Here is a 123342-nt window from a genome sequence, read left to right as displayed (position 1 = left end):
GAGATTCCAACTAGTATTTTTTTTTTTTTTTTTTTTGCAACTTGGGTATGGTGGTACAGGCCTGTGATCCCAGCTACTCAGGAGGCAGGAGGACCAAAGATTGAAGGTCAGCCTAGGCTATAGAGGGAATTTAAGGCAAGCCTGGGCAACTTAGTGAGACCTTGTTCAAAATTTAAAAAAATTAAAAGTGAGCTGAGTGGTAGTGTTTGCCCATCCTTGGTAAAGCCCTAGGTTCCATTCCTAGGACCATAAAAAAGGGAAAAAAACAAAACTCTTTTATTTTCCCATAGGGCTGGACTGCCAATATAACAACTGAAAAATTTGCACACAATTTCTCTGATACTCTTCCCTTCAAAAGCTAGAAATTAATTCTTCCCTTTTTTGCATCTGTATTGAACTAGCTTTTAGTGGAGAGAATGTGGAAGAAATGAGGCTGTTACTGTGAGTGTCAGAGCTCACTACTGGGCCAACATTACCTGATGTGGCTGGTGAGAAATGAATCTTGACCAGGCACAGGTTGAGGGGGTCACAGCAAGACAAAAGCTGTGAAAAGTTTATTGCAAGCAATCAGACTTTTAAATACCCTTATCAGAAACAGAATATAATAGTAATTTCCAGGATCAGTACAATGGCAATTGCCAGGATACGATGACGTGTACAAGCTATACAGGATATACAAGATTAATGTCTGCGACCAATTGTCCTGTCAAACTTCTATATGTTTCATTGACTTCCAAGGAACACAGAGAAACACAGAGCAGCCGAAATTCGTCACTGAATAAGGGAGTGACTCCAGTTTCTAAGGAACTGAAAGGCACACGGTACCCCAGGAGTCACAGATTCTAACATGGAAAAGAGGTAGCTAGACCAGGCCAACTCCATGATTCTCTGCATGTTACTTCCATGATTTGGATCTTATTTTGTCTTGTTCATTATTTTGTTTCAGATGGGGGTGGCAGGTTGGCCTTGAACTCTTGTGCTCAAGCAGTCCTCCTACCATAGCTTCTCCAGCAGCTGGGACTACAGGCATATGTCCCCACTCCCAGGACATAGTAGGTTTTCCAGGCGGTGAGTTTTGTCTCCATAGTCAGCTATCCTGGTTTATCTAGGACTGATGAGTCTCCTGAGATGTGGGACACAAAATGCAAACACTAGGAGCATTCTGGGCAGATCAGGATGTGACAGTCAGGAAGCCCCAGTAGCGACCAGAAGGCTCTGGCTCTTTTTTTTTTTTTTTTTTTTTTGAGACAGGGTTTCTCTGTGTAGCTTTGCACCTTTCCTGGAACTCACTTGGTAGCCCAGGCTGGCCTCAAACTTACAGAGATCCACCTGCCTCTGCCTCCCGAGTGCTGGGATTAAAGGCGTGCGCCACCACAGACTCTGGCTCTTAAGCAGTTACTTGTTAAAAGCATGGCATGTGCTTTCATCTGCCCTGGCTATGAAGGTTAATCTTCACCGTGGACTTGACTGCATTTAGAATCACCTCTGAGTATGCCTCTCAGGATGTTTCTAGAGAGGCTTAACTCAAAGAAAGTCCCGCTCTGAATGTGAGCAGCACCATCTTATGGATTGGGGTCCTGCACAGAACCAAAGAGGGAACCCAGCTGAGCACCAGGATGCATCTCTCTCTGCTTCCTGGCTGTGATGAACCCTGAGCAGCCACCTGAAGCTTTTGCTGTGATGGACTGTATCTCTCCCAATCATGAACCAAAACAAACCTTACTTTTAAAAATTTTAGCTAGGTGTGGTGGCACATGGCTTTAATCCCAGCACTTGGGAGGCAGAGGCAGGCAGATCTCTGTGAGTTCGAGGCCAGCCTGGTCTACAGAGTGAGTTCCAGGATAGCCAGGGCTGCACAGAGAAACCCTGTCTTGAAGAACCACCGAGAGAGAGAGAGAGAGAGAGAGAGAGAGAGAGAGAGAGAGAGAGAGAGAGAGAGAGAGAAGGCAGATAATCTATGAGTTCAAGGCCAGCCTGATCTACACATAGAGAGTTCCAGGCTAGCCAGAGAAACAGTGAGACCAGTCTCAATACAAAAGCAAAAACAAAACAATCAAAAAATTAAAAATATAGCACTCAATATTCTGATTTAATTTTCATGCAATTTTTTTAAGCTCCTGACCCATTTTTGTGAGTTGATAATACAATGTAACAATGAAATTTCATGTTTAGCATTTAATGTCTATGAAATTATATATCATATTAACTCCATTATTTAAAATTACTGCATTTACTTGGTGTGAGTGTGTGTGTGGTATGGTGCATGTGTGGAGGTCAAAGGGTAGGTTTGAGGACTTAATTCTCTTCTTCCACATGGATCCTGGGTATTCAGGTTGTGAGCCTTGGCAACAGCCCCCCACACCAACTACATTGTCTTTATTGGATAGTTATTGAGAACTACTATAGCACCAATACAATCTGAAGGAAGAAGAAAGATTTGGGCCAGTTTGATGGCCTGTGATCCCAGCATTCAGGAAGCTAAAGTTGGAGGCTTCCTGTGAATTTGAGGCCAGCCTGGCCAACATAGTACATTCCAAGTCAGCCAGGGCTGGAAAAACAAAAATATAAAAAAAACCAGGTGACTTTCAAATTTCCAAGTGCTGGGATTACAGGCATGCACCATCAGGCCTAGCAACAATGTAAATGGTTCATGTGTACGTGCATGCTCTTCTGTGTGCTGGCAGGTGTGCATGTGTGTATGCATGCATGCCTGTGGAGGCCAGAGGACAACCTTAGGTGCTGTTTCTAAGGTGCTGTTCACTTATTTAAAACATTAGAGGTTTATTTTCACTATTTTAAGATGATGTAAAAAACGATGTTTATGTGTGTGGCTCTGTGTATGTGCACATGAGTACAGACACCCAGAGTTCAGAGAGGATGTCAGATCCCTTAGAGCTGGAGTTATCGGTGATAGCGAGCTACTTGAGATGGGTGCTAGAAACTGAACCCAGGTCCTCTGGAAAAGCAGCCAGTCCTCTTAAGCACTGAGCCATCTCTCCAGCCCCTTTCCCTTTTTTGAGATTAAGGTTTCTCTTACTGACTTGGAACTTGTCAATCAGGCTACATTGACTGGCCAGTGAGCTCCAGGCTCTTTTTCTTTTTTCTTTCTTTCTTTCTTTCTTTCTTTCTTTCTTTCTTTCTTTCTTTCTTTCTTTCTTTCTTTTTCTTTCTTTCTTTCTTCCTTTCTCTCTTTTCCTTCCTTCCTTCCTCCCTCCCTCCCTCCCTCCCTCCCTCCCTCCCTCCCTCCCTCCCTCCCTCCCTCCCTCCCTCCCTCCCTCTTTCTTTCTTTCTTTCTTTCTTTCTTTCTTTCTTTCTTTCTTTCTTTCTTTCTTTCTTTCTTTCTTTCTTTCTTTCTTTCTTTCTTTCTCTCTTTCTTTCTTTCAAGATAGCCTCTCTTTATTTTGAAGCCCTGACTGGTCTGGAACTATGTATGAGGTCACTATGTAGGCTGACCACAAACTCAGAGAGATCCACCTTCGCTCTTTCGCCCCACCCCCACTTGTCCAATTCTTTTTTTTTTTTTTTTTTTGGTTTTTTGAGACAGGGTTTCTCTGTGTAGCTTTGCGCCTTTCCTGGAACTCACTTGGTAGCCCAGGCTGGCCTCGAAATCACAGAGATCCGCCGGGCTCTGCCTCCCGCCAATTCATTTTTAAAGCTTCCCAAATAAATAGCTTATTCACCTTTTTGGACCCATAGGATATTCTTGGAGCTCGTCAAGGTACATAAGAAATGGACAAAAGCTCATACCTACTTAATTTGACCTCTAGGTTGAATTTAAAATTGACAAGTTTATGTGAAGGGTTCTACTAGCCAGAATTGAGAGAGAGAGAGAGAGAGAGAGAGAGAGAGAGAGGTGTGTGTGTGTGTGTGTGTGTGTGTGTGTGTGTGTGTGTGTGTGTGTGTGTGTGTGTGTGTGTGTGTACACCATGCTTTAACAGACACACAGCTTTAACAGACACACAGCTTCCCGGAGCGTTCCGCAGCATCTTCAACCAGAGAACAAACAGCTAGCCAACACGTCGCGGGCCACACCCAGGACCCGGCAGTACGCAGGAAGACTGCTGGCCTCGCCCTGGTGCAGACTCGGCTTCCAATTGGCCAGCCGTGCGCAAGGGCCCGCCTTCTGCAGGCTGCGGGCCTATCTAACCTAGGGTCACCGCCTGCACGAGCAGCCGCGGGCTGAGCACGGGAAGCGGGCTTCGGCGGGTTCGGCCGGCGAAGGTCAGCTCGGGAGGTCCTCCTGCGACAAGGCCAGGCCGCGGGCTGTTCCAGCAGGCTCGCGAGTCAGGCTTTGTCCGTCCTTCGGCCCCCAAGGGGCGGGGCCTCTCTTGCTCCCGCCCCGGAAGCGGAAGTACAGACGCCAGGGGGTCCTGTCCACTGTGATCCCGGCCCGTGTGGCAGCGGTTCCTCCCGGCGATTCTATCGCGCCGTCTTGGCTGCTGGTTGTCGCATTCTCCATCTCACCATGCTGTCTCTAGATTTCCTAGATGATGTGCGGCGGATGAACAAGAGGCAGGTGAGCCCGGCCTGTCTCTGCCCGGTGCTTCTGGTCTGCTTGCCGTTGGGGGGCCTTGCGGAGCTCTGGGCCGGGTTGAGGGCCTGCGTGGGTCGGTCGCCTGAATGGATCGTGCCTTTCTTTGCAGTCTGTAGCCAAGGCCCCTTTGCCCCCATTCATAGCTCCAGATTCAGGGGACCGAGAGGGAAGGCGCGCCTTCGCCATCCCTTCCTCCCAAGAAGGCAGGGGACTAACTGGAAACTGTAAATGGGAGTCGGGGCTGCTGACTGTTTGGGATACCGTAAGGCGGTAGACTTCGCGTTTCCGGTGGGGTTCTGGGGAGGGCCACTGCAGGTCCCACAAAAGCCGTCTGACGCTGCCCTCATTTCAGTCACCTCTCCAGCCCCGCTGGCCCTCAGTGGACTTCATCCACTTGATTGGGTCTCTGAGCTCGGAGTTGAAGCAGGTATACATACCACTTGTGTGCCAGCTCCCTTAGCAGAAAGGTGACAGCCCTCCGAGCCTTTGACAGATGGCAGTGGCACAGAAATCTTGAAATTTAGGTCTCCTGATTTTTATCCTGAAACCTTACTCTCTTGGTCTTCTGGCTCATGGGCTAAAAGGCTACCAAGTGAGTCCCAGGAGAGGCGCAAAGCTACACAGAGGAACCCTGTCTCGAAAAACCAAAAAAAAAAAAAAAAGGCTATCATTTCGTTACTACAAAAGTTTTCACCTTTTTGTCTTCTGAACCAGGTGTGTCTGGTGATTACTTTTGCTAGCAATTGACCTTTTCCCTCACCTCTTTTTTAGCATTTAGTGTTAAGAATTGTCTCGACATGATTTTTTCTTTTTGGAATGGGGCATTTGTTTTGCCCTGGTTATAATTATCACATAGGAAAGTAGGTGCATCTTTTCCTAGACATACCTACACAGTTGTGAGACATTCCAGTCAGCTCACCCAGCAGCTGTCACCTAGCTGTATTTTGGGTGAACTCCTATCAGTGCTAGGGATGAACCCCAGGGCCTTGCACATGCTCATCACAGGCTCCCACAGAGCTGCACCCCTAGCCTTGAAAGACCTCATTTTTATTGCTTTATTTTGAGACAGAGTCTTGCTATGTGGCTCAGGCAGACCTCCTGCCTCAGCTTCATGAGAGGAAGATTTATAGATATATGTCACTGCACGGCCTTACTGGCTAGAATGCCTATCTATCCATCTGTCTGTTGTTACGAAGTCTCCATATGTAGCCCCTGCTGCCTGGAACTCACTCTATAGCCTAGGCTGGCCTTGAACTTGGAATCCTGCCTTTGGGTCTTGAGTGCCAAACAACCATGTCAGGACAAATAACTTTTTTTTTCTTCAAATGTAGTGCTGAGAATCATGCCTCGGACTTTTTGCAAATTAGACAAGTGCTCTGTCTAGGGAATTGATCTGTCAGTGAACTATAGCCCCATCTGGAAAGATTTTCTTTTTTTTTTTTTTTTTAAGAGATAGGGCCTCTGTGTAGGCCAAAGTATCTTGAAATTCAGAGATCCACCTGCCTCTGCTTCCCATGTGCTGGGATTGAAAGCGTGAGTCACCATGCCTGGCTGAGTGGTCCCAACTCCCACCCCACCTCCCTTATTCCATTCCTAGAAGAATAATTTTGTGTATGTGTGTTGCTGGGTATCATACTCAGGACCTTTTAGGTTCTTTCTTTTGTTATTTTGTTTGTTTGTTTGTTTCTGTTTTTTTGAGACAGGATTTCTCTGTGTAGCCCTGGCTGTTCTGGAACTCACTCTGCAGACCAGGCTGGCCTTGAACTCAGAGATCCACCTGTCTCTGCCTCCCGAGTACTGAGATTAAAGGCATGGGCCACCATTGCCCTGCTTGGTTTTTCAGGTTCTAAGCATGTGCTTTACTAGTAAACTACATCTGGAACCTTTGTTTTTAAATTTTTATTTAAAAAAAATATTTTATTAAGCTTTATATGTAAGAGTGTTTGTCTGTACATATGTATGTGCACCATGTATGTGCCTTGTGCTAGGGGAGGCCAGAGGAAGGCATTGGATCCTTTGGACTTGTAGTTGTGAGCTGCCATGTGGATGCTAGAAACCAAACCTAGGACTTCTGCAAGAGCAAGTGCTCTCAACTGCTGAGCTATTTCTCTAGCCCCTTACTTACGTCTTTTTATTTATTATGTAGTGTGTGTGTGTGATGTATGTGTGTGTGAATGTGGGCATGCACAAGCTACAGGGCACATGTGAAGATCAGAGGACAACTTTTGGGGGTTGGTTCTCTCCTACTGTGTAACCTTGTTGAGGCAGGGTCCCTCTTGTCCTGCCATACTGTGTATTCCAGGATAGCTGGTCCACTAGCTTACAGGCTGAATTGTCTGGCTGGTGCCCCTCCCTCCTTTTTAAAATTATATTCATTTTGTGTGTGCATATATGTGCATGGGTATGAATGTGTCATGTGACACACGTGGAAGTTAGAGACTGACTTGCCAGAAACAGGTCTTTCTGCCATGTGGGTCCCAGTGATTGAACTCAGATCAACAGGCTTGATAGCAAGCACCTTCACCACATTGATCGATGCTGTTGCTTGTCCCTGGATTTTTGAAAGACAGCCTTACTTTTAACCAAGCATGTTAGCACACATATATAATCCCAGCATTTGGAAGGCTGAGCCAGCCTGGGCAATATAATTGCAGGCTGGGAAAAAAGCACTAAATAAAAATCCTAAAACCAAAACCCATGGTGGTACACACCATAATCCTAGCACTTTGAAGGTGGAGGTGTGTTTGTGTGGGGGTGGGGAGGGTGTCAAGAATTCAAAGGCTAGAGGATGACTTCAGGAAGTTGGTTCTCTCCTTCATCCTATGGGTCCTGGAGATCCAACTTAGGTTATCAGATTTGGTGGCAAGCACCTTAATTCACTGAGCCATCTCTTTACACACCCCCCGCCAATATCACCTTTTAACTAGGGCTTGCTTAATTTACGAAGCCCAGATGTGTAGAGTTTATCTATTTCTGTGATATAAAACCTTCTAAAAAGATTAATGTCATGCCATTAACACTACATCATGGAAGGGGAATTAAGAGTGAGTTCCAGGACAGCCAGGGCTGTTACACAGAGAAACTCAAAAAAAAAAAAAAAAAAGATTTTAATAACTTTATCTGCCAAACTTTTTAAAAAAAAGTAATTATCTGAGCTGCTCCCACTTCAGTTACTATTTCCATATTAAGATATCATGGTAAACTTTATGTAGATCTATAAATGTAACTCTATCACTTGGATAGAAAGACTTTTAAAGTTATGCCCCTTTTTGTTTTGTTTTGTTTTGTTTTTGAGACAGGGTTTCTCTGTGTAGCCCTGACTGTCCTGGAACTCTCTGTAGACCAGGCTGGTCTCAAACTCAGAGATCTACCCGCCTCTGCCTCTTGAGTGCTGGGATTAGAGGTGTGTGCCACCACTGCCTGGCAAATTATGGTCCATTTTTAATTTCTTTTTTATTTATTTTATGTTTTTAATATGTTTTTATCTGATATAGAATCATATTACTTTCCCCTTCCATTTCCTTCCTCCAGCCCCTCCCAACTACCTTTCCTCAAACCCCTCACATCTCCTCCACTTTTAATAGCTTTTTTCTTTATTATCATTACATACCTATGTGTGTGTATGCACAAATAAATACAAACACAACCTGCTGAGTCTGTTTTTGTTGGTGGTGTGTATATGGCTTTAAGGCTGACCACTCTACATTGGACAACCAGTAAGTGGGCTTGTCCCTGGGAGAGGGCACTTCTCCTCCTCCCAGCAGCATTAGTTGCCTGCAGTTCTTTGTCTAAGGGTGGGACCCCTCAAAGCTTTCCCCCTTCCGCCCTAACATGCCCATTGTTCCGGTCTTGTTTATGAAGCTATTTCTAGGAGAGTGTTCCATAGCAGACTGCCTGGTATTCTGGCTCTTACAGTCTTTCCGTCCCCTTTTCTGTGATGTTCTCTGAGCCATAGATACAGGAGCTGTGATGCAGATGCATCCGTCAGTGCTGGGCTCCCCACCATCTGAGCGTCTCTGCAGCGCCCAGTTGGGGTTTTCTGTGATGGTCTCCATTTGCTGTAAGAGGAGCCTCTTTGAGGAGAGGTGGTAGCTACACTTGTGGCTTGTGCACAGAATCACCTTGCTTTTTTTTGTTTTTTCAAGACAGGATTTCTTTGTGTAGTTTTGGTGCCTGTCCTGGAGCTCACTCTGTAGACTAGGCTGGCCTCGAACTCACAGAGATCTTCTGGCTCTGCCTCCGAGTGCTGGGATTAAAGGCGTCCACCACCACCACCACCACCACCACCACCACCACTACCACTACCACCACCACCACCACCGCCCGGCCCATATTACTTTTTGAGACAGTTCTTCTCACTGAATGTGGAGTTTGCCCTTTCATCTAGAAAGGCAGGTCAGTGAGCCCCCAGGATCCATTTGTGTCTTCCTCCCCTACTGGGGTTACAGGCCAGCACCGCCATGTGCTGTGGTTGTTGGAAATCTCAGCTAGGACTCGGGATCCTAGTTTGCCCACTCAGTCATCTCCCCAGTCCCTGTGGGTTTTGTTGTTCCTGTTGTTTGTTTTTATTTGTTTGGAGACACAGGCTCCTCTGCAGCCTGGGTTAGTCTGCAACACACTGTGTAGCCCAGGCTGGCCTCACATTCATGTTCATTCTCTGTCAGAACCTCTCACATTTGGCTTACATTTTTCATTTTTTCTTCACAACGTAGTCTCCTTATGTTGTGTAGGCTAGCCTCAAACACACAGTGTCCTCACACTGGTCTCCCATACGCCATGATTATAAGCATAAGCCATCCTACCCAGCAAATTTAAACGTTTTTGTTATTTGTTGTTGTTATTATTTTGTTGTTGTCGGTCCTGCCCCCAGCTGAGGACCAAATCCAAATTTAAACATTTTTAAAAATATTAAACTTAAGAGCTGGGCATGGTGGTAGCACTTACCTTTAATACCAGGACTCAGGAGGCAGAAGCCGAGGCAGGTGAATGTCTGAGTTCAAGGCCAGCCAGGTTTACAAAGGAAATTCAGGTTAGCCAGGGCTACACAGAGAAGCCCTGTTTTTTTTTGGGGGGGGTGGGGAACCTGTGTGTGTGTGTGTGTGTGTAATGTATATATAATACATATAATATACATAATAATATTATATATACTATATATAAATTAAGCTTGAGTGTAGGGAGATGGCGATCCCTAACACCCATGTGAAAAACTGAGTGTGACAGCATGTGGCTGTAACCTCAGTGATGGGCTAACACAGGCAGGCTGGCCACACAGTCGAGCTGAAATGACAGGCTCTAAGTTGAGAGAGAGGTGCTCTCAAAGATTAAGACTGAGAGCAGTTGAAGACGGAGTGACCACCTCCTCTGTCCCCACGTGTGTGCCCACGTGGGCGAGTGCATCTGCACACCTGCACACACCACACAGAATCACACTTCTGCAGCATAGAGCACCAAGTTAAAACAGTGTTAAACTCAGTTTATAAATACCCCCCCCCCCCCCCCCCCGTTTAAAGTGTTTTTATTTTTGAGATTATATATATTGAGATTGTATGTAATTATATATTCTATAACTCCCTTTTTTCCTCCCTGCAAACCCTCTCATGCATTCCTCTTTGCTTCTTTCAAAGTCATAGCCCTTTTCTTGACCTGCGACATACAATAAGAGTATGTTTTAGGCAGCTCTCTGTGAATACAAGGCCAGCCTGGTCTACAGAGCTAGTTCCAGGACAGCCAGAGCTACACAGAGAAAACCCTGTCATGAAAAAAACAAAAAAATAAAAAGAAAAGAAAAGAGAGAGAGAAAGGAAAGGAAAAGAAGAATGTAGAAGTAGGTAGAGAGTGCAGCTCAAAGCAAAGTTCCACTTGTGATTTCCTTGTGATGGACCAGGGACGACACTAGTGCTTCCATGCTGATGCGTAACAGTTAAAGAATGCTTATACCACCCCTCCCCGCTAATAAAAATTTTATTTTCCCAATCCTATGTAAATATCAAACTTACTTTCTTTTTTATTTCACTTTCAATTTAAAAAAAGTAACAAGTAGCCAGGCGGTGGTGGCGCATGCCTTTGATCCCAGCACTTGGGAGGCAGAGCCAGGTGGATCTCTGTTTGAGACCAGCCTGGTCTACAGAGCGAGTTCCAAGACTGCCAGGGCTACAGAGGGAAACCCTGTCTTGGAAAACTAAAAAAAGTGTGTGCATGTGTGTCCCTAAATACATAAATACAAACTGCTGCTGGGTCCATACATAATGTTCCTTGTATGTGTCTGCTTTCAGGACTGACCATTTGGTACTGGGTGACCAGCTGGTGTGACAGTGGGAACGATTATTTCTCCCACTGTCAGCTTTCCTTAATTGCCAGTAGTTCTTTGTCTGGGGTGAGGCCTCATAGGCTTTACCCCTTTCGCATTAGCATATGTGTTGTTCAGGTCATGCTTAGGTGACCAGGCTGGTGAGACTTCATAGGTGATGCTTCTGACACAGTCTCACAGCAGACTCCCTGGTGTTCAGGCTCTTGTCCTCTTTCCCCTTTCCCAGGGTCCCTGAGCCTTAGGTGAAGAAGTTGTGTTGTCGATGTATCCGCTGGACCTGGTCTCCACACTCTGCATTTGGATAGGCTGTAGTTTTCTGTAAGGGTCCCTGTCTGCTACAGAAGAAGTGAGGGTGAGGACTTCATGTAGCCGTGGGTAGAAGAACAAATCTTTAGACTGCTGCTAGGGATTAGGCTGGTTATAGTTCATGACCCGTGACTTCACCAGCTCGGAGGAGTAGGCCAGGTCTCCAGTAGTCCCAGTTGTGAGTCCCCCTGGTTGAGCAGGTCATAGGTCCAATGAGAGAGCTGTTGGGGACCACTGAGGCGTGTGTGTCACCACTGCCCCCCTGGGGTTAACATGCCATGCTGGTCACTGCTGTGGTTTATGGTATTGGAACTGCTAGAACTGGTGGTAGCTTCCCTCATTTGGAAGCTTGCATGGTACCTTCTGTACCGTGAAAGTTAGTCCTCAGGAGGCGGCTTTCAGGTTAGATCCAGCTGGGGGTCTCTGGGCTCCGTATCCAAAGTGCATGGTGTCTTCACAGTAGGGACTTACCTTCTATCTCTGGGATTACCACCACCACAAACACCTTTTAAAGATAAAATTTCATTAAAAAAAAATACCTCCTGAGAACTTTGTTTATTCAGCACAGTTGATGGAGTTTTTGTAGAATGATTATAAATTTGAAAATTCTCTGTATGTCTCTCTGAGATAGGGTCTCACTCTGTAGCCCAGGCTGGCTTGGGACTCCCTATGTAGAACAGGTTTGGTGATTCTTGATGACTCTCCTGCCTCCATTTCCCAAGTGCTAGGATTATAGGCATGAACTCCCATGCTTGGCCTTGTTTGAGATTTCTTAGTGACTCAGGGATGTTGGCCAGGATGTGACTTGATCCATGCTTGAGCCCTAATAGCATCAATCTGACTCATCAAAGTTGCTTAACTCTCCACTAGTCATCTTTTCTCTTTGAACTTTTTAAAAACTTACTTTGTATTATCTGTGTGAATGTTTTGCCTGAATGAGTATATGAGCATTATGTGGTTTTCTCTTGGGTCCCTTGAAATTGCTTGTTTGTTTGTTTTAAAGATAGGTTCTTGGCCACCAAGGCTGGTTACAAACTGTACAGGGGAGGCTGGTCTCCTGATCCTCCAGCCTCCTCAGCCATCTCCGGCCTCCATCTCTCTTCAGAGTGCTGGATCACTGCCCTGTGCCACTGGGCTGCTCTGTATTTCTACCTAAGACAGGATGTCACTCCTTGGCCTTGGCTGGCATTGAACTCACAGAGATCTGCCTCCTGAACACTGCTATTAAAGTGCCGTGACTGGCAAGTGTAAGACCCTTAAGACTTGATAAAATCTTTTATTGTGTGCTTTTTAGAATTATCCAACTCTTTTTTTTTTTCCCCAAGACAGGGTTTTTCTCTGTTGCCCTGGCTGTCCTGGAACTCACTCTGTAGACCAGGTTGGCCTCGAACTCACAGAGATCCACCTCCCTCTGCCTCCCCAGTGCTGGGATTAAAGGCGTGTGCCACCACCTCTCAGCAGGACTACCCAACTCTTAATGGCTACCAAAATAGATATTTGAACTCAAAGTAACACTTTTCCATTGCCCTTATTAATGAAGTGACCCTTAGAGAGGAACCAGAAGCTCAGTGATTTCTCAGCTCTGGTCTTAACTGAGTACCTGCTGTGGGTGGTGGGTGGGTACATTACAGAATGTCCACGACTTCTGCTTTCTGTGCCACTACTCAGGAGTCAGTAGAGGGCTGTGTGTGTGCTTATTAGCCAAATGCTCTTCCACTGAGCTACACTCTTCGGTCTCTCTAAGTTGCCTAGGCTGCCTCAGACTTAAGATCCTCCTGCCTCAACTTCCTGAGTAGCTGGGATCAGAGGGCTGTGCCACCATGCTTGCTTGTTACGTGTGTGTGTGTGTGTGTGTGTGTGTGTGTGTGTGTGTGTGTGATTTTGAGACAGAATCTTATTGTGTAGTTGTCCTGGAACTAGCTCTGTAAACCAGGCTAGCATTGAACTCACAGAGATCCACCTGCCTTTGCCTCCCAAGTGCTGGGATTAAAGATGTCCACCACCATTGCCCAGCCACAATTATACTTTTTTTTCCTTGTTCTGTTTTCTTTTTTTTTTCTTGTTCTGTTTTCTTTTCTTTTCTTTCTTTCTTTTTTTTTCCTAATGTTGTTTATTGAAGGAGGAAAGAGGTCTTAAATACAGGCTTATAGCACAATGGGAGAACCTCGGAGGGCAGAAGTTCGCTACTGATGTTTTACAATTTTGCATCTAAGCTGTTAACGCCCATTATGCAGGATACACAGACAAGGAACTTCCCTTAAGCATTCAGGAGGGTGGAACCCAGCAGGGAATTAGCATAGGGAGGATATCAAGGTCAAGGTCAGCAAGCAAGGCAACAGTTACCCAAAACGGGGTCGAGGGCCCTACAGGTCCCCCTTTTACTAAAAAATTAGCTTCTGACTTAGGTTGCGTGGGACGACAGCGGGTCACCTTACCTGTCATGGAGACACCTGCCCAGGCCACACAGGTGCTCTGCCTTAAGTTGGTGAGCACCCCCCAGACATTACCCATCTCTGAATACTCATTATCATACAGGCTCAATCATGTGTGAGCTGCAGAGTTAACTGCTGCCAAAGATCTCAAAGTGGCACTGGGCTTGCAATCTGTGTGTTCGACATAGAAAAGACCAACAGAAGTCCTAACCCACCCATAGCCAGTAGGCTAAAGGCATCTGAGCCATTCTTTTCCTTAACGAGCCTTGCTGCAAATTGGAGCCCTTGTAAGATGGTATCCCAAAAGTAAGTGGAACTTGAGTTTATAAATTTATAATTTTCAAAGCCAATTGAAATGTATATAACTATTGAATTAAATTTATCATGCCCAATAGAATGAAAGATTAACTAACTGTGGTAGCTACTTTTGCTGCCAGGGTCTCCACTGTGCTAGCTGTAGTAAACAATTATGAAATGGTAATCCCAGAAACAGCAGTGGTGGCCGCCACTGCTATAACAGCAACAACAGCAGCGGCAATGTCAAATTCTCTTCTGGCTTGTGTGGACATCCACTGGCATGGATACAACTCCAGGAACATGAACCGCTAAGGCCCATTTTTCTTGATCCCAGCACGACTTAGGCTGGCAGCTCTTCTGGAGAATCCAAAAGCATGGCTACAGTTCCTAGGCTTATGTTAATGCTTGCCAAAGCTGGCCATATTGGGCTCTCAGTCCCCATTGGCATCGGAAGTGGAGAGTTTTTCATTAAGGCCCAATAGGTCTCTGTCATGTTGGGTTTCAGCAGCAGCCACAGGGCGCACACAGTGCTCAGGAATCTGAAGAGGAACCTCATTGTCCTGAGGAAAGACATAAACAGAGCCCTGGGCCAACACCAACACCAGATCGGGTCTCCTTCAAGTGCTAGTAGAAAGATCCTCCCATCATTCCAGAGGGTGCTTTGCAACAGGAGCCCTCCAGTGCTTATCTGCAGTGGATACTCCAGCAGAAACCACCGATAAAATATATAAAATATATAAAACAAGGGAAAGAATAGAATGTGGAGAGGAATGATGAGTCCCCAGTTCCCCCTTTTTTTACTCCAGCAAGATATGTTTGTTTGGCTCCTTTTTAAACAGTTCAAATTTTTCTTTTTTTTTGTTTTTGTTGTTTTCATTTTTTACTTTTTCAAATTAATCAATTTATCCACCTTTCTATTATCAGCTTGATACAGTATGTGTTCCCATCTTAATTGTGAAATGTTTCATTGAGGCTTGCTCAGTAATTGAGTAAAACCAAAACTTATTATAAGCCATAGTCGTCCTAGGGTCCCCCATGCTATATATATATAGTCTCCATGGTTCTGTGGGTTGTAGTCTGATTGTTCTTTATTTTATATCTAGAATCCACTTATGAGTGAGTACATACCATGTTTGTCCTTCTTGGTTTGGGTTACCTCACTCAGGATGATTTTTTTCTAGTTCCATCCATTTGCCTGCAAATTTCATGGTGTCATTGTTTTTCTCTGTTGAGTAGTATTCCATTGTGTAGATGTACCACATTTTCTTAATCCATTCTTCAGTTGATGGGCATCTAGGTTGTTTCCAGGTCCTGGCTATTACAAATAGTGCTGCTATGAACATAGTTGCACAATTATACTTTTAAGCATCCAGAAATCATTGTCTGTCATTTGAAACTGGGAAATCTAGAGTATAGCACTTATAAAGCTTAAAAGGCTTCCTCCTCCTCCTCTTCTTTTTTAAAGATAATTTATTATGTATACAACATTCTGCCACTATGTATGCCTACACGTCAGAAGAGGGCACCAGATCTCATTACAGATGGCTGTGAGCCACCACGTGGTTGCTGGGAATTTTGCTACTGTTGCTCAATATTTTGCATCTTTAACCATTTTCTCTGTGGACCTAAAAGCATTATTCATTCCCATCAGCTTATGTGACTATGGGAAGAAGAGCAGTGTAGCTCTTCCTCAGTAGAGTTGTCTTCTGACTCGAGGAGAACAGAGTCCAAACACAGGCATTTACAGGGACAGAAGCTGCCTGGAAAACAGTCGCCTCGTTTCCTTTCTGTTGCTGTGATAAAACACCAACTGGAAGGCGTTGTGGGAAAGGGAAGACTTATTTGCCTTACAGTTCCAGGTTACCAGTTGTCACTGAGGGAGGAACTTCAGCCCCTGACCACACCACGTCCAGAGTCAGGAGCAGAGGGGTCGGGTGTCTCCTGCTGCCTGCTCACTCCCTCTCACCAGCCCCTCCCACTCTTCTGCGGCCAGGGCCCCTGCCCAGGGAATGGTGCTGCCCACGGTGGTTTCTGTCAGCTGGCCATCAAGACAGTCCTCCACAGACACCCCCACCTGACAGTTAGATGGAGATAGTCCTTCAGTTGAGGCTCCCTTTTTGGGTGATTTCGGGTATGGCAAGTTGATGGTTAAAGCTAACCATCAAGTGTATGTTAGCTGGCACAGTGTGGTTGGTGAGAACATTATTAATAACAGATTTATTATAGAAATAACCTTTCATATTGTGGGAGAAGCTACATACATGAGAGTCTAAAAGAAGTTAGAGAATCAGAATTGTCATTACTGGGCTCAGTGGCCACACCCGTAATCTCATTACTCTGCAGCAGGAGGATTACCATGTTTAAGGCCAGCCTGGGCTATATAATGAGACTCTCTCGGGAGAAAATGGTCACCAGCGAGCTCTTGTGAACCTCTGGTATGTACAGGTGGGTAAGTCCACATTTCCCATGGACCTGAGTCTGGATGTGGCTACTGGAGCAGGGCCGCAGAGGAAAGCAGATGAAGCCCATAGAAGGCTGTTGCTTTTGTAATCTGTCAGCCAGAAGTAGACCCAGAGCTGCGGAAAGCAAGGGCGAACTGGACTCTGGCAGTGCCTCCCAGTGCCCTCCCTCACTGTAACCACGTGACCTTCAGACATGAGCCCAGCTTCCCTTCACCTTCCCTGAGCTTTGGCAGGTTGCCCTGTGGGGCAGATTTAATGCCGAACCATACAGCGAAGGGCGCTGGGGAGCTGTGTTGATTTACCCAAATTAACAGAGTACAAAGCTGCTGCAGCCTGCCCTTTGTGCCTTGGCATCTGGTCCACCTGTCTGACCACAGCTGTCATCAAGAGGAAAGCAGGGATGCTGCTCATAGAATGTAACCTTTGTACCATGGTTGATCACGTGGCCAGAGCTGCTTTCGTCTGCTCTGCGCAAAGATCTAAACTGGCCATAGTTCCTTTCCTGATGCGGTGACTCAGACCTTTGCCACTGAAGGACTAGGCTAGTGTCAGAGTCCTGATAGAATTGGGACATTGTCAATAACTTTTATGGGAACCTAAGAGTTCTCAGGATCTACTTTTTCCAGTTAGACTTCTTCCTTCACATGTTGTAGACTTTCAGTTTCTTCCTGATAGTCCAGACCGGTCATCAATCAACTCAGTTTCTTGCATTTTGATTCAGTGGCCTGAGGAGCCCATAGTACTCCTTAGCTTCTAGTTAGTGGAACCATTGTGTTCCCTAAGAGAGTTGTACCTGTCTCTTTTGGGAATTAAAGCCTTCAAATTAGTAGGTGTTAGAGAGTTTTGAGCATAGGAAACACTGTCAGGTCGTATCTTAAGTATTCCTTTAAAAATTTTTAATTACATTTATTTATCCCCCATCTCTATCTTTGTATCTCTGTCTGTTTCTCCCTCTCCTTCTCCCTTTCCCTCTCCCCCCCTCCCTCTCCCTCCCTCCCCTCTCTCCCTCTGTGTGTGTGTGTGTGTTGCATGGTGGTGCACATATGGAGGTCAATACTTCCCTACCATTTGTGTCCCTGATTGAATTCAGATCATCAGGTTTGGCAGCAAGCGCCTTCACATGTTGAGACATCTCATTGGCCACTGGCCTAGTGAATTCTAGCTACAGAATGTGTTGGTTGCTGTTTCAGTACATGTAACTCACTGGAGGATATTAGACATTACTCCAGCTCCACAATACTGAGTGCCATATAGCCGGTGTCTTACCTCCCAAGTACTGAAGACAACGATGACTTCTTAACAACTAAGCTTTTACCGTCAGAAAAGTCCCCGCAGTATATTACTTTTGTAGGTATATCCTATACACTCTGTTGTGTTGTATTTTATTTTCATTCAGTTTTAACTGCTTTCTGTCGGGGGGACGCTGGTTAAAGTGTATGCTAGGCAAACAAGAGGACCACATCTAGTATTCCCAGTACCACAAAAATGCTGAATGCTGGATAAATGTAGCGGTGGGCTTGTAATTCTAGTCTTGGAAGGTAGAGACCCAAGGAGATTCCCTGAGCACCTGGCTAGCAAGAGTAGCCAGGTCTGAGCTTTGTGTTTGAGAGACTGACTCAAAGAATAAGGTAGAAGAGCAACTGAGGCAGATTCCTGTAGTTGGGGATGAATTTGAACTTATGATCCTCCTGCCTCCAACTCCCCAGTGCTAGGTGGACATTGTCATACCCAGCTTATGTGTAGCTGTGGATCTAACCCAGGGCTTTGTGCATGCTAGGCAAGTAAGTACTCTACCACTGAGCCCAGCCTGAGGTAATTTGGGGGATAGGGTCTCACTCTGTATCCAGACTGGCCTGGAATTGGCGTTCTTCCTGCTTTAGCCTCCCAGATGCTAAGGTTACAGACATGCTCTACCTTGCCTAGCTGAACAGAGCTTAAAAATGAATTCTCTTTTCTCTCTCTCTTTTTTTTTAAAATTTGAGATAGTCTCGTGTAGCCCTTCAGCTGGCAGCCTCCCCCCCCCCCCACACACACACCTTGGCTGCCCACTTCAGGGATGACAGGTGTGTGGCATGCTCGATGTTTTCATTGGACTTAATAATCTTCTTTTATAGTTTACCCTTGAACAATGAGGAACATGCTGTTCTGGTCACTTCTTAGAAAGGGTGATTCAGTTCTGTGGTGTTATTGTGCACATGTCACAGTTTCTTACTAATAGCGTGGTGTGGCCAAATGGAATGAGGTTGGGGAACTTCTTCTGCCAATCCCAGGCAGATAACAACACTTTTTTGTTAATAATTTATACCCCTAAGTATTCGCATGTAGGGTGAGGAAGCAGTAAGTAAGAGCGGTGTGTTTGACTTTGGAGTGAGTCTCTTGGCAGGTTAGAATAGAGGGAAAAGGAGTAAGAGCATGGGATGCCCTGATCACATAGGACATAGCTTTCGAATGCTGCACTTCTGTCTAGACCGACTTACTAGTCTTTTTCAGGAACTACACTGTGCGGGACTCTGACCTCTCTGGGTGCTATTAGCTAGTCAGCTGACAGAGTCTAGAATTACCCGAGGGTATGCCTGTGGGCTTACCTTGACTGCATTCATTCACTGATGTGGAAAAGCCCGTTTTAATTATGGGTGGGACTATCCTAGCCAGAGGAGAGGATAAATGGAGAAAACCAGCTGAATGTTGGGCCAGCTTTTTTCCTCTCTGCTTCCTGGCTGTGGATGGAATGTGACCAGCTACTTGAAGCTCCTGTGTCTTGACTTCGCCACAGTGATGGACTGTCCCTTTGAACTGTGAGCACTAATAAACCTTTGCTACTTTAAATTGCTATCTTAGCACAGAATCGGGAAAAGAAACTTAAATACTGAAAATGTAGGCGACGACCTTGATTAGCCGAATCAGAGTAAAGCTCCTCTAGTCAGTGTGGTGTCTGTGGAGAGGGGGGACCAAGGTAAATGGGAAAGTAACTTCTTACAGAAACATAAATCTTCATTGTTTAAAAGTCGTTTCTTTTTTTAAACTTCATTTTGTGTGTATGAGTGTTTTGCCTGCATGTGTGTATAAATGTACATGTACTGTGTGTGTGTGTGTGTGTGTGTGTGTGTGTGTGTGTGTGTGTGTGTGTGTGTGTTGCCCATAGAGGTCAGAAGAGAGCGTCTGATATCCAGGAACTAGAGTTACAGACAGTTGGGAACCACCATGTAGGTGCTGGGAACCGAACCCTGGTCCTCTGGAAGAGCAGCCAGTAACCACAGAGCCATCTCTCCAGCCTCAAACCTTCAATTTCTGTTACTGATTAGTTCTTTAAACAGCAGTTGTAGGCTGAGGCATGTAGTTCACTAGTGCCTGCTTTAGTACACGTCAAGCCCTGGGTTTGATCACTAGCACTGCAAGTGAATTAATAAAAAATTAAAGAGCAATCATCAAGCCAGGTGCAGTGATGCACCTCAGTGGTTCTAGCTGCTCTTGAGGCCAAGGCCAGAGGACCAGGAGTTCGAGGCCAGCCTGGGCAACATAGTCAGACTCTTGCCCCACATACAATAAAAAATTTTAAATGTAATATGAAAAAGTGGGTAAAGGGTGACTAGGTACCAAGACAAATGAAAGGGTAGGGCTAGAAAGTACTAGAAGAAACCTTCCTATTAAGTTTAGATTACAGAGAACCTTAACTATAAGGCAGATAATATGGGCCTCCAAATATTTATGGTATACCTGGACATATAAAAATAAAGGTTTTGCGCAAAGTTACACAGAGAAACCCTGTCTCGAAAAACCAAAATAAAATAAAATAAAAAAGTTTTAAAAGTATGAACAGTAAAAGTTCAGCTTTACTATTTAAAAAAAAATTAGTTCAAGCCATGTATGGTAACACTTACCTGTAATCACAGCACTCAGAGGCAGGAACATTAACCCAAATTTAAGACCAACCTGATCTACTTGACAAGTTCTAGGCCAGCCAGGGCTACATGGCAAGGCCTTGACTCAAAGAAACCAGAACATCAGAAAGCCATTTAGTCCCCAGTACTGCAAAAACAAACAAGTTGTACGTGACAGATGGTCTATGAGACAGCTAACCTAGGTGTTGGGCCAGTGAGATGTCTCTTCCCCTCAAGACTGATGACCTCAATTTGAACCTTAGGACCCACAAAGTGGAAGAAGGGAAGCACATCCCCAAGGTGACCTCTGACCTCCACACGTACTCTGTGGTATAAGTCTCCTTCCCTCAACCTACAGAAAGGAAAATGGCATGGAAAAAAAACAGTTGGGAAAAGTCCATATTAGGAAAGACTAGAGACCTAACAACCAAATGTAATGGGAAGCTTTTTATTGGATCCTAGTTCAAACCCCAAAAAGAAAGGGAGGAAGTCCCAACCATAAAGGATATTTTGCATGGTGGTACCTACCTATAATCCCAGCACTTTGGAAACTGAGGCAGGATCATGAGTTTCAAGGTCAGCATAAAATACATTAAATCCAACATTGAGAGGGCTGGAGAGATGGCCCTGACATTTACTGTAGAGCCATCTACAGTTTACTTGTTTCTCTTACAGAGGACCCAGGTTCAGTTCCCAGCACCCACATGGTACTTTATAACCATCCTTAATTTTGATTCCAGGACATCTGACACCCTCTTTTGAACTCAGAGCATCAGGCACACACAATGTGCTCAGACATGCATGCAGGGGTGAAACATTCATACACATAAAGTTTAAAAAGACTAACTTTGCCAGGCGGTGGTGGCGCACACCTTTAATCCCAGCACTCGGGAGGCAGAGCCAGGAGGATCTCTGTGAGTTCAAGGCCAGCCTGGTCTACAGAGCGAGATCCAGGACAGGCACCAAAACTACACAGAGAAACCCTATCTCGGAAAAAAAAAAAAAGAAAAACCAAAAAAAAAAAAAAATCCTATTGTGGTGCACACCTACGGTAGCAGCACTTGGGAGGTGGAAGCAGATCTGGAGTTCAAGGCTAGTTCCAGCTACTTGGTTTGAGGCCACCTTGGGCTACATGAGACACCGCTCTAAGAAAAAAGTCTCAGGACTTCAGCAGCCATAGTGGTACTACTTTGAAACTTTAGGGGGTTTGTTTGTTTTGTTTTTTGTTTTTGGTCCTAGAACTCACCATGTAGCCCGGGCTGGCCTCAAATTCGTGTAGTACTGCCCAAGTGTAGTACTGCCCAAGTGTAGTACTGCCCAAGTGTAGTACTGCCCAAGTGTAGTACTGCCCAAGTGCTGGAATTGTAGCCTGGATACCGTGCTGGTTACTTGAAACTTAAGAAAGGTTTTCCCTCGCATTTATTTATTTTGATAGTTTAATGGTGTGGTACTTTCTTTTTCTCTTCCTTAGATGTATTTATTTTTGAGGTGGTCTTCTGGCCAAGGTAGGCCTCAAACTCAGTAAGTAGCCTGATAATGATGGACTTTTTACCTTCCTCCTGACTCCACCTCCTGCATGCTAGGATTATAGACATGAGTCACCACGCCCGGTCTTCTGCAGTGCTGGGGATTGAACCCTGGGCTTTGCACATGCTAGACAAGTACTCTACCAACTGCTATATCCCTGTCTTGGCTACTTGAAACTTTTACATTAATAGCTACTATCATTTACTTGCCTGAGGGAGAATAATAGTGGATCTGATTTCTTCTCTTTGTTCCTACAGCTATACTACCAAGTCCTAAATTTTGGAATGATTGTCTCCTCGGCACTAATGATCTGGAAGGGGCTGATGGTGATAACCGGAAGTGAGAGTCCAATTGTAGTGGTGCTCAGGTAACACTGTTCTTCTTCAAAACAGAATTGCTGGGGTTACTTGGGAGAAAAATAGAGGTATTCAATCAATAAATAGTTGTATACCAGTTCCTTAGAAACTATTACCTAGGAGAGAGCCCAGAAGGAAATCGGTTTCTACTCAGTTGTAAGAAATACCATGGGAAGTGTTTCCATTCTGAACCCCAAAGGACCCATATCCTTTTCTTTAAAAACAATTGTTTTTAATTATACGTATATGTGTGTGGCGGCGGCGGGGGGGGGGGGGGGGGATATGCATGCGAATGCAGGGGACCAGAAGACAAACAGGTGGTTATGAGCTGCCCATTGTGAGTTTCAAACTCAGGTCCTCTGTTCGAGGAGTTTCTCCAGGATCCTTTCTACTCATTGGTTGCTATGTGCTGAATGTGGTGGCTCATGCCCATAATCCCAGCATTCAGGAATGAAGCAGGAGGATCAGGAGTTCAAGGCCAGTCTTAGCTATATATGGAGATCATGGGCAACCCGGGCTACATGAGAAGGCTGTCTTAAAAAAAAACAACAACACAAGGTTGCTATGTGGACTTTGTTTTTGGTTCCCCCCCTTAAGAAAGTGTATTTCATTCATTGTACTTTTCCCTCAGATTCTTCTCTCTTTTTGCTCCTTAGTTTGCAGAGTATCCGAGGCCTGGGGCTTAGTTCATTAGGCTGCATAGGCCTCCAGTGAAGAGTGTTCCTGCATCATGTATTCAGTGCTGGCAGCATCACTAATTATTTCCATGTTTTCTCTTGACCTTTAAATGTCATTTCTAAGCTGGACGCCAGGAATTTTGAAGGGAATAATACCATCTCTTGGTGATAATACTGAATTTTTTTCCACCTTGTTTCCATTCCTATCTTTGCACTATAAATCTTACTGACTTTAAAATCTAATTTAGCAACTAATTTTTGGAAATTACTATGTGGTTATTTAATTGAATCATTATGGCTCTGTCTTAGTTGGGGACTTACTTTGTAACTCTCAAGTCCTTTCTGGAGCTAATACAGTACAATTAGGAAGGGGGTGCAGCTGTCCCGTTGTTGAAGTTGACTTAGCTGCCTTCCTCTTTAGGACTTACGTAGGCATGAATGATGTGCAGAAGCAGTAATTTTTAATAGACCCGCGAGACCGCCACAGTCACTACCATAAGTGTGCCTGCCATTTCATAAGGCTCTCCATTCTTGGTTGAGTTTCTATGGTAAGAATGTTAGAACAGCCAGGCGTGCGTTTTAATTCCAGCACTCGGGAGGCAGAGCCAGGTGAATCTCTGTGAGTTCAAGGTCAGCCTCATCTACAGAATGAGTTCCAGGACAGGCTCCAAAGCTACACAGAGAAACTGTCTTGAAAAACCAAAAAAAAGAACAAAACAAAACAAAAGAATGTTAGAATGTTTGCCTTTCTTCCTTTTTAAACAGTTTTGCCTGTGCTGGCATTGAATTCATGATCCTCCTACCTCAGACTTCCAAGTGCCGAGATTATAGGTGTATAGCAACCATATCAGCTACCATCATTTTTTCTTTTTTACCAAGTCCCCTAGTCCAGTTCCCGATTATCCCAGCGGTCTCAGTCAGCTCCTGATGGCTAAAGAAACTCTCATGGGAAATAGCCCCAGCAGGAGTCTCCCAACGGAACTTCCATGATCCAAGCCCTGCACTTCTCCCAGTAGTGTGGTTGGTGTCTTCCCTTAGTGCTGGAGGGCAGCACGGATTGAAGCTCTACTTCAAGATTGGAACATAAGACCACGTTAAAATGGGGCAGTACTCTGGACACATGTTTCCAGTGTTGGGGAAGCCTAGAGACCACCCTGTGTGCTAGGCGAATGCTCTGCTGCTACATGACCCCTAGCAAAATTAAGGTAGTGCTTTTGGTTTGGGTTTTTGAGATAATGTCTCACACTATTTGAGGCAGGGTCTTGCTGTGTAGCCCTGGCTAGCCTGGAACTATGTAGACCAGGCCGGCCTTGAACTTGGAGTGATCTTTGGTCTTCTGCCCATGGACATCATCCCCAGCTAGGTTGTTGTTGTTTTTTAATATTTTTTAAGATTTATTTATTATGTATACAGAAGAGGGTGCCAGATCTCATTACAGATGGTTATGAGCTACCATGTGGGTGCTGGGAATTGAACTCAGGACCTCTGGAAGAGCAGTCGGTGCTTTTAACCTCTGAGTCATCTCTCCAGCCCATGTTGTTGTTGTTGTTTTAACAACTATGTAAAGGCAGAAAAAATAAGCTTTGAGCTTGATGTACAGTCCATGCATTTAATCCAGTACTCAGGAGGTAGAGGAGATTTTCAAGTTTAAAGCCCATCAGCTCTATCTATATATTGATGTCAAGCAGTGTCTTGGGGAAGAAAAAAAAAAAGCTTTGCCTATTACCTGAAATCTCAGTTAATATAATAAATCATGTCAGAGAGTTTTATTCCCAGAATCTAGCAATTTCACCAAAGCCCTAAAGGTAAGCTCAGTTTGCATGAATCCTCCTAGGCATATCTGACCACAGGTAGACATTAAGGTCCTTGAAGTTCAGTACCTCTACTGAAGAGAATGAAATCTGAAGTAACCCAGAAGAAACTCACGGTGTTCCCCTCCCCTTCCGGCTGTGTCATGCTCTCTCATCTCAGTGTTGGGATGTCCTCTCAGTGTTGGGATGTCCTCTCAGTGTTGGGATGTCCTCTCAGTGTTGGGATGTCCTCTCAGTGTTGGGATGTTCTCTCAGTGTTGGGATGTCCCCACAGTGTTGGGATGTCTCCTTAGTGTTGGGATGCCCTCTCAGTGTTGGGATGTCCTCTCAGTGTTGGGATGTTCTCTCAGTGTTGGGATGTCCCCACAGTGTTGGGATGTCTCCTTAGTGTTGGGATGTCCTCTCAGTGTTGGGATGTCCTCTCAGTGTTGGGATGTTCTCTCAGTGTTGGCATGTCCCCTCAGTGTTGGGATGTCCTCTCAGTGTTGGGATGTTCTCTCAGTGTTGGGATGTCCCCACAGTGTTGGGATGTCTCCTTAGTGTTGGGATGTCCTCTCAGTGTTGGGATGTCCTCTCAGTGTTGGGATGTTCTCTCAGTGTTGGCATGTCCTCTCAGTGTTGGGATGTCCTCTCAGTGTTGGGATGTCCTCTCAGTGTTGGGATGTCCTCTCAGTGTTGGCATGTCCTCTCAGTGTTGGGATGTCCTCTCAGTGTTGGGATGTCCTCTCAGTGTTGGGATGTCCCCTCAGTGTTGGCATGTCCCCTCAGTGTTGGGATGTCCTCTCAGTGTTGGGATGTCCTCTCAGTGTTGGGATGTCCCCTCAGTGTTGGGATGTCCTCTCAGTGTTGGGATGTCCCCTCAGTGAAAGCTCTTCCCGGCCACAGAATGGTGAATTGCCTTTTCTCTGAAGATCTCCCCTCCTGTCAGTCGGTTTTTCTTTAGACCAGGTCTTGCTGCTTGACTCAGGCTAGGCACAAACTCAGAGCTTCCCTGCTTCTGCTGCAGCTTTTTTCTTACGTTTCTTCCTTTTTTTGGGGTGGGGAGGGAATTGGTTTTGTTTTCTTCCTTCCTTCCTTCCTTCCTTCCTCCCTCCCTCCCTCCCTCCCTCTCTCCCTCCCTCCCTCCCTCCCTCCCTTCCTTCCTTCTTTTTGTATAGTTCAAGCTGCTTGAATTCTATATGTAGTCAAGCATGGCCTTGAATTTCTCTTCCTTCTGCCTCTCTCCCAAGTGCTAGGCTTCTAGGCATCTGCCAACATGCCCAGTATGTAGTGCTGGGAATTGAACTCAGGGTTTTTGCTTGCCAGGCAGGCACCCTGCCCGATTAGTCTGAGTCCCAGACCCCAATATATAAACTTTTTATTGCCTTTATTTATTTGTGGAAGTGTATAGATGCACATGTGCCAAGATGCACGCGTAGAGGTCAGAGGATAACTTGTGGGCATCAGTTCTTTCCACCATGTGAGAACCAGGGATTGAACTCAGACCATCAGACTTGGTAGCAAGAGCCATTTCTCCAGCACCAATGTATGCATTTTTTAATGTGTCAGTTAAAAAACTAAAAGTGTCGCCGGGTGGTGGTGGTGCACGCCTTTAATCCCAGCACTCGGGAGGCAGAGCCAGGCGGATCTCTGTGAGTTCGAGGCCAGCCTGGGCTACCAAGTGAGTTCCAGGAAAGGCGCAAAGCTACACAGAGAAACCCTGTCTCGAAAACAAAACAAAACAAAAAAACTAAAAGTGTCATTGAATGTGGTAGCTCATACCTGACGTTCAAGCACCTGGGAGGCTGAAGCAAGAGGATCTTGAGTTTGGTGCCGACCCGGGCTACATTATTCCAGCCAGTCTGACTAGTGTGACCATACCTCTTCTGGCCTCTGAGGGCACTAGGTGTGGTATGCACACAGCACACAAACATACATGCATGCTCCCATGTGAAACACCAATACAGCTTTTGCTCATTTTTTTTTTTTTTTTTTTTTTTAATGTGTGGCAGTGCATACCTTTGATCCAAGACTCAGGAAGTAGAGACAGAAAGATCAGATATTCAAGGTCCTTCTCTGCTACATGTCCAGTTCAAGGGCAGCCAGGGATACATGAAACCCTGTCTCATTTTAAAAGGGAAAAGGGAAGCAAGTTTGGCGTATTAAAAGTGTAATTTAGCTAGGTAGTGGTGGCGCACCCCTTTAATCCCAGCACTTGGGAGGTAGAGGCAGGTGGATCTCTGTGAGTTCAAGGCCAGCCTGATCTACAGAATGAATTACAGGACAGCCAGGGTACACAGAGAAACCCTGTCTCAAAAAACAACACAATAAGGGGTGTAATTTAATCAGATATTAGATTTACTATTAATTCATTTAATGTTTAAACAATTTTCCTCAGTTTTATTTTATTTATTTATTTATTTTTATTATTTATTTATTTATTTATTTATTTATTTATTTATTTATTTTTCGAGACAGGGTTTCTCTGTGTAGTTTTGGTGCCTGTCCTGGATCTCGCTCTGTAGACCAGGCTGGCCTTGAACTCACAGAGATCCTCCTGGCTCTGCCACCCGAGTGCTGGGATTAAAGGGGTGTTCCACCACCGCCCGGCTAGTTTTATTTTTTTTAGTGATCCTTGTGAGCTGGGTGTGTAGTTCAGTGGTGAAATGTTTACATAACATGAGGAAGGTCAGGATTTCACTCTCCAACACCACAAATAATAACAGAATAATAGTGGTGATAATAACATTTTAAATGGTCTCACTACGTGTACTCCCCCCCCCCCCCCCCAAGACAGGGTTTCTCTGTGCAGCCCTAGCTTGTCCCGGAACTCATTCAGTAGACCAGGCTGGCCTCGAACTCAGATTTCTGCCTGCCCCAGCCTCCCAAGTGCTGGGATTAAAGGGTGTGCCATCTTTGGGCAGGGCAGCCATACTACATACTTTTTAATATTTAAAATTTCTTTTGCATTAGTCCGTTTTCTTGTTACTATTTTTAACTTTTATTGTTTTATGTGTATAGGTGTTTTGCCTGCATGCATGTCTGTGCACCACTTCTGTACTTGGTGCCTGTGGAGGTCAGAAGAGGCATCAGATCCCCTGGTTAGAGAGGGTGTGAGCTGGCATCTGGGTGTTGGGAATTGAACTCAGGTCCTCTGTAAGAGCAGCTCTTTTTTTTTTTTTTTTTTTTTTTTTGTTTTTTTTTTTTGTTTGTTTTGTTTTGTTTTTCGAGACAGGGTTTCTCTTGTGTAGCTTTGTGCCTTTCCTGGAACTCACTTGGTAGCCCAGGCTGGCCTCGAACTCACAGAGATCCGCCTGGCTCTGCCTCCCGAGTGCTGGGATTAAAGGCGTGCGCCGCCGCCGCCGCCGCCGCCGCCGCCGCCGCCGCCGCCGCCGCCGCCGCCGCCACCGCCGGCCGTAAGAGCAGCTCTTAACTGCTGAGCCATTGTTTGTGGCTAGTTTGGCATAGGGCTGTTCTTTTTTTGTTTGTTTGTTTTCCAGAGCTGAGGACCGAACCCAGGGCCTTGCGCTTGCTAGGCAAGTGCTCTGCCACTGAGCTAACTCCCCACCCCAGGGCTGTTCTTATATGAGGTGTACAAGCGTCGTCACTCCCAGGCCTCCCTCCCCTCTACTACGTACTTGATGTTTGATCTCTTTATTTTGGTTGGGGGCACAGTCTTGGCGTGTGGCTCAGGCTGACACCAAACTCAGTCTTGCTGCCTCCGCCTCCCCGGTGCTGCTGGTATTACGGGGCATTTCTGCAACTCCTGGCTCCTTTCATGTGGTTAAATTGGCATCTACATAGGAATTCCTAAAGCTTTTATGGCTTATTTCACTCCACCGGACAGCTTCACCTGACTGCTGACCAGACACTTGATTTCTGCATGATGAAAATAAAATCCGTCTTCATTTTGACCCTCCCCTCCCTGTATCTGTGACGGTCACCGTATCTGCTCAGTTGCAGTGCCACAAACCCGTGGGTCATTCTTTTTTCCCCTGTGTCTAATTGGCCACCGATTGTTTCCCCTCTCCGCTCCTTTATAGCTGTTCCCCTTGCTGTTCTATTTCAGGCCCTTGTCATTTCCTGCCTGACTGTCATAGTGACCTTTAAGGAGAAATGCTTTTCTAATAAGAAAAAGTCAATATGTTCCCATCGTGTGAAATGTTGGAAACAGAAAAACTCTAGCTGAACCTGTCTTTGTAATTCTAAGATAAAAATCACTGCTAACATTGTAGTCTCTTTTCATGTATATTTTTACATTTAATTGAAATAATTCTGTATGTGCATCCTTTTTTCCTTTTCTCCTTGTCGTGTGTGGTGTGTGTGGTGTGTGTGTGTATGTGTGTGTGTGCACGCGTAGCCCTGTATGTCAAGTTTTTTTTTTTTTTTCTTTCTTTTGGTAGATCCAACTGGAGAGTCAACTCAGGGCCGTGTTCATTCTAGACAAGTTCTCTACCACTGAGTTACAGCCTCAGCCTGACAATTCTAAATAACAATTTTATTTTAGTTATTTATTTAATTTTGAGACAGGATCTCATTATGTAGTCTTGGCTGTCCTGGAGCTTGCTATATAGACTGGGATGGCATTAAACTTACAGAGATCTGCCTGCCTGTACCAAAAGCTTTAAGAATAAACATGTACACCAGTCGGTGGTGGCACATGCTTTTAATCCCTGCACTCAGGAGGAGGTGGAGGCAGGTGGATCTCTCAGTACACAGAGAAGTGAGGGTGTTTAAATGTGCTAGCCTAGCATGGTGGTGCAAGACTGTGATCCCAGCAGAGGATTACTGTGAGTTCAAGTTCAGCAAAACAGTAAACATACAGACAAACATGTGCTGTGTGATGTTCTATATGTCCTGTGGGAGCCCGTTCTTAGGTTCCTCTTGGCTTTACCCAGCAGTTCCGCATAGAGGATGATTAGGACCAGGGGCCTGAGTACAGGTGTCTGAGATGGTCTTCACTTGGCTGTGCTGGGGGATGGTCTGTATGTCAAGTTGCTCTGATGGGTCAATAAATAAAACACTGATTGGCTCTTGGCTAGGCAGGAAGTATAGGCGGGACTAACAGAGAGGAGAAATAAAAGAACAGGAAGGCAGAAGGAGTCACTGCCAGCCACTGCCAGGACAAGCAGCATGTAGAGATGCCGGTAAGCCACGAGCCGCGTGACGGTATAGATTTGTAGAAATGGATTAATTTAAGTTATAAGAACACTTAGCAAGAAGCCTGCCACGGCCATACAGTTTGTAAGCAATATAAGTCTCTGTGTTTACTTGGTTGGGTCTGAGCGGCTGTGGGACTGGCGGGTGACAAAGATTTGTCCTGACTGTGGGCAAGGCAGGAAAACTCTAGCTACAAATATGCCTATAATTCCAGCACTTGGGAGACAAGAAGAGTGCTGTGCGTTGGTGTTTTGCTTTTTCCAGACCGAGTTTCTCTATTTAACCTTGGTTGTCCTGGAACTTGCTCTGTAGACCAGGCTGGCCTCTAACTCACAGAGATCCACCTGCCTCTGCCTCCTGAGTTCTAGGGTTAAAGACATGTGCCACCACCACCTGGGTGAGTGCTGTGAATTTTATGTCAGCGTGGGCTACCTAGCCCAGGCTAGCCTTCAACACAAATAATAACACAAACAAACAACATGTTCCTCATAGTTCCCCACTTTTGCTTTCCAGTGGAATTTCCTGGGATTCAGTGATGCCTGCCTCCTATTCCCAGGTATTCAGATATGAATGGGTTTATGTGTGACCTGAGCATGAGGATTTTATATAAACTGCTCAGGTTATTCCAATGTACAAGAGAGTTTAGGAACCACTGCTGTTCCTGTATATAGTCTTCAAACAACAGTGTCTGCGCCTGGATATTCTGTCTTGAGTTCCATTTCCTGCTGATATGTTTACTTTTTACTAATGTTCTTGTAATTGAAAACTGGAGTTTGAGTTCCTGAAGATGTACATGCAAATCTCTTAGGACCTTCTCAGAACCAGGTATGAGGCAGGACAGGCAGTGGAGAAAGATGCTCTCTGTGAGCTCCTCTCACTTCCTAGTTCCTGAAATTCAGACAGAAATCCCAGTAGTCTTTCAGATTTCTCTTTTCAAAACAAAGAAATGACTTGGTAACACCAGTGTTCTCTCTGTTCTGTTTTGTGACTTGATGAGCTGTTTGCCTCCATAATCAGTTGAACTCATAAGGTCATCGTAGTCTCTATCTTTATAAATGGCAGAGGGTGATCCGGTTCTCATTTGAATATTTGAATATGTTTAGTATATTTTCAGATGAAGCCAGAATAAGGGCAGTGGTTTTTTAAAGTTCATTCTTTTATATTGTTTGTCATTTGAAAATTTAAAAGGTTAAGGAATTAGTAACACTGCCCTTTTCAAGACTTGAGCATCTTTGAATCGTAATGCTTAAAACGGAACTAGTTAGTAAAGACGAACAACTAAAAATTCCTTTACTAGTTGAGGGGAACCGAGGTGGGTGTGATGGTGCACACATGTAATCTCAGGACGTGGGAGGCCGAGGTAAGAAAATTGCCACAAGTTTGCGGGCAGCCTGACCTCTACTGGGAGACTATAACTGTGTCCCCAAAATGAATAAATGAAACGGCATCGATTAAGGCAACTTGTTTTGAAGACAGTGTCATCTACGGTGCCCTGGTTGTTAAAATGCTGAGTACATCATGGGCACACTGGTATATGTTGCTCTGTTGAATATCTGATTTTGAATAGATGTATCTATCTTTCTGTATCTTCTCTCCCTCAGTGGCAGCATGGAACCTGCCTTTCACAGAGGGGACCTCCTTTTCCTCACGAACCGTGTTGAAGATCCCATCCGAGTGGGGGAAATCGTCGTTTTCAGGATAGAAGGAAGAGAGATTCCTATTGTGCATCGAGTCTTGAAGATCCATGAAAAGTACATGCCAGCTCTTTGTTTGTGTCTTTGAAAAGTTTTGTTTCCCAGTTTGAAGTGTTCAATATTGACATGAAAATTATTGAAGAGCGGGGCTGGAGAGACGGCTCAGCAGTTAAGAGCACTTGATGCTCTCACAGAGGACCCAAGTTCGGTTCCCAGCAAGCACATGATAGCATGTAACCATCTGCAACTTCAGTTTCAGGAGATCTGATGCCTTCTTCTGACCCTGGGGGCACCAGGCATTGGTGCACATATAGGCAAAACACTCATATACGTAAAACTTTTTATTTTTATTTTTTCGAGACAAGGTTTCTCTGCACGACAGTCTTGGCTGTCCTGGAATTTACTTTGTAGACCAGGCTGGCCTTGAATTCACAGAGATCCACCTGCTTCTGCCTCCCAAGTGCTATGATTAAGGGCACACACCACCACTATCCAGCTAATAAAACATTTTTTTTAAATTAATAAAGAGGGCTGGAGATGTAGCTTAGTTGGTAGAATGAAGCCCTGGATCCTGGATTAGCTCCCAACACTGCAATACAAAACCCAGGCCTTGGGGTACATGTCTGTAATCCCAGCATTTGGGAAGCAGAGACAGGCCAGTTCAGGGTCATTGACTTGCATAGCAAGTTGAAGGCTAGCCTGGGCTAAATGAGACTCTTCTCTAATAATAAAACACTGTAGAGAGTCAGGAACCCTTGACCTTTACTTCCCATCCCATCTACGAATGTCTGAAAGTTTGGTGAACATTTGGAAAATGCTGAATAGTTACTAACTCATCTATTTCTCTGAAGATTTTTCCAGAGGCTTTTCATGTTCTTTTCTAGTTCCTTATCAGTCTGTGTGTAACTCCCAAAAATCATGTGATAAAGATTAATCCTAAATATAATCCCCTGCTATAATGGAGTATAATAACCTTAATCTCTAAAATGAAAACAAAAGCTATCAGGCAGTATAATGATAATAAATTTGTCAGCTTCTTTTGGAATACTGGATTCAAACCCAGGCCAGACCCAAATTTTTCAGCTTTTCAAAGTTCAGTAAGAGGGCTGGCCAGATGGCTCCGTAGCTAAAGGTGCTTGATGCCCTGGCCTTGGTCCCCGGAACCCACAGCAGGAGGAGAGAACCGGCCTCGAAAGTTTTCCTCTAGTTTCCACCCACGACTGTGGCAATCAGTACACCTTCACAATATCATGATAAATGAATTGAAAGTTTCAGACTCAAGGCACCGGTGAGATGGCCCAGTGGGTAAAGACGTGTGTCACCGAGCCTGATGACCTTAGTTCAGTCCCCAGCACCCACATGGTAGGAGCCCTAACTCTCAGAGGTTGTCCCTGAACTCCACGTGTGCACTCCATGTGTGTACAACACTAAATGAGTACTCTCGACCTTCCTGCTTTTGCCTCATTGGTGCTAGGACTTAGAGTATGTGCCAGTGTGCCAAGCCCACGATAAATTTCTAAAATCTAAGTTATTTTTCTAAATAGAGTCTTACATTTTAGAAGCAGAAAGGACACATAGAAAAAAGCATTCCAACCCCCTCAGAGTAAGAAGAACAAGCAAAACCTTCCACTTCCCTGGGTCTCATTTTTCTGAGGTAATGTAAAGATTGCAGAAAGATGAACTCTCAAGTGGATGGTCCCTGTCCAGCTGTTCACGCCTGTTCATTCCAGTATGTAATTATTTGTAGTTCAAGTAACGTTCACAAGAGGAGAGAAAGAAATGAACAAAAAGGCTTGCATACTGCAGAACCAAAAGGCTCTCTTGCCTTGAGAAGGTCCTAAATGAACACTGGCTCAGCATCTAGTAGCTTTTCTCCATTTCATAGTTACATATTTGGGGTGGCACTTACCTTCATCCCAGTACCAGAGAGGTGGAGTCAAGAGGATGACAGGCGTCAGGCCACCCAGGGTGGCAGAGTGAGGAAAGGTCACCTGTACCCCAACGCTCAGCAGGATCAGAATTTGAGGGAATCTCTTCCTCTGCCTCCTGTGTGTTGGGATTTCTTGCAGGCACTACCACACCTGGCTGGAGCATATCTTAATAGGTGCATTGAGGGGTAGTCACCAGGGAAGAGTGTTTGTTCTGCCACTAAGTAGATGAGGGAAATGTGTGCTTTTTCAGGAAACAACAGGGATCAGAGCCCAGCAGGGGGAAAGCATGTGCATTGTTTTGCTGACCAGCAGGCCCTTGGGAATAGCCCAGTGTGAAGTATTCCTTCCCTTCTGCCGCTTTCTGTTTTAAGGACTCTCTCTCCTGATGCTCTTGACTGTCCTCTTCAACCCCCAGGACCGCTCAGACACTCCTTCACGCACTGAATTGTCAGCTACAGGGTACTTTTCTCTGTATAGATTTGCATTTTTTTCTGACTGGAACCTCGTTTGGAATGTGGCATTTGCACTTAACTGTCTTTGGTGTTTGTAACACCTCCCAGTTTTCACCTGTGCTTCATAGCATCTTGGGAGTCGGTTTCCTGAGTGGATATTAGTCAGTAGGAACCTGAAGCTAATTTTCTTTTTTACAGGCTGTGATTGTTAAAGAAACTTATTAATTTTAGTCTGATCTTTAGTAACTGTAAATTATGCTTTGCTTTCAGTTACATTATAATTACTAGATGTTGGGCCAGAGAGGTGGCTCAGTGGCTAAGAGCACTTGTTGCTCTTGCAGAGGACCCAGTTCCATTCCCATCGCCCATATGGCAGCTCACAAGTCCCTGGAATTTGAGGTCCAGTGATCCAGTGCACTCTTCTGCCTCTTTAGGCACATGTATGGTCCACAGACATGCAGTCAGAACACTAATACATATAAAAGAAATCTAAAGGCAGTTAAAAAAAATTACTGGAAGTCTTAACCATTTTTTAGTAGCATTAAATTCCTTGACATCTCTCTCTTCCTCCTCTCTCCCTTCCTCCCTCCCTCCCTCCCTCCCTCCCTCCCTCCCTCCCTCCCTCCCTCCCTCCCTTCCTTCCTTTTTTTTTTTTGGAGATAGAGCCTCATGTAGCCCACTGTTTTCCTTCATTCTCCTGCCTTTACCCCCAAGCATTGGGATTATAGGAGCTGCTGCTGTGTTCAGTTTATTTGGTGCAGGGATCCAATCAAGGCCTAGTATATCTCGGCAAGCATTCACCAAGGTACATTACCAGCCCCGAAGTCATCGTTTTTGTCATTAGGCTAGATAGTTTGGGGTTTTACTTTTTTTGGTTTTGGTCTTTTTTTTTTTTTTTAATGGACATTTGTGTTCTGGCTGCATATATGTCTGTGTGAGAGTGTCAGATTCCCTGGAACTCAGTTGCAGATGAGCTGTCATCTAGGTGCTGGGAATTGAACCTGGGTCCTTTGGAAGAGCAGCCAGTGTTCTGCTGAGCCATCTCTCCAGTCCCTGGTCTTGTTTTTTGAGTCAGGTTCTCTATACAGGTTTGGCTGTCCTTGAATTTCTTTTGTAGGTCAGGCTGGTCTCGAAATCATGGAGATCCACCTGCCTCAGCTTTCTCAGTGTTGGGATTAACAGCATGTGCCACCATACCTGGCCCAAGATAGTATTATAACTGCTACCAAATCTGAAGTATAGAGGCTTTTTTTTTTTTTTTTTTTTTTTAACTGATTTTTCTGCTGGGCAGTGGTGGTGCTCACCTTTAATCTCAGCACTCAGGAGACAGAGACAGGCAGATCTCTGAGTTCAAGGTCAGCTTGGTCTACATAGTCCCAGCCCAGGTAGGGTTGTGCAGTGAGACCCTGTCTCGAAAAACTAAAGCCAATAAACAAACTTGTTTTTCTAACAACTGCATATTTGTTAGAAAAAAAAATAAGACAATGTGAAACTACAGAATGCTGTAGGTAGGCACTGTTTATCCCTTGATCTATGTTACTTTAGGCCTTGTATTTTGTATTTAGAGGTTTGCTGGCATGCATAGCAGAGTCTCATGAGCCCACGTTTCTGCCCTCTATCAGATGACTAGTGTAAGGCCATTTCTGTGCATCTACATTCTCTTCTCCCTCTCTTTTGTATCATTTTGGGCGAGGGCCTTGGTATCATATCGTATGTATTTCAACAAATGTCTAGCCAGGCAGTGGTGGCGCACGCCTTTAATCCCAGCACTCGGGAGGCAGAGGCAGGCGAATCTCTGTGAGTTCAAGGCCAGCCTGGACTATCAAGTGAGTCCCAGGAAAGGCGCAAAGCTACACAGAGAAACCCTGTCTTGAAAAACCAAAAAAAAAAAAAACAAATGTCTATAAAACAACCATTAAGCTTTTATAAACTATGACTAATTAGTATGGTGAATAAATAAATATATAATCTAATCAATACAATTAAATATAATATAAATAGTACTAAATATATGATAATTAAAAATGAACATTTCCTTAAGATTATTAAATTTTTAGTTGTTCAATTTACCAATTTCATTATGGCTTTTAAAACCGAAGGCGGGTGGTGGTGGTGCATGCCTTTAATCTCAGCACTTGGGACGCAGAGGCAGGCAGATCTCTGAACTCTAGGCCAGCCTGGTTTACAGAGCGAGTTCCAGGACAACCAGGACTGTTTTACAGAGAAACCCTGTCTTGAAAAGCCCGAAAAACCAACCAAACAAACAAACAAACAAAAAATTGTTTGAACCTAGATCAGTTAAGGTCCTCGGCCAAAGTTGGTTGATGTGGCTTTAATAGACACTTAGAATGTTATTTTAATTACTTTTTATTGTTTTTTAATTATATTTCTTTATTTGGGGGCACTACCAGGTGCATGTGGTAGTCAGAAGTCAGCTTAGGGAAGTTGGTTCTTTCCTTGTACCATGTGTTTTCTGGGGGCCAAACTTAGGTTGTCAGGCTTGGTGGCAAATGCCTTTACCTGCTGAGCCATTCACTGGCTGCACTGTATAGACTCTGACTTCATCTCGAGTTCCTTCTCCAGGACTCTTTGTTCCAGGGGAAGATGTCCATGCTATTAAAGGAACTGTGCTGTTTGTTAATTTCCCGTAGTCTGTACTTCAACAGTTATATCCTGAGGGATAATTTAGTATCTCCCTTTGATTTTTATGTTTATAGAAAATTGGTTGTGCATATTTTAATATAAATGAAGTCCATTATATATGCTAGTTTATCTTTTCTTCAAGTAGTAAAGTGTGTATGATCATCTAGTATCATTTCATGTTTTTCTACAGCTGTGTTCATAATGCTCGTATAAGTATTTCAGCTCCTTAATGTTACACTTCTCACTTATTCTTAATCTTTTTCTAGCTAAGCAGTCCAGCTATAAACATTCTTCTAGCTAGCTAAAGAATTGCTCTTAGGCATGATTACCCAGCACTCGTTAAGAAGAGCAGATTCTGTGCAGTGAATGCCATGAAGATTTTTGGTGACTTGTTTCCCTTACTCTTTTAAGGCAAAATGGGCATATCAAGTTTTTAACCAAAGGAGATAATAATGCCGTTGATGACCGAGGCCTCTATAAACAAGGACAACATTGGCTAGAGAAGAAAGACGTTGTAGGGAGAGCGAGGGGGTAAGTACCCAGGGGATCATCTTGGCCTTTTCATATCGCTTTAAACGTGGTCTTACTGACTGTGCAACTGAATGCAAAGCAGTCAGCCCTGGTTCCACCAAGTCACCTTTTGTCTTTAAAAGATACACATCTTAAACTGCATCTGAGTCTTAAGTCATACTACTCCTGAGGGGAGGGGTGGGGTACAAATAAGAGTAGAATACTAGGGATAAGATCGGATACTGCATATCACAATTAACTAAAAACTTTGCTAGCCAGGTGTGGTGGTACACACCTGTAATCCCGGCTCGGGAAGTAGAAGCAAGATCAAGAGTTCAAGGCTAGACTCACTAAAAAGCTGTGAGTTTGAGGTTAACCTGGGCTACATGAGACTCTCTTTCTAAAACCAAGAATCAGTTATTCAGTTCACTCAAGGAATATTGATGTCAGTAGTTGGTCAGGCTATTGGGTCCAGGGTAGTATTAATGCTGCTTCATAAAACTTAGGTTATTAGAAATTTATTGGGACAATTTAATTGTTCATCTAAATTAATTTTATTGTGTTAATTTATCCTATAATGTTTGATTCTAGTCTTGACGTTGATGAGGTTAAATGAAATTTTTAAATTATGTTAAGCCTGTTCATTTCAGATATTATCAGGAGAACAGATCAGTGGAGGACAGGAATTGTAAGTTACGGTATAAGGAAGTATGGAATTACTACTTCAATGTACTAATAGTATTAACATAACTCACCTTCATTAGGGCTTGCTATATACCAGACACTCATTGTATGTGCCTTATAAGTATTGCTTCATTTTAACCTCCAAACAACGCTAATATTCCCATTCTGCAGATGAGGAAACTCAGATAAGCCATGTTATGTCTGTAAGATCACACTGATGGTGGTGGTAAGTGGCTGGAGCTCCAGAGCCCGCCCTCTGCGTCATTACAGCAGAATTGCTAGCATGGTGTCCCACACATAGGCGGGTGCTGGTTCTCTCTTTCGGTACTTCCTAGCATTCTTACTATTGTCAGAATGTTGTCCTTACTATGTAAATCAGCTGAGGAACAGCCACCTCCCTGGGACACTGCTGTGCAGTGTATGTAAGTTTCTAAGTTTCTCAGTTGTAGCCTGAGAGATGGGAAGGAATCCAGATCAGAACAATACCATTGTGTTGTGTTTTGTCTGCATGTGCGTGCCTGTGTATCCAACTTCAGGAGAATGTTTATAACCTGTGTTGGAGCTAAAGATGATCCACATTAGGTCATCCGTGCCTCTGAGAAATAGATCTCCAAATTTCCTCATTTCCAAAGATGTTCCTGTCATGTTTTTTCAGACTCATTAATCTCTTTTTAGCCTCTATTTTTCCTTCAGTTGTAAATCTGCAGATCATTTAGAATGATAAGGAAATTGCAGTTGTCAGAAGGTAAAGCGGCTGCTTTACTTTCTCCACCTCCATCAATATTTACTATCAACCTGTTGATTTTAGCCTTTATGTATGGGACAGAGATGCAGGCATTAAGTGTACATGCTCCCACATTCATAAAAACATTAGATATATAAGGGGAGAATAGTCCACTATTGTACAACTCCCTTTTCACTCCAAGGGGTGTTTACAAATCAATACATTTACCATCATTTGCAGAGCTAGTACCCCCATTCTTGGGGTAGCTCATACAGCTACTGGGTGTCCTAGCGTCAGCCCCGACCTGTTTTTAGTTGTTTGTTTGTTTTTGTGAACACTGTTAGAATGAACGTCTTGCTGTTAGACATATCCAGTGATTTTACCCAGTCTTCCCAGTAAAATAAAAAATCTGAGTTACTGGGTAAAGCATATATACACTTTAAAGCTTTTTGACAAACTTTGCTGAACTGTTTCTGTATACTCCTTCCATTTAAGAGTGTTCCTTTAGCCGGGCGGTGGTGGCGCACACCTTTAATCTCACCACTTGGGAGGCAGAGACAGGCAGATCTTCAGGTTCGAGGCCAGCCTGGGCTACAGAGCAAGTTCCTTCCAGAACAGCCAGGAGTACACAGAGAAACCTTGGGTAGGGGGTCTCTTTATGTGTGTTTGGTTCTTTATTGTCACAATTGTGTCTGCCTATTCTGTCCCTTTGTTGGTTAAAAGATGTCTCATTCTCCAGGTTAGTAATCAGGCTTTCTTTCTCTCAACTAACTTGTCTTTCTGAAGATTTTTTTTTTAATTCCAAACTATATAAAGTTTAAACTAAAATCTCAACTTTAACAATATAAGCCCTTTAATGGCTGTTAATAAAAAAAAATCAATAATCTGAATTTCTATGAAATATCAAACACCTGGGACACGAACAGCTGGCAGACAGGCTTCCCTGGACAAACTCACTTTCCCCCGCCACTGCCCCAGCACTTAACTTGACAGGCATTGAAGTGAGTCACCCTCCTTGGTGGAAAGTGAATTTATAAAGCACCAGGCTGCTATTTCAGAAGCAGGCTGGACCCCACTCTTGGGGATAGGGCGTTTCTGCAGGCAAGCCTGTGACTGTGCTACAAATACCTTTAGAAATAAAACGAAAAATTAGTTGTGTTTTTCTGAGCTGTTGCACGCTGATACCTAAGGTTCTGCACCGAAATCGTGTTTACAAACGTTACTGAAACAGTTGACATATTTGGGGATAGAAGGTTCTCTATTTTAAGGGGTAATTCACAGATCTTAGTATATCCACAAGTTTGTACAACCTAATTCCAGAACATTCCTCTCTACCCTCACACTCATTAGCAGTCACGTCTCATCCTTTCCTCTCCAGCTGCTGACAGCCGCTGACCTGCTGTCCAGGGCTTGGCCTGTTGGGGCAGTTCATGGAAACAGAATCATACAGTTGTGATCTTCTGTGTTTGGCTTCTATCGCCTAGCTTCATTTTCAAGGTTAATTCATCTTCTAGCATGTAATAAAAACTTTAGAAATGAAACTAATACTGTACCAACTAAAGATTTAATAGAGATGAATTTGGAAAACCAGAAAGTTAAAAAAATACTAGAGGACCTGTTGGTCACAGAGAAGAGAGCAGTGGGAGAAAAGAGAGCGGACAGAATAGTTGGTAGAAAATGTCATTGTGAAAAAAATGAAGGAAGCCAAGGAAGGGAAAACTAGAATAGTGATGTTCAGAGCATCCAAACAAGACCGTCCCAACAGAAGAGGAAGCAGTGTTCTTAAGAGGAAATAAAGTGCAGAGACAAGGTGTCTACTGTCCAAGTTTGCCACAGGCTTTGAGGTACAACGGAAATGCTGATTACCCTGACTGGTTTTAGTGCACTCTGGATACATGTATTAGAATATAGTAGGTGATAGCCCATAAAATGCATGTAAGTGACATGTAAATAAAAAATAAAGCTTGCGTCCAGGTATAGTGGCGCATGTGCATAATCCTAGTACCTGGAAGCTGGAACAGGGGCTCTCTTCAAGTGAAGCTGTTCGCAGCAGCACAGTGAAACCCTATTTTGAAAATTAAAAATACGGGACTGAATAGTTGGCTCTCTGGGTAAGAGTATTTATTGTTGTTTCAAAGAATGCAGGTTCAATTCCCAGTACCCAGATGGAGGCTCACCACCTCCTTGAGTACCAGGCACACATGTGCACAGACGCACACGCAGGCTAAACATTCATATACATAAAATAATAAAAATAAGTCTAAAAATGATTTTAAATAAAAAAATTAAAAATATAAGAGTTTGACGTGAGCTTTCTCTTGACTGAAATCAACAACTACAATGTATATGTTTTTATGAATATACATTTTTAAATGCACTTTTTAACAGCTAAGCTTGGTGGTTGTATGCCTTTGTTAACAGGATTAAAAGTTCATGGCCAGCTTGAGCTACATTAAATCTTATCTCCCCAAAAAACCTTACTTTTTATTTAATTTGAAGCAGATCATTTCAAAAACCAAACTCTAATCTGAGGTCATTATATAGTATTTTATTAAATTGGCTTCTGAGGTCCAGACTTTTTATTTATTTATTTGTTTGTTTGTTTGTTTGATAGTCTCATTGTGTAACCCTCACTTTGTAGACCATGCTGGCCTTGAACTACCAGAGATTACCTCCCTCTGCCTCTCTGTTGGGATTAAAAGCATCCACCAGGCATGGTTTTTTTTTTTTTTCAATTAATATTTATTTTTATAAATGTGTATGTGGTTATTTCACAGTTCCAATGTAGAGGTCAGAGGACAGCCTAGGGAAGTTGGTTCTTTCTTCCCACCATGTGTTTTCCAGGGTTCAAAGTCATCGTCAGGCTTAGTGGCAAGTGCTTTACCCAGTGAGCCATCTTGTCAGCCCAAACTTCTATTTTATTTTAGTTTGGGTTTTTCCGAGATAGGGTGTTACTATGGAGATCTGGCTGTCCCAGAACTCACTATGTGGACTAGGCTGGCCTCAAACTTTACAGTAGGCCACCTTCCTCTGTCTCCAAAGTGCTGGAATTATGTTAATCTCACCAGGTGAGAATAAAACCACTACCACAAATTTTGAGCCAAATTTGAAGCAAGCTTCATTAAGTATTGGCTCAGACAATGGACACTCGCCAGGTCCATATCCGGGATGCCCAGAGTATGACACCAAATTACATTAGGCAGAGGCTTATAAAGGCAGAACCCACAAAGCTACGTACTTCCTGCCTATGTACCTCCTGCCTGTGTGTGATCAAGCACATCCTCTACAGTTGGGGCAACCAAGCTTGTTTACAGAAACGAAAACACGTTTGTTATCTTACATGAGCAACAGCCCCCAACATTTCAAGAAGTTCTCTGTCCTTGGGCAAATGGGGATGACAGGTTAGAGGCATTTTTGTTTTATAGATCTCTTAAGCACAGTAATTTAAACATAAAACATAACTCTAGCCATTACATTTAAAGGTGTGCTCCACTACTCCTAAATTGCCCAACTTCTTAAATATAGATCCACTCTTACTTTGTGTAGCATATTTTCTTTACCATTTTAAATGTTTATGGCTGTTTTACCTGTGTTCATGTCCACACCACACTTGTGTCTGGTGCCAGAAGAGGTCAGAAGAGGAACCGTCGTTCCAGACATTGTTAGCAAGCATGGAAGTGCTGGGGTTAGACCTGGGCCTCGGGCCAGCCTGTGCTCTTCAGTCCTGAGCCACCTCTGGCCTGCACTTTCTCCTGAAGTATCAGTTGGTGATGCTGTTTCTGTACACTCCTTTTCCTGTCCGTCAGTGCACTCTGGCTGGCTACATCGACTGAAATACATTAAGAGGCATTCCATAAACATGTGCGAGTCTTTCCTGTAAATAAGAAATAGAGCCCGTGCGCAGGCAGAATCAGTGCGGCCCCAGCCTCCCTCCTTGCTGAGGTTACTGGCTCGGTGCCACAGCAGCCTGAACAGCACTTTGGCTCACGTGAACTCTAGACCGTACACTACCTTCTAGATAAGAACTTGGCATGAACTGGTGCTGGAGGTGGTTTGTGAGGGGCATTTGGTTACTTATTTATAATCTTAGTCTGCTTACCAGCAGCTTGGCTTTAACAGAGCTGTCTACCTGAGCGGTATGGGGGTGGGAAGTACTGTGGGTTTGGATTTAAACCGGCGAAGGATACCTTCCCAGAGCTTAGCAATGTTTTGTGGGTGTCTCTTTTTGGCTCTTGGGGAACCCACATGTTGACACAGGTCCTCTGTGGTGAAACTGCTTGTCACCATGTATCTGTGTCATGCACCTTATCTCAGACCTAAACATCTTGAACTTGAGTGTGCAAGAGCATTGTTTGAAGTTCATCTTTCAGGGATTTGTTTACTCAGAAAATCTGAGGGCAGTAGAAAAGTATATGTGGTTAAAAAAAAAAAAAAAAAGCCGGGCGGTGGTGGCGCACGCCTTTAATCCTAGCACTCGGGAGGCAGAGCCAGGTGGATCGCTGTGAGTTCGAGGCCAGCCTGGGCTACCAAGTGAGCTCCAGGAAAGGCGCAAAACTACGCAGAGAAAACCTGTCTCAAAAAACCAAAAAAAAAAAAAAAAAAAAGTATATGTGGTGATTTTATGTGTGTTTGACACAAGGTTTCATGTAGCCCAGGCTGGCCTCCCTCACACTCTCTGTTGTAGCTGAGAATGACTGATCTTTCTGTCTCTACCTCCCAGACATTGGGATTACAGGTGTGCACTACCATACCCGATTTACATGGTGCTAAAGATCAAACCCAGGGCTTCGTGCCTGCGTGCTAGGCCACGCTACCGCCTGGGCTGCAGCTGCAACCCCAGTATTCTGTCAGAGAAGGTCCAGCTGTTAGGAAACACCAGTAGTGGGAAAGGAAATTGGGGGAGGGGGGACAGGCGGTTTAGTTTTGAAAAAGGAGAACAGAAGATAGGAAATAAGGAGTTTTTAACAGGAAGTGAAGGACACTAAAGACAACGTCTGTGGAAGTTTGCCTGTGGCTTTGATGGTGGAGGTGTTAAGTGGGAGGTGATTTCTGTTTCTGTGGCCTTTGGCATGGCAGGAAGTTTCAGTTTACAAAGTGAGAGTGGACTGTGATAAAGAGTTCAGAGTCCCCTGGGGCCCAACCTCTCCTCTCTGTGATAAATGCTAGTGTGCCCCCCACACAGTGTGTCCAGTCTACTCTGGAGCCCAGCAGTGGAGGAGAAAATGAAGAAGGTTGGATGTATATTTGCTTACCATCTTTTCTCACATCAGTGATGCCCTGGTAATTTTCTTATTCTGTCCTGCATCATTATTATTGTGAGTTGTTTCATTTTGTTTTTGAGATAGGATGTCACTGAGTAGCCCCGGTTGACTTGAAACTTAATATGTAGACCAGGCTAGTCTTAAACTTAAAGAGATCCATCTGCCTCTACCTCCCATATATAATGGCTGAGATTAAATGCATATACCACTGTGCCTAGCCCTTGCCCTGTATTCTTACAATGTTAAGGTGTCTTGCATAGAGAGAAGATTTAAAGCCTGGAGAAAATGCAAAGAAAAACCTCCGATATTCAAATATTCCATCAGGCAGTATTGGGCCAAAAAGGCTTGGTTCAGCAGTAGAGTGCCTGGCCTGGGTGAAGCCTGGGCTTGATCTCCAGCCTGGTGAACCTGTGTGTGCATGTGTGTCCTCATGCGAACTTGTACATGTTTACTGGAAGGTTCGATGTACAAGGCACTATGTTTGGCCTTAATGGTTATGGGACATCAAGATTGCTACTCACAGAGTCTAGACGGGAGGCTGGTACCATATAACTGTGTAAAACAGATTTGTTACAATTGTGAGAAAACCCTCACTGGCAGTGTATCACGTGCTAAGAGATTTTTTCACCGGGCGGCTTTGCCAAGTTTGAGGGGCTGGAGAAAAGGAAAGCGAGTGAAGACACAGGGCTGAGGAGATGGCTCACGGTTAAAGTGCTTGCAGCTCAAGTGTAAGGACCTGAGTTCAGATCCCCAGAGCCTCTGTAAATGCCTGGTGGGCTCGGTCATCTTTTACAGTTGCAGTTTGCGGAAGAAATGAAAGTACAGGTACAGCAGTCTAGAGGTAGGTATAGAAACAGGTTGTGGGTTATTGGAACCAAAGAGGAAGCGTCTCAAGAGCAAGTTTGTGTCATCAAAATAAAATGCTGAAGAGGTGTACAGGAAGATGGAGGCAAAGACTGATTTGCTGTATGTGGTGATAAAAGTGGTTCTAGAAAAATTTCAGAACTAGGCATAGTGGCACATGTCCTCATCCCAGCGTTTTAGGAGACTAAGGCAGGTGGAAGTAAGCTCAAGGCCAGCCTGGGCTACATTTCAAGAGCCTGTCTAAAAAAATAAAATCAGGATTAAGAGGGCAAGACCAGACTACAGTTAAAGGGACAGGTGGTGAAGCCCTGAGCTCTGTAAGAAAGCTCTTCTGTTCACTGGCCGCTCAACAGGAAATACCTTGGAGTGTGCTGCCGTGGGGGCTTTAGCTCCTCACCATGATTGGTGAGGGCCACACCCAGCCCCAACCATTAGAGATACCAGAGACACCAGCTGGAGACCTGAGATCTCCAGTCTGCTTCTGCCACACAGCCATGGTGCTTGGTGCGTGGTCCTGTTTCCTCATCTGCAATGGTGACAATCCTAACCTCCTCGCAACAGGCTGGTGAAAGGAGCAGATGCAATAGATGCAAATGGACTTGGTGACCGAAACCGAGTACTCTGGGGAGGTGCTGGTGATTAAAATCCAGTAAAGGGTAGCAGCTGCTCCGTTTAGGGCATTTTTCGTGATGATAAGTTGTTTGTTTGCTTGCTTGTTCTAGATTTGTTCCTTATATCGGAATTGTGACAATCCTCATGAATGACTACCCTAAATTTAAGGTGAGAGCGTCTACGGTATGTTTGATTGAAAGGGAAGTGCTCTTGGGTTGAGGGTGTGGATCAGCAGCACACATCTTGGCATGTGTGAGGCCCTGGATTCAGTCCACCTCCCCCACCGTGTCTTGTTTAATTTTGGAAACTGTTAAATGGATTACAGTTAAAGCGTGAAGGAATAATTGACAGTTTAGTCGTTGATTCTGGTCAGAAATGAGTTAATTAAGAACCGTTGGAAGTGCCCCTGACGCGTGTTCCTGTTTCCTTTTCTAGTATGCAGTACTGTTTCTGCTGGGTTTATTTGTGCTGGTCCATCGTGAGTAAGAAGCGGCTGCGCTGCTCCTGGAAGATGCTGTGCTTTTTGTTACTGGATGTTTGGAGTAGATCCTGGTCTGTGATTGGCGGATATTCGGAGGACACACATGTTGGCGCTTCTTGGTAGCACTGGTTTGCATTAGTTTTGTTTCCACACCGAGGATGTGTGGGCGGGTGCGTGTGCACATGGCGTGCACTCACGGGGACTTTCAGTCACAGATTTCATATGCTGTCATTGTCACCCACATTTTTGTACATCGGTGAATTTTTTATATTAAAAGGTTGAGCCAAAGCCCCCAGTGTTTGTATTTTGAAGCCAAGCTTCATTTTTAAAGTGCCTACAGAGTTCTGTAAATGGAAACACAGCTCTGCATGAGTTCACACCTGTCATCCTCCTTACAGGGGATGGCACATCTTGAGGTGGTCATTAAGTCTTAACTTTTCAAAATTTTAAATAAAAGACTTTGCACATTGAACCCCTTTCCCGGAATTGTGTTTGTTGGGAAAACTCCTGAAACATGCCTTTCTTGGCCCATTACTTGTGCCCATTATGGGTTTATACAGGCTTGGATGTGGCTGGGCATGAAAATACATGCTTGTTATCCCAGAACCTGAAATATCTCAGCACCAGAAACAGGAGGATCAGTTCTAGGTCATCCTCAATTACGTTGTGAGTTCAAGGCCAGCCCGGGCTATATGAGATCTCAAGAAACTAGAAAAGAGAAAAAGCTTTAGTATGAACCATCCTTCAGCTATGAAGGTTGACCAAATACTAACAAATGGGTTTTTGTTTGGGCTTGTTTTTGTTTCTGAAGCCAAAGCAGCCATTGGCATTCATAGGAAATCTCTTCCTCACACAATTGATATCTCACTAGGGTGTGACTCAGATGTGTACAGTCCCAGGTGGTGTTACTGAGAGGTTCCGAAAAATCTCACCTGGCTGTGGAAACACCTGACCCTTTGTCCGCTGGCGGCCTCTTAGCCTTCTCCACACTGTGTTCGCATTTGGATGAGGCAGGGCAAGGTAGCAGAGGCCCGCAGTTTCCTCTTCTTTGTCTAAACTTGTAAATGGCTGGCTCTGCATCTTCTCTAATCAGACTTAAGGAGACAGAGTTTGAAGTAGTGACTAAAAGCCCAACTGTGTTTTCTTTTCATTTTGAAGCCACCAGAGAAGTGGAATGTAGGGTAAACCAATATGCAGTAACACAAAATACTTCTAACTTTGTCTCTTGTTTAATGTGAAATCTCCAAAGGAAGCAGGGTTTCTCCTGGGCACATGGTCAGGTTCTGTTTACTCAGCTGAGGTGACAGCCTGTGCTGTGTTGCTGATGGAGTAGACAGCTTCCAGAGCCTTCCCTGTGGAGAATGCTGCCATCTGAAACCCATTAACTAGGCTTACCCTTCAGACTCTGCATATGAATACTTAATGGTAACAGATGGCTTCTTCAGCCTGTGGGGCTTCTTAGTTCCTCTGATCCTGGAGGGTACTCCCACTGCCTCTCCAGCAGGCCAGGATATTATTACTTTATTCCTTCCTCCCTAGTCGTCCGTGGGAGACAGGGTTAAAAATCTTCCTGCTCGGTGCCCTGGCTCCTTTCCTTCCTTTGCTGGATCCTCAAAGGCTGGGGCTGGAGAGAGAGCTGCTGTGGAGATTCCAGTTCCCAGCAACCACATGGTGGCCCACAACCATCCGTAATGAGATCTGGTGCCCTCTTCTGGCCTGCAGATGTATGTGCAGATAGAGCATAAAATAAATAAATCTTAAAAAACAAAAACCAGAAAAACAACAAAAAAACCAAAGTAAATTTCTCTTTAAAAGCAGCCAGAGCATTTAAAAACATTTGAATCACTCTGTTAGCCAATTTTTATATTGTTGAAAGATAAAGCATAAGTCTTAAAACTAAGAGATTTAGGGAGCCGGAGAGATGACTCAGCAGTTAAGAGCACTGACTACTCTTACAGAGGACCTGGTTCTGTTCTCAGCTTTCACATGGCTGATCACAACCTCTTGTATCTCTGGTTCCAGGGGAATCTGGTGCCCTCTGCTGGCCTCTGTGGGCACTGCAGGCATATGGTATTCATGCATACATTCAGGCAAAACATAAAAAATAAAGGTTGGAAAGATGGGTCATTGGGTTAAGAGCACACACTGCTCCTCTGCAGGATGTGAGTTCAGTTCCCAGCACCCACATGGGGCAGCTCACAACCAGCTGTAACTCCAGTTCCAGGGCATCCAACGCCACCTTCTGTCTTCCATAAGCACACACACACATACAAATTAAAAAAATATCTTTCAAAAATAATAAATCTTTTTTTTTTTTTATATTTATTTATTATGTATACAGTGTTCTGCTTGCATGTATCCCTTCAGGCCAGAAGAGGGCACCGGATCTCATTACAGATGGTTGTGAGCCACCAAGTGGTTGCTGGGAATTGAACTCAGGACCTCTGGAAGAACAGCCAGTGCTCTTAACTTCTGAGCCATCTCTCCAGCCCCCAATAAATCTTTTTTAACATAAAAGCAGGTTATAATTCAAGAGTTCAGGGTTATTTGAAACTGGAAAATATTTTCTCTGCAGAAAATAGTAAAAATGATAACATTTCTCAACAAGCCCTTTTAAGCCAAATGATAGCTGAATTATACATATAAATATTGATTAGATTCTGGGATACAGGGCTGGAGAGATGGCTCAGCCGTTAAAGGCTGGGCTCACAACCAAAAATATAAGATTCTGGAATACAGAAGAAACCTATCTTTATCTATTCAGAGAGCTATGCTTTACTTAAGTTGTGTGAGATTCCTTCATCTTCCCCTTTACTCTTCGATTCATGGCAGACATTTTTCTATAGGCTAATCCATAATCGAAAAAGATTTTAGCCTCCCCTCCTGAAAGTACAGCTGGCATTTTCTTTCATCAGCTTGATACGGTACAGATTCTTATCCTAATAGTGAAATGTTTCACTAAAGCTTGCCCAGTGATTGGGCAAAACTAAAACTTATTATAAGCCACAGTCATCCTAGGGTCCCCCCTGCTAGGTAGCCTCCCTGGATCTGTGGGTTGCAGTCTGATTGTCCTTAAAAATAATAAATCTTTAAAACTAAAAAAATATAAATATATTTTGAGCTCTTTGTAAATATAAGAAATTAAAATAAGTCCTAAAAAGGGGGATTGGAGACAGTCTGCTTATTAGAGTAATGAGCAGTTGCTTTTGTAGAAGACCTGGGTTTTTAGCACCCACCCAGCACCCACAACTGCCTGTACCCCCAGGGACCCCACACCTTCTGGTCTCCTTGAGCACCGGCACTCGTGTGCACACACACAAGTAAAGATAAAATAAGTCTTAAAAAAAGGGAAAAGGTAAGAAATGAGCCAGGCGTGTCAGTACACACCTGTAGTCCAAATCGCATAGTGGGCTGAGGCAGGAGGACCATTTGAGACCATGGATTTGAGACTACCTGGGCATCATAGTGAGACTCAACTCATCCAAACAAAAATACAAGAGAAATGGAAGAAATGCCAGAGAATTAACTAGTAGTTGAACAGAACTTCCCAGTTCTTTGGTGGTTGGCAGGATTAAGGGGAAGTGTGGAGGGCTGGGCCTCTGGAAGGAACTGGAAAAGAGGTGAGAACCAATAAAACTTGGAATTTCTTACTAGGGATCTCTTGGCTCTCACAACTCCAGCTAATAAGTCATTTCCTCAGCTCTGGTCCTACTCTGACTTGACCATTCCGTCTTTGAACTCAAGCTCCTTGGGGAGTCTGGCAAGGCTCTCCGCCAAGCCAGTTCTAGCATGTTCAGGGAGGAGCTCGCTGTTTTCTCTCCCTGTGCATCTCTGTGCTAAGCCTGCATCTCCCTGTAGCGAGCCGTTTGCATTGGCATTTACCGCTTCCTGTGGCTTGAGTACCAAACCTGGTGTCTGTGCCTGCTCCTGTCCTCTGTCTTGTGTCCCCCTGCCCCCCGGATCCGGTCTCTGGGCACGGTAGGTGATTCCTTTGGGTGTCCCTTGGATGAACCATACATTTGTTTTCACCCTGCCTCTCCCCTGCATGGGAGGCTCAGGGTCTGAGTGCAGCTGACACCGAGTGAGCGTCCCCATGCCGTCCTCCCTGGTGTTCTCACTGTATTGCCTCATTCTCGCAGCTCTGCATGTCTGAGGTTCACATCCTTCAACATAATCACTCTTCCGCTGCCCATCTTCAGCTTTACGGTGCTTTGGAGTTGGGGTATGGCCTCAAGATTCCTGGCGGCTTGTGGGCTCCTCTGGGCAGGAGCCTCATTTTGTAGACACTGCGCTCTGCTGCCCCAGCAGCATGCAGCAGTATGTAGTAAATGTTGGTATAATCCTGCACTGGGGGCAGAGGCATAGTCGCTTAGATTAGTGTTGTCGAGCCGAGCGAGCAAGCAAGCGTATGAATCATTAAAGTGATTTGTACTTTCCTGTTATTTAGTAAGTACATTCTCTCTTGGCCTTGCCCAATTTGAATCTGCAAACTTCCTCTCGCCATGGCTCCATTTAAGCAGCATGTACCCTTTCCAGGTTTTTTTTTTTAAATGTTAATTCTGCTTTCTTGTTTCTGTATGCCTGTAGACTCTGCCTGTGTCCTTTTTATTGGTGGGACTGCTGGCATTTGTCGCTCTGCCTAGGGAGTCATAGGCTTCTGAGAGAGCCTTGGCTTTCTTGGTTGCTTGTGTACTTGCTGGGGAGGCACACAGAGGATCTCTAGCATAGCGCTTTGGTATTTATTTGCTCTAGTGTTTTATCAAACCCAACTAGTCACTCATAACATGGGGTGGGGAGCACTATCCCATCATCTACGGTCACCCTCCTCATGACAGGGTTAACATTGTTGAGCTTGACATGATCCAGCCAACTGTAGCTACTTACATGGATTCTCTCCCTTCTTCATGGTGCCTTGGGTCAGGAAGGCAGGTCCAAGCTGTTTTCGGTCCACCTGTGCCTTCATCACTCTTCTTCATCACTGTGGCTAGGACTGTGAACACCACCACTGGCTGTGAGAAGTCAAACAGCCGATCCGACGCTTTCCCCACAAAGCGTGTCTGGATATAGACAGAATGCTGTTTAATCAAGGAAAGTTGTTGGGTTGAAATGAGCAGGGCCTACCACAAACTGTGAAGATATTCCTTCCAAGACTCGTCCAGTCTCAGCTCTCCCCAGACGCCACAGTCTGCATCCACGTGGGACTTGCCAGGTAGACATGCCACCTTTGCTATGCTGGTTACTGTGTGGGGTACAGCTAAGAATTTTCTCATTCACTCAGCAGACGTTCAGATTTTCAGCTGGATCCTGGCTACAGAAGTAAGCAAGCAAGGCCTTTGCTGCCCTTTCAGAGCTCATCTTAGTGGGTGGGACATGCATTGACACACTTCCCACGTAGGATCCTACTGTGCTCACAGAGGTGCTGGGGAGTTCTCAGTGGGGTCTCTTCCTGCTTCAGACTGCCCAGTGCCTTGTCCGTCTTCCTCTCTAACACTCTCACAGGGCAGCTGGCTTTCTCTGTGTTCCTCTCCCGACTAGAGTGCTATAGTTGGTTGTTTTTGCTCTTTTGTAGGGGGCTGCCATCCAGCTCCCAAATAAATCACACACGGAGGCTTTTTCTTACTTCTAAGTGTCCAGCCTTAGCTTGGCTTGTTTCTTGCTAGCTTTCCTTAACTTTAATCCGTCTACTTTGCCTCTGGGCTTTCCCTTTTCTATTCAGGTGTTTTAGACAGGCAAAGTAACACAGAGTTAAACAAATCAACATAAACAAAAGTAACACACCTTAAAATAACATTCTCCAACAGAGTGTGAGTTGATTCCTTTGGGCATTGAGACAGTCCGGTTTTGGATTAATTCTTTGAGTATCCCCTAGTGCCTGTTACACTATTGTGCTTGTTTTTAAATTGATTTATATACTTGTCTTGTTCTGTACAGATAAATCTAGTACTATGTTATAAAACAATAATCAAAGAAGTTAGAGTTGAAGTAATTGTTGGAGAAGAAACAGATAAAACCAGGTGCGAAATCATTTGCCTTACATAAAACCTAAGGTAGCAAAAGATTTCTGTTGTCTGCTTGAAGAACTCCAGATCTTTTGATGCTTGGTTTCATGGTCTCCAGCACAAAGAAGGAAATTGCCATTGCTGTACTTTGTGGATTGGACAGAAAATGGAATAAAAAGGAAGTTTATAGTAGTTCCCAAGGACTGAGAGCCCCGGATCACCCTGTTTCTCAGTATAGGTAGTTTGGCACCCTCTACAGAAAGCCGCCTCCTGAGTGGGTGCAGCAGCCTATCCTGCAGTCCTAGCACAGGGGAGGTGGAGGCAGGTATGTCAGGAACCGAAGCCAGCCTTAGCTACAGAAGTGACTTCAAGGCCAACTTGAGCTACATGATACCCAGTCTCAAAACACAAACCAGAAAAGCCACCTCATCTCAGCCGTCGGGAATTTCAACTTTCCCTATGATGGTCTTCTGTAAACTTCTAAAACCCACGGCCTCTTTAGGAACTAGAAATCCAATATCGTTATTCTGACACCCCCACCCCCAGTGACTTCCTCTCATCAGCCAAGAAGATTTTACCTTTCTACCTTGGTTCTTCTTAAGCTTGTTTTATAAAAACAATGCCCTTTTCTCATATGTAGTTAAATCTTGCTACCGAATCTGACTTTCAAACTGTATATCCTGTCTCAGCGTTTCCAGCATGCTTCTACCCACTCTCAATTAAGAATCACTTCTCTAGAACCATCACTTTAATTTCCCATCTATTTGGATTGGTAAACCAGGCTCTAGCTTTAATTCAAAGACTCTAGTTAGACAAATTTGTATTCGGAACTTAACGTCAGACAAGTAAATAAATTAGCTGGCATCAAGCTTTGATCAAAGCTCTCAGCCTGACAACTTACTTACGCCAAAAACAGGATGCTGTAGAATTCCTTTCTCTGAGCTGGTCAAGAATTGAGGTAGAGCCAAGTGTGACGGAGCACGCCTTTAATCCCAGCACTTGGGAAGCAGAGGCAGGCGGATCTCTTAAAACAACGAATTGATGTCGGTGCATTGGCGTTTTGGTTTAGGAACCAAGGTGTCACAGGCATGTTGGCAGGGCCATGCTCTATTGTGTGCACACCCTGATCTCTGCTAATGAGTGAACATTTCCTGGTAATGGACTTCAGGCTTTGCTTTTCCTGAGAGCATGGCAGGTGCTCTGCTAAGAGTGCTTTCCAGTTTATAACAACTTCGATTCTTTCCTATTTAATGAGCGCTGTGCATGAGGTTCCTCCACTCCTGCGTCTTCGCAGTCGTTTCTTCCCTGTATTTGCCCTCCTCCTTTCCGACTGGGAGGGCCTGGCCTTCCCTTCCAGGATCTTTTTGCAGTCTGTCCAGCTTTAGCCTGGTGATAACCACCTTGCTGGGGTGGATGCCCACGTGGAGAGGTGTGCCATTGGCCTTTTCTCGCCGCAGCTGTTCAGTGCAGGTGACGCATGGCTTTCTCTACACCTGGACCGCCGTGCCAGTCTGTTCCCTCTGTGGTGCCCTCCCACAACCGGAACTTCGTCACCTTTTCAGATGTGCAGAGATCACAGGGGCACGCACTTGGGGTTCGGCACTCTTCCTAAAGTGAGAGGGTGCACCGCTGTTTATCTGCTGTGGTCAGAACCCACAAAGGGACTGAGCTTGGTTTTGGCGGCAGCTGCCCCAGCAATGACTGCGAAGGGAAGAGCTATTGCTTCCTATGTAACAAGTCTCCGAATAACCTGTCTTGCCGAGGAGAGACACCAGAGTTCGGGATTTGCACTGGGTCTTTGCAAGGTCTGTGCACAGCAGAGGTCTGCTGTTCTGACTGTGCTACCGCCCTGGCTGCCATACCCTGTCCTACCTTTGCGAGCTGAACGGGCTATGGCAGCAAACCTCTTTGCAAAGCCCCTCCTCAGCTTTGCTCAGACGATCAAATCTCTTAGAAGTAGTGGATTCTCTACCAGATTCCTACATGTGATGGAGCACACAGCCCAGCACTGGAGAGATTGAAGCAAGAGGATTTTTGATTTCAAGGCCAGCCTTCAGCTCTACAGTGAATCTAAGTCTCTAAGATCCAAAGCCTTTTTTAAAACCCTCTTTGGGGTTGAAAGTATTACTTTGGTTATGTAACTGTCCCCTTAAATGCCTCAACACTATATGCAGATAGTTAGGAACGCTGCTCAGCTGAGTAGTGGCGTCCCGGCTTTCTCTTCTAAGCCATGACCCGAGTATGTGTTAGGTGGAGCTGACCCTCGGTGTAAGGGAACTTGTGAGAACAGAACTCAAGGCCTCAGGGTCTCCCACAGGAGAGCACTGGGACCGGAGGGGTCGCGCCCACTAGCTCCGCTCCCTGAGAACTCAGACTGCAGTTGGTGCTGAAATGATAGCATGGGGAAACAGGAGTGCGTGTTAGGGGGACTGTGTCTGTTCTCACAGCTTTGGGAGCGCGAGGCAGTGCCCCAAAAGTGTCCTGACAGAACTGAAGGCTGACTCCGGGGAATGTCCAGGCAGCTAACTCAACCTCTGGGGTGGCCTTTGCCGGTAACATAAGAGAGAAGCTTGTCAAGTAAGTTCCTTCAAGCGGTTAAGGAAAGGAGCGCTCACTCAACGCTTCCCCTTGGTCTCTAGTCCATGGACCAGAGACGGTCTGGGAGGGTGATGGATGCAGAAGAGAAGGAGGGAATCAGAGGGTGATGATTACGGGAAGGTGGTAAGAGCTATATCTGCACACCATGGCTGAGCTGTGACAAGAAAGCGGAGAGGTGTGAATGTCAGGTTGGGGGTGAGAAGCAAGGAGAGTGAAATGGACTGCCACTGCCCCGTGTGCCACGCTCCAGCTCCTCAGTGTCACAGCCTCGGAAAGCGTCCCTGGGACTGGGAATGGTCCGGTAAAGTGCTCGCCTCACAAGCGTGAGGACCTGAGTCCAGATTTCCAGCACCCACATAAAAACCCAGGGTTGTTGGCCAGCACCTAAAATCCCAGTGCTGGGGAGCTGGGACAGGAGGATTCCCAGGCTTGCTGACGAGCCAGTCCTAACTCCGTAAGCACCAGGTTCAGCAAGAGGGCCTACCTCAAAAACTAGGGGGGGGGGGGGGGATGACTTGGGTGAAAGCACTTGTAGCAAGCCCAACCTAAGGTCAGATCCCTAGAACCCACATGAAAACTGTATGTAGTGTCACATACATGTAATCGGGGTTCCTATGGCAAGACGGGAGAGGAATCCAGAAGCTCATCGGCCTGCTGAACTGGATGACTTGGCGCAGCAGCAGAAATAAGAGAGTCGTGCCTCAAACAATTCAGGAAGAACTGACCCCTGAAAGTTGTCCTCTGGCCTCCACGTGTGGGTGTTCGTGCGCACACACATGCACACAACACAAAGGTGGAGGACAGCTGAGGAAAATCCAGTGTGTTAACCTCTGACGTCCACAAGAACATCAAAGACCCCCTTCTGGGATGGAGGGCCATAGGCCCGCCAGGCCTTGCTCAGCCAGCTATGAGTGGGAGTTAGGACAGCAAATCAAGCACAGTGCCTCACACCTGGAATCCTACGCCTTGGGAAGCTGAGACAGGAGGATTGCTATAAATTCAACTCAGTCTGGTCTATATAGTGAGTTCCAGGACAGTCTGGTCTATATAGTGAGTTCTAGGACAGTCTGGTCTATATGGTGAGTTCCAGGACAGTCTGGTCTATATGGTGAGTTCCAGGACAGTCTGGTCTATATGGTGAGTTCTAGGACAGTCTGGTCTATATGGTGAGTTCCAGGACAGTCTGGTCTATATGGTGAGTTCCAGGACAGTCTGGTCTATATGGTGAGTTCCAGGACAGTCTGGTCTATATAGTGAGTTCTAGGACAGTCTGGTCTATATAGTGAGTTCCAGGACAGTCTGGTCTATATAGTGAGTTCCAGGACAGCCTGGTCTATATAGTGAGTTCTAGGACAGTCTGGTCTATATGGTGAGTTCTAGGACAGTCTGGTCTATATGGTGAGTTCCAGGACAGTCTGGTCTATATGGTGAGTTCCAGGACAGTCTGGTCTATATGGTGAGTTCCAGGACAGTCTGGTCTATATACTGAGTTCCAGGACAGTCTGGTCTATATAGTGAGTTCCAGGACAGTCTGGTCTATATACTGAGTTCCAGGACAGTCTGGTCTATATAGTGAGTTCCAGGACAGTCTGGTCTATATACTGAGTTCCAGGACAGTCTGGTCTATATAGTGAGTTCTAGGACAGTCTGGTCTATATAGTGAGTTCCAGGACAGTCTGGTCTATATACTGAGTTCCAGGACAGTCTGGTCTATATAGTGAGTTCCAGGACAGTCTGGTCTATATAGTGAGTTCTAGGACAGTCTGGTCTATATAGTGAGTTCCAGGGCAGTCTGGTCTATATAGTGAGTTCCAGGGCAGTCTGGTCTATATACTGAGTTCCAGGACAGTCTGGTCTATATACTGAGTTCCAGGACAGTCTGGTCTATATACTGAGTTCCAGGACAGTCTGGTCTATATAGTGAGTTCCAGGACAGCCAGGACTACATAGCAAGACCTTGTCTCAAAAAAAAAAAGCAAAGATCATCTGTCATGTCCCACGAAAGGATCCAAGACTTCACACCCCATCCCCTCCATCATTCCTTGACCTAGTTTCCAATGAGGAGGGGAAGGAAGTCTTGGTAGCAGGGAGTTGGTGCCCCCTCCTGACCCTCTCACAGTGCTCCAAATGTTGGTGTGCAGCGAACAGCTAAACAAAAATAAAGGGGTTGGGGCACATATCTGCCCCTGCTCATTAAGTGATGCCAGTGATGGCTGAAGGTATTTTTCCAAGACCAGTTAAGATAGCTCCTGGAGAAGACAGAGTGCTGCTCCTTAACACATCGTTACACTGGAAAATGTATAACTATTAAAGGTATAGGCAGTATGGTTATTTCCATTTTACAATAGAAGAAAGCATCACCTGGCCCAGCGCTCTGCACTTCTCTGACTCATGTGGCAGGTCCGCCTCCTGCCTCTGTGATAGACCAGGTGCTCCAAATGGTACCACTCCTCGCTCCCCACTTCCCATCGTTTTATCCCCATTCTGGGCACAGAACTTTCCCAGGATACCCAAGTGTGTGCTATTTGTGAGAGAGCAGAGAGGTGCAAGCAAGGGTCAGATGCCTTGAGACGGAGGAGGTGACAGAATTCCTTTATGTAGTTCTGCTAGGTGACGCCAAACACCCACGCTGCCAGGAGCAGGACTTTTTGCTCCACTTTAGCCTCAAGGAGAAGCTTTAAGGGTTGATGTAACGACATGATGGTAGAAAGCTGGTGTTGGTGGCCAAGGAGGGTCTTGGGAACCACCTTTGCTGTGGGGCAGTGCCACACGCCAGGTTGCACACGAACTGTGGTGGGTTTCTGCCCAGACTCCAGTGAGACCGTGCCCACCCCGTGGCTTTGGGGGCGGAGCCTGCAGAAGGCGGGGCTCGGGGCGGGGCGGGCTCAGCGCCTCTAGCAGGCTCGGCTCCGACTGTAGTTTAAAAGACTGGAAGGCGGGCTTCGCCAACTAGTGCCCGAGAAGAGCCCGCTTGGCACAGCCATGACCCGGCGGGCAGGGGGCTCTCGGCTGCTCCGCAGTCTCCTCCTCTTCGTGTTGTTCACTGCCGGCGTCGCCTCCTTCAACTGGGATCTCCCGGAGCCCCGCAGCCGAGCCAGCAAGATCCGCGTGCACCCCCGGGGCAACCTCTGGGCGACCGGTAAGTCTTAGGGGGACCCCAATAAGCGTGCCTCATTCTCCTCGGTCCCCAGTTTCCTTTCAGCTCTCTGGAGGCTTATAGTGGCGAAGCTCCTGCAGACCCCGGGGGGTGGGGGACCTCAACTTTAACAGGTGGGAATTAACAGGTCAGATCCAGAGTCAGGGGCTTGGCTACGATAATCCACTAAGCAAGTTTAAGGCATAGCTAGGCCAGCATCTTAGATCTGGTTGCCGTCGTCGTCGGTCCCCTTCCCTTAGGCAGACTGCCGGGATTTTCTCACTCATGTCTTCTCTGCACATCTGTCTCCGAGACACCATCTCCACTTCCATCCCTGGCAGGTCTCCCTGGTCCCAGGCTATCTACCCTTCTTCCAGTGGTGCTGACCTCCAGGGGGTCGGGAAAAGCTGAGGCCGTCAGCTTTGCCTACACCCAGATGTCTGTGGTTTCTTGCTGAGGAGGAAGGTTTTTTCTTTTTTTTTTTGTCTTCCCTCTGTGAGAGCTGAAAGGTGGAATAGACCAGAACTTGCTTATGGTAATAGGGTCCTCATTCCTTAGCTTCCATGTACCTTGGCACCTCCATTTCAGGTCACTTCATGGGCAAGAAGAGTCTGGAGCCCCCAAGTCTGTCGCTGGTGGGGACAGCACCTCCCAACACCCAGAGGGACCAGAGCGTGCAGCTGAGTCATGATCCGCTCAGGATCCTTCTGCTAAAGAAAGCTTTAGGCATGAACCTCAGTGGCCCAGCTTCCCCAATTCAGGTGAGCCCCTACCCCAGCACCAACATGCAAGAATTGCCACCCAGCTGTGGTTCAGGGTGGGACTGCCTAGCCAGGGCATGATGGGTATGGATTCCAGAAAGCCAGGGTCCCAGGCCTCAAAGGGGGAATATCCCAAAGACCGGCAAATGGTGCAGCAGACTGCATGGGAAAGAAGTTCCTCTTTGCCCAGCGCCGGTCTGAAGTCACAGACTAGGATTATCCGAGCCCCTTAAACAGACCTTCCTCCTCCGTCCACACAGCCTTGTCCATCCCTCTTGTCATCCACTGCACTAGCCAAGCCCACCGTTGCGGTTCCAGTCTGTGCTTGTGGTGTGAGCTGTGACCTCTGAGGCCTAGAGGTGGGAAGGGAAGTCACCAGCGGAGACAGAACGCAGAAGCAGCTCGCTTTCCAGCCTCCCGTCCATTTTCCGATGGCAGGCTTTTATCACACGTCAGTGCTCTTGACAGCATAGGCTCTGGGGGACTGTCCTGTGCATTTAGGATGCTTAATCCATCCCTACCCAGTTTCTACCTGTCAGATCCAGTAACACATCCCCTCTCCTCACCAAGTTGTGATAACCAAAATTCCCTCCAGGTCAAGAATGGTGCACTTGCCTGGGGTCCCTGATGCTTCAGAGGTTGAGGCAGGAGGCTGGTTTAAGACCAGGAGTTTTGGGGGAAAAAAAACCAAAAAAGCCTGTAGACATCAAGCTGACGTCCCCTGGGTGGAAGCTGGCTCAAATCACCCCTGGTTATAAAGCACTAACCCGTGGTGGTCAAGCCTGGCTGGGTGGCAGCTCCTCCATTCTCTGCTCCTGGTCTGTCCCCATTGCTCACCACTGTCCCTGGTGCTTATTGCTGTGTGCAGAAAGCAGTGTGGTGGGGTAGGATGTGTGCTGGGGCCACACCTAGCTACTTAGGAGCTGGGTGACCTTAGAAATGTCACTGAACTGCTGCTCTGAGCCTCATGTTCTTCATGAAATGGAAATAGCAGGCCCACCTTTACGTCACATGCACAGTCTGGTGCTGGGCACGCAGAAAGCCCTTGGTAAGCGGGAGCTCCTCCCACCTGTCTGCAAGCCCCCACAGTACCTGCTGCTGACTCCCTTCAGTGTGCGCATGCCCGCATGCCGAAAGGAGAGACCGTCCTTAGAGACCGTCTACCTGCAGCCGCAGCAACCATGCCAGGAACCGCAGGTGCAAGAGCCAGAAGCTTGGGCTGGCAGAGTCCAAAGAGACGCAGCCTCCCCTCGAGGGGCATTATTTTGAAGGCCTGAAATACCAAGAGCAACCAGAGACTCTCAGAGGAAGGGACACTGCCCGGGCCAGTGGCGGGGAGCATCAGAGAGGTCTGGAGCAGAGCGTGGGGAGGTAGCGGAGTGTCACCGCGGACTTGATTTCTGGGATGTTCTTTAGTTGTCATGACTACCCTGTGAAACTGGTGCTCCATTCTAGGGAAACCATTACCCCTGAGTCCTCTCAGGCCTTTCAGGGGGAAAGGTATTCATTCCGACCCAGCCGAGAGCCTGCCCCTGCCCACCTCTGGGCGCAGCCAGCATATCCCCACGCTTGTGGACTGGAGGGTCATCTCCTCTTTTTGCCTTCAGTACAGGAGGCTGCTGCAGCCAGTCCTGAGGAAGTGATGCCAGTGACAGGACAGACACAGCACCTTGGCTTGGAATGTGTCCGTCCGGGGAAGCTGCTGAATGGAACTCCAGCCGTGGCCCCATCTGGATGTAAATCCTAAGCTCAAACGTGTTACTCCATTGCTGTGATTTCTGGCTGGGTCACCAGGAATGTTGATGATGCAGACACAGAGTCTTTCCTGCTCTATTTCTTGCTTCCCTGGTGAAGTTGTGAATAAAAATACTGCTCTTTACACAGAATGTCTGGGCCTCTTCTTCCACCCCCATTTGAAGAAAGGGGTAAGAGCTCTGGAGAGTGGTATGTTTGTCGAGATGGGGTGGTCTGGGAGAAGCCCCCTCACCCCTCACCATGGCTCCAACCAGGCAATGAATGATTGCCAACCCTCAGCCACCATGTACTATGCTGGCTGCCCTGGTCCTTTGCATTTCTACCACCTAAAGTTTCTTTGCCTGCGATGGGGGGCTGCCTACACTATGCTACACTCACCCCATCTCTCATCCCAAGCCAAGCTGTACCTGGCGCATACAGGAGAGAACCACTTCGGAATCCAGCCCTGCTGTGTTCTTACTCTCCTCTGGATGTAGGGACCTCCGTACAGGTTGCCAAAGGCATTGAATAAAAACGAGAGTGTCAGATACTTTATTGACACAGTGTCTTGTGTAACGTAGACTGGTCTCGAGCAGGTGTAGCAGGTGGTGACCTAAAACTTCTGATTCTCCTGCCTCTATCTCCTGAGCACTGGAATCACAGGCGTGCGCCACCATGCCGGGGAGTCGGGGTGGTTTACGTGGTTCTGGAAAGCAAACTTCGTGCATGCTAGGCAAGCACTCTACCAGCTGAGCTACATCCCTAGCCCAACAAGATTCCTTTAGTTAAAAAAAAAAATCCGAAAGTATCCTTCACGGACATATTCACGCAAACTTTTAAATGAACTGTTCACCGTAGTTCCAATTAAGTCTGTACTGTACCTAGCTTTGGGACACTGACGGCTCTTTGGCTACATATACTTGATCCTAAAACACGGGCATATTCGATGTCTGCTCCGGTCATGCATGCAGCTGATATCGAAGAATCTGTTTTTGCGTCCTTTTGACCCGAACGCTGCGCACAGAACCCAGGAAGCATCAACTGAGCTCCGCGCAGCTCCGAGCGCTCCCGACACCGCGAGGCGGGAGACCACGCCCTCTCCTCGCGAGAGCGCGCGCCCGCCCGGGACGTCTGCCTGGCGGAAGTGGAGTGGCGGAAGCAAGAGTTGCTATGGAGCTCGCGGAGGACTGGCTGGTGGAGTCTTTGCGCTTGTAAATCGGGCCGTGGGCTGGTGGGCAGTGGGAGCAGGCGTGGGCAGCAGGGCCCCGGGTGCGGGCTCGCGGGCGGTGCCCAGACACGGCCGGGCGGAGGGTCCCGATCTCCGCCTCTCGGTCCTTTTGTAAGCAAGTAACGTGACCAGATGCTCACTCGTGAAGGCTGGTTATGTTGCACCGGCCTCTAGGTTAACCCGAACACAGGGTTTCCAATTGATTGTTCATCTCAACTTGGAGAAATCAACTTTGCGGAACCCTGGGGGTTCCACAGATAAGAACCAAGGATCGGTGCCTGGTCCTGTTCACACAGGGAGTAAAATGCGGAAAAAAGACTTGAGTCCCACATTTACCTGACTCCAGAGCCTGGATCTACTAATCCTGCAGTGATCTCAGAGTACTTGCTCAGCTGCACAGTATCGTGCACCATGTGATGTTTATATCCCCATCCTTGCAGGTACCAAGATTTCCATGCATTTGACCTCTCAGGAGCCACTCGAGTCCTTGAGTGGATTGGTGAAAAAGGTAATACACCTAGCCTGCCACTGAAGGAGATGAATTTCTGCCTCTTGGGCTGAGTTTTCAGGTCTCAGCCTTTAGAGAGACCCATCCAACTTCCATCCCCTGACACAAGGCTGCCCACTAATGAACGGGGAAGAAATTTATCCTTTGGGGGAATTTATAAATCCAGCCAGGACCCACGATGTTTCTCACAGTTGGTCATAGTTACTGTTTTGTTTCAGGAGTCTTTGTTGCTGGTTATGAAAGTTTGAAAAAGAATGAGATTCTTCATTTGATACTACCTCTCAGACTCTCTGTAAAGGAAAACCAGGTAACTTAAATAGAGAAACTGATTATAGGAGTCAACTTGTACTTACTGTGCATTTCTGGAGTGCCTGTTACCCACCAGGTACTGTCCCTGACAAGCTCTGGATCTGCCCTTAAAGCCTAGCAGAAGGAGGCTCCTGTGCATAGGGGTGAATGCTGAGGAAAGTCGTGGTTCACAAGAGAGCTGCTACAGATAAAGGACAATCTTACTTTATCAAAAATAGATTTAGGGAGTGGAGAGAGGATTCAGGGGTTGAGAGCACCTGCTGCTCTTCCAGACGACCTGCGTTTGATTCCCAGCACCCGCCCTGCAACTCACAGCCTTCTGTAGCCTTGTCCCAGGGCATCCAGCATCCTCTTCTGGCCTCCAAGGGTACCAGGTGTGCATGTGGTGCAGAGACATGCATGCAGGCAAAATACCCAGACACATCAAATAAATAATTTTTAAAAATAGATATAGGGGCTTGAGAAGTAGCTCAGTAGTATAGCACTCATAGCATGAGCAAGGCCTCTGTTCAATCCACGTGGCATCACACACACACACACACACACACACACACACACACACACACACACACACACGCACTAGGGTATAGGAGTCGGTAGAAACCAGATAGATGGGTAAGATCACCTAGGATGAAGGTGTGGGCTCCGAGGATTAAGAGAAGGCAGCATGGACAGAACCTTAGGGAATGTCTTTAAGTTGGAGAAAGAGAAGGTGTGAGTGGTAGCTGTGTAAGTCTAGTTAGTGGTTACTGCTGCTGCTAGCCAGGCTACACAGGGAGACTTCTGAAAACAGGAGGAGGAGGAGGAAAAGGAAAGTTTTTGCCGCATATGAGAGGCACAGGGGACAGGCTAGAAGGAGGCTTGGAGATAGTCAGGAAGAAAAAGAAGCTGCATGTGTAGACATTTACAGACATCGGCCTGCCAAGGTCCGGCTGAATAACTTTCATGGCCTCCTTCCCTAGTGCTCATCTGAAGTGTTCATCTGTAAAGCACGTGTTAGGGCTGGAGAGATGGCTTAGCAGTTAAGAGCACTGGTTGCCCTTCTAAAGGATCCAGGTTCAATTCCCAGCACCCACATGGTAGTTTACAACTGTCTGTAACTCCAGTTCTGGGGGATCTAGCACCCTCGCACAGGCAAAACCCCAATGTACATAAAGAAAATAAATCTTAAGGAAAAAAGAAAGAAAAGCAGGTGCTATGCTGGGCGGTGGTGGCGCACGCCTTTAATCCCAGCACCCCAGAGGCAGAGGCAGGCAGGTCTCAGTGAGTTCGAGGCCAGCTTGGTCTACAGAATTAGTTCCAGGACAGCCAAGGCCACACAGAGAAACTCTGCCTCAATAATACAAAACAAAAAAGAAGAAAGAAAAAACCAGGTGCTGTCTGATTTCTCCTCACCAATTTGTATTTTAGGGTTTATTCCCAGAGAGAGATTTCAAAGTGCGCCATGGAGGATTTTCAGACAGATCTGTCTTTGACCTAAAGCACGTGCCAGATACCAGGTATGGCCAGTCTGTGTCTCAGACCTTCCATTCTTTGGGGATGCCGGGAAATGCTCTCGGTGTCCTGTCTTCTTACCACCGTGCCCACGTCTCAGTCTCCAGACATGGGTGGGCACACATGGTCCTTGGGCACACGTAGATTTAGCATGTGAAGAAACCGTTAGCTTAGCAGCCATTTTGACTGGGGGAGCCAACAGGTCTCTGGAGTTGCTCCAGGGACGAACACAGAGTGGAAAGTCCTCTGAAGCTTCTCAGAGCTGTCTCAGTCAAGGGTATGTGTTCAGGCTCCCGACTTGTGTCCTTTCTAGGTGACCATCATGACCTGTGGAAGCCTGGGCTCAGTCTGTGGCTCTGAGCTGTGATCCTGTCCCTAAAGCAGGGTGAGCCTGCCCATCTGTTGAGGGCGGGCAGCTGGTTCTAGGGATCTTGAGTGGGCCGGAGGGGAAAGGCTGCCAGGGTGAGGGTGAGCTCCCCTCTGTCTGGACTGATCTTCTGTCTCTCTGGAACAGGTTGCTGGTGACCAGTGGCCTTCCCGGGTGTTCCTTACAGGTGTGGCAGATTGGAGAGGACAGTGGTGAGTGACGTTCACTTGGTGAAAACTGAGGTTTTAGGGAAGCGGCTCATACTCCTGCCCCTTCTGCTGAGCCATAAAGAAGCACTGAAGGGGGGGGGGGGGACAGGACAGCACAGGTCCTGCCTGCGTTTGTACAGCAAAGGAGAGATAGCATCCACAGGGTGGCAGACGGGCCGAACTGCTGCAGCTTCTCCGAACTTCCTGCAGGAACTGAGTTTACCAACCCAGCTCCTGGCAGAACACAGCGAGCCAGGGCCTCTCAGCTGGGCAGGGGCAGAGGAAGTGCTGAGCTGGGGCCACCCAGGAGCACTCAGCTGGAGGAAAGAAGAGGAAAAGACTTCGAGGAGGTCCCTCTTTTCACAGTGCACTAGTTCTGGGGGAGGAGAGTACCAAGTGAGCGAGAGGCTCCCCGGCAGTCTGCCCGGAGGTCACACTGCTTCCCAAGGGGCACAGAGAAGGACCAGGAAGTCCCCGTGTGGGGAATAGCACTGGGACTGCAGGTCCCTGTCAGGCAGGTACCAGAGCATGCGTCCCTTTAGCCTGATCCAGCCATTCCTTCCATCCCCCTGTGGGAGGCCAGCTCCCACTGTTTCCCCAGGGTACTCTTGAGGAGAGAGGGATAAGAAACGTCAGATAGAAATACAGTGTGGAGGGAAACACAGGATAGCCTCGGGAGGGCCTGGATCAACATCCACCGGCCCCTTTGGTCTCTTCTAAAGGGCTTTTTTATAAAAATGCCAAGGGGTGGAGCAAAAGACCTCCCCCCAGCACAGCCAAGTGCAGACCCTTCCAATCACCTGGTAACCACAAATGTGGTCAGTCCATCCCCCTATAAAGCCCTGCTGGGTAAAGCAAGCTCAGATCTCACTTGGAAATCTCTGTGGGCCTCCACACCCCTCCCGTGAGAGGCACCTCACAGCAGGAAGTGGCCACACCACGCCGTGGCAAAGCTTCCCACAGTGTCCTACTTCTCCCAGGCCCCCATGCCACACAGGGGACGCTGTTGAGCTCATCCCTGACCTGAGCATCTCCTGTCACTTGTCTGTGTGGTCCTTCCCATTCCTGTGTTGCTTTCCTACACATGTGGTAGGGGTTGATGCTGCTGCTGTTTGATGATTTTATTGAGGTATGTTTTACCTACCAGTCAAGTGGACAGGTCAATGACTTTTAGAGAAAACCTGCCAAGTTTTACAGTCATCATCATAAGTCAGTGTTAGAACATTTTTATTACTCCCAATAAGATCTGCTAGCCATTTACTGTTAATCTCACTCCCGCACCCCGCTGCAGACGTCACTAACATGTTTCTCTATAGGAGATCTGCCTGTTCTGAAAAAGTCTTGTCAGTGGGACCTTTCATGTAGTCTTCTGTGTCTGGCCACTGTCCCTTAGCATATGCTTCTTAAGACAGTCCATGTTATAGCGTCCATCGATAATTTGTTCTTTCTTCCCAAGAAAGAGTTTCTCTGTGTATCTTTGGAGCCTGTCCTGGAACTCACTATGTAGACCAGGCTGGCCTTGAACTCACAGAGATCCACCTGCCTCTGCCTCCTGAGTACTGGGATTAAAGGCGTGCGCCACCACTGCCCAGCAAGAGGCTGGATTCTGGTTTTATGTATATATGTAATTATTATGGTACTGGATGGAGAGGGAATTCAAGGCCTCAGATAGGCCAGGCAAGTGCTTTGATGTTGAATTATATTCCAGCCCCTCCTGAATCTTGGAGATGGTCTCCCTTCCCACAGTGGAGAGCCTTCCTCTAGCTCAGAGCAGCCCGTCTGGGGAGGGCTGGTTTCAGGCTCCTTGCTGTCAGCACAGGAGAGCCAGGCAGGCTCTGCTGAAGTGGCCTCAGTGCAGCTTTTGTGCTCCCTAGAGACCGGCTGCAGCCCTGCGGCTCAGCTGTGGTGTCTGCTGCAAGCACTTCGCGCTCCTGTGTTGAGAAATCTGGATGCAGTGCCCTGAGGGTGCCGTGGCCTCAGGGCCCAGGAGACCGTTCATGGTGCAGGGGACTGTCAGGAAGGAGCTGCCGCCGCACACTCTGTTCAGCCACCGGTGCCCTTCTCATACCATCCACTCACTGTGCGGACCAGGCCTGGCCTTTCACACTGGAGACCACACAGATCACCATCTTCATACAGTGTGGGTCTGAAGTAGTTCTTTTTTGGAGAAAGAAAACACAAAGCATAAAACAAGAATTTCTCTTTTAGCCGGGCGGTGGTGGCGCACGCCTTTAATCCCAGCACTTGGGAGGCAGAGCCAGGCGGATCTCTGTGAGTTCGAGGCCAGCCTGGGCTACCAAGTGAGCTCCAGGAAAGGCGCAAAGCTACGCAGAGAAACCCTGTCTCGAAAAAACCAAAAAAAAAAAAAAAAAAAGAATTTCTCTTTTAAGTAGTTGGTGCAGCAAATGACTTGTCCCAAACTGTTACAGGTCACGTCAAGAGAAGCACCAAGTGAATCCCGGCACTCCGGAGGCAAAGGCAGGCAGAGCTCTGTGAGTTCGAGGCCAGCCTGGACTACAGAGTGAGACCTACCTCCAAAAATTTAAAAAAAAAAAAAAAAAAAATGCAGAGATTAGATTAGAAACAGCTAGCTAACGGAACAGCCCGAGGCTGAGACAAAGCAAAACTACAGAAATGAGAACCAGACAAAAATTAAAATAATGTGTATTCCATTCCAGCACTAGGAGATGGAGGCAGGAAAATCAAGAGTTTGAGGCCAGCCTGGGCTAGCAGGATGCTGCCTCAAAAAAAAAAAAAAAAAAAAAAAAAAAAAACAGAGCAAAACAAAAAGGTCCCGCAAGATGTCTCGGCAGGTGAAGGTGCTTGCTGCCAAGGCTGACCATCTGGCAATCTAAATCCAATCCCAGGGCCACACAGTGGAACCAAAAATCCGATACCTGCAAGTTGTTCTCTGACCTCCACATGTGCATGCAGATACAATAATAAACAAAGCAAATATTTTAAAATGAAAGTACATCTTTCAGATTTGTTTCCTGTTTTCCCGTCTTCATCAGCAACGTCTTCATCACCGCCGTGAGCCGCTAGACTGGCGGGCTGTGGGAGCTCACAGCATATTTTGGAAGAAGCTATGCCGGTTCCTGAACTCGGAACTTGTTACCTTTCTCTAGAGATGTAACTGACCTCAGCAGCATGCCATGTTCTCCCTTCTATCTCCCCTCCGACAAACACGGCAGACCTGTGTGGTTTCAAAATGGCTGCAATGACTCATTGTCTCCCATTTGCAGAAATAGTTCATGAGACAAATTATGAAGACGTGAAAGTGATTTGTCAGGTTCAAGAATGTGAGCAAAACCCCGAGTGCTTTTGTCTCGGCACTGTCTCGCGGCCCTTAGCGCCCTCTCTCCCTGACCTTCTAAATGTCGGGGTTCTGGCCCGCCCTCACTGACACTCTGCACTCTGGCCCCTTCCCTTCCCTCAGATGTCATTGAAGCCGTCAGGACCATTGATGTGCAGGACAGAGAGGAGAGTCTCTGGCCTCGAATGTCTGTCTTCTCCTCTGGGGCACCTGGAATCCTCCACGGGGCGCGGCTCAGTGGCCTGAGGACTGTGGACTTAGAAGCCCAGAAGATCATGTACAGCTCAGGTACTGCCACAGTGCGCCCCCTGCTGGCTCCTCCAGCCTGCTCTCTCCCTTATCCCGGCTCAGCCCAGAGACATCCTCCAGCCTCTGCCAGATGCTGGGGGAACCTGGGGCATGCAGTGCAACCCTGGCCTCCAGGCCAGCACCCACTCAGTGGAGCAGGCTGGCAAGATGAAGGAAGGTGTAACATGACATGTTCTGCCTAGGCCTGGCCCAGCCCGCCAGCCCTGCCACATTGCCAGACCCACCCAACCCCAGCACCTTTTCTCTCCCCCTGTCTCCTAGGTACCAGTGATAATGAGTTGTTGAGCAGCCTTCAGGTCCTAGATGCGGACACCTTTGCTTTCTGTGGCACCTCAGGTCGGCTGGGGCTCGTGGACACCCGCCAGAAGTGGGTGCCACTGGAGACTCTGAACCCCAGCCCTGGCTCTAGTGGAGAGAGATGGTGTGCAGAAGTTAGGAACAGAGGCCAAGGCCCTGGGCCCTGCATCGCCAGCCTTGGCTCAGCTGGGCAGCTCTGTCTCCTTGACCCCCGGAATCTCTGTCACCCTGTGAGCTCAGCCCAGTGCCCAGTGTCCAAACCCAGCCCTGACCCAGAGCTACTGCGAGTGACTTGGGCTCCAGGCCTGGACAACTGCTTGGCTATTTCAGGTACTGTTGGGAAAGATGTGTCTGTTCCGCCACTGCTCTCTCCCCATACTTAACCCAGCTGCCGAAGTTCAGGTTGCCTACCAGGAACACCACTTTGGTCTCTGGACTCCTCAAAGGCGCATCGATCCCCCACCCTGGCCACTGAACTTGGCACCAATTGGCAATGGGCCTTATAAGCCTAGCAGAGGGTCAAGTATGTTGAAAGAATTGTAGACAGTACGATCTGGAACAGCCAGAGGTGTTGGTTGTTTTTTACTCTTTGGGGAGCCCACTACCCAGCTCCTAAATAATTACACACAGAGGCTTACTTTTAATTATAAATGTCCGGCCTTAACTTGGCTTGTTTCTTGCCAGCTTTTCTTAACTTTAAATTATTCCATCTACCTTTTCCTTCTGGGCTTTTTCCTTTTCTTACTTTCGGAATCTTACTTTCATTCTTACTCCGTGGCTGGCTGTGTAGCTGAGTGGCTGGTCCCAACGTCCTGCTCTCCTTCTTTGCTCTTCTTTTCTCCCAGATTTCTCCTCCTGTTTATTCTCTCTGCCAGTCCCACCTATCCTTTTTCCTGCCTTGCTATTGTCTGTTCAGCTCTTTATTAGACTAATCAGGTGTTTTAGACAAAGTAACACAGCTTCACAGAGTTAAACAAATGCAACCTAAAAGAATGCAACACATCCTTGCATTATGCTCCACAGCATAAACACATGTAACACATCTTCAACAAACATTCCACAGCACAGAGGCTGCATCAGAAAGGCAGCAGCATCTCATCGGGCTGCTTGTCTGCTTGTGTTTTTACTGTAGCCTCAGCAGCAGGCTCCTGAAGCCAGGGGGTTCTCGTTGTGAGCGTGAGTTCACTGGGGCCTCTAGAAGCCACTGAGAAAGGTCTGTTGACAGAAAAAAGGGAAAGTTCCAGGATCCAGAAAGAGCAGAAGAAACACAGTGTGCCAGAGAGGACAGGAAACAGCAACAGGGGATAGGGACAGATGGACCTCAGCAGACGGACAAGAAGGCCGACCCTAAAGACGAGGCAAGGCTGTCCGCTGCGGACCTGGAGGTGGAGGGGTTGGACTTTGGAGCAAATTGAAAGGGTTGAATTTTCTCCTGCCTCCATTTCCTGTGGAGATATTGTTATGAGGATTAGAGATGACACATGTTGAAGTTGGGGACATAACTCAGTAAAGCTTGCCATGCAAGCTTGAGGATCTGAGTTTATCCCAGAATAGAATCTATTATGTAAACCTGGACATTGCCGGGTGTGGGCGCCACATACCTTTAATCCCAGACTTGGAAGACAGAGGAGGTGGTTCTGTGTGTTTGAGGCCAGCCTGGTCTAGATAGAGTGTTCCTGGTCAGCCAGGGCTACATAGTGAGACTCTGTCTCACAAAGAGAGAGGGAGAGGGAGAGGGAGAGAGACACAGAGGAAGCGGGGATAAAGGTGGGGGAAAGCTGGATGTGGTAGTATGTTCTTATAATTCTAGCGCCAGGGAGGCAGAGACAGGTAGATCTCTAGGGCTCATTGGCTGGCCAGCCTAGCCAAATTAGTGAGTTCCAGGCCAATGAAAGGACCCTATGACAAAAACCATGGTGGAATATTCCTGAAAAATGGTACTTAAGGTTCACCTCGCTGACCTCCACATGCACAGACACACGTATACATACACACACACACAGATATACTCATGCCCGTGCGCGCACACTGACACGCACTTGCACGCGCACACATGCACTCATGCACGCACATACACAGTGCATCCCCCGCAGGCCTAGCTGTGATACGTACCCTGGCTGGGTGATAGGTATTCTCAGATGCTCACGGATACACCCCCACTGGTGCAGGTGGAGCTTTCTCTGTGGGTGGCCACCAAGTGTCTTGTGACAGGAAGTTGTCCAGGAAAGTGGGGGATGTGGGGTCACTCCTCTTTTCTGTGCTCTTCTCCAGGCTTTGATGGGACAGTGCAGATCTATGATGTCACATCGTGGGGTGGAAAGAAAGGCCAAGTGGAGCCTCTTTTCACTCATAGAGGCCACATCTTCCTGGACGGAAATGAGGTAGACGCTGCTCCTCTGGTCACCACCCATACCTGGCACCCTTGCAAACCCAGAACGTTGTTATCAGCGGCAAGTGATGCCTCTCTGCATGTGTGGGACTGGGTGGACCTCCAGGCCTCCTGCTGACACCAGCAGTTCCCTCCTGGGCCTCTGAGAAGAGGGGGCCTTGCTTGCGTGGCAAGGATGCTGATGGAGGACTCTGCGTGACCACGGGTCTACCACAGCTGTGGCTTCAGGGCGGTTAGCCTGCCCTTCTGTCCCTTCTTCCCATCTGTAGAATGAAGGTGGTAGTGACTGCCACCCAGGCGGGTCACAAGTCAAGTCTCCGAGATAGGTGGTGGGCGTGTGGCACACACAGCACTGGCTGGAAGCGGCTGGTGGCTCAGGAGCCACCTCTTCACGTGTGAAGTGGCGGCGCTGTTCCTGTCCTTCACTGCCTCGTGGTGAGAAGAGAGCTGGAGTGTGAATGTGGGTGTGAACTTTTTCACAGAAGGAAACAATGTCTAAGGGCCAATAAACATTGTGAAAAAAACCAGTAACAAGCAAATAGCTGTTCATTCATTTAGTTAGTTAGTTTTCAGATGGGGAGTGAACCCAGGCTCTGCTGAGTTCTGTCCTAACCTCTTTTCATTTCTTTTGAGTTTTTCCTGGGGTGTGTGTTGGGACGGGGTCTGTGTGTTGGTGTGTCTCTGCACACCTGTGAGTGTGAGCACTAGTCAGTGCTGGCAAGGTGGGTTCATGGTGAGTCCTCTCGGCTTGGCTAAAGGATACATCCTGCTTTGTGTGTGCACTGTGACCTCTGCTTGCTGGTGGAGTGGAGTGAGCTCTGCCTTCGTCCCTGTTGGAGGAAGTGTAGTCAGTGGTCTATGGCTGTGAAGAAACACCGTGACCATGGCAACTCTTATAAAGAAAAACACTGGGGCTGGTTTACAGTTTCAGAGGCCTAGTCCATTATCATCTTGGTGGGAAGCATGGTGCTGGAGAGGTAGCTGAGAGTTCCACATCTGGATCCACCAGCCACAGGAAGAGAGTGACACTGGGCCTGGCTTGAGCTTCTGAAACCTCAAAGCTCCACCCCCTATGACACACTTCCTCTAACAAGGCCACACCCCCAGTAATGTCTGACCATTTTCATTCAAACCACCATAGATCCCATCCTTATTTAGCCTTAATTCCTAGACCCCAACTCCAAATATCACACTGGGAATTGGGACTTCAGTGTATGAATGGGTAAGGGGTACACACTTTCTTTGTTAGCACTTAAATATTTGGGAATAAGAAAAACATTGGGAGGCAGAGGCAGGCAGATCTCAGTGAGTTTGAGGCCAGCCTGGTGGATAGAACTAGTCCTAGGACAGCCAGGGCTGTTACACAGAGAAACTCTGTCTCGAAAGACAAAAAAGAAAGAAAAAACCTAACAATGTTTTAAAGTAAATTTTATTTATTGTTTTTGAGACACGGACTCAGTGTGTAAAAGCTCAGGCTGCACTTGAACATGCGGGCTCTTCTCAGCCTCCTGAGGCCATCCCAGCAGATATAGCTTCTCCTCTCTTTAATACAAGGCTGAGAGCCCAGGTGCCCTCCCCTCCTCCCTCAGCTTCCTGAGTAGCTGGGAGACGGCGTGTGCCACGGGACCAGTGTGGAAATGAAGTCTTTGATTATTCACAGTGAAGCTGATGGAGGTTTCGTCATGGAGAGCTCTGAGGGCTGCAGTCTCACGACATGACGTTCATGCTCAGAGTTTCAGAAGCTTTCTCGTCCCCGCCCCTCCTGGAGCTCATTCTGGATCTCTGCTCCCCACTCTGCTCAGTGGTGTCACACTGATAGCTCGAAATTGGCCGTGGTGGGAGTATTGACATCGCAGAAACTTGGCAAATGTTACAAAGCAGGGCTCTTGTTTCCCCAGAGAGCGGGATTACCAGCAGGCACTTGCTAGGCGATAGTGTTTCCCTCAGCGAGAGCAATGAGTAATTTCGGAAATCGGAGAGTGATGTGTGAGCTAGAAGGTGCTTTGCTCAGATGTATCAGTCAGGGGCAGGCCAGGAAGACCAAACCCACACCGGGTAATTGAATTGCATGGCACGGGGCACAGGAAGCAGAGGAAGGCGAGGCTTGCAGAGGTAAACAGCGCAGCACGTCTGGAGGCAGCAGACTTCCAGGTAGGGACCGTGCAGTGTTCGTGTGTGGCCAGAGCCTGGATGACGGAGCGGAGGCTGCCCCGGGGCCTCTAGACGCACAGAGAAGATGGCTGGCTACCACGGAAGTGCGGTGACAGAATGGATCGGTCAAAAGGAAGGTTCCCGGAGGTAAAACTAATTTCCCTTCAGACGAGCTGCACTGGGAAAGGCAACCTCACCCCACAGGCGGCCGTGAAGGGGAAGCATTAGCAGAAAGAGAAGGCCAGCCTAATGGGCCTTAAGGGAGCCAGAGCTTTCCCTTCAAGTCCTGGGATATTAGCGTTAGGACACTGTAGACAGCCAGGGGGGGTTCCTGACTCTCGGCTCTCTCTCTCTCTCTCTCTCTCTCTCTCTCTCTCTCTCTCTCTCTCTCTCTCTCTCTCTCTCTCTCTCTCTCTCTCTCTCTCTCTCTCTCTCTCTCTCTCTCTCTCTCTCTCTCTCTCTCTCTCTCTCTCTCTCTCTCTCGGTGGGGGGTGTTAGTTCCATACTGTGACCTAGCCTAACCTGGCCTATGTGCCATTTAGAATCCAGTGGTGTCCTTGAGTAGGGAAAGGGGGTGGGGCTAGGCCGGCTCACAGCTGCAGGTGGAAGGGAGATGAAAGGCTACAACATGCTTGTTTTTAAAATTTTCAAGACAGGGTTTCTCTGTGTAGCCCTGGCTGTCCTGGAACTCATTCTGTAGACCGGGCTGGCCTTGAACTCATCGATGCGCCACTACTGCCCAGCACAACAGGCTTGCTTTCCTTTCCACTCTTTCCCAGAGAAAACCTTGAGGGGCGTGGCTGGATTCGGGAGATGAGAAAGGCCGCGGTGGAGAAGGTGATGCTCTAGACCCGGTTTCTCTCACGTAGCCTCCTCCAAACATTTCTGAAGGGCACACACCGCACTGGGCGCTAGGATGAGATCCTGAACTGCATAAGCCAGGGCCTCCCCAGGGAAGGCAGCAGACACCCTGACAGCGTGGGTGAGCTGCCCACGTTCACACAGGGAAGGCGACAGCTGAGTTGTATCCTGTGTGGCTCGGGTAGATCACGAGCAGGTCCCTGAGCTCAGGAGCCAGCATTAAGAAGACAGACAAGCAAGCAAACAAACAAAACCATTCTGGACCTGGCATCGTCAGCGGCACAGCTGGCTGTACTGAAGAGCACTAAGCCGTGAGCCACTGAAGAGTCGTGAGGCTGCTGCTCGGTTCTCACTCTAAAGCAGATGCCGCGACCCAGGGCTGTACAGGCCCCTCCGCGGTGCCCCCTCCACAGGGCCGAGGGAAGGTACCCACGGTTCTACCCTCCTACCGGATCATCCTTCAGATAGATGCGGGGGACCCCAAATTTTTTGTCCAAATACTTCCACCTGCTTCTGAAGCGTGCACAGCCTCTGGATGCTGCCCACCAGGGGCAGAACAGTGTGTGCGCTCTAGGCCTAGCAGGTAGCCAGGGGTGGCTGTGAGGGGTGTGGGCAGAGCTTAGACTTACAGCATGGGCATCCATACATTTGCCTGCAAGAGCATTGTCCATCAACCGGGGATGGAAAACCCACGTAATGGGAAGGAAATACTGGCGCATGCTACCTCAAGGACCAACTTCAATCCCAGCACTCAGGACGAGCAGATCTGTGCGAGTTAAGGCCAGCCTGTTCCATATAGTGAGCCCCTGCCTCAGGCAAACAAACAAGGAATTACATTGGTTGATACTTGGACGTTTTAGTGTGTATGGCCTTCCGTGCGTCCTTTATCGAGGGTCTCTGTTAAGTGAGTTTGGTTGGTTGGTCCTCTCCCTCTGTGCTACCTCTTCATGGTGCTGGAGTCAAGCCCACAGACTTCCATGCGATGTAGGCAGGCACTCTACCAGCCCAGGGGAGCTGTTCTGAATGGTTGCGATCTGGTTGAGAACTAGGCCTCGGATCAAGATTCTCTTTGTTTTGCAGAACCTGGAACAGTGTGGTCTATGGAAGGAAGGAAGGACATACCTGTTACATGACCAGTCAGCCATTCTTCCCAGGGACACACCATCCAGAGCAGCATGCCCTGGGTTCTGCATCTCCTGAGAAGACCTTGTTCCACACAGGATACCCTTTAACTCTTCAGACTTGGTTCCTGACGGGGAGCCCTGCTCCTACAAGCTGTAACTCCCGGCAGCCTGTCATTAGGAGGCTGAGGCAAACTGGTTAAGACCCCAGATGCAGCCGGGTGGTGGTGGTGGTGGTGGTGGTGGCGGCGGCGGCGGCGGCGGCGGCGGCGGCGGCGGCGCACCTTTAATCCCAGCACTCAGGATGCAGAGGCAGGTGGATCTCTGTGAGTTCAAGGCCAGCCTGGTCTACAGAGTGAGATCCAGGACAGCCAGGGCTACACAGGGAAACCCTGTCTCGAAAGAAGATCCCAGACTTGGCTAGGCATGGTGGTGCATAACTTTAATCCCAACACCGGGAAACTGAGGCAGACAGACCTCTGTGAATTCCAGGCCAGCCTGGGACTACACAGTGAGCTCTCACTACACGGTGAGACCCTGTCTCAAAAAACTGAAGTATTTCTTTGTGTGCCTTGCCCACACTGGACAAGCGCTGTCCTGCTGAGCAGTATCCGCGGCCTCAATGCTTTTGAGTAAAAAAGTGACTTGAGTCAAATCACAATCGGCACCTGCGGGGCTGGAAGGCTGACTCAGATGGAGGGCACTCGGTGCTTTGCATACCTGGGCTCAGTTCCCAGCACTCTCATGGTGGCTCACATTGTCTGTGACTCCAGTTCTAGGGGCTTCAACACCATTTCTAGTCTCTTCAGCTACCAAGCACACATGTGGTCCAACACCCAAAACGTTAAGTCAAAACAGGGCATGTGACAGTCATATCTCATGTGACTGCTGGACCCGGTTCACTCACTGTCTGAGGGCCCCATTTAGAAGCCCTGACAGACATTATATAAAGCAGCTGTCTAAAGTGTCTGTCTCCCTAAAGATTATAAAGTATGGAGGAGGATACCCAGCCCTTCTTGTTACTTCGCTGGGGGGGGGGGCGGGATGTGGGGAGCGGATGAAGTCCCGAGGGGATGTGTATTGTTGACATGGACACTGCCGACCGCTATGCCGAGAACCCGGATGCCTCAGACCCACGGGAATGTCAGGGCTCCCCAGGTCAGGCTCCCCAGGTCAGGCTCGGGGGGTGGGGCACAGCGAGGCTGTCCCTTCTCCAAGAACAAATGCAGAAGCCTGGCTAGTGGTGTACACCCTTGATCCCAGGAGGCAGAGGCAGGCAGATCTCTGTCAGTTCAAGGCCAGCCTGGTCACCAGGGCTGCTACGTAGAGAAATCCTGTCTCAAAAAAAAAAAAAAAAAAAAAAAAGGCTGGCAGTTTATGACAGTTTACAGCTTCCTCCTCCTGGATGACTGCGACCTGAGATTACCCCTCTACAAAGACCTCCTACTAGAGTAGCTAACCAGCCTCCCTGACCAGCTGAATACAGTAAACATACCGCCTTGATTCATAAAATAAATTCACCGAGTACACCGAGAGTACTGGTGTGTCTCCATCAGAGTGCACAGCCCACCTGATCCCAGCTTCTCTGTACGAGCTCAGGGTCTCTCATTCCTTCAAGTCCTGGTCACCCAGTCAGGTTATGTCCAAAGCTGTGCAGGTCACAGCAGGGAACAGCACTAAGACAACCTCAGGTGGGTATTAGATGAAATTCTCTAGTCCAAAGAAGCATCCAGCAAATGTTACTGCAAAGATCTGTGGGGTTTTTTTGTTTTTTTTTGGTTGTTTTTTTTTTGGTTGTTGTTTTTTGGTTGTTTGTTTGTTTTTCCTGATCCTTACAGTACAAAACTACTTCAAGCATTGCTGGATTCCCACCAAAGAATTTCTCATTAGAAGAGTGAGATGGCTGGAGAGATGGCTCAGAGGTTAAGAGCACTGGCTGTTCTCCCAGAGGTCCTGAGTTCAATTCCCAGCAACCACATGGTGGCTCATAACCATCTGTAATGAGATCTGGCGTCCTCTTCTGGCATGCAGGCATACGTGCAGGCAGAACACTGTATACATAATAAATAAATAGATCTTTAAAAAAAATGTTTTTTCTGGTCTCTACAGTACAGAACTACTTCAAGTATTGCTGGATTCCCACCAAAGAGTTCCTCGTCACAAGAGTGAGGTGGCTGAAGAGATGGCTCAGAGGCTAAGAGCTCTTGATGCTTTTGGAGAGGGCTGGAACTTGATTCCCACACCCACAATTGTCTGCAACTGCAGCTCCAGGGGATCCATCACCCTCTTCTGGCCTCTGTGGGCAACTGCACACATGTACACATACACATAAATAAATTCTTAAAAACCTGAAAAAGACATTTTAAAACAATCCGTGCCGTTTTTATTTTCTGGATTTATAAGAAAACAACTCCAACTTCTGATTTCTGGAATGTTACTTTGAAAACAATCTCCAGTAACAGGCGCTCTGCAAATAGACATCCTTTGAAAGGACTGAACTGGGAAGAGGAAACTGAGCAGAGCCAAGTCTCAGGGCAAGACAGGTGCTCAATAAACCGGAGCTCTGTGGTGCAGATTTGATCACACTGTGTGAAGATGTCTCTGTTTTACCTCATCTGCCCACGGCACCTTCTGATTGCTTTACTAGAGAGACGAATGACCAATAGCTAGGCAGGAGAGGATAGGCGGGACATCTGGGGAGAAAGGAACTCAGGAAGAATCTGAGAGGCTGGAGATTCTCATGGGGGAAGTCTGACAAAAGGTACTGAGGAGAGGTAACCGAGCCATGTGGCAGAACATAGATTAATATAAAGAGGTTAATGCAAGTTAAAAGAGCTAGTTGGGAACAAACCTAAGCTAAGGCCACGCTTCCATACTTAATAATTAGTCTCCGTGTTATTATTTGGGAGCTGGTGGTCCGCTGTCAGCACTTACCGAGCCCCTCCCACCAAGTTCCAGGAGTGCAGATGTGATGCTTTCTCACGTGCTTCCATAGGCCAGGCACGGTGACACTCACCTTTAATCCCAGCAGGTGGGTCTTTTTGTAGTCTGGTCCAGGCTAGTCAGGCTACATAGTGAGGCCCTGTCTCAAGAAACAAAGCAGTATGAAGACAATTTTTTAAAACACAATTTATGTATCCATTTATTTATATGATGTGTGTGTGTGTGTGTGTGTGTGTGTGTGTGTGTGTGTGTGTGTGGAGGTCAGAGGACACCTTGAGTCTTCCATCTTCCACTCTGTTGGGGCAGGATCTCTTCTGACTGGCTGGTGCATACTCAGGCCACCTGGCCATCAAGCTTTTGGGGTCCTGTGGTCTTCTCCCAGCTAGCTGATGGTACAGTGGGATCACAGATTCACACTGCGCTGCCTGGCTTTACGAAGTTTCTGGGGATTCAAACTCGGGGCCTCCTGCTTTGCAAGCAAGCACCCTTCCCCACGGAGGCATCTCTCCAGCTCTTTAAAATATGTGTCCCTGTGTGGGTGCACATGTGTGTAATCATGTGTGAACTGCCTTGCCACGGGCTACATGTGGAGGTCAGAGGACAACTTCAGGGAGCCGCCCTCACCTTCTGCCTTACTTGAGATAGGGTCTCTGCTATTTTCCTACGATGCATGCTTGGCTGGCTGGGCCATGAGCTTCTGGGGCTTTTCCTGTCTCTGCCTCCCACATCGCTGTAATTTGCTGGGATTACAGACGTGAGCTAGACACTTGTACACGGGTCCTGGGGAGTTGAACTCGGGCCCTCATGCCTGCACAAGTGTTCTTACCCACTGAGATATCTCCCCAGCCCTACCTTCTTAAAGAATGTCTGAATACTGGAACCACACAACAGCAACAAAACCAAACAGACAACAAACCCACAGCCCATCAAAACGACAGCTCTCAGCGGACAAGGTTCATCTGGAAGGCTCTTCACACCTCCGATCCTTCTGCTCTGTGTTCGTGGTGTTATTAGAAGTAGAGAAGAAGGGGGCTGGAGAGATGGCTCAACGGTTGAGAGCACTGGCTGCTCTTCCAAAGGTCCTGAGTTCAGTTCCCAGCAACCACATGGTGGCTCACAACCATCTAGAATGAGATCTGGTGCCCTCCTCTGGCTGCAGACATACATGCAGGCAGAACACTGTATATGTAATAAATAAATACATTTTTAAAAAAAGAAGTAGAGAAGAAGACACCTTTTCAAGCTGGGCGGTGGTGGCACACGCTTTTAATCCCAGCACTCGGGAGGCAGAGGCAGGCGGATCTCTGTGAGTTCAAGGCCAGCCTGGGATACAGAGTGAGATCCAGAACAGCCAGGCTACACAGAAAAATCCTGCCTCGAAAGAAAAAAATATTTTAAAAAGATGCCTTTGCTGTGGAGCAGAAAAAAACCCTCCAAATGTGAGGGATGGAGAGCTTGGTGGACCTGTATTTCAGGATAAGAGGTAAATATTTCCCCCAAGATGTCAGCATTTTTCTCCTGAGGAAGACTTGGGTAGTGGGGACAGGATACGAGCCATGGTTGGCAACTCACAGTCCCTAATGCTGCCCTCAGGACTGTCTCTCCTACTGTTCCAAGCACTCTGGAGAGGAGCGCTCACTGCTGGGATCATAGGGCACTACCAAGTACTATTCTTCACATGCTGTTTTGGGGAGCTGAACACCACCAACTACTGTTTTTACTTCGTTTTGTTTTGCTTTATTTTGTTTCGCGAGACAGGGTCTCACTTTGTAGCCTTGGCAGGCCCAGAACCCATTATGTAGACCAGGCTAGCCCCAAACTCATAGAGATCCAACCTCCTCTGCCTCCCGAGTGCTGACATTAAAGTAGTGTGAAGTAAAGACGAGGCCAACTTCTGTTTTTTAGTTCTGTTTTCCCTGTCCGTGGGTCAGTCCCTTCCAGAGCTGACTTTCTTTTAAAAGCTGAAGTACCTAGAAGAGCAGCACCTGGACGAACCAGCCCCAAAGCTGAGATTCAAGTGCTCCAACTGCTGAGCTGCGGTGTCTCTGGCTAGACTCTCAACCTTGATCAGAACTTCTTAGCCCTAGTATAATAACTCTCTTCCACAAAGGGGGTCTTACTTCTTAAGACTGCAAGGTTTATGAACAGATAATAAAAATGCAGGACCACAGGAAGCTAGCATTGGAAGTTACCGGATACTCTAACTACAGCTCTGTCGGAACTGAAACAATCATGACGCAGGTACCCCGGGGACTTGGCCCAGGTTGCATGGTTGGCTCATGACCAGAAAGAGGAAGGCTACTCTGCTCCAGATGCCATGTATTCTGGAACGTTTTGGTGGCAAACGCAGGCCCTGCGGACCGGAGTGGGTTGGAAGCTACAAGATTAGGGATATCCTCTCCAAGCCCAGTGAGCAGAAGACCTGCCCCCATCGCCAAGAACGCAGCCAGTTAAGAGGGCAGGGGCAGCCTGACCCTGACTCTCAGCCTGGCCACGCCCACCCGGCGGGGCGGAGACAGGCCGGAGCCTCTTCCTCCTGGACCACAATGCATCCTCACGTGACCCTCAACCCTGCGGGGATCCGAAGCTCGATTGGACAACCCAAGGCCACAGAACCCGAGAAGCAGAGCCATGAGCCCCAGGACTCAGCAATTACTACATTTCCCAAAGGCCTCCACACCCAGACTGACAGCAGCATTACCCAATGAAGTGTGAGGACGCCTCAACGCCTATTTGCAGGAGGCGAATCGTTGGCGAGGGGCGGGGCCTTCGTGCTTCTTTGCGGCGGGAAGGTGCGGCCGGTGTAGCCGCAGGAGGGTTGGTCCTACGAGCGGGAGGGTCACCACTCCGGGCGCCGAGCACCCCGGGTCTTTTCAAAGTTCACTCACGGCAGGGGCAGAGGTATTTATCCTTACCTGGTGTACAGGTGAATCACCAGTATGGAGCTCCAAGTCAGGTTGTCATTTTCTACCCTGTAACGTGCCTGTCATGCGAAACTGCATCACACAGCCCACTTATTTCCTGCACACACAGGCCTCGACACTAACTCATCAATAGCCAACTGTGGGGAATCTGTTCCGGGCAAGCACTGGACTGGAGCTATGCTGTGGTGGGAAAAAGAAAAAGCACAGCATTCCCGGTGGAGTCGAGTCAGGCGGAGAGAACCCTTCCAAAATGCTGCTCTGAACAACCCAGTGCCCTGCAGAGCAGCGTGCTTCGAGCCAAGTGCAGATGTGTTCAAAGCCAATGTGTGGGAATACTGCAGAGGGGCCGGGAGAGCCCAGAAGGGAAGAGGGGGTGGGGGCGTCAAGGAAAGGGGGCAGGAAGGCACTTAGCACTTAATTTAATCTGGGTTTTTGAGGCTGCAATGGGTACCTTATCTGTATGTAATTCCAGCATTCAGGGAGAGGCAGGAAAATGGAGACTTCTGGCCAGCCTGGGCTACACAGGGAAGACCTTGCCTCAAAAATAAAAACTGTTGTGTTTTTGGTATTTGGTGTTAAGGACCAAACCCAGGGTCTGACACATGCTAACCACAGGCCAGCACACGACTAGCTTCCAACCCATTCCCTGGACCAGCCTAGGAGTTTCAGAGTTGCCTTAGGGACCAAAACGGTTTGACAAAGGCCTAGCCCAGGAGAGTTTGGGGTTCTCATCCTTGGACAGATTTTACATCACCAAGCTGTCTCCTGGAGTGAGATCTTTCACTCCGTGGTATTCTCCCACAACTGCTTCAAGCAGGTGTTACACACTCAGAGTTGAGAGATCCTAGGGTGAGCAGCAGAGAGGAATTCAAGGACAAGTGGGCCCTGGGGCCACAGCCATTGTTCAGGTTACCAAGACTACCTAGACCACAGTGGGCTGGGGTAAGGAATGTAGCAAAGCAAAGGGAATTGATCTGTCTCTGCACCTCTCCACCACTCACAAAGTTTTATATCCATTTCCCCCATGGCTTTGGGTAATTTTGTCTGAAGTGAAAAAAAAACCTATTATTTTGCCCAAAGATCTGAAAAAGCCTAACAGAACCCTTCATGTGAAAATCTCCATGGCCATCTGAGAGACAGTGGGTGGAACAAGGCAGCTGTCCCCAAGGAGCCTCCTGGTTCTGAGGTAGAGACCCCTGCCCCGATTGGGGTAAAGGGCCAGGAAAAATGATTGTCACCTGCAAGGACTGATCAGTTACAACGGTGACAGCCCTGCTGACTGGAGTGACTGGAGGGTCGATGGGAAAGGAGCTAACATGTCGATTTTATAGTATCTGTTCTTTCATCTGTTTGTTCCTGTTAGTGTCTCGTGCTTCGCCTCGGTGTTTGAGACTTAAAAAAGTGTATGTGGGGGCAGGGAAGGCACGCAATGATGCAAATGTAGAGGTCAGAGCCCAGCTTCTGGGGGTCAGCTTCCTCCTTTCTCTGCATGGGACTCAGGTTGTCAGGCTTGGTGGCCATCTTCTTTACCCACTGAGCATTCTTTCCTGCCTGAGACACTTTTTGCCATGTAGCACAGGCTAACCTTAAACTTGGTATGGGGCTAGAGGGTCTTCATCTTCTAATGCTGGGATTATGGGTTTGAGTCCATTCCCTTTCTTTGGCTTTGATAATAAATTTGAATGCCCAGTGTGGTGGCCAATGAATATAACCCAGTACCTGAAAAGCTGAGGCAGGAAGATCTGCAAAATTGAGGCCAGCCTGGGCTAGACTCTCAGACCTTGCCTCATGTAAACAAAAGTAAAAGTTTAAGAGAAACTAATATGATGTAGCTAAGTGACCAGAGGGGTATGGTTAGCAGGTACTAGTAATGGTACCAAGCACCTCAAGTCTCCACTGTCCTGGAGTGAGGCTACTTACTTACCTCAGAAAGTTGTCAGGGAATGAGAGGTCAGGAGGAGCTTACACAGCCACTCTGTCACTGTGATGTACCCTTTGATTGTGCTATAAGATATCATGGTGTGTCTCAAACCAAAGGAGAATTCTGTGGAGAAGTCATCTCATTATGACTTGATTCAATTGTAAAATACTAAAAGCAGAAGTGTGTGACACAATTTTTGTCTAGAACCATTTCTGACGAGCTTCCCACACTCTACCCACACCATCAACTTCAGGGCAGATGCAAAGTGGCACATGTGGGTCCTGCTGCTCCATTGTTTCTGGATCTGGGTGCTGGTCGCATAAGTGTATGCAGCTTGTGAGACTGAAATAAGCTATATACTTCAATGTACTTATCTGCCATAGTTCAGTAAAAATTTAAAATACGGGGCTGTTTCAGGGTATGATTATATACTGGATTAATGTACGAGAGTCGCTGGGCATGGTGGCACATGAAACAGTAGTCCCTTGAGAAGTAATTGGGAAGTACTTGGGAAGCAGAGGCAGGAGGATCACTATAAGTCTATGGCTAGCCATAGCTACAAAGGAAGACCCTTATGTGATGGATATTCTTGGTTGTCAACTTGACATCTGGAATTAACTAAAACCCATTTGACTAGGCACACCAGTGAAGGATTTTTGCTTAATTAAATCATGTGAGGTGGGAAGATCCATTTCTAACCTGGACCCATCTCTAATCTGAGCCACGCCTTCTGCTGGAAGCCTCTAAAAGGACACGGAAGAAGGAAGCTTCTCCCTTTGCCTACTTGCTTTCTCCTTGCTAACAAGTCCATTCCTGCACTGGCATTAAAGCCTACTTCCTCAGGATTCCAGCATTATACTGAAGCCCAGCTGAGACATCCAGCCTCACGGCTGAACAACTACTGGGTTCTTGGACCTTCCATTCAAAGGCAGCATTGTTGGATTAGCTGGACCATAGCCTGTAGGTCACTCTCATAAATCCCCTCTTTATAGAGAGGTTCATTCTGTAAGTTAAGGGTACTCTAGAGAACCCTGACTAATACACTGTCTCAAATTAAAAAAAAAGCAGTAAAAGTAATCTATAATCTCTGAAGTTTCACTTCTTATCCAAATGGGGGTGAGGGGAAGATCCAGATTTCAACTACAGAATAAGCCTGAGGTGATGGCAGTCTGGGCAATGGATAGTCTCTGTCATTTTTTAATAGAGTTGGAAGTCTGCACTCAGGTAGAATTTATCCTTCTCAGATCTCTGATGGCACTGATGACTGGGCTAGCTGTAGCTTTGTCAGCTTAGAAACATCAGGCAACCAGAGTCTTCCATGAGGTCACAGCCACCTTATTAATTGATCAATGTATTAATTAATTAAAGCTACTAAGTCTCTAAAAAAGAGAGAGAGAGAGAGAGAGATAAACAGGTTCTGAATATAGACTTACAGATGCTTTTCATCGGGCCAAAGACATTTCAGTCCAATCCATACCTGGCGCTCTAGGTAGAAAAGACAGTACGTATTTCAAGGCAAATTGATAATACTACAAGTACTGAGACTGTGGGTCTGAAAGTTCCTAATGAGTTCGTAAGTTTTAACTCCTGTTTCTGGTTTACATCTGTCACAACAGGTCTCCACTTGGCTGACAGACACATGCAAGCATCATTTGCTGACGAGCCCTGGACTTGCTGAAACCTGATATGGACCAAGTTAGCTGATATACATGCCATCTCTTCAGCTGGTCAATAAAACGCTCCCTCCCTGCCTTTGACTAACATTCCGGCTTTCCAGGGCCCTGACAACAACGTCCCAATATCAGCAGGAGGTAACTACAGAAGAGAAAACATCGCCCTTGTTCCCCCCTACCCCAGAATGTTAGATCAAATGGGAATTTATGTCATAGGGAACCTGAGATAAAGTAATAACTGGCCCCCATTCGCATTTCCGAGTTCTCTCAGGATAAGGAACTGTCAGCCATCATAGGGCTTTTGGCCCTTGTGCTTCTGCTAATTACTGTTGGCTCTTATGTCACTGATGTCTTAACTAAATGATGATTCCTGTCTGGGTACCACTAAACTGATGATGCTAGAATCCCAATATCAGCCCCTGGGCCAAAGCCATGACACACTTGCAGATGGCAAAAACTGAATAAAAGGAGGCTCACTTTGCCGTTGATAATGGGAAAACTCTTATGTCTTGGTCCAATTAGTCTCCAAAATAATCTACTACCCTGGTGATAAAGTCTTTTACCAAAAAGAAACATCTCCAAGATTGGAGATGATATACTACTCAGGGGGGAGTGAAAGGACCAAGCAGACACCATAGCAGGATGTCAGTCTTCTCTCAGAGATCAAGCCTCAATTTCAGTTTCCTGAGACTTGAGCAAGCAGTTTCTGGGAGGGCCATGAACAAAAGACATAGTCCTTGCAGTAGCTCCCTTTCTGCATGTACTCTGACTGCTCAAGGTTCAGCCAGATGTTTACTGTCTGGGACCCCTCACCAACTTAGAGCTATGTGCATGGGTCCGTGTGAATGTGTGAGGCCAGCCAGCCCCCATGGCAGCTCAAGGACAGAGCCTGGGCCACTGAGTGAGCCCCCACAGTCAGTATGTGCTAGGTCAGCCAGCCTCCATGGCAGCTCAAGGACAAAGCCTGGAACTTATCCAGACATGCCCAAAAATGATAACTGTAACCCCCAAGCAGTAAATTCAAAGGTTGCATACCCTCACTCAATCATATGATGCCAAGGCTTATACCACCCTGCTTGTGGTTTTTCCCTTTAAAAATGGGGACTCAGGGCCGTCTTCCTCCACCTGCTGTGTTGAGTGTTGGACACAGACCAAGCCCAAGCTTGTTTGTTATCAATAAACCCCTGTTTTATTGTGTTTCGTATCTGATATCAGCTCTGTGGTGTTCCTGCTTGGGGATCTTGCGACATGGGCACAACACCATAATAAAACCCTGAGGTGGCTATGTTGGTACCTGCTTGTAATCCTAGCACTTGGAAATTAAGTCATGAGGCTCAGTTCAGTATCACCCTTGGCTACAGATAGAGCTTAGGAGCAGCATGTGTTACATGGGAAACTACTCCAGCTCTGCTCCCTTCCTGGACAGATTCAAATATTTGTTATTTGACACCTAATAGGCGTCTATAGTTTTCCCTAAACCTAGCACAGTGAAGGTAATAGTATTCAATGACTACTTGCCAAATATGCGAGTGGATGGAATCACAAATGGATCTTACAGCCTACTTGGTTTCCCAGTCTACCACCATCACTGCTAAGCATGCCCCATTGCCTAAATTAACTGATTCTGAATAATGTCATCTCACTTCTTAGCCAAATGTGTCACACTAAATCTTGAGTGACAGGAAGCTAGGCTGGCCTGGATCTGTATAGTTCAGCTTGGCTTTGAACTTGTGATCTATCTCTGGCTCCCAAGTGCTGGGTTTATAAGATTTAAGCCACTACCTCTGGCTTGGGTGACAAATATGATGTATGGTTCACAAATAGCAGTGGTGAGTAATCCAATGCTAGGTTCTTTGAGACAACTAGTTCTTTCTTCCTCAAAGTCTTAGGTCACTTTCAGCCTGTAGCAGGAGATGGGTGCAATATCAAAGTATAAGGTACAGGTTTGCTAACAGTGGAGGTCAAGTTCTTTTTATTTATTTTCTGAAACTGGGTCTCACTATGGAGTTCTGGATGTCCTGGGACTCACTATGTAGACCAGGCTGGTCTTGAACTTACAGAGATCTGCCTGACTCTGCCTCCTGAGTGCTGGGACTAAAGGCATGCACCACTATACCTGGTCAAGTTCAAGCTTTTAACACACATTAAAGATAGGATTCAGGAGCTAGGCATGGTAACCCAGGCAAGTAATCCCAGCACTCAAGAGGCCAAGGCGGGAGGCTTACAAGTTGTAGGCTAGTCTGAACTAGATTATTTTTTTTCTAAAGGCAGAGTCAGGGAAAGAATGGGACTCTACTTGTTAATATTCAACATCCATTTTTTAAAAATGCCGATGCCTCTTCTGTAGGAGATGATGGCTTCACATTTCTCAGGAATACTGTATCTATTCTCTCTTTCCTCACAACTCCTTCTCCAATTAGCACTTCCGCCTTCGCTTTTCCCGGGTTGGGATCCTAAGAACGAAGCCCTGTGGTAGCAGCTAAGATTATGTGTGAATCTGCAGGGCAAACTCCTGATTCAAGACCAAATCTCACCAGGGGATTCTCTTTCTTTTTTAAAGATTGATTTTTATTTTCTGTGTATGGGTATTTGCCTGTATGTATATATGTGCACCATATATGTGCATATATATGCATATATGTGACCTCCCCATGGAGGTCAGAAGATGGCATCAGATTCCCCAGAACCGGAGTTTCATGTGGTTGTGAGCCGCCAAGCAGGTACTGGAGTTGAACTCGGGTCCTCTGGAAGAGCAGCAAGCACTCTGAACTGCTGAGCCATCCTGTCAGCCCCACCAGGCGATTTCTGATACCCTCAGAATCGACAGTTCCTGAAAAAGGATGCTCTTGGTATACAAAGCCTGCAGGGCTGTATTCTAGGTCCACACACATAAACTAAAGTGTGCTCTGGAGAGACTGCTCAGTTGGTGAAGTTTTCACACTGGGAAAGCATGAGGACCCCAGTTCAGTCCCAGCACCCACGCTGAGAGCCATGGGTGGTGACATGCTTGTAACCCTAATACTGGGAGGCAGCTCCTAGCTGTCCAGCCAGGAGCTTAGCATAAACAGAGAGTCCCAGATCCCAGTGAGAGACTCGTAAAAGCAAGGTGGACAGTACCTTAGGAATGACACTGGAGGCTAGCCACTGGCCTCCACAAGTACCTGCACACACATCACCATACACTTACACACACACAAATAAAATGAAAGCTGTAAGAGGCTGAGCATGTAACTCAGTAGTGTGATAGCCTGGCATGAAAAGCTTGGAATTCAATCCCCAACACTGCATAAACTGAGCAGGGTGGTACACACTGGTAATCCCAACACTCAGGAGCTGATGGCAGGAGGATCAGAAGGTCAAGGTCATCCTTAAAAACATCGAAAGTTCAGGGCCAGCCTGAGCTCTATGGGACCCTGCCTCCAAACACCGTGTGTGCACATGTGTAAAATATGGACAGGTCGCCAATAAGTACACAGAGTGGTTCACAAGTGCTTCCATGGCGCACAGCACACGGTATTGTTTCACTATCTCACAGCTAGGGGTCCAGGGTCAGGGTCCAAACACAAAGCTCCATGTGTCCCAGTGTGCACCCTGCACAGCCAACTTAACACAGGACTGTATGCAGACACAAACGCAGGCACACAACCCTAAGCTGGCACCTCTCCTGGCAGTCACCGTCCCTCTTACCGACTGAAGAGACCCTGGACATCAGCTCCAGGCCACACTCTCCCAAACTGTGTTCTGGACACTTCGGAAACCAGAAAAGGGCTTTGCCTTCATACAGGTGATTCAGAATTGGAGATCCATCGTCCTGACCTGACCCACAGGCGGCCTGAGTGGAGCCTGACACAGGGAGGGAGCCTGGAACGCTACCAGCTGGGGTGAAGGCACCTAAGCGGGCGAGGCAACAGCCGAACAATCGCAAGTACACAAACAGTGTCCAGGATTCCCTGGAGGGCTCAGCCTAGGCTGCTGCAGACAGACTGACGTCCCATATGGAGAACAATTTCCCCACCTCAAGGGAATAGGAGCACGGAGGAATGGAGGGGCAACCAAATCATGAAACAGAAAAGACCCGACTTCCAACCTTCCTCTCCTCCACTCCCTTCCGGGGCTGCACAGGACTCCAAGATAACAACGTCCTAGAAATGAGGACAGACGGTACTATGGTTCTGGCAAAAAACTCCCAAAGGGTATTTGGGAAAAGCGGCTCTTTTAAGGGACAACACTGGGGGCACTGGGGGCGTCTCCCTTCAGTCGGCTCCAGCATCCCCCCCCCACTTCTCTGCCCCTCAGTAGAGTTTCTCTCTCAGGTGAGTCCTCTGGTGTGTAATGAAGTTGGAGCTATTGCTGAAGCCTTTGCCACAGTCGGGGCATTTGTAGGGCTTCTCTCCGGTGTGGATTCGCTGGTGGATGATGAGAACCGAATTCCAGCTGAAGCCTTTCCCGCACTCGGGACACCTATACGGCTTATCTCCCAAGTGGGCTCTTTGGTGCATCACCAGAATGGAGCCCCGGCTGAAGCGCTTGCCACACATGAGGCATTTGTAGGGCTTCTCGCCGGTGTGGGTCCGCTGGTGCACCACCAGCTGCGAGCGCTGGCCGAAGCTCTTGCCGCAGTCGGCGCACGGGTAGGGCTTCTCGCCGGTGTGGACGCGCTGGTGCTTGATGAGGTTGGAGCTCCAGCTGAAGCTCTCGCCGCACGTCAGGCACTCGTAGGGCTTCTCGCCCGTGTGCACGCCCTGGTGCGCGATCAGGCTGGAGCTCTGGCTGAAGCTCTTCCCACACACCCCACACTTGTAGGGCTTCTCCACCATGTGCGTCCGCCGGTGGGTGGCCAGGTTGGAGCTGCGGCTGAACCTCTTGCCGCACTCGGCGCACTGGTAGGGCTTCTCGCCCGTGTGCGTCCGCCGGTGGGTGATGAGCGCCGAGCTCTGGCTGAACTTCTGTCCGCAGTCGGTGCATTTGTACGGTTTCTCCCCCGTGTGGATTCTCTGGTGTCGGATCAGGTTGGAGTTGTAACTGAAGCTTTCGCCACATTCCTTACACGCATAGGGTTTTTCTCCGGTGTGAATCCCCTGGTGAGTGTTAAGGCTGGAACGGTTGCCAAAGCTCTTCCCACACTCGGGGCACGAGTAGGGCTTCTCACCCGTGTGCGTGCGCTGATGCGCGATGAGGTTGGGGCTCCGGCTGAAGCTCTTGCCGCACTCGGCGCACTGGAAAGGCTTCTCTCCCGTGTGGATCCTCTGGTGGGTGATGAGGTTTGCACTCCGGCTGAAGCTCTTCCCGCAGTCGCGGCATTTGTAAGGTTTCTCGCCGGTGTGAGTCGTTTGGTGTCTACTAAAGTTTGAACCGTCGCTAAAGCTCTTCCCACACTCATCACACTTGTAGTATTTCTCTCCCGTGTGGGTCCGTTCGTGTGTGATGAGGTGGGATTTCCGGCTAAAAGTTTTCCCACATTGGGGACATTCATAAGGCTTCTCACCCAGGTAGGTGCCCTGAAGGCCTATTAGCTGGCCAACTTCCCTTCCTTCGGATGGCACGTCCCCGCGGTCCTCACGGGCGGCCTTTCCCTGGGCGCCCCCAGAGCTGTAGTCCCTCTCAAAGTCGCTCTCCCCATCAGATTGCTGGGCACCTTCCCCTCCGGGTATTTTCAAGAACATCTCATGGGACTCCACATCCTCAAACATGTCTTGACCTGAGTTCTCCCCATTCTCACTCTGTATCTCAAAATCTGAAATCAAGAAAAACACACAATGTCTGGTCAATTCCCCCATTATGAGAAAAAGAAAGTTTTGTTTTTTGTTTTTTGGTTTTTTTTTCGAGACAGGGTTTCTCTGTGTAGCTTTGTGCCTTTCCTGGATCCGCTCTGTAGGCCGGGAAAGTTAAAGGAGGGGCGGCAGAGTCGATCAACGGCGCTTGCCGCCAAGTCTGATGACCTGAGTCAGATCCCGGGACCCATACCCTGAAGAGAACCAACTCCAGCAGGTTGTCCTCGGACCTGCACACAGATGCTAACACACACACACACACACACACACACACACACACACACACACACACACACACACATTTTTTAAAGAGAAAATAAAGAGGACTGGGAGATGGCTTAGTTGGTAACATGCTTGCTTGGCAAGCATAAGGACCTGACCTTGACCCCCGGAACCCACATAAAACGTAGTTTGGTGGTGGGTGCTTGTAATGTCGGTGCTGAGGCAGATTCCTAGGATTTGCTGGCCAGCCAGACTAACCCATATGGCAAGTTCCCAGCCAGTGAGATCCTGTTTGGATGGATGGATGGATGGATGGATGGATGGATGGATGGATGGATGGATGGATGGATGGATGGATGGATGGACAGACGGACATGGGGCTGGTTCAATGGTCAAGAGTACTGGCTGCTCTTCCAAAGGACCAGGGTTCAAATTCCTAGCACCTGCATGGTGGCTAACAACTGTATCTCTAGTTCCAGAGAATCTGACACCCTTTTAAGCTTCTGTGGGTGCTGCATGTGTGTGGTGCAGACAGACATACAGACAAAACACATAAAATAAAAATTATTTTAAAGCCAGGTGGTGGTGGTGCATGCCTTTAATCCTAGCACTTGGGAGGCACAGCCAGGCAGATCTCTGTGAGTTCAAGGCCAGCCTGGTCTACAGAGCAAGATCCAGGACAGGCACCAAAACTATACAGAGAAACCCTGTCTCGAAAAAATAAATAGATGATAGATAGATAGATAGATAGATAGATAGATAGATAGATAGATAGATAGATAGATACTTTTAAAACATGGGCAATGTCTAAGGACCACCACCTGAGATTGTCCTCTGCCTTCCACATATACACTTGTGCATCTGTAAACACACACACACACACACACACACACAGAGGCTACAAAATTCTCAACTTACAAAAGCCAGGTTTGGGGCTAGGAGTAATGTCCAGGGCATGTGCTAGGTATGTGAGAGGCTTTGGGTTCAAATTTTCTTTCTTTCTTTCTTTCTTTCTTTCTTTCTTTCTTTCTTTCTTTCTTTCTTTCTTTCTTTCTTTCTTTCTTTCTTTCTCTCTCTCTCTCTCTCTCTCTCTCTCTCTCTCTCTCTCTCTCTCTCTCTCTCATGTGCACTGGTGTTTTGCTTACATGTATGTCTGTGTGAGCTGCCATGTGGGTGCTGGGAATTGAACCCGTGTCCTCTGAGAGAGCACCCAGTGCTCATCCACTGAGCCATCTCTCCAGCCCCTTTGGGCTTGATTTCTAACAAACAACAAAACCAACAAGGACCCAAGTTCATTTCCTCCTGACTGGCTGTTTAGTTGCCAGGCCTCCTATCTTCGTGGCAATCACTGAGTCTTAAAGATTTGAATCCCGCCGGGCGGTGGTGGCGCACGCCTTTAATCCCAGCACTCGGGAGGCAGAGCCAGGCGGATCTCTGTGAGTTCGAGGCCAGCCTGGGCTACCAAGTGAGTCCCAGGAAAGGCGCAAAGCTACACAGAGAAACCCTGTCTCGAAAAACAAAAAAAAAAAAAAAAAAAAAAAAAAAGAGAAAAAAAAAAGATTTGAATCCCATGTCTCTGCTTGTTTCTGCACAAGCAAATAAGATCAGGTACACAATGACCCTAATGGTCACCAAGGTCCCTGGAGCTCAGCAGGCATTCAATTAAATCTGACATACAGATGCTTTTTTTTTTTTTTTTTTTTTTTTTTAATTACAGAAATATCTCTATAGCTCAGTCTTGTTCAAAAGGTGCAGTCACCTGGTGGGGGTGGTAGTGTCACATACCTTTAATCATAGCACTTGAGAGGCAGGGGCAGGTGGATTTCTGTGAGTTTGAGGGTAGCCTGATCTACAGGGCAAGTTCCAGGACATCCAGAGCTACGCAGAGAAACCCTGTCTTGGAAAACAAAACAAAACAATCCAAAACAAAACAAAACAAAACCCATCCTTCCAAGCCTCTGGTTTTTGATCACAGATACCCATGGTTATAGCTTCCTTAAAATTTGTTCTATTTTTATTTATGTATCTGTATGTGTAAATGCCTTCAGTGGCCAGTGGCATCGGATCCCCTGGAGTTGAATTTACAGGTGGTTGTGAACTATCAAACGTGGGTGCTGGAAATGGGTATCAAACTTGGGTTCTCTGGAAGAACAAGAGGTGCACCTAGTAATTTCTCCAGCCCTTTTCGCGTTGCCTGATGAGAAGTACAGAGCCAAAGGTTCAGCACACGAATATTGTATGTATGTGGAATCAAGAGGACAGAATCTGGTGTAGTTCTTCCTTAGGCACCTTTGAAACCCAATTTCTCACTGCCTGGTGCTTGTCCAATTAGGCTAGGCTGGCTGGCCAGTGAGCCCTAGGGATCCGCCCTCCTCACTGCTGGGGTTATAATTATGCAAAACCATGCCTGGCCTTTTTTTTTTTTAAATAAACTTTATTATTATTTGTGTGTGTGTGTGTGTGTGTGTGTGTGTGTGTGTGTGTGTATGTGTGTGTGTGTGTGTGTGTGTGTGTGTGAAGGCCTGCACATGACACTGCCCATGTATAAAGGTCAGAAGACAACTTTCAGGGTTCAGTTCTCACCTTTTACCTTGTCGAGGCATGGTCTCTCACATCTGCTGCACTGAATACTCCAGGCTAGCTGGCCTGTGAACCTCTGGGTGGTTTTCCTGTCTTTGCTTCCCATTTTGCCATAGGCGTGCTAGGATGACAGACACAGGCCACTGCATTTGGCTTTTTCACAAGGTTCCAGGATCAAATGCAAGTCATCAAGCTTGCTTTTATCTGATGAGCCATCTTACCCACCCATGCCTAGCTTAAAAAAAAAAAGTCTCACTATGCAGTCCTGGCTGGCCTGGGACTCCCTATGTAGACCAGAATGGCCTCAAACCCACAGAGAGCTGCTGCCTCTGCTTCCCAAGCACTGGGACTAAAGGTGTGCGCCACCACACCTGGCTTCCTGTCTGTCTTTTTAAACTGGGTGCTGGGGATCAAACTTGGGTCCCCAGGCTTGTGCAGCTGGCACTTCACAGACTGACCTATCTCTCTGGTCCCTAGATGTTTTGATAAGCATGTGTTTTGTGTCCTTTCAAGTTTCTCTTCCCATTGTTTCTTCTTTATTATAATTTCTGTGTGAGCTGGGCGGTGGTGGCACACGCCTTTAATCCCAGCACTCGGGAGGCAGAGGCAGGCGGATCTCTGTGAGTTCGAGGCCAGCCTGGGCTACCAAGTGAGTTCCAGGAAAGGCGCAAAGCTACACAGAGAAAACCTGTCTCAAAAAAAAAAAAAAAATTTCTGTGTGATCCAGTTCTATAAAGTATCTCTATTCCTTTGTAGAATTTTGTATACAGAAATAAATCAATAATTTTATTGATAAAAATGATAACCCAAGACCCAACATTAGACCTCTTGAGAAAGCAGGGAAGACAATTAGTAAAATGACTATATAAGGTCCTAGTCACATTTCTATTATTCAGACTAATAAACGGCTTACTTAAGGTGAGGTGATCAATTCTGTGATTGAGAGCCTCTATGTGCAAATTCCCACATACAGGCATGCCTCTCTTAGGTAGGTAGCATCTGGGTGGTACCACATCTGGCTATGTTCTGCCTCAACCAAGCTGCTTGATTGAAAACAGCAATGAATTCAGCTATCAGTTTAAATGACCACCATGCATTTCAGTGTAGGGTTAGTTCTGCTTAAGAGTTCCATATGGCTGGGCAGTGGTGGCGCACGCCTTTAATCCCAGCACTCGGGAGGCAGAGGCAGGTGGATTTCTGTCAGTTCAAGGCCAGCCTGGGCTACAGAGTGAGTTCCAGGAAAGGCAGAGAAACCCTGTCTCGGAAAAAAAAAAAAAGAGTTCCATATGGTATATAATTCAAAGATTTAAGTGAATTCAAAGTAATTTTGTTTTCAAGCTAAGAACTGGAGTTTTTGTTTTGTTAAAATCACATTTTTATAACTTTTACTTATGTGCACTGTGTGCATGGACATGTGAGCAAGGTGCCCAGGGACTCTCTTGGAATTAGAGTTACGGACATTTGATATCTGATATCGGTGCTCTCTGGACCGACTGCTGACCCTCCTCTTCAACCCTAAGGACCGAAGCTTCACAGTGCAGCTCCCTAACAGTGCTCAGTGCCTTTCGTGGTGACAAAAATGAACACAAGCTGGCCAAGTGGTTGGCACAAAGCTCGGGGTCCGACCTCCAGCACCCCATAATCCTGAGGGTGGCTCACACCTTAAAGCCAGCACTCAAGAGAGAGTCAAGGATCAGTCCAAGGTTGTCCTTGGCCACAGACAGTCTTTAAAGGAGGAAGGAGGGCAGCAAGATGGCTCAGTGGGTAGAGACACTTGCAGCCAAGCTTGATGACCTAATTTTGTTGCCCAGAACTCACCCACGTGGGAGAAGGGGAGAAACAGCTCCCGAAAGCTTTCCACATGTGCACCATGGAACATGTGCCTCTACACATGCAAACACGCATGCACGCATGCATGTAGAGAGACCGAGACACAGACAGAAAATATGTACATATATGTCTAGTTATTGAGGGAACAGTTAGCTACACAGCAAACTTCAAATAGATAACCTGTTGGCTCTTGCCACTGAACACCAGAAGATGCTAAGGATGGCCGAAGAGCTAAGCTGTGATTCTTTGGCTCCTCTGTTGGACAAGAACTATATGAAGGTAATAATTCCTATTCCTCTCTAACACAGGATAGGCTTCTCATTCTTCATCCACCAGAGAGCTAATGTGTATTTTGCTTCAGTGGGTCTGGGGTGAGAGTGACTGTACATTCCTACCAAGCTCCCTGGTTATATTAATGCTGTTGTCCCTTGGCCTGGGAACTAAGGTGTCTCTCAGTTGTAGAGCACATGCTGAGGTCAATCTTCAGCACCTGGCATGGACTCCAGGTTCACAGATGGTTTCAACATCTGCCAAGTTTAAGAACCAGAGACCTGGCACAGTAGTTAGAAGACTGGAGTCAAGATCACCCACAGGGCTTATAAGACCCCAAAGAGTTGGTCCTGTCAGAGGCCATGGGAGTTACAGCAGGTGACAACTAGTGTCCAGATGTCAACCCACCAAAGGAATGATTCTCTGATGGAGGAGGATCACGCCCAGGCGTGGTCTGCGGGATCATCGACTCTGCAAGCTACTGCTCCTGTCTGTAATTCTCCCCAATACCTGTACTGTAGTGTCTAATTTCATGATACGTATATGTAAGCTCATGATTGCATCTCAATTTTATGGGCACATATATCCGTGGATTGTCAGGAAGATGACTTCTCATTAAGCTGTATGATTTTGATATACAGAAAATATACTAGGATATGCTTCATAATTAGGTCTATTGTCCCTTGAGGACTGTAAAACACTTAAAAGCCTGCTTTGTTCCTTTTATTCAGACTAACATAAGAAAATAACAATTTCTCCTCAGTCTAAGGCAAACTGCACACAATTAGCTCATTTTTACCTTGGATTAAGTTCAAACTAGACTAAATATCTCTGTATATGGATCCTAAGTTTAAAACTTTACAGCCATGCACAAGGTCAGAGTCACAGATGTCTAACCAAGGTTATTAATACAAAGCAGCCTAAAAAACCATGCCAGTTCCTTGCTTGTCAAGTCTCTAGCTAATAAAAGACCTATATCTTGAAGCTTATCTCACTGGGCACTGTGCCAACGGGCTGTGATCAGTCTTACTCCTGAAACCTTGAAACTTTGTGTTGCCATGGTAAACAGCTCTGCCCTTATCACTTACCCAAGGAATGAGCTTTTGACCAATGAGATGTAACTCTTGTAATTGCTTCAAGCCTTCTGAAAAAAGTGTATTTAGGCTAGATGAACAAGAATCTAGAGAGAACTGGTACAGAGAATTGAGACAGAATTAGAAAAGGATTTAGAACTACAGACCCGAAACTAAAAAATTAGAGCTAAGAAATTATAGACAATTGGGACAAGAGAATTAGAATTAGAGAGGAATAAAAGAATATGACCCTCAGATTGTATGTGAAGTTATCATAGAAATAGTTCAATCCTCGCTCCTGAGAAGCAGTCTCTGAAGTTACCCTGGGTAGTGGTCAGGGAGCTGGACTTCCAGATGGCTAAATGGCCACAAACTTAAAGTTTCTCATTCATTAGTTGTGGAGTAAGACTTACATTTTTTAACAGGTTTGATCCTGCTGGTCCAGGGGACCAACACTGCACCAATGGTCTGAAGAACTTGTCTGAAACTATGTAGCCCACTCTGCCCTTGCATTCATGATCCTCCTGCCTCAGCCTCCTCATTGCAGGGACTATAGGTGTGTGTTGCTAGGTGTGACCATTATCAAGAGCTTATCAATTTGTCAGTTTTGAGACTAATCATTCCATGAGGTCAGTGCTTCTGTCAAGAGAGGATGCTCTCCCCTTCAGCCCTGATGAGACAACTACATTGGCCCAGAGTTGCCTGGGGGATGCAGCCATGGCATGGGTTCACTGGTCTCCTCGACTCTACAGGTCTTTCTCTGCCTCATCATCTCTGAGAAAGGTGGGGGAACTCTGGGATAGCCGTTAGAGCAGGTCAGAGACAAACCGTCCCCATTTTATACCATGTATTACTGGAACCAAAGATTGGGCCATGAATTTGATAAATGACTTCTAATCTCAGGTATGAAACACATGGAACAGTTTAACTGCTAATTATTGAAATGTGAAATGTTTGGATAATTTTGGGAGGGGCCAGGATGGGCTTTACCCCAGGGTTTCAAGTATGCCAGGCAAATACACAACCACTGAGCTACCTCCCACGGAGGAACTCAGCTTCCTGTGTAGTTCAAGCTGGCCTCTAACCTTGAACGGCCCTGCTCCCCCTGAATGCTAAGGTTTCAGACGTGTGCCGCCACACCCAGGTCCCTGGAATTGGAGTTACAGATGGTTGTGAGCCACCTGATGTGGGTACTGGGAACCAAATTTAGGTCTTCAGCAAGGGCAATAAGTGATTTTTTTCTGGGGGGGGGGTTCTCGAGACAGGGTTTCTCTGTGTAGTTTTGTGCCTTTTAACAACGGAGCCATCTCTCCAACCAAAAGACAGATCTTTTATTTTTTTACTTGATGTATTTTTATTTCATATGCATTGGTGTTTTGCTTGCATGTATGTCTGTGTGAGGGTGTCAGATTCCCTGGAACTGGAGTTAAAGAAAGTTGTGAACTGCCATGTAGGTTCTGGGAATTGAACCCAGGTCCTCTAAAAGAGCAGTCAATGTTCTTAACCACTGAGCCATCTCTCCAGCCTCAAAAAGACAAATATTTTAAACTCGGGTTTTTTTCTGGAAAATCTGAGTCTCATTCCCCCAAAGCATTCAAGGAGGAAACACACACACTCTGAGCAGTGGTGACCCATACCTTTAATCCTAGCACTCCGGAGGCAGAGGGAAGTGAATCTCTTGAGTTCAAGGCCAGTTTGGTCTACAGAGTAAGTTCCAGGATAGCCAGGGTTATACAGAGAAACTCTGTCTCGAAAAGCAGCCCCCCCCCCAAAAGCAAATCATACACACACACACACACACACACACACACACACACACACACACAAGCATTCTGTTTTTTACATCAGTAATCTATAACCAGGTACAGGAGTTAACTTCTGCTTTGTATAAATGGTCTTTTGAGAGGTCTGCAGTGGACTGAAAACACAGCCATCCAACAAGGACGATGTAGTCAATCTCATGTAACCCACAAGCCACTTGAGAGATAGTCTCCCACTGGAGCAGTGGTTTCATCCTGTCATTTTTATTCTATGAGCATTTTCCTGCAGGTATGTGTAAATATGCACCATGTGCACTTGTTTCCCAGAGCAGCCAAGAGGGCATCAGATCCCCTGGAACTGGAGTTATGGGTTGTAAACTGTTATCTGGGTATTGGTAACCAAACTCAGGTCCTCTGCAAGAGCAGTAAGTGCTCTTAACTTCGGGGCCGTCTCCTCAGCCTTTTATTCTGAGATTTGATCATTCAGTCTCCCAATCTCATTTTCCATCAAGGAACACTAGAACCCACAACAGAGCCAGCTCTTTAGCTTGAGAGGTTTGCACTGGCCTCCCACAACCAAAGCGAATTCTCCATAACTCAGATTTCAACTCCAACCTTATCTATTCAGGTAAATGCTGTTGTTGCACACCTGTGGCTGGTTCCGCCTAGCCAGTTCCAGGTCAAGATAGCCATTTCCGGGCCAAGGCGTCTCGCGTAACCAGGATCCGTGACGTTACATGGCCACGTAAGCGCGCAACGTGACCATGTGATCTACGCACACTCGTGGAGTTGTGACGTGACCTGGCCACGTCCCCAGCCGGTTTTAAAGCAGAGCGCCATGTTCCTGGTTCTCTCTCTCTCTTCTCTTCTCCTCTCCTTCTCCACGCACGTGTCTCTCCCACAGGCCTGCGCACTCTGTCCCTTTATCTCTAATAAACTCTATAAGCGGATTCTGTCGTGTTTTGTGACACTTCCTTGCAGGGTAAGAACACAACGCAGCTAAATAACATTTTGGTGAAAGGGATACCCAACAAATTTCTACTTAGGACACTTGGGACCATCTCCTTGAGTCTCTGTAATGTGAGAAGTGGGAAAAATACTTCCAAACTCATAAGTATGCTGCTTTAAAATATCTTTATTGACACATATTACATACTCACTGGGTCTCCTGAATATGAATGAGGGAGCTTCTGTGAATGAAATCACTGCAGGCTAAGAGTCCCTTCATGAAGCTAAGCTGCCTGACTTGCCCATTGGCCTGAGTATTTCCCTAGATCTAAATGATGTCCTGCCAATCCTCCTTCGAAGACTTAGAAATCCTGGCTATGCTTTCCAGGTTTGGACCTGACCTCATTTTGTTTTACAAAATCAAAGCTTAGGGGTTGAAAAGATAGCTCAGTGGTTAAGAGTTCATACTGCTCTTGCAATAGACCTGAGCTGGGTTCCCAGCACCCATGTCAGGAGGCTCACAACCACCTGTAATTCCATAGTCTTCTGGCCTCCATGGGCATCTGCACTCATATATACACACCTCTGCATAAACACACATGCATATATATATATATATATATATATATATATATATATATATATAAAATTGAAAATAAAAACTCATCTTTAAAATCAAAGCTTAACCAGATGGTGGTAGTACACACCTTTAATCCCAGCACTGGGAGGCAGAGGCATCTCTGAATTAAAGGCCAGCCTGGTCTACAAAGTGAGTTCCGGAATAGCCAAGGCCACACAGAGAAACCCTGTCTTGAAAAACAAACAACAAAACAAACAAAAGGGTAAATCTCAGTTTTTAAAGGCAGATGCTGAGGCTAAAGATGCAGCTCGGAGTACTTGCCTAGTATGGGACCAAGCCCAGGGTGTGATCCCCAGCACTGTACAAACCAGGCATGGTGGCGCACACCTATGATCTCAGCTCTAGGGAGGCAAAGGCAGGAAGATCAGAAGTTCAAGGTCACCCTCACAGTCACAGAGTATGAGTCCATCCTGGGCTATGAGAGACTCTGGGCTTTGGGGAGGAAAGCAGGAGATGCAGGTGTTAAGTTCCTTGTTTCTGGAATAGAAGGTTCTAGAAAGAGCTAGCCACCTGTCTGTCTCCTTGAAGCAGAGGTCTCTCAACTTTCAATGGCAAAAGTTTCCTTTATTCATGGCTGGGCATGGTGGCACACCTATAATCCCAGCTCTCAAGAGGCAGAGGCAGGTGGATCTCTGTGAATTAGAGGCCAGCCTGGTCTGCAGAGTGAGTTCCAGGACAGCCAGGGCTGTTACACAGAGAAACCCTGTCTTGAAAAAAACAAAACACAGTTTCCTTTATTCATCCCAGCAATACTCACTGAGTTCTCATTGTGAGAGAGAACCCAGAAAGAGCAGGAAGAAAAGAGGACAAGGTCCCTGGCCTTTGGGACTTTCATTAAATTCCTAAAAGGAATAAGAGTATTTATATAAATAAAACAACAACGAAAACAAGATTGATTAAAAAGTCAAAAGACTGAGGCAGGAGGATGAGGAGTTCAAGGTCAGCCTGGGCTAGACAGAATATATAGTAAGGCCTAATCTCAAAACGAAAAGCCAGCAAGTAACGAAAATGCAAAGAGAAAGAGATGGCAAACGCCCTGAAGGAGGAGGAGGAGGTCACTTGTTCTGGCAAAAGCTTGCGGAGCTTGAAGCAGACTGCCCTGGGAGATGTGGAGGAGCTCAGCTGAGGGGGAGAGGCTAGAAGTAGGTTTAGTTTAGAGGAGACTGCAAAAATTCAGTCAAATCTGATTTAGGACTTGGACTAGTATTAAAACATCCACAGAGAACACAGACAAATAGAAATGAGCTTTACACATAAACTATTACTAGAGGCATGGTTGTAACTGGAATTACAGGACACTTTAACCGTGAACAGCCAGAGGTGCCTCTTAGTCAAATATTAAACCAGGACTAACCAGGCCCTGAATGCCCTTTCCTGGGTAATCCACCCTAAGACCTTGATCTTGCACAGACTCGAGGCCGGCAGGTGTCAGCTGAGGTCAATGTCTGAGAAGGAAGGAAGGAAAGTGGAGATTCCTGTGAGCAACTCCGAGGAAGAAGGGCACAAGGTGTTATCACACAAAGACCCGCAGAGATGACCCCCTCCCCGGAAAAACAAACAAACAAGCGGGTTTCTCTGCTGTAGCCCAGGCTGGCCTGCCTCTGCGGGGATCAAAGGCGCAGGCCGCCACAGCCCAGCCCACCCCGCCCACTAGAGATCATCTTAAAGGCAGAAGTCAGGAGTGAGCCTGGTTCCTCTGGGGGAATCCCCCATCTTAGATGACCAATGAGAAAAGAGAGACGCTACAAGGCTGGTGGCGAGGGCTGCGATCATCTCAGATACAGGCCGAGAAATGGCATCAGTCTGTGACTTCCCCAGACAGACCTCTCCTCAGCCCAAACTCCTGTGATATCTTGGAAATCCTGAAGTTCATTATAAACTTGCCACAGCCATCAGAAGGCAAAGTGAAGTCTAAAATGGGATGGGTTTCTTTTCTTTCTTCTCCCTTGTACAAATAATAAAATTAAGCTGAATGTGGTAGCATATCCTGTAATCCCAGATTGCAGGAGACTGAGGCAGGAGAATTACCATGAGACTGAGGCCAACCTAGACTACAATGTGAGACCTTGTCTCAAAAACCAGACAGACTAAAGATGAAGCTCCGTTGGTGGAGTGGTTTGACTCTCCAGCGCCACGCAAACTAAACTACAGATGCACGGCAGGCAGCAGGCATCTACAGTCCACAGGTGGAAGCAGGAGGGTCAAAGGTCAAGGTGGGGCTGGAGAGGGCTCAGCAGCTAGGAGCACAGGCTGCTCTTCCAGAGGACCAGGGTTCAATTCCCAGCACCCCCTTGTTAGCTCAAAAATGGTCTGTAAATCCAGTACCAGAGATCCGATGCCCTCTTCTGACCTCTGACCTCTGAGAGCACCAGGCACACACACAGTACACAGACATGCACACATGCAAAACACCCACATAAAAATAAATGAGTAGCAGGGTGGGGGGGCACACCTTTAATCCCAGCACTCGGGAGGCAGAGGCAGGTGGATCTCTGTGAGTTTGAGGCCAGCCTGGTCTATAGTTTGAGTTGGACAGGCTCCAAAGTAACACAGAGAAATGCTGTCTTGAAAAACCAAAAAAAAAAAAAAAAAAAAAAAAGAGTAAAAAAAATTTAAGTTCAAGGTCGTCCTCAACTACATACCAACTTTAGACCAGCTTGGAATACACAGAATCCTGTTTCAAAGATTAATTAATCAACTAAAGTTACTAGGTTGTGGGTGTATCTCAGTGATACAGTACTTGTCTGGCACCATCCAGACCGTAGGCTTGCTCTCAAGCACACTGCTAGAGAAGTTATCTGTCAAAGCCAAAGAAATTAAAATACTTCACTTCAAAGAAAACTTAGGACCGGTGAAACTCATGCAGAAGCAAACAGACCTGAGTTTGAATCCTGGCTCCACCAAGTGACAGCAGAGGGAACTTGTTGAGCAACCTATGTGTCAAGGGACAACCCACTTACCTCCCAGACCCTCAGTAAAGGCCATACAGGTGCTCAGTGCAGGGCTGGTCACAGTCAGTCCTCAAAATCAGGACCTTTTTTCTGACGACAGACTTGTCCCTGTCTCTCAGTCCTTGGCTACTGTTACACTGTCTGCCCTCAACTACCTTCTCCTCATCCTTTCCTTCCAGTTGCCAAGTCCACTGGACTGGAAGGCACGAGTCACTGCCTTAGTCCTTATTGGAGTCTCCTCCTTCCAGCCCCTCACTAGGAATCCTCAGGACCATTCATGTGATGAAATCACTGAGAACATGGGTCTTGGTTTTGCCTCATACCAGCTGCATGATCTTAAAGTGGGTCACCCTACCCCTCTGGTGACAATAATCCACTTATCTTCCAAAATGGTGGCCATTTACACAAGTTTTATACATGAGATGCTAAGCAGACTGTAGCCCTGAAGAATGAACTCAAAAAATGCTATTGTATTACTACTGCTTTCTCACATGTCCTGTCCAATCTTGTCCTCTGTCACCACTGTCTCCACCTCCTCCCGACTCCCGTCACTGCACATCCCGCAGTCTCCACCTCCTCCTGACTCCGTCACTGCACATCCCACAGTCTCCACCTCCTCCTGACTCCGTCACTGCACATCCCACAGTCTCCACCTCCTCCTGACTCCACTGCACATCCCACAGTCTCCACCTCCTCCTGACTCCATCACTGCACATCCCACAGTCTCCACCTCCTTCGGACTCCACTGCACATCCCACAGTCTCCACCTCCTCCTGACTCCACTGCACATCCCACAGTCTCCACCTCCTCCTGACTCCATCACTGCACATCCCACAGTCTCCACCTCCTCCTGACTCCACTGCACATCCCACAGTCTCCACCTCCTCCTGACTCCACTGCACATCCCACAGTCTCCACCTCCTCCCGACTCCCATCACTGCACATCCCACAGTCTCCACCTCCTCCTGACTCCACTGCACATCCCACAGTCTCCACCTCCTCCTGACTCCATCACTGCACATCCCACAGTCTCCACCTCCTCCTGACTCCACTGCACATCCCACAGTCTCCACCTCCTCCCGACTCCCATCACTGCACATCCCACAGTCTCCACCTCCTCCTGACTCCACTGCACATCCCACAGTCTCCACCTCCTCCTGACTCCACTGCACATCCCACAGTCTCCACCTCCTCCTGACTCCACTGCACATCCCACAGTCTCCACCTCCTCCTGACTCCACTGCACATCCCACAGTCTCCACCTCCTCCCGACTCCCATCACTGCACATCCCACAGTCTCCACCTCCTCCTGACTCCACTGCACATCCCATAGTCTCCACCTCCTCCTGACTCCGTCACCGCACATCCCACAGTCTCCACCTCCTCCCGACTCCATCACTGCACATCCCACAGTCTCCACCTCCTCTTGACTCCCATCACTGCACATCCCACAGTCTCCACCTCCTCTTGACTCCCATCACTGCACATCCCACAGTCTCCACCTCCTCTTGACTCCCATCACTGCACATCCCACAGTCTCCACCTCCTCCTGACTCCACTGCACATCCCACAGTCTCCACCCCCTCCTGACTCCATCACTGCACATCCCACAGTCTCCACCTCCTCCTGACTCCATCACTGCACATCCCACAGTCTCCACCTCCTCCTGACTCCGTCACTGCACATCCCACAGTCTCCACCTCCTCCTGACTCCATCACTGCACATCCCACAGTCTCCACCTCCTCCTGACTCCACTGCACATCCCACAGTCTCCACCTCCTCCTGACTCCGTCACTGCACATCCCACAGTCTCCACCTCCTCCTGACTCCATCACTGCACATCCCACAGTGTCCACCTCCTCCTGACTCCATCACTGCACATCCCACAGTCTCCACCCCCTCCCGACTCCCGTCACTGCACATCCCACAGTCTCCACCTCCTCCTGACTCCATCACTGCACATCCCACAGTCTCCACCTCCTCCTGACTCCACTGCACATCCCACAGTCTCCACCTCCTCCCGACTCCACTGCACATCCCAGTCTCCACCTCCTCCCGACTCCATCACTGCACATCCCACAGTCTCCACCTCCTCCCGACTCCACTGCACATCCCAGTCTCCACCTCCTCCTGACTCCACTGCACATCCCACAGTCTCCACCTCCTCCCGACTCCACTGCACATCCCACAGTCTCCACCTCCTCCCGACTCCATCACTGCACATCCCACAGTCTCCACCTCCTCCCGACTCCATCACTGCACATCCCACAGTCTCCACCTCCTCCTGACTCCGTCACTGCACATCCCACAGTCTCCACCTCCTCCTGACTCCACTGCACATCCCACAGTCTCCACCTCCTCCTGACTCCATCACTGCACATCCCACAGTCTCCACCTCCTCCTGACTCCACTGCACATCCCACAGTCTCCACCTCCTCCTGACTCCGTCACTGCACATCCCACAGTCTCCACCTCCTCCCGACTCCACTGCACATCCCACAGTCTCCACCTCCTCCCGACTCCACTGCACATCCCGCAGTCTCCACCTCCTCCTGACCCCATCACTGCACATCCCACAGTCTCCACCCCCTCCCGACTCCATCACTGCACATCCCAGTCTCCACCTCCTCCTGACTCCACTGCACATCCCACAGTCTCCACCTCCTCCTGACTCCGTCACTGCACATCCCACAGTCTCCACCTCCTCCCGACTCCACTGCACATCCCAGTCTCCACCTCCTCCTGACTCCCGTCACTGCACATCCCACAGTCTGCACCTCTTCCTGACTCCATCACTGCACATCCCACAGTCTCCACCTCCTCCCGACTCCACTGCACATCCCACAGTCTCAACCTCCTCCCGACTCCACTGCACATCCCACAGTCTCCACCCCCTCCTGACTCCATCACTGCACATCCCACAGTCTCCACCCCCTCCTGACTCCATCACTGCACATCCCACAGTCTCCACCTCCTCCCGACTCCACTGCACATCCCACAGTCTCAACCTCCTCCCGACTCCACTGCACATCCCACAGTCTCCACCCCCTCCTGACTCCATCACTGCACATCCCACAGTCTCCACCCCCTCCTGACTCCCGTCACTGCACATCCCACAGTCTGCACCTCTTCCTGACTCCATCACTGCACATCCCACAGTCTCCACCTCCTCCCGACTGCATCACTGCACATCCCACAGTCTCCACCCTGGCCTGACTCCCACCATTGAACATCCCACAGTCTCCACCCTGGCCTGACTCCCACCATTGAACATCCCATGACCAGGGTACTTCCTTGCTGCTCATCAGGCTCTAGCCTCTCCCCAATCTAATCAAACCTACATCCTGTTGCCAAACTCGGCTTCCTCTCATGTCCCACAGGCCCTGGTTGAAGAACCTGCAGAGGCCAATGACATTAAATTCAAAACTCCATCCTCCCTTCCCCCAACTCCCACCACTTCCTGAAAACACACTTTCCATTCCAACCAGCCAGCCTGCCTCGCTGTCATCTGAAGAAGCCTACTTCCGCGGCTCTCCCACTTCAGAGGCTTGGCTGAACACAGCTCCTCTCAGCTGTCACAGCTTCCTCCGTGCCCTGTGACTTTCCACACCTATTCTGAAACCTCCTACTCATAGTCCGCGTCTTCCAAGCACCCTTCCCAGATCCAGCCTGGCCTCTCCACACACCTTTCTAACTCCTGAAGTACTTCATCAGCACAAAGCAGCCACATCCTATGGGTCCTGAAGTGGTCCCAGGGGAAAGGTAGAATTGAAGTAAATAATTGTAACCAAATGAGTACAGTTTACAGCCCAGGGCCAAATGCAAACAGAATAGCTAAATGGAAGAAGGATCCAGAACTTTTTACTAACAAAGCAGACAGATATAGTAACCATCATAAAGAGCTTGTCTGGAATTACCTTATATATTCTATATACAGAGACCTAGCTTGCAATCCTCCTGCCTCAATTCTGAGTACTAAGATAACAGGTGTACCCCTCCATGCCTCTATGGTAGGCTCCTCCATGCCTGGCCATTAATTATTATTATTATTATTATTATTATTATTATTATTATTATTATTATTTTCTGGAGACAGGGTTTCTCTGTGTAGTTTTGGTACCTGTCCTGGATCTCGCTCTGTAGACCAGGCTGGCCTCGAACTCACAGAGATCCGCCTGGCTCTGCCTCCCGAGTGCTGGGATTAAAGGTGTGCGCCACCACCACTGCCAGGCCCATTAATTACTCTTTTAAGGGTCTACGATAACATTATATAGCAGGAAGCACAGACAGTTTACTTGTTTATCATGATTTCATACAATGACCACTTTGAAAAAAATTACATTTTCCCCCCTGATTGCTGGAACTATCTGATTACAACCAACTGAAAAGACCAAGGGGTGGATTACAGAGGTCATTTTTATGCTTATACCTGCAAAGCAATGAAATTTTCTGTTCCTTAATCTCAAGGGAAGAATGTCATATTCTTGAAGCAGAGGCAGGCAGATCTCTGTACATCTCAAGCCAGCCTGGTCTACATAATGAGACCCCCCACCACCACTGCTTTCTCTCTATAGCAAGGGAAATTTAAAATCTCAAGTATAAAAATAGCTTCCAGATAACCTTTTGTTCAATAAAAGCAGGCGTTTTATTGAACTTTATCCCAGACCACCCCATGACCTCCCTCAACTTCCCCGCCTCCTGAATAAACAAGTCAAGGCTGTGTTTAGTATGAGAGGGGAGCTGGAAGAACAGCCCTCCAAGGCCCTCATACTGAAATCCTGGAGCTACCGCTGCACACGGTGAGGGCATGACGAGCTAGGACCTTGCTGAGTGCCACAGACAGAGCAGGGAGAGACAAGTGCCATCTCCTACTCTGTGAGGACACTTGCTCCTGTACAAACATGACAATACTCCACCACGGGAGGCTCCCACCCTCTCCCTCTGTGGTTCTGCGGCTTACCACTGTTCCGAAAAGTCTGGGTCAGGTCTTCCACCAGGGCCACAGCCTCCTCGCTGCTCTCAGGGCGGTGCTCTCGCAGCCAGGCCTGGATTTCCCTCGGCAGCACAGTTAACATCTGCTCCTTAGTGTGTACCTCTGGCCTCAGCCAGCGCCGACAGAGCTCCCGAAATCGGACAAGCGCACCCTGAGCTCCCTCGGCCGCACCCTCCTCCTGGGGGCTGCCCTTTCCAGCAGCACTCTGGGGAAAGGGCTCCGACTCGGGGCCATCCTCCTGCAGCACTGCTTCCTGCACCCACGAATCATCCTCCAGGATCAGAGTGGTGACCTCGGCCTGTTCATCCTCCTCTTCTGGAGGTACCTGAACCAAAGGGCTGAGGGGAGTGGTCACCGCTGGCTCTTCAGCTGCCATTGTCCAGCTTCCTGGATGGTCACTCAGGCTCCAAGCCTTGCATCTGTCTCCAGGCCGGCTCTCTGAGAAGGCAGCTCCTTCCTCCAGTCTCTACAAGAAGCACTGCTGAGAAACAAGACAGAGAACCAGAATCACTAAGCACACCATCCTAAGGCACCTAACCATCTCCCATTCAAAACCATCAGAGGCTTGCTGCCTTACTCCCGAACACAGTGACCACGGCAAAAGAAACAGCTCACACACGTACACACACAAATACTAACACAGCATTGTTCTTCTCAGAAGACCAAAGGACGAGTCGTTCTGGGGTGAAGGAAACAGAACTGACATTTCCTGCCCTAAGCCAGTTCAGACTTCCTGCGGAGCAAGGGTCCCTCATCTAACAAAGAGGTTAGTCATTCAACCTCAGTGACCGCTTAATAAACAGACAATATCACTCATCCTTATCATAATGGACATCTTAATGATTGGCAATGGGACATATGTCAGTGTGCTCCTCATTTCACGAGGAGCAGGCATTACCGCTGTATTTCAAAGGAGGTTATCCTCAGGGAACTGGTTCCAGGAATCGCAGAGATTCCAGAATCTGTGAATGCTCCAACCCCCTATATAAAATGATGTATTATATACTTTCCGTCTCCTCTCTAGACAACATACACAGTGTAAATACTGTGTAAACAGTTGTTATACTGTACTGTTTGGGAATAGTAACAAGAAAAAGTCCCTGCAGATTCAGTACAGACATTCTGTTTCTGTTTCTGAAGCAAGGTCTCGCTATGTAGCCCAGGTGGCCTTGAACTCCTGATCTTCCTGCCCTGTCTCCTGAGTACTGAGATATTACATGTCCCATCACCCAGGATTTCCCAATCCCCTTTTAAAATGAACATACATGGGGATATATGGGGGGGGGGGCTGAAGAGCAACTCTACAAAATATTCAGAGCAGTGGAATTAAAAACTATTTAAATACTATGAAAGCAACGAATATTTATTTTTAAAAATCATTACACCATAGATTCAGATAACATGCCTTCCCACCCCCATGAAAATAGCAAAAGTGAAAACAGAACAGCAACAAAACAACAACAAAACTGATGCTCCCAAGGTCCATTTGTCCGAACGACTACGGGAAAAACAAATGCATCGGAATTCTTCCCGGGCAGCACCGGTACACTGAACCTAGACTGCCCATTTGCTAAACCGGGGGACGACACGCCCCCTCGGAATCTCAGTTTCCCCATCTGGACCAAGGAGGAGGCTCGGCGGGATGTCGTCGAGCATCCCTTCCCAGTGTAGAGCTGCGCTCCTGGGCTGCGTGTGTGCGGAGCTCTGGCGAGAGCGGGACTCCGCGGGCCCGGAGCCGCCGGGGCGCAGAGCTAAGCGCAGAGCCCCCCGGCCCGCCAGACGCCCACACCGACGCCCCTCCCCCAAGCTGCCCTCCGCTGGCTCCAGGCCCGTTACTCGCTCGTCTCTCTGCCTGTTCCCCGCGGGGCGCGCGGCTCCGGACCTGCCTCTCAGGCTCGCCTCTCCGGGGACCAGATCCTGCTCTCCCAGTCGCTCCGCGCGCAAAAGCGCCCCTCGGCCCGGCCCGGCCCCTCTGGATTCGCCTCGGCTCTAGCCCATGGGGTACGGAGAACAATGGACGGGAGAGGCCCGCCCACCGCCACGCTCATTGGCTGCTCAGGACAGTCCCTGGAAACTCCGCTCCACTATTGGTGGAGGCAGCGTCCAGCGGTAGTGGGTGGGGAGCTTGGCCCGAGGCATTGTGGGAAATGTAGTCTACTCAGGAACGAGCCAAACACTAGTGTTTACCCAGGATTTGATAGCCCTAGGCAATGCCTCAGGATCAGCGGCAGAGAAAATCCGCGGACTAGCGCGTCTGCTTTCTAGTGCTGCCCAAGGCTCTTACATGAGACAGGTAACTTCAATTCTCCAAAGCCTGCGTGTATTTGTCTATTAAAAAAAAAAGAAAGAAAGAAAGCTGGGTGGATTTATCAGTCTTTTTCAGCGGAAAATTGTGTGGCAAATGATATTGTTGGGCCTTCGACAGCCAGAAGCTGACTGAGCAGGGAAGAAATCTGCGCAGGTAAAGTCCCTCATGGCCCAAACCCGCACTTCTCCCCGCAGTTGGCAGCTCCGCACATGCACGGGTGTTGCACACCCCTTTGTTTTCACACGTGGTATTCCTGCGTCTGCATGAAAGCCCCGCCCTGCTCGCTCTGCTTTGAACTGCTGCTCTTCTATAGCCTTCTCCTTGGAGCCTGCCATGGTGTTAGGCAGGAGGTTAGCTCTGGGGAGAGAATGACCAACCAGGCCCCCTAAAACAGGACCTAAAGAACAGTAGGAGATAGTGGTCTCTCCAGAGGGGTCAACTCAGTGCCCCCCCAAAAGGATGTAAAGAACAATAGATAGCAGTGGTCTACTAGTTGGCTCAGCTTAAACAGGCTTCGGGGTCTTTCTGGATAAGGGATCATACATAGAGTTCTACTACCTTTCCCCATAGCAAACTTTTCAACTTCAAGGGTACTTAAATCCCTAGACTTATCCTTGCATCTTAAATGTTTATTTAGAGTGGGTAAAATGAGCTTCCAAGAAAAAGCATGCCACTTTCTTTCATTGCCCTCTGTGAGGGCGGCACAGGGAGGAGATAACAAAGGACAAATCTAAACCCCTCTTCTGCCAGGACACAGCCGATTGCTTTCCCAGAGTATACTTTTACTTCCTTACTTGCTCTAGTTAAAACTCTTGACTTCGGGGCTGAATGGATGGCACAGCGGTTAAGAGCACTTGATGCTCTTGAGGAAGACCCCAGTTCCATTCCCAACACCCACCTTGCAGCTCACAACAGTGTGTAGGTCTGGTTCCAGGGGATCCAGAAGCCCTCTTCTGACCATCCTAGACACCACGTACGCACATGGTGTGTGTACATACCTGCAGGCAAAATACTAATACATACAAAAAAACTCCTGACTGCTTTACTCTATGTCCTTTACGCCTATATCTGAATTTTTCTCTTTTGAGACCACAAGACAAAGACTGTTGCTGATGTAGAGACCAGAGGAAAGTGTGGACCTCCCCATAACACTAGCATTACCTGCCTAGGTCATCCCTACCCCTAACACAGCTGCATAAAGTTTCCATTGTAGTACTTAAGCTACATAGGCTAGCTTGTTGGTGTTCTCATTGGACGGGTGGGATAGGAATGTAGCTACTACCTTGGTGTTTCCATGGTTCCCTTGGTGTCACAGCAGCACCTCCATGTTGTGGGATATTTGTACAATGTGTGAAGATGTTTGTGCTGTGATTGGTGTAATAAAAAGCTGAATGGCCAATACATAGGCAGGAGGAATAGGTGGGATTTCCAGGGAGAAAAAGGAAGAGGAGAAGAATCTAGGCACACAGGAGACACCAGAAAACACAGAAAGGAAAGAGGACATGCAAGATGGAAGAGAGGTAATGCCACGTGATAGACCATAGATTAATATGAATGGGTTAATTTACATTTTAAGGGCTAGTTAGGAACAAGCCTAAGCTATAGGCTGAGCTTCCATAATTAATAAGAAGTCTGCATGTCGCTATTTGGGAGCTGGCTGCCGTGATAGAGAAAGACTTACTACATATGGCGCCCAATGTGGGGCTTGGATATCCATAGAGCCTGGGAAAGCAGTCTTTTTTCTCTCAGGTAAGCTCGGCACACAGAGGCATGGCTCTTTTTTTTGTTTTGTTTTGTTTTTTTTGTTTTTTTGTTTTGTTTTGTTTTTGTTTTTTGAGACAGGGTTTCTCTGTGTAGTTTTGGTGCCTTTCCTGGAACTCACTTTGTAGTCCAGGCTGGCCTTGAACTCACAGAGATCTGCCTGGCTCTGCCTCCCGAGTGCTGGGATTAAAGGCGTGCGCCACCACCGCCTGGCAAGGCATGGCTGTTTTAAGAGGCCCTGCTGTGCAGCACAGTTCTTGAGCAGCTGGCATGCTAGGTAAAAATGCCTGCTGCATCATGGACACAACAGCTTTCCAGAGCTGGCACAGTAAACACCTGCATGAGGCTAGGCACTCAAGGAACCGAGGTGGGTGGAGCCAGCCACCAGATGGCTGGCATGGCCATTTAGGTTTGTCTTATGGCCAGAGAATACTGCAGGTGCACAGTAAAGTGGTCCAAACTGAGAAAACTTTTAAACATATACAGTAAAAAAATGGTTTAAAAATAGACAGTGATAGAAAAGAATAGTTTAAAAATAATAAAGTCAAAAAAGTAAAAAAAAAAAATAAAGTCTTTAAAGAGAGGGTAAATGTTTCAAGATATTTGATTACACTGTGTAAGATATGTCACTCTGATTGGTTCAATAAAAAGCTAAATAGCCAATAGCTAGGCAGGATTTTTGGGGCAGAGAGAATGCTGGGAAAAAGAAGGCAAAGTCACTAGCTGGACACAGAGGAAGGAAGACATGAAGGATGAGAGGTAAAAGCCATGAGCCACGTGGGAGCACACAGATGAGCAGAAATGGGTTAATTTAAGTTATAAGAGCTAGCTAAAAACAAGCTGAAGAGCCGGGCGGTGGTGGCGCACACCTTTAATCCCAGCACTTGGGAGAGAGAGCCAGGCAGATCTTTGTGAGTTCAAGGCTAGCCTGAACTACAGAGCAAGATCCAGGACAGGCACCAAAACTACACAGAGAAACCCTGTTTCAAAAACAAAAACAAAAACAAAACAAAAAAAAAAAAAAAACAAAAAAGAAGGTGCTAAAAGTATATGTGTTTTCAGAAAAAAACAGACCAGACACCAATAAAGACAAGTAGCCCAGGTGATCCAGCCTCTCAGAATGCCTCTGTTGCAATTTCCTCAAAATTCTGTATCCAGAGCATCTTCAAAGCTGCTAGCTGAGATGGTCCAGCCTCACAGACTACTCCAGCCAGGACTTCAGATAAGCCCTACACTTTCCCATCACACAGAGACCAGACAAAAATATTACAGCTAGCTCTCCCAGGGCTTGACCATTATCCCAATTTTCTCAGGTCCTCTAAAGATGCCATCACCCCCAGATAACAGAAAGCAGTCTAGAGAACATAACAGCCACATTCCCAAGAGGTGCGGTAGGTGGTTTTTGGTCATTCAGTGGGTTGTGGATGTTTGTTATCATTTAGGGGGGTTGGTTACAAGTGATTATTGGTAATGGTTAGAAAAAAAGTGAGATTAAATTCAAGGATCGCTTTCTGAAGGGAAAAGGGGGGGTATAGTATAGAAATGTTGGGATAAAAGGATGGGTTGTTGAGTCTACTTTTAAACAACCACTAGTCTCAAATATTTTACATTGGTATGGATTTTTGTATATTAATACAAATTTAAGGTTATTTTTGTTAGAATATCTCTATATGTTTCTACTTTTATTTAAGGTATTTTTGTATATTGATACAAATTTAAGGTTATTTTTATTATACTGTTGGGATGGTTTAAAAGAAAATGGCCCCCAAAGGGAGTGGCACTATTAGGAGGTGTGGCCTTATTGGAGGAAGTGTGTCACTGTAGAGGTGGGCTTTGAGGTCTCTTTCTCAAGCTTCCCTCAGTGTGACAGTCAGTCTATTTCCTGCTGCCTTCTAGTCAAGATGTAGCCAGCACCATGTCTGCCTGCCCACTGCCATGCTTCCCTTTATGATCATAGTGAACTGAACCTCTGAAACTGTAAGTGAGCGCCCTCAATTAAATGTTTTCTTTATAAGAGTTGCCGTGGTTATGGTGTCTCTTCACAGCAATAGTAAAACCTAGCTGTGACAACTATATATATGTTTCTATTTTTGTTTAAGGTATTGTACCTTTAAAAAAAAAAAAAGATTTATTTATTACGTATACAGCATGTTTACCTGCAGGCCAGAAGAGGGCGCCAGATCTCATTACAGATGGTTGTGAGCCACCATGTGGTTGCTGGGAATTGAACTCAGGACCTCTAGGAAGAGCAGTCAGTGCTCTTAACCTCTGAGCCATCTCTCCAGCCTGGTATTGTACCTTTGTAGCTCATTTAAAAATGCAATGTAAAGTTCTAGTCCTTGAAAGCTGTTATTATAAACCATTTAGGATAATTAAGAAACACGGGTTAGTAGTTAGTCATCTGTAACAATCAAACTTGTAGTCAGGTATGTTTTCAAGGTCATACACAGATATATTTTGGATAGATAGATGGTTTTCAAACGCTTCAGGAACCTACAAAATATGGCATTTAAGATGTTTTAATAACTTAAGGCTTTTCATGACAGTAAGACATGTCTGCTCCTGGCAGCACAAATTTACTTCAAAAAAAGATGATGGGCATCAAGAACTCAATTTGTTTTCAATGTGGCAAAGCCAGCCATTTGGGTAAGAAACTGCCCTTGCCTCAACTGATGACAGTACACTGTCCAAATTGGATAAGCAAGACGTAAAGCAACTACTGAACTTTGCCAAAACAAGGTAGGACAGTCCTTCAAAATTCCTGCTTCACAGAAAAGTCTGTCAGGTGTTCTAGGCCTGTAGGCCAAAGATTGATGCCCTAACATTACAGAGGAACCTTGGGTGACTGTGCAGGCAGACCCCCATCTCTGTCGTTTCTTAGTTTTGGAAGTTGTTTGCTCTGCACTTCCTATTTACTCAGGTAATATTATATCTTCTCAGGTCACTGATGGAGTTGAAGATGAGATAGTTATAGTTACAGTTTTCCTTGTTACCAAAATCAGAAAGGAAAATTACATAAGATATATAAAGTGTATAGGGTTGGGAGACATAAAAGCTTAAATTGTTTATCTAAGAAAATGTTTTGAGGTCTAAAAAGATAGTTTTAGGTTGGTAATACAAGTTAGGATAAAAAGTGAATTAGGAACAAAAAACTTTGGACTCACTAAGATAGGGAAGATAATACAGTAGTTTCTCCAAATTTGCCAAATACAAATGAGTGGACATTGTGAATGTAATTCTTTTTTTTTTTTTTAAGATTTATTTATTTATTTAGAAGAGAGTGTCAGATCTCACTCCAGATGGTTGTGAGCCACCATATGGGTGCTAGGAATTGAACGCAGGACCTCCGAAAGAGCAGCCAGTGTTCTTAACCTCTGAGCCATCCCTCCAGCCCTGTGAATGTAATTCTTACCTGATAATTGTTCTTATTCTATATACTTTTACTATGCTAGAGTTAAAACCTCTCCTTTTTATTTAGACAAAAAGGGAGAAATGTGGTGTATTTGTACACTATGTGAAGATATATGTGCTGTGACTGGTATAATAGAAAGCTGAATGGCCAATAGCTAGACAAGAGGTCTAGGTGGGATTTCCAGGGAGAGAAAGGAAAAGGAGGAGAATCTAGGTGCACAGGAGACACAGAGATGAAACAGGAGGTGCAAGATGAAAGAGAGGTCATGCCATGTGATAGAACATAGATTAACATGAATGGCTTAATTTAAGTCGTGAGGACTAGTTAGGAACAAACCCAAGCTATAGGCCGAGCTTTCGTAGTTAACAAGAAGTCTCCGTGTCATTATTTGGGAGCTGGCTGCCGGGTAAAGACTTACTACACCTCTGTGTTGCCAAGTTTGGTGCTACAAAAGAAATGACTGCCTCCATCCTGAATGAAAACAGCAGAGAAGGGCTGGAGAGACGGCTCACCGGTTAAGAAGCTCACTGCTCTTCCAGAAGGACCTAAGTTCAATTCCCAGCACTCACACGGCAACTCACAACCGTCTGTAACTCCTGTTCCAGGGCATCTGACACCCTCATGCAGCATATGTACAGGCAAAACACCAATGCACAGTAAATAAATAAATAAATCTTTAAAAAACAAAACAGAACAGGAGAGTAACTACCTGGACACCCAAGTAGGAAATCTAAGGAAAAACCAATAAACAATCCTTCGTGGTCTGTGACAAAACAGATGCCTTTACCCACTGAGCCATCTTGCTGACCTAGTAACTACTATTTTTCTGATTTTTTGAAGAAATTTGAATGCTGGAGAGATGGTTTACTGGATAAATAGCACTTCCTGCTCATCCAGAGGATCTGAGCTCGGATCCCAGCACCCATGGTGGTTCACAACTGCCTAGAACTCTAGCTCCAGGACATCTGCCACCCTCTTCTGCAGCAAGCTTTCTTATGAAACCATCCTTGGACCACCAGCCCGCAAATAATGATCTGGAGACTTATTATTAATTCTGAAAGCTTGGCTGTAGCTTGGCTTTTCCCTAACTACCTCTTATAACTTAACTAACTCATTTTTTTTTAAATCTATATCCTACCATGTGGCTCGATTGCCTCTTCTTAGTACTTGCTCTGAGGCTGCTGGCAAAATATCGCACCTAGATTCCTCCTCCCAGTTTCTCTCTCTCTGCCCGGAAGTCCCGCCTATCCCTCCTGCCTAGCTATTGACCATTCAGCTTTTTATTACACTAATCCCAGCAACACATCTTCACACAGTGTACAAATATCCCACAACACTCTTCTCCTCAGGCGCCCACATAAGCATGGAATACTTGTACACATACACAAACACACCACAAAATAATTTTTTTCTTTTTGGTTTTTCGAGACAGGGTTTCTCTGTGTAGTTTTGTGCTTTTCCTGGAGCTCACTTTGTAGTCCAGGCTGGCCTCAAACTCACAGAGATTCGACTGCCTCTGCCTCCCAAGTGCTGGGATTAAAGGTGTGCACCACCACCAACCCGCAAAATATTTTTTAAAAATGCTTCTGATTTAAAAAATAGTTGGCTTTAAAAAAAGGTTTATATTTTATTTTTAATTATATGTCTCTGTGTGGGTATGTGCATGAGTTTGGGTGCCCACGGAGACCAGAGGCATTCCTCTGGAACTGGAATTACAGGTTATGAGGTGCCCAACAAGGTGCTGGGAATCAAACTCGGATCCTCTGCAAGAGCAAGTGTGTGCTGTTAATCACTGAGCCAATTTCTCCAGCCCAAAATCTGAATTTTTGTCCAGTCAATTTTGTTCATCCTGGTCCTTTTTATAGATTCTGAGTTTTATGTTAGAAAGACCACCACACCACCCTAAAGATCATTTGAATTCACCATTTTTCACTAATTAACCTCATTAATCCAAACACAAAAGATGGGCTGGAGAGCTGACTCAGAGGTTAAGAGCATTTGTCTGTAAATCCGGTTCCAGAGGATTCAAGGACCTCTTTTGACCTCAGCGGGTAGCAGGCACACATATGATGCACTTACATGCATAGCAAGCAAAACATTCATACACATAAAATAATAAAATAAATATAAAACACAACAACAAAAAAGATGTCCAAGTAGCATTCAGATTTGCTAGTAGGTATAAGATTGAATCTTATCACCAATAGTTGCTCCCTGATAGCATCTTAATTTAGTAATCCAAACCAACCACATGCAAACAGCACCACCTCCAGGCCAGCCTGAGAAGTCTATACTAAGGTCCTGGATGCAATTGCCGGCCACCACTGTCTGCTGTCAGTGTGCCTGGAGAGGAGAGCTAAAAGAATACTGCTTCAGGGGGTGACCTGATATCAACAAAGACTTGTCTCTTTGTATGTCCATCCTCACCACCAGTGGAAATTTCCACAAGGGAAAGATTGGATGGGTCACTGGTGCCCAGCTGAAATTTTCCTCAAGTCCAAGAATCCATTTGTATTTGCTCCCATCCCAAACCAACCGCTGACCATTAGACTGGAGCTGTTGGTCACAGAAGTGTCCTATAGCCAGTCATGGCTGTCCTGTGACTCAGGCTCCTGGAAGCAGGTCTTAGCCTAGGTCAACCAACCCAGGTGAAAGAAAGAATAAGTCATATGTGAGACCAACTCACAGCCTAATGGTACTGTTGAGAAGGGACCTGCTGGCCAAGCTAGCCTCTGAGACCACTATGGGACAGAAAGGCTGAGGCAGGATAGATGGCCAGGGGGAATTATGGGTACATGGGAAGAAAAAAGAGCCCTTCACCCAGGAGTCTGGTTCAAGCCTCTCACCAGCTGAGAATCAAGAATGCCAACACAATTACATTTGCTTAAGGCTTCTTCTCCTTTCCCAGCTATAAACCTATCATTTTCTATAAGTATTTTAATTGCATTTTTATTCATTTGTCTTCTGTGATGTGTGTGCATGCGTGTGCACATGAGTGTAAGCCACGGTGCAAATGTAGAAGTCAGAGGACAATTGCAGGGGTTGGCTCTCTCCTCCTGCCAGGCAGGTCCCCGGTTGGGATTCAGGTCATCAGGCTTAACAGCAGGCACCTTAACTGGCTGAGCCGTCCAACTCACTGGTCCCCAATTTTCTAGGCACCTGACAGTCGAAGAGATGTCCTAACCCCTTTGTGGAACCCCAGTTTAACTTTATCAGATTATAATCCCATCCAAGACACTTCGAGGTCCATCCTGTAACTTACTTATCGAAAGTAGAGAGGGAGGCTGGGCATGGTGGTGCATGCCTGTAAACTCAGCACTTGGGAGGCAGAGGCATGTGCATCTCTATGAGTTCAAGGCCAGCCTGGGCTACAGAGTGAGTCCCAGGACAGCCAGGGATACACACAGCGAGATCTTGTCTTAGTTAAGGTTTCTATTGCTGTGAAGAGACACCATGACCACAGTAACTTTTTTGTCTTTTCTTTTTTTTTGGGGGGGGGGGGTTATTTGTTTGTTTGTTTGTTTTCAAGACAAAGTTTCTCTGTGTAGCTCTGTCGACCATGCTAGCTAGACTTGAACTCACAGAGATCCACCTGCCTCTGCCTCCCAAGTGCTGGGATTAAAGGCCAGCATAGGCAACAGGAAGTGATCTGAGCATCATCCTGAGTGAAGCTTGAGCAAAGGAGACCTCAACAAAGCCTACCCCCACAGTGACACACTTCTTCCAATAAGGCCTCACCTATCAAAAAAACCACACCTCCTAATAATGCCACTTCCTATGAGCTTATGGGGGCCAGTAACATTCAAACTACCACAGATCCTGTCTAAAAACAAAACCAACAACCAGAATATATATATATATATATATATATATATATATACACACACACACATGTATATAAATATATATAGAGAGAGGTGGGTGCTGGAGAGATGGCTCAATGGTTAAGAGCACTTGCTGCTCTTTCAGAAGACCCAGATTTCGTTAGTAGCATTCACTTAGGGGCTCACAGAATCTAATTCCAGTTTCAGGGCTCCATGCTGCCTCTGGGCTCCAAAGGCACCAGGCATGCATGTGTAGGTACGCATACATAGACGCAGATAAATACTAATACACATTAAAGTAAAAGATAGAAGGCCAGGCATGGTGGTGCATGCTTTTAATCTAAGTATTCAGAGGCAGAGACAGGTGGATCTCTATGAGTTCGAGGCCAGCCTGGATTACACAGTTCCTCAATAGCCAGAGCTGCACTGAGATCCTATCCCAATAAATAAAGCAACAAATAGGAAACAGCAGCGATGGTACAAAGTAAGCTTTTATCATTCGAGAGACAACATTTGTAAATGGAGGTGAAGCCAGTGAAGATTTCTGCAGAGAAGCAGACAGGAAAGCTGAGCGGTAGAGCTGGGTCTTTTCGAGAGCCCCGTACCTCCTAACAAACCTCTCCTCTGCTTCCTGCTGGCTTACCCTGCAGCTATTTCCTGCAGCAAAGCAGGACCTGGCTTTAGCTTGAGTCAAGGTCACTAAAAAGTCGGGCTGTTGTGGCCATCAGAGGACAGCTGTGCCTCCACCCTTGCCTCTGCTGACAAGGCCTCTTAGAAACAGAGCAAGAGCCGGGCGGTGGTGACGCACACTTTAATCCCAGCGCTAGGGAGGCAGAGACAGGTGGAGCTCTGTGAGTTCGAGGCCAGCCTGGTCTACAGAGTGAGATCCAGGACAGCCAGGACTACACACAAAAACCTTGTCTCAACCCTCTCACCCCCTCCCCACCCCACAAAAGAAAGAAAGAAAGAAAGAAATACAAATAAGTTTGTGGTACCTCCTCCAAGAGATTCCTTTCACCACTGGCCAGCCATAGGGAGAGAGTGGATCTGTTCCTCCACCAAGAATTCATGATTAAAACCTTGCTCTTCCAGAGGACCTGGGTTTGACCCCCAGCACAAACAGGGTGGCTCACTACCATCTGTAACTCCAGCTCCAAGGGATTCAACACCATCTTCTGATCTTTGGAGACACCAGACACATATGAAGTACATAGACATGCATGCAAGCAAAACCAGACACATATGAAGCACATAGACATGCATGCAAGCAAAACATCCAACCACATAAAATAAAATAAATAAAACAACCCTCATGAAACTGCTTATAGCCAATTTAAACAAATCGGAAGACTGTTAGGGAACTCTCAGAGTTGATGGGAACTCAGTAGCCAGGCTTGGGAACATCTGGGGACCACAGAACAAAGTGTAAGTCCCCCAAGAACTTCAACAGTGCTCCGTTAGCCCAAGTTCTGCCTTCGCACCCTGAGTCCTGGCGATGCTACAGTCAGCCTGTTTCTTCCTCACTCTACCTCCTGAGAGGAAGGGAGGAGCATTGGACGGGCTGATTCTAAGTCACATGTCCACTCCCCAGAAGTACTAAGTCCCGAGTGGGTGGCTCTGGCCTTCAGCCTTGCCTCAGTACCACCCCACGCAGAAGCAGGCTCTCCAGCAGAGACTGACAGCCTGCTAGGAACTGTGTAGTCACTGATTCTCCAGATGCTGAGCAAGAAGGAAGCTCACCTCAAGGAAGGGCCAGCCGAAGGCCCCTTGAACCCCTCTGCTCTTCTAGAGTTGTTGGAGGTAACAGGGGTAAGGACAAGGAGAACCTGCTTCTCAGGACACCTGTTCACAGTCAGGATCGATGAGCCCTGAGGATGAGGTCCAGTCACTGGGGCAGAGACGCTCTGGGCCGTCTAACGCCCCATTGTAGCTAGAGTTTTCCTGCCTTGCCCACAGTCAGGGCAAGTCTTTGTCACCCGCCAGTCCCACAGCCGCTTAGACCCAACCAAGTAAACACAGAGACTTATATTGCTTACAAACTGTATGGCCGTGGCAGGCTTCTTGTTAACTGCTCTTATAGCTTAAATTAATCCATTTCCATAAATCTATACCTTGCCACGTGGCTGGTGGCTTACCGGAGTCTTCACATGCTGCTGGTCATGGCGGCGGCTGCAGCATCTCTCCACCTCAGCCTTCCACTTGCCAGAATTCTCCTCTCTCCTTGTCCCACCTACTTCCTGCCTGGCCACTGACCAATCAGTGTTTTATTTATTGACCAATCAGAGCAATTTGACATACAGACCATCCCACAGCACTTCCCCTTCTCTTTTTTTTAAAAAGGGAGGTTTTAACTTTTATACATCTCCAAAGCCAGCTTGGTATATTTGGGAATTTGGGCGTAGCTTCTCTTACTACTTCCTGCTGGAGGGGGGCGCTGTATCTTATGGGGACACAAAGAAAATTTTAGGATTGTGGAGTAGTCCATGAGACTGTATCGTCTGAGCCAGTTGCCTTGAAACAATTCTGGATGTTGGATCATCTGGGCCATGGTGTCATCGGAGACCTTTCAGGGGGTCTTGGCTGGTCAAACCTGATGTATCTTAATCTGGAACAAATCCATAGCCTCTGGCTTTCTGTAGAAACAAAAGCAGAGCCTCTTTTCCAAAGCAACATATCCTTATAGCCAAATTTTGAAGTCAAGGTAACTTTAAAATATACATTTTGGCATAACTGAACAGCTTTTGCAATCAAATGTTTTTCTTCAGTTACGAATATCAAAGAGAACATAATCCAGATTCTCTGTGTGGTAGCCATCTTTATGTGGCTTATTTTTTATATTAGCTTGAGCCTATTGCTTTTAATTGAGGCCTATTGCAGCCTTTTAAGCCTGAAACGGCGCTGTGGCTGCTGGCTCTGCCCACTTCAGCTTCCCAACATGGCGGTGGTACGTTTTCTGCCAGCTCTGGGAGCCATCAATTTTCAGAAATAGTGGGTCTATGCTTCTTATCAAAGCAGCGTGTAGCCCAGAAACCTCTTTTTGTTTTGTACTAGCAAAGGCTAAATCCACCATGCAGCTTAATGTGCCATTTGCAGAGGCCTAATTCCCGCCATACTGTAGGTCGAGCACACACACCAGGAACCCGCCATAGTAGCTAGTAGCTCAAACACACAGGCTGCCGCTAACTTGAAAAAGACAACTAGGAACTGTTTTTAGGTCCATTTTAGAATCTTTTCACTCAGGTTTTAGGTTGAAACTCTTGCCCCACGTTGGGCGCCATTTGTAGCTAGAGTTTTCCTGCTTTGCCCACAGTCAGGGCAAGTCTTTGTCACCCACCAGTCCCACAGCTGCTTAGACCCAACCAAGTAAACACAGAGACTTATATTGCATACAAACTGTATGGCCGTGGCAGGCTTCTTGCTAAGTGTTCTTATAGCTTAAATTAATCCATTTCCATAAATCTATACCTTGCCACGTGGCTGGTGGCTTACCGGAGTCTTCACATAGTGCTTGTCATGGTGGCAGCTGGCAGTGACTCTGCCTCAGCCTTCCACTTGCCAGAATTCTCCTCTCTCCTTGTCCCACCTACTTCCTGCCTGGCCACTGACCAATCAGTGTTTTATTTATTGACTGATCAGAGCAATTTGACATACAGACCATCCCACAGCACCCCATCATTGCTGAATCCACGCTCCTTCCTCCGTGTTCCTCAGGGGTCTCTTCCTGCTGAACACAGTGCTGTTTCAGTTTTCATAGCTAATACCGTAGGCCTAGGATGCTAAATGTGATTCACAAAAGACTATTTAAATGCACGCTGTACAGGAAGTAGTAAGACCAGCCTAAGGAGAAAGAAAAGACTAAAAAAAAAAAAAAAAAAATGGGATGGGGGTGTGGTGGTAATCTAATTGTACTGAATTATTATTTTGATTGTATGTTAATAAATAAAGTTGTCCGGGGGTCAGAGCTATTAGAGCCATAGCAAGAGTTTGGCGGTGGTGGCACACGCCTTTAATCCCATAGATATCTGTGTGTTCAGGGTCAGAGCTATTAGAGCCATAGCAAGAGTGTGGCGGTAGTGGCACACGCCTTTAATCCCATAAGATCTCTGTGTGTTCAGGGATAGAGCCAGCATTGGAGACATATGCCTTTAAGACCTAGGGGGCTGTACATTCAGACAGTGACGAGGCAGTCATGTGTTTGGGTTTACAACCAATGAGAAGGCAGAACAACATACTATAAAAAAAACGAACCGACAGGAAGTAGGTCTCTTTTCGCGAAGCTGGGACAGCAGGAGGAAGGGTGAGATTTTAGCTCTGAGCTCTGACCTCTCGGCTCTCTCTTTTACATTGTTTCTGTGTTTCTTATTTAATAAGACGGTTGGATACATCTACATGGGGGAAACATTTATCTCAAGAAAGAAAGAATGGCATTCAGTCCAAGGGAGTGTGGGGTCCCCTTCTTCTTCGAGGTCCATTGGCCACCAGCCCACGAGGACAAAAGGGCAAACTCAATGACAGAGAACCTCGGACAGCCTGTGAACACGGTGGAAACAGCCTTCCAGGAGACGACAGCTCAACTTTATTCCAGAGTACAGGGATGTGTAGGATTGGGGTGGTGGCTGGGGCAAGCCCTAATTTGCATTAGGTGGCACTCTCCTCATATAGCATGGGCCTATGAAAACAGCTCGAGCATGCTACTTAATTACCATGTGCGCAGCAGGGGAAGTCTGCAGGGAACTGTGTCAAGGGTCATCCCTGGGATTAGTCAGGCATCTGGGCCAGACATCGTCCAGATCAGGCTAGGCAGAGAGCAGGGACGCCTCCACTGGGGGAGAGGGGAAGGGAGTCCTCTCTATTGTACCGAGCCCGGGAAGAGCTGCTAAGCCATGGTTGACTGCAACCTCTGACCAGCGAGCGGGGCTCCCAACAAGGAAGTGTCACCGAAGAGCTGTGAAATCAGTATCACATGACATGACATATGAAGAGAAAAGCAGAGCAGGCATTTTGGTTTTGGTGAGACAGGGTCTTCCTAGCCTGGAACTCACTTTGTAAACCAGGACAGTTTGAGGCTGTGACAAGCCTCCTGCCTCTGCCTCCAGATGGCTTAGGCATGAAGGGACCCTAGCAGGCCCGAGCATGGCAAGCATTGCAGACAGGTTTTGCCCTTC

General features: G+C 47.1%; 4 protein-coding genes and 2 long non-coding RNA genes across 12 annotated transcripts; 5 read left to right on the top strand and 1 right to left on the bottom strand.

Moving 5' to 3' along the window:
- The first annotated feature begins 4175 nt into the window (after window positions 1-4175).
- Sec11a (SEC11 homolog A, signal peptidase complex subunit) lies at window positions 4176-46057 on the top strand. Of its 3 annotated transcripts, none has more exons than XM_042278749.2 (7): window positions 4176-4516; window positions 22004-22113; window positions 31331-31480; window positions 36861-36980; window positions 37610-37647; window positions 45215-45272; window positions 45540-46057. In XM_042278749.2, exons 1-6 carry the CDS (start codon window positions 4466-4468, stop codon window positions 45238-45240), a joined length of 495 nt encoding a protein of 164 aa, XP_042134683.1. In that variant the 5' UTR covers window positions 4176-4465; the 3' UTR covers window positions 45241-45272; window positions 45540-46057. The 3 variants fall into 3 exon arrangements, with proteins under 3 accessions (XP_042134683.1, XP_042134682.1, XP_076401982.1); XM_042278748.2 differs by having other exon boundaries at window positions 37596-37647; XM_076545867.1 differs by lacking the exon at window positions 37610-37647.
- Window positions 4523-7439, top strand: LOC143267559 (uncharacterized). Its single transcript, XR_013042754.1, has 2 exons — window positions 4523-5118; window positions 5198-7439. It is a non-coding gene; the product is annotated as an uncharacterized LOC143267559 (long non-coding RNA).
- An 8636-nt stretch (window positions 46058-54693) lies between the features above and the next one.
- Nmb (neuromedin B) lies at window positions 54694-59965 on the top strand. 2 transcript variants are annotated; one of them, XM_006969987.4, is made up of 3 exons: window positions 54694-57321; window positions 57907-58079; window positions 59692-59965. In XM_006969987.4, exons 1-3 carry the CDS (start codon window positions 57165-57167, stop codon window positions 59824-59826), a joined length of 465 nt encoding a protein of 154 aa, XP_006970049.2. In that variant the 5' UTR covers window positions 54694-57164; the 3' UTR covers window positions 59827-59965. The 2 variants fall into 2 exon arrangements, with proteins under 2 accessions (XP_006970049.2, XP_006970050.2); XM_006969988.4 differs by having other exon boundaries at window positions 54695-57321; window positions 59687-59965.
- Window positions 59966-60933: 968 nt separating this feature from the next.
- On the top strand, window positions 60934-70754 carry Wdr73 (WD repeat domain 73). Its single transcript, XM_006969989.4, has 8 exons — window positions 60934-61024; window positions 61482-61549; window positions 61768-61856; window positions 63269-63357; window positions 63867-63931; window positions 67368-67532; window positions 67815-68180; window positions 70122-70754. The coding sequence occupies exons 1-8, from the start codon at window positions 60984-60986 to the stop codon at window positions 70355-70357; spliced, it is 1119 nt and encodes a 372-aa protein (XP_006970051.2). The 5' UTR covers window positions 60934-60983; the 3' UTR covers window positions 70358-70754.
- Window positions 70755-79519: 8765 nt separating this feature from the next.
- Window positions 79520-83910, top strand: LOC121829732 (uncharacterized). Its single transcript, XR_013042747.1, has 2 exons — window positions 79520-80216; window positions 80349-83910. It is a non-coding gene; the product is annotated as an uncharacterized LOC121829732 (long non-coding RNA).
- Window positions 83911-84996: 1086 nt separating this feature from the next.
- Window positions 84997-109370, bottom strand: Zscan2 (zinc finger and SCAN domain containing 2). 4 transcript variants are annotated; one of them, XM_015986692.3, is made up of 3 exons: window positions 108755-109370; window positions 106840-107353; window positions 84997-89567 (listed from the first exon to the last, which is right to left on the bottom strand). In XM_015986692.3, exons 2-3 carry the CDS (start codon window positions 107246-107248, stop codon window positions 88126-88128), a joined length of 1851 nt encoding a protein of 616 aa, XP_015842178.2. In that variant the 5' UTR covers window positions 107249-107353; window positions 108755-109370; the 3' UTR covers window positions 84997-88125. The 4 variants fall into 4 exon arrangements, with proteins under 4 accessions (XP_015842178.2, XP_006970052.2, XP_076401964.1 ...); XM_006969990.4 differs by having other exon boundaries at window positions 106840-107350; XM_076545849.1 differs by lacking the exon at window positions 84997-89567 and adding an exon at window positions 92340-92527 and having other exon boundaries at window positions 106840-107350; window positions 108755-108888.
- Window positions 109371-123342: the final 13972 nt, after the last annotated feature.

Source organism: Peromyscus maniculatus, chromosome 1, assembly GCF_049852395.1.
Source record: "Peromyscus maniculatus bairdii isolate BWxNUB_F1_BW_parent chromosome 1, HU_Pman_BW_mat_3.1, whole genome shotgun sequence".
NCBI lineage: Eukaryota > Metazoa > Chordata > Mammalia > Rodentia > Cricetidae > Peromyscus > Peromyscus maniculatus.
Note: the sequence above shows the minus strand (reverse complement) of the source record. Positions and strands in the feature narration are given on the sequence as shown.

Coding starts and splice junctions, on each gene's coding strand:
- Nmb (XM_006969987.4), top strand. CDS start 57,165: ATGACCCGGCGGGCAGGGGGCTCTCGGCTGCTCCGCAGTCTCCTCCTC. Junction 57,322..57,906: donor GGGCAACCTCTGGGCGACCG/GTAAGTCTTAGG, acceptor CCTCCATTTCAG/GTCACTTCATGGGCAAGAAG. Junction 58,080..59,691: donor GCCCAGCTTCCCCAATTCAG/GTGAGCCCCTAC, acceptor CCTTCAGTACAG/GAGGCTGCTGCAGCCAGTCC.
- Wdr73 (XM_006969989.4), top strand. CDS start 60,984: ATGGAGCTCGCGGAGGACTGGCTGGTGGAGTCTTTGCGCTT. Junction 67,533..67,814: donor GAAGATCATGTACAGCTCAG/GTACTGCCACAG, acceptor CCTGTCTCCTAG/GTACCAGTGATAATGAGTTG. Junction 68,181..70,121: donor CAACTGCTTGGCTATTTCAG/GTACTGTTGGGA, acceptor GCTCTTCTCCAG/GCTTTGATGGGACAGTGCAG.
- Zscan2 (XM_015986692.3), bottom strand. CDS start 107,248: ATGGCAGCTGAAGAGCCAGCGGTGACCACTCCCCTCAGCCCTTTGGTT. Junction 89,568..106,839: donor CCAGACTTTTCGGAACAGTG/GTAAGCCGCAGA, acceptor TCTTGATTTCAG/ATTTTGAGATACAGAGTGAG.
- Sec11a (XM_076545867.1), top strand. CDS start 4,466: ATGCTGTCTCTAGATTTCCTAGATGATGTGCGGCGGATGAACAAGAGG. Junction 22,114..31,330: donor CCAATTGTAGTGGTGCTCAG/GTAACACTGTTC, acceptor TCTCTCCCTCAG/TGGCAGCATGGAACCTGCCT. Junction 31,481..36,860: donor GTCTTGAAGATCCATGAAAA/GTACATGCCAGC, acceptor TACTCTTTTAAG/GCAAAATGGGCATATCAAGT.